Genomic DNA, 144,179 nt, shown 5'->3' on the forward strand with positions numbered 1-144,179 from the left:
GATACAATTACATAACAGGTATAGACAGTGGCTGTGAAATGTTGTCATACAATTTAAGTATTCAATCATTAAAATTTTTTAAGTAAATTTTTTCCTTTTCATGTAGTTTTAATATCATTTTTTCTTGTATATATATTTTTTATTTGTATTTATTTTTAATTGTATAATTTTTTATGTTTTATTGATTCAATTTTTATTTTTAAGTTTCTTTTTCTTTTTATTTATTTATAATTATATTTTGTGGCTTATTTATTTGTATTTCTCTTATCCATTTATATTTTTACTTATTTATTTATATTTTTATAGATGTATTTATTTATGTATTTATTTTATAATTACATTATTTGCATTTATTTATGTATTTGTTTTCGATGCAATCAACAGAAATATCGCAAAGACACACGTAAGTTGTCACTTTAGTACAATGTGTTGTGAAATTTTCGAAAATCATTTCATGTTAGACGGATTTTCTGAGAGAACTAAATTAATTAGGGATATTCAGGACAATCAGTTGAAATTCGGCACTATCGCTCCTGATTCGTTATGTCTGGTTTCTTTAGTTTTTCGTGTAATGGAAAAGTTGTTGTTAAAAGTTTTTTCTAAAAAGGATTAAATTAAATAGATGCCTTCATAGACAGTTCAATCATTCGGAATTCGGAACTATCATGTCTGATAAGAAGATTCTGGTCACTCTAGTATAATATGCAATGAAAATTATTTGATGTTAGAAGGTTTTCTAAAATAGATTGAACTAGTAATAATAATAATAATATACTTTCTTATATTCTTGGAAAACATGGGGTTCCAAACTCGATTGACCAAAAGTCAACAACGAAAATCATTATTTAACGGATTGATTAAAATAAAAGTGAGAATTATCTGACTGTCTATATAGTTAAATTGTCTCCTATAATTTTTTAAACAAATCTCAATTACATATAATTTGATCACGGAAGCGTTTTTGCATCATATTGAAGTATTAGTTTCCATAAATTTATAAAGAATTTAAAATACAATATATGAAAAAATTGTTAAATGAGACATGAATTTTCACTATGTTCAAGTTCTTAAAATATTTATAAGATAAAAAATATGTAAATTTCAAACGGAATGAGGAAATTTCATTTTTAAGTACATTCGAATATTTTAAAAAAATAAAATAATAAATTTCTTTGAATGCAATCCTATTTATTTGAGTTTAATTCGAGTTATATCTCATTTGAGGAAACATGTAGTTATTTTAATCAATTTAAAAGTTAATTTCCGATTTGCTAGACTTGTGAAATTTTATACATTTATGCATTATTGTTGGCAGTGTATCATTTTAATACTTTCAAACCTTAAGTGCTGGTAAATAAGTAAATTAATAAAATTAATAAGTAAATTAATAAATTTGAACCTTAACTTACTACACAATAGCGTCACTTAATAAAAAATTTCAGAAAAAATTCATTTCTAGATTCTATACTATTTGTAATAATCTATTATAAATCAGATGTTAAATATAGAGAATAATTAAAACAATAATTCTGCTTTTTAATCCAATCAATAAAAATTTGTCTTTAAAATTGATTTTATAAAGAGGATTTGTAAAGATGATTTTAAAAATATTCTTTACATAACTAAAAATTTAAAAGTTTACCATCAAAAAACAATCTATGAATCATGAAATTTTAAGAATTCATAATCATAAAAATTATACATTAAATCATAATTATTATTTTTTATTGATGTTCGTAAAGATGCAATTCTGTAATCAATTTTTCATTCGCTTTAAAAATTAATTAATTAATAACCTATTAATTAAATGAAATTTTAATTTGATATTTATATGCCAGTAACATTTCGTTGCAATGAGCTTAAGAAAAATAGATATTAAAATTGAAAAGTAAAAAGTTATTAACATAAAAAAATAACACTGTTTTGAAGATTAATAAAAGAGTGCCTTTAAAGATTTATTTGAAATAAACTTTTACAAAAATATTGCTTTTATTATATTAATGATTTTAAAGTTTCACTTCTTATTAGATATTTTATTCTAGTGAACTCCAAAAAATACATCCATAAGTTCATTAGATTCAGTCACAAAAATTCACCATCCCTTCAAGATCTTTACCGTGACTCTATTAGAACAACCTTAAATAATCATCCTGCATTTCTGGATGACAGAAATGGCAGATAAGAGCTTCCACCACGTTTCTAAATATTGCAAGGTTGTCACAGTGATGACAAGTAACATTCTTTAGCAGGCATGATTATCTCCATGTTATCTCTTAATCCGCCGTCTTTCCTTTTGCCCAACCCGACGATGTCAGTCCAGCCTCCATTTCCTCCAGTTTCCATCAAAACTAATAATAATAAATGCCCTTCACAGCAGGTAATAATATTCTTTCTCCTTGTAAACCCACAAATTCCCCTAATTGGCACTGATTCAAAAATTACGGTTGATTAGAACAAAATATGAGCTCCAGGATGGCGCCCATTATTTTAACATTAAATGAGGGATTAAAAAGCTTTTGGGTACACGACAGCACACAGCCAGTTATGGTAGATCTTATGAAAGCATATTAGTTCTACTTTCTACTGTCTGTCTTTCTGTCTATGTTCTACTTTCTTTCCATATCAAAAATAAATATGTTCATAATATTGCTTAGGTAGAATAAAAAATTACTATTTCAACGTTTGAATAAGTGAGATACCTTTATCCAAATCAGCTTTATTACTGATTTTTTTAAAAAGATTTTTAAGCTTTTAGATGCACGACAACATATAGCCTGTTTTTGGTAGATTTTGTGAAATCATATATGTTGTCTACGTTCTATTTTTGTTTTCCATATAAGAAATTAGGATACTCATAATAATATTGCTTGTGTAGAATAGGAAATTACTATTTTCAACGTTTTAATAGGTGAGATACCGTTATCCAAATCAGCTGTATTAATGAGTTTTTCCTTCTCTCTAATAATATGAGCTTTAGGATGGCGGTCATTATTTTAACATTAAATGAGGGATTAGAAACCTTTTATATACACAACAATATGAAAACATATCAGTTGTCTACGTTCTACTTTTGTTTTCCATATAAGGAAAAAATATATTTATAATATTGCTTGTATAGAATATAAAATTATTGTCTTCAAGATTTTAATAGGTGAAACACCGTTATCCAAATCAGCTTTAATAGTGATTTTTTTAAAAATGTTTTTGTTATATTTTCCTGCTTACTTATAATGGAAGTATTATAATCTAAAGTGATTAGAAGTCTCGAGATTTTAGAGCAATCCTGTTTCTCGTTATCCTTAATCTGGATATAAAACAATTCTGGATTAATATTCATATTTTAAATAAAATGCTCTGAATTATGATGTATTTTTTTGCGTCTCTTGCGGTTGAGGGGAAACAATATTTTTAGCATTATTAATATTATTATCTTGCAAAATTTCAATTTTGACCTTTAACTTTTAAATTAACTCCATTTTATTTGAGAGAATATAATTGCTACAAAATTATCAAGCTGTCATTTAACTGCATTTTGTTCTGTCTTTTTAATATTGTATTTGGTTTGAATAATAATGGACGTAACCATATCGAAGCCTGTTAATGCTATTGTTAACATCATTGCATATGAACGTCATTGAAATTGAAGCATGTTAACATCATTGTTATTCTCCTTTTCCATCATTTTGGTGGAGTTGATATCTCTATCCATCACTTCTACATCTAATATATCCTTTAATGAGACATACTTGATTTTAAATTCTTAACGTAGTATTTTAAACAGTGATGTATTTTAAGATAATTAAAAAAAACCCTAGAAAATAGAAAAACAATTGCCAATGAGTGAAGAAATTCATAGAAATATTTTATGACGATTTGAAAATAAATTATAAGACTTAAAGAGATTCCCTTTTGCAAGGCTAATAACAGAAAATGTAATTATTTTAATTTAGATACGGCGAAAATATGTATAGAAAATAGTAAGCATAGTCAATGACTCCTTTGCTATAGAAGATATTGTTTGGAAGTTTGAATGTTGAATATTATAAAAATCGCTAGATGTCGCCAATTTTAATCTAATAATTTAATTATAGTGTATCATTTCTCATAGTAGTAAAAGTGATTCAGATTAAATTGTTAGATAAAGATAAGCTTAATTTATACTTCCTACATTTGTTATGAGTATAAAGCGAACAGACAATTGAAATTAGATGGGACAATCCTGATTATTAAATCTTTATCTCCAGTGAAAAAGCATAATGAATTAAATGGTTAGATAAAGAAAACGCTAATTTATATTCCTACATTTTGCCATAAGAGCAAAGTGAACCAACTTCTGAGATTATATGGTACAATCCTGACTTTTGACTATTTGTCGTGGAAGGAAAAAAAAATTCCAATTAAATGGTTAAATAAAAAAAAAAAAAAAGTTTATATTTCAAAATTTTGCCATAAGAGCAAAGTGAACAAATATCCTAATTTAATTGGCACAATCTTGACTTTTGAATGATTGTCCTGATACAAAAATATGTTCCAGATTAAATGACTAGATTAAAAAAAATAATTGATATTCTCAATATTTCCTATAAATATAAAACATACAAGCCTCCAAGGTTAGCCGGAACCATCTTGCTTTTCAATTTTTTTATTAACATGGTAAAAGTCTTTCAACATTAAATTTAATATCCAGTATTAACCTGTTTTTACCAAACGATAAACAAAATATATCCAGAAGAATTAAATGGATTTTTTATGAATATTATCTTCTTTAAAATACTTCTTGCCAGTTTTGTTGCGCAAAGAAAATCGTTATCGTAACATGATAAACTAGACGAGAATAAACCAAATCCATAAATAATAAAATTAAGGCGAAATATTTTTTTCGTAGATTCCTGTCTAAGGGAATTAAACAATAAATAATAGTATTACGTTGCATTTGAGTTTTTTAAAGAAGGAGAATGAAGAATACGGAAGAATGCTAATTTTAAAGAAGAATATTGGTATGAAGATAGCGCCAAATTGTCAAAGAAGCAGAAAAAACTCTTCATACGTAAAAATGTCCAGGGAAAAGAAATCAACATTTTACAAATGCACGTTGTTAAATATTTCACTCATATTTCTAGGACATGCTTCAAATAATGATTCAATGTAAGTTAATTGTTAATATTTTTCAGTCTTTATCCATTGGCAAGAAGATGGGTAGTTTAAATACTGAATTGTATAGTTTTTTACATTTGATTAACTTTTATAACGCAGGTCAGGAAATATGGAATTAGCTAGGATACAACAATTATTCTTTCCGTGCATGAAATATTTAAATTTTAATAATTAGTATTGTATTTATAATATTAAAAATAAATTTACAAACGAAAGACAATCATTACTTCAAATATGAAATATATAATTCAAAACATTTGTTTGTTTCTCTTACTTTTTATCTCCTCTGTTTTTCTTAAAAGGTCATAAAAGTTATTGAAATTATTTTCACTTTTTTCTACAGATGGCGCCTTGGTTATTTGAATGATGGCATTTAATTTCGATTTTTTTTTTTTCATGCTGGAGTTGCTTGACTTGAATTAAAATGTGTAGGAAAACACCAATTAATGTAAATTTGAGGATAAGTTGCTGATTAAGGCATTTTTCTGACACAAGACAAGACACATTATGTGGTTCCTCTTTTAATAAACCGATGAGTTTATTTTCATTTTAAGAATAAACATTATGAAGCCTTCATTATAAGCTATTTAGTTTAATTTGATATTTCAACACATTTTAAATTTAATTGACATGTTAATTATTTATCTTATATTATTTAATTTTTGTAATTTTGTGGACATGTATGTGATATTGTTTATATATTTATAAGGATTTATAATTGCGGGGATACGTCATTTGCATTCAATATCCATTTATTTATTTTTTTTATAAATAAGATAATAAATTTAAGGATACAAATTGGAACTTAACCTATTGTATCTGAAAAAATGTTCATTTGTTTTAATAACATCTTGTTAGTACTTGACAAAGAATAAATATTATTTTACTATTTTATTATTCATAAAACTTGAATATGTTATAAATTTATTACGAAGCTAGGTCAATATAAGTTTTTCAATTTAGCGAAAGTTGTCTAGTTTACCTAGACGTAAATCGCTACTATTGAGAATTTTAACATATTATGAACAGAGAAAATTTGACAGGACCAACAAAGAAGATCCAACCGGAAAGCATTAAAAGCGGGAACACAAAGATGAGTCATGCTGTATTTCATTATTTTTTTTCTTTTGCATATTCTACAGACATTTATTTGCATATTTATATCTTGGTACTCGATAAATTCTCTAATGTCCTGATATCTTCTCTTTCCAACACGTTTTCAAAATCATCCTAAATTGAAACTCAGTAAATTTTGTCAATCTTGCAAAACTATGCCGAATAAAACAGAAGCCGAGCATTCTTTTTCACTGTGAATTATTTCTTGGATACAAGTTATCTTTTTCACATGATAAACGAACAGTGCGCGCATAAACCCGCTCGAAAAAAAGTGGCGAACGAACATCCTAAATTGTTTTCTTTAACTACCACTTAATTCATATTATCTATGTTACGCACCACTCTACATTATGACAGGATCCCCAACCGCAAAATAAATTTTACGAGAACGGAAAAACGTGACTACCCCCCCCCACACACACACTCCCCTTGAAAAATCTTCTTAATGATGCCGATAATATTTCAGAAGGTGTAGTCGCACTTCACGACCCCTCAGGCTGTTTGAATAACATATTCTAAATGCGATCTAACCTTCTTAAACTACCGTTATTTTAACTTTACTACGCATACTGCATTGCATTTTTAGCGAAGAAAAATATACATAACGATGTAAAAAATGGTATAATCCTTAGCAAATTGGAGTAGGGGAGCTGCGTTAATGATTTTTGTATCCCAGTAGAAAATAACTTACCCATCTTAAAATGTCATCTGCATTGGGTATCACTGAAGCCTACTTATACGCAGTTTTCCGTTTTATACTGAAAAAAAAAATACTTTCGTATAATGATGTAATAATCCGAAGTTTATATTTTTACGGAATGGTGTTTCTTCGAAGACTTAAGTTTTATTTATACATTTTTTAGACAATTAATATTAATTTTGATGACATTTAGCGATGAAGAAGAACACCTGGAGTTGTTAAATTATTTATCACGCATTTTCCTTTTTTTCCAAATGAGCCGTAATTTTAGTTATTTCCTATATTTATTGACTCTTTATGTTAAAAATCACATCGACGAATTGCTCGTATTGATGGTAAAATTATTATCAAAAAGCTAGCAAAAAGTAGCAAGTTTGACGATAATAAATTCACACCTATATTGTAATGAAACCTTTGTACTGAAATGAATAATTCGCTAGAATATTGATTAGCAAATTGGATACCAAAAAAATTTACTGGAATTAGACGTGTGAAGAGACTTAGTGCCGAGGCACTTCTAGTCGGTTTCAGGTAGTTAGTAACAGAGGGAAAGACAGAAGTAATGTACCATTGATGCGTCAGTTGAGTAGAAAAAAATATTATTTAAAAAGCGCTTAAGGTGAAACTTGAAACAGTTGTTTAGATGTAATTTAAATTTCGGAAGAAGCTATGAAGGTTTAAGTGGCAAAGTCCATTTAGTAGTAGAGTAATGGAAGGCGTATTTTCCATTGCAATGGACATACATAGTTAATTTGTTCCGTGATTGTGGGATTTTCAGGAATTTTGAGTTGATTTAAAAAAATTCTTGAAAATTCTCTGATGAAATCATCGAGCTTTGCAGTTTTAAGATCGTTGTGTAAAATATCATTCCGGATAAACAAGGAACATTGGTAATGATACGAAGTATTTTATTTTGTAAAACTTGAATTTTGTTTAGGTTCGTTTCAGCAGCGAGTCCCCAAAATATCAAAAGAAAAAAAAAATCTGTTGATACAGACGAAAAAAGAATGAGACAAAGAAAGAATGGAAAAGCAAATTAAATCTTGTATAAGTGAAAATAAATAGAAAATTTGTCATGTGCTATGTAAAAGAGTTAATACCTCAAAAACAGATGCCTTATGTAAATTTTGATTTTTTTAAAGAGCTTCTTTCTATCACTTAATTTTATTTATAGCATTTTATTTAATATTGTATTTATTCATTTTTCAATGCAACGATGATCTGAAATAAAAATAAGAATGAAGTTTTGTATTACTAAACTTAAGGCATGTGTTTTTACGATAAGCGAAAGGAAAAAATTAAGCAGATGTTTTCACTTTAAACTCAAACTTTTTGAAAGAAAAAAGATACGCTTTTTTTAACGACTTTAACGGGATTTAAAAATTTTTTGCGTTAGAGAACATTTATACCAAGCGAATATTATTTTTGAAATCCTCTTAGATACGGTTAGGTGAAGGAGTTGTAAACACTCACATAAAAGACCTCCATAAGCAATAAAATTTCTTTCACGTACTGTAACTCCATCCTACCACAATTTCAAACACAATTCACCGAAAAGATTTACTTGAGCCATCATTTTTATTTGTAACTGTTCAGACACAGAAAATCCTTTAAAATATCATGTTACTATTTCCAGAAAATCGCAGCATTCGCCAACAGAAGAATTCTTAAGCCTGAGGTAGACGTAAACAGAATTAGAGATCTGCAAAGGAGATTTGGATCAGGTGTTATGTGGATTATTTGGGTGACTAACCTTTTTTCCCCGATACCACCAGTTGCTCAACCGTTAGGGGGAGGGGGGACGGCTTCCAGTAAGGTGAATAGCAAGAAAGAGACTTTGGTCTCTTAACAAAAATATCTCTCAAATGGCTTCCATAAATTAAGGTGTTGTGAGGGATTATTTCGTGCAGTTATACAGCAGAATTAGAGGCTTTAAAAGGCTAAAAGTGAAAACGCTAAGCTAACTTTTCATTGAAAAGTGGTTTCTTTAGAATATTTTGGTCAGCTAAGAGAGGTTATCGAACTGTTGCAATAGTTAGGGTGCATCAGATATTTTAATGTTAAGCAAAGCTTCTTGAACTTGTATTTTGTCTACAAACTGACTTTCAATTGTGAGATCGCAATAACATTGATTGTAAGTGCTTCTATCAAATACATTATTACGAATCAGTAAGAATAAACTAGAAAAGATTTAAATTTGAAAAAATTTACTGTCATTTGTTTTTCAAATTTTATTCTACTAAATTTTTTATTTAATGCTTCATACTTAGGTCACAAAGTATGTTGTTGGTAATTAGATAGTGTCATAAAATAGCCATGAAACCCCCCAAAAGAAAGCGGTTTATAGGTAAAAGAAGTCATGAAAATAGTGACAATCAATACAAGTATCAAAATCGTTCAGACAGCTATTTTCATTTGGAAAATGATGATAAAATTTTCATAATTTATTAAATTACGTTTCAGTTTATTTCTTGTTATTTATTGCTTCACATTTGGGACGTCACGATGAAGCCTCTTAGTAAAAAGACAGCGTCTAAAAATGTTCATGAAAGTCACAAATGAGTAGTTGGAATAATAAATAATAAAAAATAAAATCACAAATGAGTAGTTGGAATAATCTATACTTATAATAAAGCTCAATGTGTGTGTGTGTGTGAATGTGTGTGTGTGTGTTGGCGCTCTACAGGCCAGACCGTTCTACCAACAGCTACGAAATTTGGCACGTGTATACCTTGGAGGCCGGGAATATGCACCTCGGGGTTATTTTTTCGAATTTTTAATTAAAATTTTATTTATTTAAAAAATAAGCGAAGTTTTAGCGTGTTTCTGCTATAACTTCCGAAAATATTACCGCCCATAAAAGATTTTTACATCAAGTTAAAGATCAAAAATTTATCTTTTAAATGATACCAATGTTTTAACCTTAAAATTAAATTTCTATTTTTAATTAATTTTTAAATAAATAATCTAACTATATTTTTCAACAATTTTTTTCGTACAAAATAAAAATAAAATTTAAGCTGCACGAGCACGTTTCGCATTCATGGGGAAAAAATTAGCTTTTTTCAAAGTGTTGCCATCACATCGATTAAAGCCCCATTTAAAAATAAATTAAATCTTTTTGGAAATGAAATCTGCAAAAATATGATTTTCGTCACACAAATATGAAATATTATTTTTTTCTAAAAAATAAATCCAAGAAATATTATTTTATGATCTTTTACACTATCTGTATTATTAATCCAATAAATCAGTTTTATTTTAAGGCAAGTTTTGTTTAATATGAACAGGATATCCATTCAAATCAGGGCCACACTGCTAATTTGTAAACCTTTAGTAATAGACACAGATCTGCTAAAATGGTCTAAATGGAAAATGATTATATTTTATGTAACTTGATCCAATAAATACTCTAATATATAACGAATTTTTGATTTTACATAAAGCTTCTGCCGTGGAAATCACGTTTAACAAAATGTTCTTGAAACACTAATATTTTAAATAAAGAATTAATTTCCAATCAACAAAATCAATCACTTAAACTGACCGATTTAAAAAAATTTGAATATCACTATTCAAAAAAACAAAAAAAAAAAAAAAAAGGATAATTTTAGATTTTCCATCGATTGTTTTTAAAGAAAATACGCCAATGAGCGCGCAGGTTTCTCAAGATTAATTGGCCTAAGACTATGAAAATGCTGAGTTTTTCTAAATTTTTAACATTCAAAACTTTATAAATCAGTCTTAGTTAATCGTGGAAAATAGAAACATTCATTCATTTATTTAAAATTTGGTGTGTCCAGAATATTTCTCAGAATATGATACCTTACTGCATAAAATTTAGACTTCATAATTTTTGAAATATATTTATAGGCCGGAAAAAATATTATTATTGATTTCATTTCAATCCTTTTGAAAGCAAAACTAAAAACTGAATTTTATGCTGAATCTGAGACATTTTTGTTGAATTATCTTTGAGATATTACGCAAATTATGAAAAATATTTTGTAGTTCACATAAGACTTAAATACCGAACGATTCTGTTTGCAGTACTCATATTCAATAATAATAATAATAATAAATAAATAACAACAAGAGTGATAAATAAAACGCTTGGTTTCATTAAAAAATATCTTTACATTAATTGCAATTTCAGCATTTCCACTTTAAATTAAAGTTGAAGTTTTACCGGAAATGACAACAAATTAGCAAAATATATATAGTAAATTGAACGAAACGATCTAAATAGCAGTATAAGTTTGGTATGACTATCAAAATTTAAAGATTAAAAATGTTTTGTTTGAGAAGCTATTAAGGGACAAGTTACTTAAAATATTTAATTGAAAATTGTAGCGAGCGGTAATACTGGTGAGCGGCTGGTCGCCAAAGGCGGCTAGTAAATAATAAAAAATAAAGTCACAAATGAGTAGTTGGAATAATAAATAATAAAAAATAAAGTCACAAATGAGTAGTTGGAATAATAAATAATAAAAAAACGGGATCATGAAAATAGCGGATATCGATGCATCTGTCTGATACGTTCATTCAAGTTAAAGAAGAAAAAAGAAAAATCAGAAAATCGTTTTGACTTGAAACATGCCCTTATAATTTTCATAAATTATTAAGATGAATACCTTCTTATTTTCATACGAGCGCCTAATTGTAAACTGGGGATCATGATAAAGCTTTAAGTACATAGAATGCGTTAAAAAAATGTCATGCAACCCCCAAAAGGGTCGCTCCTAGAAAAAAATGTAAGGTGCTCTAATGTAAAGAAGGAAAATTGAAAGTACACAATATTTCATTTTATTCATTTTTAATGCTCTATTACACACTTCAAAATCAAGAAAAAACTTGTTATTTATTTGATTCTTGTTCTTTACAGGTCGTAAGATTTTTATGCAGCATATTTCAATCGAAGTTTCATTTTTAACTTTCAGAGTATAAAGACTCTTTAATCATAAACTTCTAACCATTCACGAAAAGAAATTTTTGAAAAATTACAAAATTCCTTGTAATTCAAATTAATCATTGGAAATTGATATTTTTTCTGTTAGGTGATTAACTCGCAAAAACTGTGCTGTGATGATCTCCTTATAACTGTGTAAATGATGTTTAAAACTATTTACAAAAATGAAATGTATTTTCTGTTTTATCAAATGCGAAAGAATTGTTCATCTTTAAATTCATTCAAAATTTTATATAATAATATTATTTTTATTTTACCTACTACGAATACGCAGTTATCTATTTACAAAAAAATAGTTTATCACAATACTTAAAATAAAAGATCCCATTAAAAACTAATAATTTCTTTAAATATTAATTTAGAAATGTAAACAACATGCAATGCTTTTTTTCTGCTTTGAAATTACAAATTACTGGTTTTTGTTAATGGCAAAGTGTGGAAATTATAGACATTCATTATTTTTCATTAAAAATAACTACAAACAGTAGTATCTCGATTTCATTTTGTAATTCCTTTTTTATGTTATTGTAAAATTCAATTTCGCATGAATGTGTTTTTCAAAAATACTATTCAAATTCCGAAAAGCCGAATGTATTTTTTATTTAAATCCAAAAAGACAAAGACAGATCCACATGCTATTGGCAATGAAACTTCTCTATGAGATAAGGCTTCAATTGGTTGAAAGAAGGCAGGGTTCATTGCACTTCACGTCTTTCAGATAATCTTAAGATATAAATACAAATTAATTCTTTGCCTGCAAGTATTAAGATTGAAATCCTTCCAAATCTTTAATAAATATTCTTTATCTTCTATCTGTTACTAAGTTGTAGTGAAAATCGATTAAAAAAGGACAGAAATGCATATTTTTAGAATAGATTTAATTACTAATAAGTTCATAAGCTCACAGGTGTAATTGATTGAGATTTATTTTTGTCAAATTGAAACAAGAGATTATAGAACACATGAAATTGAAACATGGATAAAAAAAAATATTTAGCAGCTGTATTTCAGGCAACTGTCGTATACTGGATTCCGGATTCAATGTTATAAGCTACATCTGTACGATTGGCTAAGGAACTTTTAACACATTCCTTCACATATTAATTATAATTTAATAATTAAATTGGAAAAATGCATTTTTCAAAATTTTTCAGCTATACCTAAAACTATATGTTTAATTATTCCGAATTAAATCAATTAATTAAAATTAGCTTAAAATCAGGGTTTATTTTTATTTTTTAATTATAAATTTCTTTTCACGCTCATCATTTCTTTATCTTTCTCCCATTTTTTTTAATACCAATGACTTTTATTTAGAAGAAATTGAAAATTAAGTTCAATTTTTCTCCAATAAAATATTCAACATTTTAAAAGAAGCTCCAAAATTAAAGTAATAAATTAATCTGAAATACTTCCATGAGTAATTGCATGGAAATGTAAGTATAGGCTCTTGCTCTTCTATGACTAAAAAAAAATCATAAGTCGATTTTAAAAATATGTCAAATAAAAGATTATACTTATTATTATTATTTTCGAAATACCATAATTAAATATATGTTACAAAAGAAAATAATAGTATGCGGATTGAATTAAACATTTCAAGTCATCTAACACAGTTTTTAATTCAGTGTCGTCTTTATTCAAAGGTATTATGCAGCATAACCAAAGCATCATTCATACGATTAAAACTTAATAATGATTTAATCTTTTTTGCAATAAGATTTTGTATGAAACCATGGTTGAAGGAGACTGTAATTTTCAATTTTGAATATTAGTTAAATCACGTGGAAAATAAAGAGAATACCAATTTCTTCCATCTGCAAATATGATTACTAAAATAATATAATTTAATTTAGTCTATATATATCTGGTATTTGTTGATCCAAGTTCGTAGTTCTCTGCTCTGGAGTCAAATGTTCAACAAAGATAACAGAAATGTGCTGAGCATTTGGGATTTCAAACTTTATCAGTAGATGGTCACTTTTAAAATTAGAATTTGGGGTACTAAATTATTTTCTTTAATGGGTTCTAATTAAATGCAAAAACATTTCAAAATAGTGCAAGGTAGCAATACCTTATCTTCAGATATTGTTTGTATACAGTAAAAAATTAATGTTTTTAAAATCTCTCTCTGAAAATATCAGAAAAAAAAATTATCTATCTAACGAATATTAAACATGGTAAAAACAATCAATATATTTCTAATCGATAATATCAATAAAGAACGACAAAACCGTATCAACCTAATACCCCATCTGTTCCTGCTTTTAGGTGTTCCTTACATTCGCAACAAAGAAGACTCGTGGAATTCCAAAACACTCACGTGACTGGAATTCTTCGAGTATAACTAATCGAATTTAACAAGAATCGACATCTTCATTACTCCAGCCTGTCTACTACGGCAATAAAATCAATATTCCGAATGCAATCTACTATCCATACCACGTCTAATGATGAATAACTATCTCCAAAAAAATTATTCACCGGTCTCACTCGCGAAATGTTTACTGCCCTGTAGGCAAGCAGGTGGTCAACACGTAGAGGTACTTTCTCCACCTTCCAGTAAACATCGTCTGCACTGGTGACCCCTGCCGCTACACGACCTTTCTCTCTTATTTTTATTTTTTACTACAAGCACTTTTAGCAGTTATTTATTTATTTTTTATGATCTTTATACTTTTTAGGGGTGCTTTCACTCCTGAAGAGAGCTAGCAGCCCGTAGATCAAACGATTTCGGTAGCGAGGGATTTCAAAGCCCCTCCCCCTCCCACTTGCTGGGAGGAGTATCGTCTACGGACGCGTGACGCATGGAAGGTGAAAACGGTTCATATCACCCCCTGTTTTTTTTCCCTCTTACCTCTCTTTTTTTTTCCTTCCCTCCAAGGGTCCTACTACCTGTTGTACTTTCTTTCAAAAAAGCTTTTTTTAGGGGGGTGAGGGTGAGGGGAGAAAAGACCCACGTACTTGTCTTCGGATGAAGGAATTCTTTACTAGAGGGAAGGAAAAAAATCGAGTAGAATAACAAAGTAGAGCTGCAGAAGTGGAAGGTCAGAAACCTCGGATGAATTAGCATATGAAGAAAGAGAAAAGCAAAATAACTTTCTGTGGATTTTGAACAAGAAAATGAGCACATGCTCTCTCTCAACAATGGAAAGAAATGCCGTAATTGAAAGTCTTGGCAAAAGATCTTACACTAAGAAGCAAAAGAGAAATTTTGTTTGTCCAAATGGTGATTTTTTTTCCTGTTTTTTCTCTCTATCATTCTACACTTAGCCTGAAATTGCATCGAGATTTGTTCTCGTGAACTTTCATAAAAATTGGCAACTTACTTTTCAAATTTGTTTTTCACGTCGAAAATGAACAACCTTTCATTTAACTAATTTATTAGAAATTTTCTATAAAATTTGTAAGCATATTCTTTGAAAAAAATACTATTGCACACATAATATACTTTTAAAATAACTTTTATTTTGTTTTACCTGTTATTAATTATATGATATCCTTTTATTTTCTTGGATTATCAGTCCTAGAATATGTAACCCTTTATTAGTTCATTCAGCTATGTGATGAAAGCATGTAATTAATAAACTGGTAATGATTATAGTGAAAAAGTGCTCTATTTTACGAATTTCAAAATTATCGTTTACTTCTATGCTTGCACGTCATTCTAAAATTTTAGTGTGATTGGTGACCGTATGATCTTTCTGTGATCTTTTTTAAAATCTTTTTGGCAAAAGCATTAGAATTTGACATCTGATTAAATTTTTAACCTTTTTGTAAGCCATTTATTTTTCTTTTGAATTTCTCCCATTTTTTTTGTGTCTTATTATCAATTAAACAATAGCACTTAATGAAATATATGTCCAACTCTTATGTTTACATTTAAATTCTAGTGATGAATTATGAAAAGAATTCAATTTATTTGTGCTTATTTGTCATAGAAAAATGAGAAGCATGTTGCAATGCACAATGGTACCTTATGCAGACATGCAGTGGCTCCTCTTTTCTTGGGCATTTGTGCTATATTTCCTATATAGTCAGTAATTCTAAATCAATTATGGCATACGATATCCCACACTGGGTAAGTATATATCATCCGAAACTGCACACCACTTTTTTGTTTAGTACCTAGCAGGACGGCCTTTCCTTTTACTTGAGAAATATCCATCTATTAGCTGATGATTTAATGTGCATACCGAAGTATTATTTAACCATTTAACCGAAGGAAAATTCATTTCGACATTGTCAGAGAATGTGAAGGAACAAATAAAATCTTTAGAAAGACGCACAATTGAATATTTGTAGAAAAACTAAAAATAATTCGAATTACATTGCAACAATAAAAAAAAATTGTAGCAATTATTGCATAAAAGTAGTTTTGAAAAATTATCAACAATCAGAGGAAAAATTGCACATCACTACAATTGATGTCATTAAAAAATAGTTTATTTTTCATTTTAAGGTATTATAATAAGTATTCATGTACAATAATATTCCCAGAATTTATCGGCGGAAACTACCAAAATTCATCTCAGTTTTGATTAATCCACATTCTAATTAAAACTTCATGAGAAAATCGGTCCGAAACCCATATTTCCATCTTCCAAACTATATTTACGCCAAAATTTAATAGATCTTTATCCTCCTGTGCTGCAAATTGCCAAATTCGTTTTTGTTATTGATAAAGGTGACACAATCATTTACATTCAAATGAAAAAAAAATTATTAATTAAAATTTCATTGACACATTAATTTTTCAAAAATTTAATTTAAATTTATTATTTTTGTTAATTTAATTAGATAACACTTATAAGGAAATATAAGTTTTATTTAAAAGTAAAATTTTATAGTTAGGTTATAATTTAATTTTTCTTTCGTTTAGTTAATTTTTCGATTATTTTCCTTATTTCTTGTATTCCTCCCCCTTCCCTCCACACAAAAAAAGAATAGGGGGCTTGAGCGCTTAAAAGCATAATTAATCATTTAGTTCTGGGATTCGTTGTGTAGTTTGCAATCTCAAAAGGAATGGCGAATATTGTGTCTCAATAGAGCATAAAATGTTAACTACAATTTACAATTTCTTTTATCTGGCGACTGCGACGCAATGCCTTCATTGTGGGATTTTTATAAGGTGCTAAAACCTGAAAAACTGCTAAAATAATCATTTTTTTTTATTTCATTGGTTTTAATGATAACTCTCAATGTCAATTATTACCAAGCAGGAGGTTGGCAATATTTGGCATTGGAATTCGGCGCATACTCAAAATAAAATCTGTTGAATATGTTTGTAGTTTATTTAGATTTGAGATATAATCACACATCAAATGTCTCCATTTTGATAGCATTCTAAAGAACTCTCTATCGTACAACTAAAGGGAATTTGAAATATATTTTAAATACTTTTTTAATTATCAGAAAAATAAGGTTATTTAAAATATTTTAAAGTGATAATTAATTAATAACTTTTTCTTATTGACTTGAATTTGTTGGCAAAATTTAAATTTTTATTATTTTGCTTTTCAAACTTCATATTTTTTTTAAAAAAAACTTTATTCCTAACTATTGGAGCATATAAGTAAAATGTATCATGTATTTTCAAAAAATACATATAGTGAAATTTGCAAATTCAAATATAACAAATTGTAGGGTAGGCGAATTTCTTAACTGTTTTTCAAAAATTCCTTGTAAAAAAAGTTAAATATTATTAATTCCCATCGCAGGAAATAAAAATTAAAATCCTAATTCCAATCTCTTAAAAAAATTTATATTTTTAAATTGCCATAATTAATATAATTTATTTCATTGTTATATTTTAAAAGTCCGTCGAAATTATTTAATCTGTATGTTTCAAACATTTTTAGAATCACATTGCTATCTATTTTATCTATTCGTTCTATAGCCCTGGAAATTTTAACAATGTTCGAATATTTTTCGTATTTTTTTTCAAATTTTTTAATTTACATTTTTTAAATTTTCATATCTATTGACTCAGAGATAAAGTGGCTATACTAACCGAGGCAATATCGAATTTTGATATTTTATCAAGAATTGGGAAAATCTTCAATATTTAAAATAAATACATCGGATTTTATTTAAAAGTAATATTCAGTGTAATCATATTCAAAAAGATATTTAAAATAATTAACTTTAAATAAAATTGAAGTGAGATCTCTGCCAGTTCTTTTTTACAAACAAAGCAGCCACATCAGCATCACGCAGATTAAAGAGAAAATCCTTATAATCCTTATTATTCAAGGGCAAACATTAAAATTTATTTTTTATGTATTAAAAATAGCAATCCATACTTTGAATTGAACTTTCCAAAATATCACCTTTTTATGCTTATTAGAAAAAAATATTTGAAATATAATTAATCGCCTTCCACTTTTTAAAAATATTTTATGAAGAATTTTTTTCTTCAATACTTAAAATTCATAATCAATGTCGATTAACAGAAAAAAACAGTAAAATTAACTTCGAAAATTTTTATTTATTCTTCTTTAGCTCTTTCTGTTTTTGTTTTTTTATATTTTTGTTATTAACTATTTTATCTCTCTTTTAAACTCCTTTTATTTTTATTTATGACTCCTATCTCTTCTCTACGCCAACACCAGGTTTATGGCCTCCCTTTAAAAAAAGTTAGGAATTGAATTTCAGAATATCAAGTCAATTTAATCACAAGCTAGGATGTGTGATCCGAGATAAATCCATCTCGTTTTTGAAAAGAAATTTTGAAAGGTACAAATAAAAAAAAAAAACTCTTCTTAAACAACGCTGTTGTTAAAATCTTCAGTTATTCATTGTTTCAATTCCCATGTACAAGAAAAAAAATGACATGATATCTTCATAAATAAATGAGTTTTATTATAAAACCAGTATATAAGTTATAAAAAGACAATGTTCCAACAGTGTAATATAATGCAAAATATTTTTGATTTTACAATTTTGATTATCAAAATATCACCATATACAAGGACAAGACAACTGTCAAAATGATGTATGTACATAACAATACAAAAAAAAATAAAGAAATAAGATTGGTAAACTATTTAGAAACTAAATAATTTCTGAGACAATTTTCTTGTTTTAATCTTGTTTTAATCTATATAGATTAAATAATACAATTTTTCTCTTTCATAAAGTAATGGCATGGTTAGAATATAATTCTTAATGAATACGTCGATAATTCAATCATTAAATTATTTTAATTATTTCTTTGATATGAGTTCAAAGAAAACGTGCGGAGCCAATAGCACGTGGACGTGTAGTATATCACTTTATTTGTTTCCAACACTCATTAACATCATAAAAAAGATAAATGGCGCCAAAAGTCATCATTTTTTCCCTTCCTTCATATTTTACTTTAAAATGCAACATATTTTTTTCTTCTGACATACATAAGCTAATGGTTTGTTTTCAAAGTTTCGTTTAAGTCTGGAAACCGAAACAGCATCACTCATTTGGGATATATGCATGTAGCAAAAACAAATAACTTAGAAAATAGGAGCAAATGTTTCAAAAACTACAAACACTTTTTTTGTTCATTTATAAAATATATATTTACTTAATTGTAACAAGTTGTGGTAGTTTAATATCACAATTTCTTTTAATCTTGTAAATTAACATTATTGTATAAACTTATTGGTTTGATAATTTTAATTAATAAAACGAACAGTCGTCAAGAAAAACTCCAGATAATCCCAGTTTAAGACTATTGCATTTCTTATGTCTATAGTACGCCAAATTGAAGTTCAAGAATTTTAATCACTTTGTTAAATAAATTAAAATTTAATCATACTTACGAAAGAAGTATGATTAAATACTTTACATACATACTATAAGAATCTTACGGATTGTCCATAAGATGATTCACGTTTCAAACATTAAAATATTTCAAAAGAGTTTTAATTATTTCAATAAAATTTTGGTAGCCCTCTAATACTTCTAAATAGCCAATAAAATCAATAAAATTAGGACAATAATAGGCGCGTTTTCAAATATTCAGCACCAAAAGATTAATTTGAAATCATAATAGTTTTAACACGATTAATTACAAATATTAGCGCACTGAATAACTGTTTAGAAAGTAATGTCAGCACTCATCTTTTGCTGAATAATAAATAAATACTATATACAGATGCACATTTTTATATGTTTCATGCTTATTATACAAAGAAGACATATTCTTCGAGGAAGAAAATTGTGCATTTCTTAAGTAAAATTATCTACATTTTTATTGTTCATCAGATAACTTTAAAAGAATTGCAAATTTGATTTCCCAGTTCTCACAGAATTAAAAAAAAATTAATTTAACAAAAACAAAGAGATTGCTTTCTAGAATTCATATTAATGCTTATAATATTGCTTAAAAATGTAAGAAGCAATACTTTAATTTCATTATTATTATTATTATTACACCATAAAATGCCATCAGGTAATAATCGGACCACTATGTATTTTCGATCTTAAAACTACATTAAAAATGATATTTCATATCAATCTGAAAATTTCTTAAGCTTAGGCTGTGTATATTATGAGGCGCCTTGTTTAGTTAACTAGTTATTATTCTTGCATTTTTTTTAAATAATATACTTTTACCGTTTATTTAAATGATATTATAAATATTTATTTGAGGAATTTTTTTTATTTTATAAAAATTTTTTTCTATAAAAATATATATTTTTTATTTGTTTGTTATAATTTATACCTACGTGGCATCTATGTACACAATATTACGTAAGTAAAGGCCCTTTGTGTATATATAATGATACAAGTGAATATAACAATATAGATAGGAATCTGGAAACATATATTTGAAGAATTAATAATATATGAATATTATATAAGTCATAGACTTTTTATTTTTTGTAAATTTATGTTTAATAATGTTATAGAATCAACTTCTTGACTCCCCTCTTCAGTTCAGTACCCCTAGGCAACTGCCTATTCTACCTAGTCAAAAATCTGTCATTGAGCTCTCATTTATTTGGACACTAATTAATTTCACTGATCCGTTTCCTTGGAAACCTGATAAATACCATTTTATAATTCCTGAAATAATCATATCAATGGAAACAAAAAATATTCTATATTTTTTCTCCCCAGAAAATTATTCCAGTTGTTTAATCCAAATTTTTACCATGGTCTCCATACATAACCAAAATCAGTCTGTCCATCGTGGTCAATTTTCACTGGTGGTTCAACATCCATTCTGTAACCATAATCTTCCGAACTTAAGTCAGAAACTGAGCTGGATAGAGGCGAACCAGAACCACCTCGCTGTCCCATTCCTTGCTGTTCGTTATCAACTTCTGTAGAGTTGGTTGGCCATACAAGTTTAAAGGCACTTAGAGGACTATGCTCTTTTTCAGTCAAAGTGAAATTCCCAGGTAACACCAGTGCCCACTCGCCGTTAGATAATCGACGAGGCACAAGAGATATTTGATGATAATTGTCTTCAGTTTTCACTGTTGAAGTACTTTGATGAAGTTCTCTTTGCACGTTTGTGTTTTGCTGAAAACTTGTAGAACAAAATTGGGATGTTTTGGGACTGTTTATGTCATTTGGGCATTTCACTTTTAAATTCAACCATTCTTGTGCGTATGAAGTTGAATTTGAATCTGAAGAAGAAGGTGATGGTTGATATCTGTCCAGACCATTTGGCGATGGATTAAATCTTGCTTTTGAAAATGTTTCTTGTTCTGGAAAAGGCGACTGATGTGGTTTCAAAATTTCTGGCTGCAAAGTGTTTTGATGACACATTGTCTTGGAACCTCCAGAAAAGTGAGAATTTTCAAAGTGAGAATTACGAACTTCGTTAATGTTCATTTGATCTGTTTCGTATTGATCATAATTGGTATTGATTGAATAAGGATTTTCAACAACTACGTTGCTTTGAGCAATATCTTCAGAAAATACAACATCTTCACATCTTTTCTGAAGAATATTACTATGATTGTCTTTTATAACTGTTGGCACAAGAGGCGAAACTGAATTCGTCAAATTAGGAGATAAAGTACCTTTGTATTTATCAACATGTATATTTTCATCTGTGCATGGGAAATCCTGAAGACTTCTACAGAGGTGATCCTTAAGTCTCCTTTTCAAGTTCTCTTCCACTTCTATTAAATTTGGGTCCATTAAATTGGCAAGAAAAAGTTCAACTTGTCTAGCACATTCCATATATCCGATTTCAAATTTCTTCTTGCCTTGCCTTATATCCAGTGCTGTCACTGAAATTAAAAACGCAAAGTTAAAATTAAACAATTTAAATTTATAAAAAATACAAGAAATATTTCCAATTTCCATACACATTTAAGATAAAAGATTGAAATTGTGATAACATTTGAGAGGGCAATACCTAATTCGATATACAAATTATTAGCGGGGGCATGAAATATTAAAATAAATCAGAATTACTTATGAAAATAATGCGAGAAGCGCCAACCGAATGAAGTAGAGGGTTCCGCTGGTCTGCGTTGTTTTTGAATTTCATTGGAAGTCATATAAAATTTCATTTGAAGAATGGGTATAAGCAACAGTTACAGATGTTGAGAAAATAAATATATAAACTATAATACAATAATCTCCTTAACATCTGCAATTGGGTGGATATTTTCAAAAGGATCCGAATTGTGATCCTCTTTTACGCTTACATAAATGCGAATAGTGGGAATTTTAATGAATGCTTATACCGCCAAAATATAAAAAAATCGCCAAATGAAGAACTGATTTCTGATTCGTTACAGACTCTTATTTCTGGATCTTCGCATATATATATTTACCACTGAACAACATTTCCCACCGTATTATCCTATCCTTCTGTTGTTGTTGTTATAGTTGTTTTTATCATTTTCTCCAGTACAATTTGTATGCTGAATTTTGAATAAATTCCTTAAATAGACATATTAATCTTTAATAATTTTTTTCTCTCGGGATATTCTATTTCTTTTATTTGACATTTTTAAGTTAAAGAGTCCTTATTAAATAACATTTTTTGTGATATTTTCCTAATTTGGGTATGTACATATAAAATATGTTGTGAAACTAAAGAAAAATTTATTATTAGAGGTTGAATTATCAACAAACAGTTGGTTATCAGTCTTAAAATATTTTGATAGAGTTTTTAATTTGAAATTAAATTTTTATAATTAAAAAAATTACTGCTTTTTAAAATCGGTATTCATTTTAATCAAAATTAGATTTTAAAAAATTGTTATAAAATTTGTCTATTGATTTATAAAAAAAAACTAGAATGAGTAAAATATATTGTAAAACAAACCCCCCGATTTTTTTTTCAATAATTTTATCCTTGGAAACATTAGCTCTCATACATTAAAGCATAAACATTAATGATTCAAACCGCCAACTAACGTAAGAAAAATATCTACAGTTATAAATCTTAAAAACAAAACAAACTACCAAGTACATAAAAAAAAATGTAACAATGATTTATGCAAAGAACTTTGCATACAAATGACGTCATATTTCATTCCCTACAACAGATTAATCAACAACAGAAAGAATCGCGAATCAAGATGAATTGATGAAATGTATAACAAATGCAGGGCGAAAAATTTACGAGCAACATTTGCATACTTACGACAAAAAGCAAAGTAAGAATTGAATTCTAACATGTATCCTGATTTAAGAGGCCGAAGAACCCTGTTGAAACTTAGCATGTAATCAAAGAATAGATTAAATTAGACGCAAAATGAAACATGTCACCATATGCGTGTAAATCAAAATTTTAATCACCGAAAGCTTAGATACAAAGTTTATGTAATAGATATAATTTGAATCTATAATGGCGTGCATGACGTGAAGCAATGCAAAAGATTCGACACAAAGTCTACCAGTAAATCCGAGGATGACACCATGCCTGTCACGCCTCCGGAGGTATTCATCGGTGGAAAAAAATTGTTACGAGGGTTATTTCTGAAAGGCTGTCACTTCCTTCTAACAGGGTGTGAAAAATGGTCACCTGTATTTTTTTTTTTATCGTTTGTCATCTGCTTCGATTCTTTATATATCATAAGGTGAGGATGGTTCATAGAATGTGTGAAATAATGCTAGTAAAGCAGTAATTACAGAAAGAGAATTTATTGCATCTTATTCCTGTTAGGTACAGATGGAGAAAGAAATGGGTATCAAAGTCAGTGGTTTTGTCTTTATTTTCCAACCAATTTTGATTCATTTTTAAAGAAGTCTGTTTAATAAGCAGCACATTTACTGTGCTATGTCAGTTTAATAACAGGATTGTTTATTTTGTCATATATCATGGAGATATTAAGATAGCAAAACTCATGCATTTAGTTGATTCTCGGAATATGCTAGCGGATGTACTTGGAGAATGAAAAATGCAGTACCTGCATTTTGTTGCTTCTTGGTATCTTTCAAATGCTGCACAGTCATTTCTAAGATGTCTGCTTTTTCTAATTTCGTTTGTCTTGTGTTCTGAAATAAAAAAAAAAAGGTTATTTTTTTTTAAAACGTAGCTAAATTATTAATGCAATGAAAAGAAATAGTTCTTCGCTAAGATGCAATTAGATGTCACTATAAAAAAAGACCAACTACGAAATACATATTTCAAAATACAGCTGTCAAAAAAAGTTGCAGAGAAAAATTCAAATGAAGCGTTTACTCAAACGTAATAAATCCATTGTTTAATGAACTGGTAATGCTTTAATTTTGTAAAACAAATTCTGTGTGTTAGGCGCAATAGCATGTTCGAAATATATCAAATATTAATTATTTATCGATTGCAAAGTAGCATGAAATTAAGGATGCAGGTTCTGAAAATCAGATTTTGTAATTCTTTTTTAATTTTTCTATGACAATGACTTCTATTCATTAAAAAAAGGCTCCTGATTTATAGACAGATAGCATTTTGCTGAACTCCGGGTGTACGTCTGATTGACAAACTCAAAGCTATCGGTCTTTTTAACAATTGTTCAGCAACTTTTAATAAATCGCAAAGCCTTTTGCCCATAAGCCATATTCTCTCTCATAATTTTTCAAAGAGTGTCTTTATAATTTGAAAATAATGATATATCGATTTGGAAAGGTGTGAGAAAAACAATTCTCGAAGAATTTACCTCTGTCTTTGAATCGATAACCAGGGTTTTCAATTGAGCTAAGGAATGGTTGATTCTGGCTCGGCGACGTTTTTCGATGAGGGGTTTCGATGCCTGAAAGAAAAAGAATAAATTTAGGCTGAAGGAAAGAAAAAGACACATATCTAAGTACCATAAAAAATATTTATCAGGTTTATTCAAAATGTCCGCGACTATTCATAGAGAACATCAGGATAGCAAGAAAGGGTAGCTGTTGACTATGATAGTATTTATAACATACATTTTTATAAAAGCATTATTCCAATGAATATTCCTGCGTTAGGAACAATTGTTCTATTCATCAAGGGTATAGATGATCGCCAAAATTATCGCCAAGGACGATAGATAAAATCTCACTACAAACGTTTTGGCTTAAAAATACTATTCAAAACATTGACTCTGAAGATCACTACGAATACTGAATCCTTTACTCACATTTATTGGCGATTTGTATAACTAAATTTTGAATTTTTTGAAGCATTTACATTTTTTTTAAACAAACGATTAGGTATTTTTATGAGGAAATTTTCCCTTTACGTGTTTTTATTTCAGCCTTATTCCAATTTCATATTTTTCAGAAAGAATAAGTTTGTTGAAAAAAAAAGTTTATTTTAAATTAAATGCTTCCTTTTAAGAATGAGGTATATTCTTGAAATACAAAACAATAGTTTGGCTCTTTTATTTAAGAACGTATTTGATTTCCATTATTTCAATCCCTGTGACATGTAGCCAACCAGGATACTTAAATTCACCAAATAGGTTTTATCTTTCAAATCCATACCTGAATTAACTTGATTACCTCGAAACATATAAATTTGACACATAATCAGACATTTAATTTTAGGCTAAGAGCTTAACACACTGCAGAGATAAATAACATTTTGCCATGAGTTTGAGTTAATTTATTGTCTTAATATGTGCGTGATGCATTTACAATTGCATTTAAAAAATTATATTCCTTACTTTTTTGTACTTGATGTATTTTCCTATAAATTTTTTTAACTCATCAGAAATAAAAGTATGGATTAAATATAAACACAAAGAGCTACTCCGGTCGGCCTCTAAGGCACACGAAAAAAGTTAAATAACAGGACCGCCACGAAAGCATTGGCGAGAACTTAGTCCTAAGAGCTATCACCGGTCACGATAAAACCTCTCCCTAAGGATGTTTATCCCATCATCGATAGGAGTTAGCTACCCTACACCATTTTTGTGCCCATCTGGGAGGTGAGAACCATTCACTATACCGAAAACTTCTCATCTCCATGTCTGAAGTGCCTCATGGTGGGAGCGAATGAAACATAAAAATGTCTAAAATGTTTTGGGCTTTTATAGAGGAAAGGAAGTTTTTGTACATTTTTAGAACTATTTCGGTATATAATTTTAAAGTCAAAGTTTTGGAATAAAAACTTCAGGCAACGGATTATTGTCTGAAATGAGAAATACAGTTCGTTACTTTTAAATTCGTTCTTCTTTCAAAATAGCGCAAGCAAACAGGCTAAGGATTAAAGAATATATTTTAGCGCTTTCCGAAGAAAAGTATTCCTATTACACAATTCAAAAACTTTGTGAAATACATGATATTAAAATTATTAAATGCAAAATAAGCAACATTATAAATCGGAAAAGGGAAAAATCGTCAATCATTACTTCTACATAAAAAAAAAGACTAAAACGAATACTCGAGAAAGGTACATACGGTTTCAAATATTTCTAAAGTGAAAATGTTGGAACAATAGAAACATTTGTCGACTCACAAATCAATTGCAAAGTCTTTTAATATATCTATAGCAAAATAATAAACCAGTATTAACTACTTGCAAAACTAAAAATATGATATTCATCAGCTTATGTCGAGGCATGTGGCTGAACACAGAAGTCTGTATGAAAACCATTAAAACATTTAATTAAACAACTTCAAAATCGTTCTAAAAGTGTCTAAACATCTTCTGTAAATGCAAATTGCTTTCAAGAAGCAGGACAGGATCATAATTCAAATAAGAAATGGAATTTAAGTTTTTTTTAAAAGATATCTTTAAAAAATTCGATTATTAAAATATGAGATAAATTCCCAAGATAACGAATTTCACAGCACTTTTAAATTTATTTCGTGTCTCAAAAATAAGATGTGTGTGTGTGTGTGTGTGTGTATGTGTGTGTGTGTGTGTGTGTGTGTGTGTGTGTGTGTGTGTGTGTGTGTGTGTGTGTGTGTGTGTGTGTGTGTGTGTGTGTGTGTGTGTGTGTGTGTGTGTGTGTGTTCCTTCATCACTGTATCATCAAGTGTTTCCACCATCCATAGAACCAATGTGAACCACTTAATCAAGACTAAGTTCAAGGTAAAAAGCCAACTAGAGTAACATTCCGATTCATCGAGTCAAATTATTAACTTTAGAATCATAACTAATGTCGCCAACTAGAGTAACATTCCGCCAACTAGAGCAACATAACTAAAAAGCCAACTAGAGTAACATTCCGATTCATCGAGTCAAATTATTAACTTTAGAATCATAACTAATGTCGCCAACTAGAGTAACATTCCGCCAACTAGAGCAACATAACTAAAAAGCCAACTAGAGTAACATTCCGCCAACTAGAGCAACATAACTAAAAAGCCAACTAGAGTAACATTCCGATTCATCGAGTCAAATTATTAACTTTAGAATCATAACTAATGTCGCCAACTAGAGTAACATTCCGCCAACTAGAGCAACATAACTAAAAAGCCAACTAGAGTAACATTCCGATTCATCGAGTCAAATTATTAACCTTAGAATCATAGCTAATGTCGCGAATCATAGCTAATCACAAACGAAAAAAATATATAGTATGCCTGCCTCTGAATAATAAAGGTTAAAACAAAACCATGAAAGGGCCATAATTTTATACTTATTTAAATATTTTATGTAAAAAAAATGCACCACAAAAAATAAATATAATATGCCATAATAATATAGTGTAAATAATACAATATGAAAAATTTATCAAACTATCCTCAATATCCACAGCATTTAATTTTCATTACCTAAAGTTGGCTGCATTTGGAGTTAACGTATATTAATATTTAATCTAGAATAATGGAAGAAGTTAGAGCGTATTTTATCCAAACTATTTTATTAATATTAATATTATTTTGCTACTTTTCTTTAAGATTATGCAGACTGCCATCACGACAGAATTAGAACTACTAGCATTACTATTTTATAACCTTCCCTGGTATTCTTAAGCACATAACTTTTTTTAAATAAAATCATCTTACTAATTCCCAATTATGTTATTTAAATCTTTATTTTCTATTATTTATAAGATAGAAAAGTTCATAAAGTGTTGTCAATAATATCTGATACGTTTAATTTAAAATTCTAGAATACCAATGTACAAGGAAAGTATGTAACTAAAAAACAAATGCTTTAATAATCTTATTAAACTATGACCTTCCTTAACTACCTTTAAAATTAATTGGATAGTAAGAGACATAATTGTATAATTATCAATTTCTCATCCAACTAACAGACAAAATTGGTTGCTAAGTATCACCAAAAAAAAAAGACATAATTTGAGAAAAAAAATATAAAAAGACACTAAAATTGGCAACACAAAATCTTTTTTCGGTGTTATTGATTGATCTCAACCGCGATATCTTTCGATTCTTAAGTGTCGTAAAAACTTATCAATAGACCGCAAGCAAAACGAAGTTTCATTACTTAATCACTCTCTCGTGTAAATCGTCGCCATCTCAATGAAAAAATCGACTTCTTTTTAGTTACATCGCACCTGCTTCTGATGATACCAAAAGATAAATAATCTCAAAATCGTTTTCAATTTCAAAACGGCTCTATTTAATAACCGCCAGAAAAAAAAACGCCACTTCGTGATACATTTTCATCGTCTGAGTGAAAAATAAAACAATGTTAACGAAAAAAAATCGTCTGACAGCTGCGAACAAGTTTTGAATGGAACATTCTTCGTGTTTACGTTTGGAACTGTCAATAAGACGCTTTAAAAAGGTATCAAAGCGTGTGAATGATGGAAATGACTGAGATCAGAAGAGAATATTTATGATGTTCGAGAACTGCTTCTGATATAGACGTTACATTGACAGTAATTACGGCATTTTTTTCAATCTAAGCATAATTATACATCTCAACTCAGCGTTTCTTCGTGCCGATGCGTGTTTCAGAAAACACGATTTTTGACAATGCTAAATTGCATGTTGTCACTTCAAAAGTAAAAACACGCAGTGAATTGAATATATTGCTAAATAGAGAGAGTATTCAAATTTGATATAGTTAAGAGATTGTATCATTGTCTTCTCCTTTGTAGTAGAATAAATAACAGAGAAAAGTAATAAGGGTTATTTCAACTTGCAAATAATCCTTTGTAGCAGATCAATTTCAACATAATTTTTTTTTCAAAATTACTGTCTGTCTTTTCTAAGTGTAATAAAGAGTTAATCATTTTCTTTATCGATGGAGAATCATGCTTTGATATGTGAACAAATAAATAAAACATCTGTCCTTCAGCAAACTTGAGCCAAAAAAGAAGAGCTCAAAGATGAATGTAATAGAAAATAAAATAATTTTACGATCAGTATTCCTTTCAGAGGGCAATTTTTTGTTCGATTTGAGAAATTGAATTTGAAGGTAATTATTGCATTTTTTGTAGCAGGATTTCGGAATCAAATTTCAAGCAAAAAATTGTTTTTGCTACTCTTGTTTTAGCATTTTAACAGAAATAACGACGTCACTTAAGATAAGTAGAGGAAAACCTCTTTAATTAAGCAAGATATTTTGATGAATCAACATAGTTTACAGTTAGTTTTGATTACCAAAATCTCAGGATAGAATTTCTGAAGCTCCTCCATTCGATACCACTTTTTTCTCGGGGAAATAACATATCGCAATAATATTTTTATCCTAAAAACTTTGAATGTTAATAAAATAAAATAAGAAATTGAAAAAAAAAATATTTCGTTAGTACCTCTAACATTGTTAGACAATTTTGACTCAACATCAATTGTTGCTGTAATAAATTGCGCTGTTGTTGCATAATTGTTGCTGTAATTCATTGTAATAAATTGCGAAACATCAATAATAGAAATAAGATGAATAAAGAAAAATCAGAAGAGGTGATCTCCTGGAAAGTATATGGCATGTTCTCTAATAAAGATGTTATCTTTCTCCCCCTCCCCCCCCAAAAAAAATGTGGAGCTTGGATAACGCCGCTAATGCATTGTATGGCATTAATAAATGATAGTTATGAAATATAGATCTTTGTCGTAAATCTAACATTTTTAATGAGTCTATAGTGCTAATATGTATTATAACTTCTTTTTTTTTCAGTCAAGTGTAACCACAATTTGACACAAAATTGCAATTGAATAGGCATAAGAATACTTACCGAATTTCATTTATTTAAATAATTGAATTTATGAGTTATTGCGTTTACTTATATGTGAAAATACAGATCAATAAACGGTCATCCCTTTGACAGATTTGATAAAAATCTACATTTTAAGTGCTATACCTATGTACCAAATTTTATCTATATAGTTCTTTCTGTTTTGAAGATATCGAGTTCACTTGCACTCGAACAGCAAGAACATAATTCGGAATGTATTTCGCTCAAAATTTGATAGAAATCTATGAATGCGGTATAAAGACCATATACCAAATTTCACCCGTCTAGATCAAAGCGTTTTTGGAAAGAGTTATCCTGTTATGAATGCGGTATAAAAACCATATACCAAATTTTATCCATCTAGATCAAAGCGTTTTTGAAAAGAGTTATCCTGTCCACAAGCAGGCATACATAATACTTCGAACTCGAGGGATCTGAAACGTGGAGATTCGTCAAAATCTTAAGTTGGGATTGTATGTATGTATGTATGTATACTTCAGATATGAGATTGTAAAAACAAGCAGGAACATCCTTACGACCTTGTAAAAAAATATTATTATAGTAAGAAACATTATGGATTTTAACAGGATTTCAACAGAAATGGCAGAAATTCCGTTACATATTTAGAGAAGATATTATTATAATGGCCTTAGAGGATTATTTTGGCATACATGTAAAGTGAAACATCAATTGACTATAAATAAATGAAAAAGCAAATAAAAACTGTTCTATGATAATATCGAATCTTTCGAGTTGAATTAAGTTTAAAAGATTTTTGTTAAACTCAAGAAATATCTGTAGCTACTTTTTCTTATCAAATATTGAAAAATCTAAAAGAAGATCGTTACATGAAAATTTTTATATTAGTACCTAGTTCTACTGCTAATCGAAGTCCTTGAAGTTAGGCAGGCCTTGAATAGAAGTGAAAATTATTCAAATAAAGTGTTCACTCTGAAAAATTTTAAAGTAGAGGGAAACGAAAATTAGCAATTGTGTTATTTCCAAGTCAATTATTTTAAAAAGAATTCATTCATCAGTTTTTCAGTGGACACCCACTTTAAGAGTTTTTCCGGATTTTCAGATAAATGATAAATAATATGTTTACTGTTAAATTATTAGTAATTCTAATTATCATAGCTAGTAGATAATTTCATTTAATTAACTTTGTGAAGATAAGTTGTATAATTCGTCGAAACAATGATTCATTTAATATATTTCACTAGCAAAACTTGTTTAACTAATTAATAAATTATTAAATTAATTTTAAATTTTACTGCTGAATCCTAAGACATGAATTACTATTTTGATGCCTTGAGCAACTATTTTTTTCAGAATTTTTATACACAATAAGTTCTGATTTTAACTTCTTTAATCGAAATTAAAAAAAATTTCCATAGCTGGAATGTTGAATGCATTTGAAATATTGGATGAATTTGTCCTTAGTTTCTTAAATGTATTCCTCAAACTCAGATTCCAGTTATTTATTCTTAGTTTGTTGAGACTTTTCAATTTAATTTTCTCAAATAAAGTGCATTTATACCTGTTTATAAACAGCGATTAAGAAACGAAAGGTTTCAAGCTGCATAATTTGTAACATAATTAGTGACTTAATGTTATTTTGAGTAAAGTGTGCTTCATTACAAACCTGCTTCCTTTTTAATTATAGTGAATCAATGGCTTCAATATTTTCATATGTTTTCTATCAATTCCTTAAGCATTCTTCCTAAAATTCTCAACGTTCATCTGGCCGTCTATCAAAGTTAAGCAAAATTCTAAACTTTGACAGACAGTTTGAAGCATTAAAATTAGATAGACTTCTGTATCTAATTTAAATGCTTGAATGAATTTCTAGTCATAAAATTTAAATATTCTCTGACTTTAGTTTAGCTAATTTAATTATAATTCTAGTTTAATACTTCCTCTTAACTGCATACATGTCCCAGGTCAGATCTGTATCTTTAGATAAATAACGATTTAATTCTATAAAACTGCTACGATAAAATTAAATTTAATAATTAAATTACGATCCATTTATAAATTACGTTTTATTAATTTCTCCAAATAATAAAACAAAACGATTTCTATGTGAATATTTATTAATGTCTCATAGCCCAGAGTTTTGACAGAGGGAAACTATACAAATATTACTCTGGAGGTTGGAATGTGCACTTCAGAAAGTATTTTCGGCTTTTTAACATGAATGAATTAAGAAGTGATTCGGCTTTTTAACATTCAATTAATTAAGAAGTGTGAAAGATTTTCAAATTTTTTTACAGCGATAACTAAATATGCCCATCTCAAACAGACAATTTAGAAATGAACTATTGGTACGTTTAGTTCTTGTATGAACGGTTTTTTTGCTTGGTATTTAATGCATACTTCTTCGATGGGATTTATTATTCTATAAAAATATATAATACAATCTAGCGAAAATATTTTTAGTTAAATATGAGATCAACATTTTTTTTTCTGATCTAAACAGTAAGGCGAGAGAAAAAGAAGAAGAAGAAGAAGAAAAAGGTTAGTAAACCCTAATAAGAAATCTTAAACATTAGAATTAATCATTGAGAATTTTCATTTATTCTCATATCCTATAACACACCTTTTCGAAACTATCAAAGAATTCAACTTTGACTTAAAATAACGTTTCTTGAATTTATTTCGCTCATGGCCTTATCTTACTGTAAAAACTTTGCTCAACTTGGTATTAGCATATATAGAGATATGCATATATAAAGAAATTCGCATCTCTAGTAATGTCTTTGGCTTGATTCGTCTGCCTTATCTCATCTTATCGTCTGCCATTTCTGGACCTCTTTTTTTGTATGGATCTTACCATCTGCGATTATCATGAGTGCAATTGCAATCGCATTTCGAGCGTAGTGATTTTTACATCATGCAATTTACAGAAAAAAATTCACAAACTTACAAAATTCACAAAATAAAATAAAATGTGAGATATTTTCTTTAAAACAACTAAACTAGACCATTCCAGACAATTTTTGAATGATAAAAAAAAATCAAATATTTTTTTCAATTCGTACTTAAACGTTAGGAGACATGAGTGGCATTTTTTTCATTCCGATGAATTTTGGAGAAGTTATGGAAAGTTAAAATAAAGTATCAGCACACTTTTTGACAAATAAAAAAAAAATTAGATGGCTATTATTTTCAAACTATTTTTCTTAAAATAACAGTTAAATTTGAAATAGATATAGATTTTTTTAAATATATTTTTTATAATAGTATATACGCCTTTTTGTGCCTTACAATCAAATAAAGAGGATAAATTTCAAGTTTTCCTACCTCATTTAAAACTGAGTATTCATTATGTTATGCACCAGATATATGAATTTCATGCTATAAATGCATTTAACATGTTTAAATATATAAAAAAAAAGCACTTCATTGACTAAATTCAGGCTTAAAAGCATTTATTTATTAAAAAAAATGGCTGTTGTCTCAAATTAAGAAAAATTGAGATTTTTTAAACTTCAGATTACTCCACAACTTCAATTTGTTTTTCAAACACTCTGAAATTTTATATAAATAATTGAAAAAAAAGCGGAGAAAATGTTTTAGCACGCATATAGAAGTTATTTTAATACTAAGATGTATACATTTCTTTTCATATCAAATATTGGGATATTTATTTTCTCAAAATCAATAGTTTCGAGTTATTCTAGGAATTCATTTTGAATTTCCTATCTCAAGTACAAAATTTAATGTCAACTATTGTTAAAAAATAGTTGGAGTAACTAACAGAAAAAATTAGAATTCATTCGAATAATTTTAGAACCACAGAATATTTATCATAAAAAAATTTTTAATTATTAAATATCAAAATTACACCTATAAGTCATAAATAAATAAATATATTGCAATGAAATTCTATATGGTGTTTTTCATAATTTTCTTTTTAAAGCCTACGAAATTTCAAATTAATAACGCGTAAACTAACAAATTGAAAGAAATTATTTTGAAAGTCAATAATTATTTTAAAGTTGAAACAAACATTTGTAAGAGAGGCTTGGAAAATTAAATATTTTTGAAATGTTAATTAACTTATATTTTTGATTTAAAATTTCTGTAATGAAAGATGACTATATCATTTAATCGACTTTAATCATAAGAACAACGAATAATAAACATTTATTGCATTAGCCGTTCCATAATAATTTTTTTTAATATTTATAACTTAAAGAAAAGTTTCCATTAAAATATCAATAAAAAGCTTATTTTTTTAATTTTAAAAGGATGTAAAAATATTTTTAGGAAATAATATGCTCCATATTTCTGGTGTAAAAAATTTAACATTGCGATTAACTTTCCTTTTATTAAAATAATTTTTATAAAGGAAAATAAATAATCTTTTTCGTAAGCTAATCATGAAATAATTACGAATCTCTATTAATGAATCTAGTAGCACTGAATGCAATTATCTGCCTATAGAGCATTTGAAATCATTTTTTTAATGCATCACTTCATTAAAAAAAATATTCTAGCCTAAAAATATCATCATGTTAAAAAGAAAGAGGAATCATCTATTTTAAAATTAATGGTTTAAGTATAAAAGAAATTCAATAAAAAACAGTTAATTAATGAATCTTAGTAAAATCTTAATTCAGTGTTAATTCCCTAGTTTTGCCAACAAATTATGTAGAATTTGACAGCAATACATGAAACTTTTTGCTACTACAAAAGTTGTCTTTCAGTATAATGATAATACAATCCTACAATGCAATAATTATATATACGACACTATTTCAGGTGTCTACCTAATAAAAAAACGTTATTTAAAATACTTACTTAATTTTTGGAGCCAGTATGTCTTAATATTTTTTGATAAAGTTCAACTACAAATTTTTTCTAAATTTCAACTGAATAATTTACATTATGATGTTAAAAAAAATCTACTACATCTGATTTCGATTAATAATCCATATTTTTCTACTAAGTAGACACACTGCAATAAAAATCTTTTCCTCATCCACTCATTTGAGCAGATGATCATTGGATTCCGTCTTTCATCTGCTCATAATAAATTCATCAACACATAACTTACGTAATATTACGTCGTAACTGTAACTGATAGTGATCATCAAATTGCATGCAAGGATGGTTAAGTTTGCTCCCCCTTTTCAAGGTTTAGAAAGAGCATTTGACACCAATATTAATTAAAGCATTTAACACCAATAATATTTATTTTTCACAAATTAAAAGAAAAATTCCAAAGTTTAACAAATAAATTAGAAAAGGCTATCAAATGTTCCGAAACCTAGTTTTGATCGAAAAAGTTTTCGAAACTTTATATGAATACATTATTATGAAAACATTTTATATATTGCTGAAAGATAAAATTACATCAAATATAACGGGATTCTACTATCAAATTTTAACGAAATGATAATTTTAATTTCTCTCAAATAAAGAATAAAATAGTAACAAAAAAAACTGCAATTTTTGAAAAATCTGATGCTGAGATTTAAAATCTCGGAGTCAAGTTTAATTAATTAATTATGTTATGAGGAATTCAGTTATGAGGAAATATGTTATACATTTCGGCATCAAAAACAAAATAAGGGGAAATGTATCATCACTCTTTTCAAAGTTTTGAAACCGTTAACGCATTTGGTATTAATAATTTTCTTTTTCATAGATGTAAACTTTAATCGACCAAATTGAAACAAAACCACAGAAACATTTGTTTCAAACTCTCATTTCAATCCAATACAAAACATTTCCTCGCGAATTAAACTGCTGATAACTGAAATTGAATAAATTATTTAAACTCGAAATATTACTTAAACGTATCAATATCAAAGAAGTCAAGAAGTTAAAAAAAGAAGTGTTTTAACACGTAAAAAAATGAAAACAAATGACTGATTATTATTTTGTAAAAAATATATAAATAAACTATCAACACGCAAATGCAAAAATCTATAGTTTGTTATGACATAATTGTCATTCTTTTGCTATAGCAAAACTAATTATATTTACGAGATAAATTTTGTTCATTGAGGATTATCTAAAGCTGCAACGCCAATCCGATTCTTGGAAAATCGGATTTTAAGTGTATTTGTATTGTGCTAAACGAGACCGTTCAGTTGTACAATGCAAAAGAAAAATGCAAATTTTTTTTTTTCATAAAATATAAATATTTGAGCATTGATATAAAATGTTGAAGTCGACTAAATTTGTTATGCATTTAAAATACTTATCTTTTTTTAAAAAATTGGCCCATGTTACAGACCGCTTTCGACATTCCATTACTTTAATGTAGATATATAATTATACTAAGAATTAAACAAAAAAAAATTTGCTGTAATTCTATTCGTGAAATAAATCTTGATGTTGTCTGTATTATATTGTAAGACTCGTCTTTTCTCAAACTTCTCTTGTTTTATTTCATCTTAAACAATTTCATAGCTTTAAAAATTTGATCTCTATAGCATTGGTTTATCTCATAAAATGTAAATAATAAAACAAAAGCAAATTTAGTAACAACTAAAAAACAGAACCATATAATAATTTTAAATATTGGGCACAATTTTTCAAAAATTATATTTTAAAATTAAAATTTCTTTAATGAAAAAATAAAAATATATTTTACTCTAAAAGTCTAGTATATTTAATTTAATGTTTGAAAATTAAATTTTTGGACACAATTATACAATCAGAAATCAAATATCATTTGTTGGATTTCAGATTCGTAATTTTAAACTCTGTTATAGGTGGCGTTTTTTGCTACGTTAAAATAAAACAAATTTCGCATGATGTACAATTGATCATTAATTTTGCAACAAGCAATAATAATAAAGCAATCATTAATTTTGGAAAAAATGCAGTATTTAATTTAATTCTATGACTAGTAGCCTTTAGAGACCAGCTAGTTAGTTGTGTATATTATTTGCAATATTTTCAATTAAATCTCTTATGCAAAACTTGATGTTTATAACTTTTCCAACAGAATATTTTTCAGTATCAAATTGTGTTAGATATTGAAGCTGTCTTATTTTAATAATCTTACATTTTTTCTGTACACTGTGTATGAATTTTCCGAATGGAGTAAAATGTCATGCCATTATAATTCATTTAAAAATATAATTGTCTGTGTGGTTTGTCTTATAATTGCATACTGCTTTTTGTGAACAATTCATTTTCACTACTTATTCCTGAATTTCATTCTTTTTAATCTTCAAATAATAAATGTTTAATTTTATATATATATATTTTGGGGGGACAGGGATGCAATATTTATTAATGGCTATATGAGAACGATTTGGGAACATCTCTGTGGCAGGTTAAATTTGAAGGTTCGCATGGGAGAGGCGCATGGAATCACAATCAAATTAATGTAACTGAATGTAAAAATCCTAATTTCAAAAAATTAATTAAAATAATTTTTTAATAATCTATATAAAAATATCAATGAGACAATATTTAATTTAATCATAATTAATAACACAAAATCATTTTCTAGCTTCCAACAATAGAAGAATGTCACGCGATTCGATATTTGTTGAAATAATGAAAACGATTTATATTTCATTGAGAGAATAAAAAACTCTTATTGAAAATCACGTGAATAATAATTTTAAAAATTGCCAAAAATAAATAAATAAATGATTATACATCAAATACATTGATACCATTAGAAATATAATTCCTTTGAAGTTTAAAATAGTGTAAAGAATTTATGTAACAACAAAATTTTAAATTTTATCTTGGATCGGAAAAATTGTTTCGGATATGCCACGAGTTCCAATTAAACATCATGATTATTTTGGTTCCTCCAAAGCCAAAAGACTCTTCAATGACTTGTCCACTATATTGAATTTCCGTCGCCAAATATTCACATATTATTGAGCATATTTATAAATCGTACTTTAGACTTAACTTAAACTTTATGAAAGAAAAACTTTAATAGGCAGATTTTGTTCAATTCCTTTCATAGCGATTCTATTTATTAAATTCTTTTTTACAAAAAGATACCCGCGTACTTTACCTGATAATGCGTAACGGGTACAAAAAGATACCTGATACTGCGTAACGGGATACTCCACTATCTGTTAGATAGAGGAGTATCCCCTTATGTTTCGCCTGACATTTCTCATTTTTCAATTAATAGATTTCCATGATAGTTTTTAAGAAATTGTATTCATGATCTAATAAATGGAATAAATCCCACAACTAAATGGAGTGAAAATATTACAAAACCAAATTAATTGAAAATTATAGATATTTTTATATTGTTTTTTAATATTAATCTTCTTCTGTTCATTTTATGCAAAATAACAGATTTTAAACAATGAAGTAAAATTACTAAAATCTAAAAAACTGCTTGTATCAAATTTATTATTTAAAATTTATCAACCCTAAAAATTTTAAAATTCATTTTAAATACGAATAGTGAAGCAAAATGTTAAGGCAATATTCGATGCTTGAAATATATGCATTAGTGCTATTATCACATTAAAGAAGATAAATTTTTCAGACTTCTAAATAGCGTCATGGCAATTAATCAACATAACTCTTGGACAACCCGAACATTTAATATATCTCAGATAGTCATACTAAGAAATAGTACGAATGGAAAAAATAATCATAAAATAAATATATTACGTGCAAACTTGATCAATATTTATACAGCAAATATTGAATAAGAAAATTTAATATATAAAGTAAGAATACATAATTTTTACAAAGATGTCTTCAGCTATTAAAAAAATATCTCCGTAAGCTTTATGGATATTTATATTTGATATTATATGTGTGAACGAAATTGTATTAATATCTATAAAACTACAAGCGCATTATTTTTCACTAAATTAACGATATATTGGAATTTAAAAATTTTTAATAGCTGATAAAATTTTAATTTTATATTAAATATATTCTCGCAACTACACAACCTTATTCATAAGATGCTAAACAAATTTAGAGGAAAACAAATTTAGATGAAAAAATTATTCATTTTTCTTTATACTAACAAATAAAGAAAAGGGTCCTAGGGTTTTTAATTTATCTATTTATTATTATTAATATTTTGAATCGTAATGTTGTGAAATCAATCATATCATAACTCATTGCCTTAATGTCTTTTAAATATTACATGCTTTTTTGGTCCCATGGAATAATGAAAATCTGAATAATAAATATTCTTATAAAAAGACTATCAAAAACAAAATAAAGAAGAATTTTTTTTTCTAAACACTATGTTGTCACTGTGCTTTTCTTTCTTTTTTTTTTTAACCTATGAAGATTGAAGTAATTATAAAATCTTTTTTGAAGATTGCGATTAAAACCTGTTGAACTGAGAACTAAACAAATAAAAAAGGGGGCGGAGAATTTCCTATTCAAAGCAATTCTTTTCCTCCATAAGAGTTTATTTCTTAATCATTTTCTCTTTAAATAAAAAACATTTGTACTTTATTTTCTTTTTAAATAAAATAAGATTTTTTTATAGAGCATTATAAAAACTATTTAAACCTACACGGAAATAAAATTATGAAAACTTTAAAAAAAAAAAAAAAAAAAAAAACACCTTTAAATTCGATTTTAAGATTTCATCTGCTTTATTTATATTTTTATTTGCCAGAAATTAGGTTTCGACTAAAAATAATCATCCGAAGAAAAAGACATCATCTAAGCCCTTCAAAATCTTCACTATAATTGGAACCACTATATCCACTGTCCAAGAGAATTAAAAAAAAATTTAAAAAGATAAAAAAGAAATGAAAAAAAGAAAACTTACTTTTTTATCGTTTCCATTCTTTAAATCCATGAATTCCTGAGATCTTTTTGTCGGCATTTTCAAACAACAAAATCAAATCAATCAATAAAAATGACACGATATGGAATTCTTATATCAAAACAATCCATTCTTTGGTTATCAAAAAGCAGACGATAACTTGGGAGGAAAAAAAAAAGTCACAAAAATTTAATCGTAACCGTGCCGCGTGACAGTAGGAGATATCCGCACGAGAGCGAGAAGTTCGATTTACTCTCCCGCAAAGAAGTCGCACGTGCACGCGGAATCGGGGCGGGAGTCCCACGTGCAGTGACGTCAGAAGTACACGCGACTCTCCACCAATACGGTAAAAAAGGGAAGAGCTCGTGTACGCCCCCCCCCAAAGTGTGCTGGAGGTAAGTTAAAGTTAGAGGTGAGATTTTTTTAACAAGAATAAACAAAAATAGATCTTTTTGTATTTGAGGGATAAGCTTGGAAAATACAAACGAATAGACAGAGCTCCAGAAGCATTGCAGAGCAGTTATACTCATAGTTACTCAAACTTGCAACTTAGAAAATAGTATCCGCCAAATGAAGAAAAATAGTATTATTGAACACGATTGGAAGTGTATTTAACGTTGTTTAATATTAATATTTACAGAATTAAAATATTTATGCTTCAAAAAAGAAATATAAACTGATTAATAAAATTTTACTTCTTTTAAAAATTATTAATTAAGGGAGAAATACCCCGCTTCTTACTTACTTTAAGTTTATCAACCCTATTTAATTTTTTTTAAGTTAACAATTGAAGAACTCTAATCAGAAGAATAAAAAGGAGATCTAGTAAATAATTTAACCATTTGTATTAATTTATTATTTCATATATCTGCCGCTGCTTGTGTTGGTAATATTTTGTTATCTTTTATTAATAATCAATTTAATTGCTCTTCATGCAACTTCCTTTATATTTTAACATTTTTGAGTAATATTTTAAAGGATAATGTAAATACTTACGGCATAACACATTCATGAAGAAAATACTCCCACCTTGCCTAAGCATCTGGTATAATCTGAATGACTATAATCATGACAATACGGTAATAGGAACTAAGTGTTAAACCAAAGGACCAAAATCGATCAATCGCTGTAACTCTTCCCCTAGGAGGTATGTCCTGTTACTGGGATAGTGATCACTAGACCCAACAACATTTCACTATTCACCAAGGAAGCTACAGCATGCTTTCTTGTATTTTGTATTGTAGCCTTTGATCCAATTTGTGCCTTGGTGAGGAAATTAACATGGCATTAGACTAAATGACATAAAACCATAAAACGACATCAGCTGTATGGTATAAATGTCATATGTCAGAAATATATATATATATATATATATATATATATATATATATATATATATATATATATATATATATATATATATATATATATATATATATATATATATATATATATATATATATATATATATATATATATATATAACTAATAAGAGTATTCGCAATCAAGCTAATTTTTGGTACCCTATAATTTATATTTATATAAACATTTTATAAAACCCTTATAAGACCATAAGATGTGTTTTTACTGAATTATTGAAATCATCTTAAAGACTTTAAAATATAACAAATCATTTATTTATAATATATTGGAAAATGAATGATTCATTTCATTGTTTATCTTATATTCCACTTAACAGGTAAAGTAATAATTTTTAATTCTATATTTGTTTGAAGTGTATTGTTTCCTTAGAATCGATCATAATGTTTTCTTTACGTAAATTCGGGAATAATTAACCATTACTTACAATTCAAGAATTTTATTACTTTTGTCCCATTTATTTGTCCTGATACGCTTACTAAAAATAAATTGATTAAAATGTATATTTTCTTGAAGTTTCCAAAATCAAATATTCTCTTGTGACTTATGGCACTTTACAAGCCCGCTGACAGTTCTCTGTCAACGATTTAAGCCGAGTGAGAGTCTCTTGTTTTTTCAGTAGCGCCAACTAGGGCCAAGAGTACGACTTAGCTACTTTATGCGTCACATTCGCCTGCACAACCCCTTTTTACAGGGTGGAACGTTCACACACCTCACAGATAGAACACAGAAGAACAACCATGACCGAACCGGGACGCCCAGATCACGGGGAAGGCCCGCTACCACGATGGCAGGACGCCGGCCCAAAATCAAATATTAAACTAAAATTGACACTACCTAATGCACCAAAATGCTTAATTCAAGATAAAAAGAGAAATAATATATATAACAACAAGTTCCCTTATATTCTATATTCATACTACGTTAATCCTTTAATCATCATGACCTACATTATACGAGTATAGAATTATCGCTTCTTAAGCTTATAAACAATTAAACATTCAATGACACCATGATTCGCTATTTTCTCATACATGCTTAAATAATGTATAGCATGTCTGTAAATCAGTAAGACAGACTCCTCCCAAAAGAGTCATCGAATCAGATAATTGAAACGAGCAAAACAATCAAAAGAACAAGGTTTTTTCTTCTAAAGTTATTTCATTATGTACTTTTTTTTTTTTTTTTGAAAAAAAGAGGTTTTCTCATTCGAAATTCTACTTATAATCAAAAATTTTAAAGCACAAGGAAAAATATGCAATGACCATAAAAAAAATAATTGATTTCTGTCACGTTTAACAAAACCGTTTTCAGTTTTAACAAAATAACTGCCCTGCTATGCACTTTCATTCATTATTTCATTTAAAAAAGGTTAGATGAAGATAAAAAGAGTATAAATTTCAATACTCTTCAATTCATTTCAATACTTCATTTTATCTAATAATGCGGTAAACAATTATCAAAGAAATCAAGTGGCAAGTTTGCAGTATCAGCAAAATTTGGCAAGCCATATTATTAATAAATTTTCAAATTTCGAATTTAAATATATTAACATGATTTGAAGGAGTTAGCAAATAATAATAATAACAATAAAAATGCGTCTTATTGGATAAAGATCCAAGGTTACGCAGGAAACTTCCAAAAAGAGCTTCATTTTTTGTGGGGTAAAATGGTGCAAATATTTTCAGATCTTGCAACAAATATTACAAAAATGTGGAGCATTAAAAAAAAAAAGAAAAAAAAAAGGAATACTTTGCCAACGAATTGAGTTTTTTATCTCTCAAGTTCGTGAACGCAGTTTTTTTTATGGAAACTTTCTGAGGGTAACATGAGTTTACTGTCATTATAAGATGATCAAAATTAATGAATAAATTTTACCATTTATTATCTTTTGGGGAAATTAATATCTTTTCGATCATTGACAATCACTTGATGTAGGAAATGATGATTATGAAATTATATAGTTGTCAGCATTGCACAACAGGATGGAACAAAAATGGCTTTTTTTTAGATTTTAATTTGGTAATAGTGCGGAAAAGCTGTCTTTTACGTTCAAAAACAATATTTAAAAATTTGGTTGTAATATTGCATTATTTTGAGGTGCCGCAAAAAGCTTGAAATTTGTAAAAAAAATGAAAAAAAAAAAATGGAAATTTTTAAAAAGGCCCTTTAAAAATTTTTGTTAAATTTTAGTTTGGTAATAGTGTTAAAAAGTTGCCTTCTAGGTTCAAAAAGAATTTTAAAAAATTCTGGTTGCAATACAACAATATTTCAATATTCAACAATACAAGCAATTTTGAGGCTATGTCTAATATAACAGTAGCACTAGATTCGTTGGTAGTGAGTTCAACTTCAAGCGAATCACTAAATTTCCCAAAAATAGAACACTCTGAAATTTGTCTTGTCTTCAATAATTTAGACTGAGCTATTTTTACTCACAGCAAAGCCCACAAGCACAAACTAACAAATCAGTTACGTTAATCAATTATACAATAGACAGAGGGGAGAAGAAAAATGAACTGAACTCGGCAAAGCTACTGATTTAAAAACAGCTCTGTACTTGTCACCGGAAGCAGACAAATCTCTGCCTTACCTGAATAACAACCACTCCGGCGACGACTCACTGTCATGCCAGTGCAATAGTAAAACTGTTTTTATTCTTTTATTCATATGACAATGCCTAATGAAATCTTCTTATTTCATAATCGTGGCACGCAAAAATCCTTAAAGATGCAAAACGTGTGTTTTTACGAAACTTGAACGTCCTTGCGGCACCTCAAGATATACTCTAATATTTTTTATTTATCTTATCTATACCAAAAGGCAACTTTTCAGCGCTATTACAAATTAAAAATAAAAAGTTGATAATTTCGTAAAAAAACTTTAAAATGTAGCAAAAATTTCAATGTTATGAAACTTCAACGTCTTTGCGACACCTCAAGACCTACTCCAATATTTTTCATATTTATAATTTATTTTATCTACACCAAAAGGCAATTTTTCCACGCTATTGCAAATTAGAAATCAAAAATTTATTTTTTGATTCCACCCTATTGTACAATATTCCAATTGAACAATTATAGCGTTTTGTACTGTATTCTAATAAATAGTTATAACTCATTTGCATCTATAAACCAAATAATCCGCGCAAAGCATTATCAAGTGAGAGAAGGAAACTTTTCATGCCCATATTTTTCCGCGATTGCTGGCAATAATTAGTAATGTATGCTAATTATTTAGCGTACAGAAGCAAATGTTTTTAAATTCAAAGTAGATCATCTGAAAAATGTTTAATAAATAATAAACTTTACAGAATATATCAGAATAATGACAGAAAATATCGAATTGTAAGTCATATAAAATAAAAAGATAAAATACTTTCCATAGAAGTTTCAAATAAACTGCCTTTTTTATGTTGCTTAGTAATGAATTCCGGCTTTACAGTTAAATAACTTTTATGTTAAAGCTTATTTTGTGAAAAGAAAGCAGGCAGTTGCTGATAAAATTCTCAAAACCGGCCTTTTAATCACACTGTAACTGACATTAAATACAGAAAAAATAAATCAGAATTGTAACTTATAAAATCAAATATGAAATAAAATGAAGAAAAGAAACGATTTATATAAGATGATTTGGTACAAAAAAATGGCATATTTAATTCTAATTTTTCTCCTTTTTAAAACTTTTTTTCTCCCTCTTCCCCTATAGTGATTTGAACAAGAACATAGTATTTTTTTAAAACTTTTTATCGATTTTTTTAAAACTCCATGAAGAAAATATGATTTAATGCGATGCAGTTTCTTCAAGATAATAATTAATAACCATAGAAACCTTATCCATTGAGCAATTTATTGAAAGATAGGTTTTGCAATAAAAAAAGAACCCAAAACAAAACTTTCTTGGCACGATAAATGGAAAATATTCCTTCTTTAAGTTAAAGTTACTACGTTTGCCTATATCAAAATAAATAAAATAAAAATAAATAAGAAGCATTCAAGTTTGAAAATAATAAAAGTAAAAAATGAATCAAACCCTTTTCATTTTCAGTTTATTTATTGTAATTCTTAGCATAAAACAAGAAATAAGTTCTTAAAAAGAAAAAAATAATAATAACAATAAAATAATTATTACTAGATGAAAAGCATTCGCATTAATACCTTAAATGCTGTTATTTCAAAAACGAATTGCTATATTAAATTCTTTTTTAAAAAAAATATCTTTAGCCTTTAGTTTTTTATACATTTGGCACATAATTTTCAATCTTAATTTTTCCGAAATTAAATAGTACTCATTAGCAGAAACATTCATAAAAATTCCAAGTTACTGGAACTTTTCCTTATTTTCTTATCGCTATTTTTTTCAATGTAATTTTATTCAAAAAATTGATGCAAAATGTTTCTAAAACTTCTTGATACTTGAGAAAGTATAAAACGATCATTAGAAGCCTCAGATAAGTCGGGATAAATCCAACCTTAAATTTTTTAAAACAACTAAAGTTCCGGATTAACTACAAATTAAAAAAAAGTATGACATTTAATATAAATAATACTTAAAATAAATAGTAAAATAAATAAAATTAACATGCAAAACATAAAATGCATTATATAAAATAATACATATCAAAGAAAATAATGGAAGTAGGTTTAACTTTAAAAATTGTTTTCTGGGTTAATAATTAGTAACTTTTATTACACACAAAATAGTCTTCTTATTTCAATAAAAAATGACAGCCTAAAGTTGCAATTCTTTTATGTTTGTTAACAAACATTATAAACAAGTTAGTATAATCGTTATAACTAATTTGAAATTAACTACATTATTTTTTTGTCTGTCTTCGCTTCGAGTTAAAATTATGAAAATCTAAGAAGCATAGTTAAAGCAACGCATGGAAATAAATAAACGAATAAACTTTCTCATACTATTAATTACCTTAAAAAAATATGGTGAATTTTTTTAATACTATAATTTTATATAGACAGCAAAACTGCCGTTCCACCGAGAAAAAAACTATTATGGGAGAACATTAACCAATGCTTTCAGCGCCATCTATTGAACTTCAACGTCAATAAATTGCATGCAAACACCATTCCTTATCTATCATAATCATTAGAAATGATGCAATTGTTTGTTTTCTTCAGTTTTTGCATTTTTTATTTCAAAATGTTTTCAATTTTTTCCTTGATATTGCACATAAATAAATACTTTAATATTTTCATTGCGTTGAGAATGAGCATTTATCTGAAAAGAATTGTGACTGAGCTATAAATATCCATCTTTAACTTTATGGATGGAAAAAAAAAGAAAGAAAAAAAAAAAGAAAAGAAAAGAAAAGAAAGAAAGAAAGGAAAAAAAAGAAAAATTTATAAACAAAAGTCTTCAGAAGAAATATGTTATCTTTAAATCGAAAGGTTGTCAATTTCTTCTTTACTCAGTTTTATGCGCAATTCGCTTCATGGTAAAACAGAACAAAACAAATATTGAATAATAACGTTATGGTTAAATAATGTAATTTTATGTAACGGTGAAAATTTTAAATTTCATTTTTATTTATTAATCAGTGCAAAAAGGATGTCAAAATGGATAGAAATAACTGCACAAATTTATGTGTAACAATTTCCTTGAAAAAATACCTTCATAGCACAAAACTTTTTTCTAAATCACTTCGACAGTGTCGCCATCTAAAGAAGAATTATGGAATCAAGACGGAGAAAAATATGGTTGCCTTTACATCACCTTTAAATTAGAAAATTATATCAGGCTGCCATCTAGTGTAAAATAAATTAAATGTTTAAAATTATTAACTTAATAAATAACTTAAATGTTTAAAATTATTTATTATAATGGAACATCAATAATAACTTCTTGTCATTAATTATCTTTATAATTTGCCCACGAATTCAACCATGTATAACCCATAAAATAAAGTGGTAAAAAAAAAAAAAAATCAAATACCCTCGGTAGCCTCATCAGAAAACAAAACAACAAATTCTAATAAGATTTATTTGAATTTTAAAATCATTTATTTGAAATAATTTTATTTGTGAATTTAATTATTTGAAAAAAATATTTAAGTATAAAAACTGAAAAAATATCTACAGTAATGGAAAATGTGAATAAATGCAGTATTAGAAATAGTGCTGATGTACAAATTACGTTTAAATATTATCCACAGATGTTAAGCAGTATAAAGAAATAAATGGAAAAACGTGCATAAAATTAATCCATCTACTTTTGAATAATTTAAAATTTGAATTATATATATATACTATTTCGTTGGAGTGAAAACTATAGCAGTTTTTATACTTTTTAAATAATTTCTTTTAGTCATACTATTTATTTTACTTAATAATAGTTATGAGTCATTTTAATCTTACTTTTTATCCAAGTTGCATATAATGTTATTCAAAACTGTTCGGATTTTAACAAGGGGGAAGAAAAAGAGAATTTTCATTATCTTTTATGTTTTTAATGTCACAGAAGGTAGAATGCTGATGAAGATCTTTAAGAAATAAGTAGGATCCATGGTGTTGATGATTATAGTCAAAATTCTTTCACCAAATATCTTTCTGTTCCTTTTTCAAGAATAATTTTTCAATGTTTCAATCAACCAACTCAACTTGATGATCATCAAACAATTGTGGAATGGGATAATCATATTTTAGCATATAATATTAAAGAAAGGTTCTATTTTATAATCTGTCTACAAATTCATTATGTTTGCTTTTATAGAATTTTTTTATTATGTAGAAAGATCGCAATTACAAACTCTTCGACTCGCTTCTCTTTCGATTTTTAATGAAACGCAAGTACTGTCTAGTTTTTAGTTATAAAATTTTTTACATTTTATGAATTTTAGTTATTAATTTTGTTTTTATTAAAATGTTTTTCTAGCATGGCGATTCTTTAAATTTATCTGTGTAGTTTTAAATAATAATTAAGACGACATTTTATCTTTAAGTTGTATAATTTGTAAATTTAAAAATTCTTATAATCCCATATATGAGTTAATTCAATTGGATTAAAAAAATAATTTAGATAGCGTCCATACTGATTGTTTTATTTATCAAATACGTTTAGCTTCTTAAATGATAAAATGCTTTAAGTAAGGAAATGGAGTTTTTAGAAACTTCTGCAGTAAATTGAAGATATTCTTTTAAAAATTAAATATTTTATTGGAGATTTTTGACTGATAGTTAATGAATAAAATTTACACTTTTTTAATTTCATCTGTTACACAATAAAACAAATTTCCACTACTATATTACTTTGTAATGAAGATTCGAAAAATATATGAATACATTATCATGAATAATGCAATTTGGGTCAGTAGCAAAGTAATATAAACAAAGCATACAATAATGTCTGTAACAAACTACTAAAATATTAAGAATAATAATACTTAAATTTAAAAAATATGTTTATGCACATCTATGAAAAAGTTAAATTAAAAAAAAAATACTGGGACAAATAATACTCTCAAAAATACCACAAAAAATTATTCTCGCAAGTAAATATTTTATTAACAATTAAGTTTTTCTGAAGCAATTTATTTCTTTCTCTCTCTCTAACTCCCCCCCCCTTTTTTTTTAATTTGAAAAAATGAGATAACAGTTCAAACCCTATTTTACATTTTGTCATAATTTGTTCATTTGAAGCTTCACAGATGGCGACACAAGCGTAAGTTGAATGATGGCAAGTTGATTTATTGATTTTCGATACGATCAACAGAAAACGAAATTGTGTAACAGAAAAAGAGAAAAATGGTAACATTCTTGGCTTCACTTAATCCATAAAATAACTGGGTAAAAAAAAAACTTTAATATATTGGAGAAAGTGATTTATTTATTAATGAAATAAAGGATATAGGTACCGTTCTTGCATTTTTGAATCTTTGCAGGATACTAAATCTTCTTTTATTTTTATTTTTATTTAATGATTTTATTTATTTATTTTTCTTTACTTGAAAGAATTTTTTAGTCGATGCTCGATACCATTTAAAGTGTTAAATATTTAGTATTATATTTCTCATAGAATTTAAATTTTGCAGAATTTTTAAAATTTGATTATTAATTAATCTAATAATTTTTTTTAAATTAGAAATTCCTATTTTGAAAAATTATCTTAAATTGTTCTGACGTTTTTCAAAGATTACACATTATATTTCCATTAGTATTTAAATATTATAAAAAGTTTAACCATTATATCGATTGTGATTATTAAATATTTTATTTTTAATATTAATTAATTTTAAGTAAAAACTAATTTTGAATGACCCCCCCCCTTTTTTTAGTATTGAGCATAAACAGATTGTATGAACAAAATCAGAAAAATGTGCACCCTATTTTAGGAAATTACTCTCTCTTTCATAAAGTAATTCTTTAGAATATTATGAGATTTATGGTATAAAGTCAAAGAATCATATGCAATTCGTCCCTTTTTCACATAATAAATTTTTAACAATTTTCTTGTTTCTGCAATATTTTTTTAAATTCAATATTGTCTATCAAGCCAATATTTTTTCGAATTTGTAATATTCTTTTCCTATGCAGTAAGTCTCCCGTTAAGGAAAATATTATTTCAAATATAACAGTAACGGTTTCTGAATGGATATCCGGCTTTGGAGTCAAATTTAGTTATTATTTATTTAGCAATTTAGCTACAAATTTGGCAGCTAATATGTAGGATCTATTAGGACTCGAGATTTACGTTTATTCTAGAACATTCGATGTCCCTTCAAGGATGCTATAAAACCCCGAGAGATGGTATAGTGAATAAAAGAGTCGAGAAACTTGAGTAGTTTAATTGAGTTCAAGTGAGTAACTGAACGAAGACTCTCCGGCGAATTCTTCGTGAGCATTTTGTGCTGTTGTATTTATTCAATAGCGATTTATTGCTTGTATTGCTGTTTAGTGAAAGCATTATTCTTGTTTATGCTTCGACTATATTGTATTACTTGTTTTAAAATTCAACATAAAGTTGATTGTCTGTCGGTCTGTACTTTCAGAAACAGGAAAACACGATAATTCAAAAATGGAATTATTTAAACACATCAAATTTGGTATGGGATTTTGTGATTTCAAGTGTAATTTTTTGTCAAATTTTTGTTTCAATCGCTAGGGAACACATTTAAGACACAAATTCGATTATTTGGATACTATTAACGCATACCAGGAATTAACCTTCAAATAACTCGCCAAAGATAACACGATAGATGTAGTAAAAATGCTAAATTCACGCCAAAAGTTAATGTTTCGTAACTTTTGTACGCCAATGCCATGTAAGGAGTTCTCTGGCATGACAAGTTTATTAGAGAATAAAGTAATTATTATACAAAACATAATATTTATACAAAGTAATTATTTATACAAAACAAGTAGAAAATATCTGTTTAAACGAAAAAAGTACTAGGTATCCGAAACTGGGATATCTATGGTCCACTAATCACGATCGAATAAAAAAAGTGTCTTGTTACCAATTTAAAACTGAAATCCGCATTGAAAACTATGGAAAGAAAATGTATTACTCTGTTGGAGACAAAAAATTTTAAAAATATTTTCTCATGACTATATAAATTTATTTGCTTTGTGATTGTAGAAGTTTTTCAATAAATGTTTCGTCTTATTAAATTTTTTTTTCACATTTTGAACTTTTCCTAATTATATCTCTGGTTAAAATAATGGGGCTTCAATTATATATAATACCTTTGACTTCAATTAAAATATGCAAACGATATTTTTACTGTTATTAAGCGACTAAAATTAATTTCTAATCATTTATACATATACATTTTTTGATGATTTTTAATTAAAATACTCATTAAAATAATAAATATTGCTAGTCAATTCATAATATTAAATTGAATGAATTATTATTAAGACCTTCATATACAATTGAAATATTATTTTTGTTTGATAACAATTTAATCGAATAAATATGGAATTTATCCTGAAACATATAATTATTTCAGATTCAATTCTAATTATTGACTCTTTTTCGAATATACTCTCAACTTCTCATCATAATTCCCAAATTTAATGCCAGTTTCAAATATAATGAATTTTAAGATCTTATATTATTAATTCATGCATTCTATGTATCTTAATAATCTCCGTTTCATGAGTTAAAGTAAATAATATTCTAGAAATGTTTGAATTATTAATTATTATTTAAAATGAGACAATTATGTATCTTAATTATAGAAACGATTTTCCACTAATATAAATGAATGTATATGAATGTATATAAATATAGCCAAATAGCGACTTTAAAATTTGAATAGTAAAGCTTAAACCTAAAATATCTCTAATTAGTTTCTTAAAAAAAAATAAAAATGCTGCAAATTTCAATTTTTTAAAAAAAAAAATTATTTATATCATAAATTTTCAAAGAATTTGGATTTTGATGAATATTAAAATCTCATTAACTGTTCTATTTTCTAGCTCGAAAGTAAATAGTGAAATTATATGTGGAAATAAATAGGTATACATTGAGGCTAAATTAGGTTATTTACATTGAAATATTGCAAAGATATGCATATATAATTATGAATTATGTATATAATGATTAATAAATTTTTGAAGAATACTTTTATAAGTATGATCTTAAGAATTTTACGGGCCGCGGTGGCCTGATGATAAGGTCTCGGCTCTTGAGCTGTAGAGTTTCAGGTTCGAGACCCGATTCCCCCGAAGAACCGTCGTGTAAGGAGGTCTGTTGCACGTTAAATCCGTCATGCCAAATGTCCTCCCGCTGGTGTGGTGTTACGTGGAGAGGGGGGTGCTTGCTCAGGTGTCGTCTTCGTCATCTGACCGCTGTTCAAAATGACGAGGTCCGTCCCAAAATAGCCCTAGTGTTGCTTTACAACGGGACGTTAATATAACTAAACTAAACTAAAACTTAAGAATTTTACAATATTAGGAACTGTTTACTTTTCAAAACAATGTTAATTTCTCACTCTAAACACTAACACTAAAATCTTACGTTGTTATTTGTTCAAATCAAAATGGTTTAATTATTAGTGATGGACTTTCTCAAAACTGAAAGTTAAGATTTAGTTTTCACTTTCTCGTATAGAGAAAGTATCGGAATCGTCGAAAAATTCGAACTCGAGATTTTGACGTACCTCTACGTTTTAGACTTACGTGTGCTTGGAAAATGCCCATCTGTTTGTCTGTGACAAAGATAACTCAAAAACGCCTTGAGCTAGACGGTTGAAATTTGGTATATGAGTTTGGTTACCAAATTTGCAGATATCTATCAAATTTTGAGCAAAATCTGTTCAGAGGATATCTGTCTGTCCAGCTCTTCGAATATAAGTTAACGTGATAATTACAAAACGAAGAAAGCTAGATAGATAAAATTTTGTGCACAGAATTAACATTTGTTGTATAGATGCCTTTCAAATTCTAAGCCAAACACAACAAGGAGTTGACCGCTTTTCGGTCTTTACTTTCAGAGATATATTGTTTGTTTGTTTCTTATGGCACTTGCCGCCGACAAGCCCGCTGTTACGAAGACAGCGATTTAAGCCTGAGGGGAACGTCTCTTATTTTTTATAGCAGCGCCAACTAGGGCCAAGAGTACGACTTTGCTACTCACGCATCACTCATTCGCTTGCACAACCCCTTTTTACAGGAGGGCACATTCACACATCTCACAGATAGAACAACAGAAGAACAACCATGCCCAAACCGGGACTCGAACCCTGGACGCCCAAATCACGGGGAAGACGCGCTACCCCTATGCCAGGACGCCGGCTCAGAGATATATAAACATGATAACTAAAAAACGCAATGACTTAAATATATCAAATTTGATATGAAATTTTGTGACTAGAAGTGCTGTTTCATGCCAAATTTTTATTTTGGAAAAACATGTCTAAAACATAAATTTGATGCCAGAGATTAATCGCTAAAGCGAACTCGTCAAGAATCACAAGATAGATTCAGTAAAAATATCGCCAAATACACGCCAAAGGTTAATATTCCGTAACTATTGTACGCCAGCGTCGCCATGCAAGGCGTTCTCTGACACATCACCTTTATTAGAGAGTATGCGAGAAAGTTTTGAGTAAACTACTCCCGCTGGTTTTATATCGTAATATAAAGAATTTATTTCCCTTGTAATAAAATGTATAATTATAAAATATGAGCCCCTAATTTAGTTATTCATATTCCTAAAATGTATTCATTTTTAATACGTCATCTGAAATTCCTTTATTTATTATTTTCTCGTACATAAAACCCCCGGGGGGGCACCTCGTAATGAGGATGTGATGCTTCCGCCATGGTAGTTGGATCTCGCCACCCTGGAGGCGCCAATATAAAATATGAAATGTATTATTAAACAATAAGTATATGCTTTTCCTCACTTTTGTAATAAATTAAAAGATTTAAATATTAATTTTTTCACTGCTATGTAGTTCTATATTAACACTATTTTAAAACATTTAAAACTGTAAATGCAAGCCTACACCAATTCGGCGATTGGCAACTCGACGTTGGCGATCTTGGTATAATTCGAAAATCGCCAAGTAAATTCAATAACCAAAATTATTTATTAAAATTTTGGTAATATTTTTTTTTATTTATAAGTAGTTTTACGTCAGTCTCTTGAAAGATTTATAAATGGTAATTTACTATTTATGAAAGTCATTATCAATTTAAAATGTTATAAAAATCATGTTGAATCTTTTTTTTTCTGTTTTATAGGTTTAGGCTTTAAACGAATTAACGAATTAAAATTGTTGCTAGTACGAATTCAAATTTGAAAATTCTTATTCATTATACAATTGCTGCTGGCAATGTTATGAATTATTGCTTTGCTGTCTGAAACAATTGTTTATTTTTATATTTGTTTCATATTGTCTTCGTAATATAATTCCTGCTTATATATAATAAATTCAATTAAGTTTTTTTTTCGTGTGTGTTATTTTAATCTTAAATTTCATCTAACTTATTTCATATAGTTTTTGATTTCCATTTGAATCATTCTCGACTATTAACATAATTTTAAAAGCAATCTAAATGATCTTGTTTTTAATTGTAATTATTTCAAATTATATCAAATTTAAATCCTATTTTTAAAATTTATAAGGCTACATTAGATTATTTTAGTTAAATTATTGATTATATTACATTTCATTTATATAAATTGATGTTAGAAATTAAGATGTTAGCAGCTAATACCATTTACTTAATACCATATGGGTACTATTTGGCGATTTCCGCCTAATTTTTCTCGCCAAGCCCCGCGGAAGTTGTAACCTTCAGAATTTTATTTCTCAATATTATGACTATTTTCAAGAGACGCTGGCTACTTTATCTTTAAAGTTTGGCGCCAAATTTGGCGGTACCCGTCCCTAGGATTTAGCCAATTTATCATGCAAATTCGTCCCACTGTGTTCGCATTATTTCGGATCATCATTTTGTGAAAAATTGCAATTACATGGGCTATGTTTAATTAATTATTAATGTCAAATGTGTAACAAGCCGGGTAACAATAACTATGTATCAGTGATTTTTTTATTTGAGAAAAGATTCTACAATTATTTACATTTTTTTTTATTTATCCATGGAGAAAAAATATGTGGATACGCCTGATCAGTAATTTGTTAATCCCTGTTTTGAATCTTCTTTATATATTTTCTCTTTATAGGTTTCTTTATTTGTTAATAACATCATATCTTATTGGAAGGTTGAGATTATCCTGTCAACTTGCCAACGACCAAAAAGTGCGAAGAAAAAATTTCACCAAATTACAAAAATATACTCAACTGCATTATTATTTATGATGAAAAATTTTCAACTAGCAAATCACATGCTAAATGGTTTAACAATTAAAATAGCCGTATTTGCAAAATTTTTTCTTAGATTTTTTTGGTCGTTTTTACATCCGACAAGTACTAAAAAGGCAACGAATCCTCGAATAGTCTAAAATAATGCTGTAAGAGTTAATGAAGGTGATCAAAAGCTTCTTTAGTTATTGATAACAACATACCTTCTTTCAAGCATAAGCAATACAATGCTCACAATTCTTATTAGAACATTTATTTTGAAAATTAAGTTAGCGCTAAATCGAAAAGATTGAATAATAGATTTGATAATTAAGGGTTTCATTAAAGAATTCTTGTCATTTTACTACCAAGGTCATCTTACGATCCTCTATGAACCAAGGTTGGTTCACAGAGGATCTTTGAGATGTTTTATATGGAGGCAAATAACTACACATTTTGTGGTCTTGACATCGCACTGATTGACAATCACCTTTTTCTGAATTTCAAAATTTATGGGTCTCAATGCAATGATGGTTTTTGAAATCAATCACTATAATGAGGATTATCAATCAATCAATGACTATCATCAATGCAATGATGATTATCAATCAATCAATGGCTATCATAAATGCAATTATGATTATCGGTCTTAATGCATTGGAGATTATGATGTACAATAATAGTTGTCTTCATTTCGAATCGAAACTATGTAGAAAAAAGATTTTATATATTTTCTCTAATGTTATACAAATCTAATCAGTTGAAATCAATACATATTTCTTAATACTGAAATTATGCTTTCCAGTAGGATCTCGTAATTTCATATTTCATGCTAATAAGAACTTAGAAAAAGTTTTAACTTTAGTTTTTTTTTTTTAATCTAACCTTTTCACTATTATATTATGCAGTAACATAGCGGTGATACTATTTTGATTTTAGCAATAATGCATAAATTGTATCTAGAGAAGAGAAAGTGTGACGATTTATTTTAAATTTAAAAAATGGCAATTTTTAAATGTTCATGTTTCGTTTAACACTCATTTTATAAAAATTGGTCATTTTTTCAAAATTTCTAAATTTTGGTGAAGAGCAGCCGACTTTTTTTTTGTTTCTGAAAACTCATATGTATTTTTTTTAATTAAAAATGAAACATATAACGGAAGATGTTAATCTAATTTAAGTAAATATGATTATCATGTTTGTAGACCTTAATTTTTGTCGATTAATATTACAAAATTTATATACTTTAATTATTTTGTCAATTAATATGAATATAATTTATAATATAATGCTTTATCAGATATTTTATGAACATAGTTCCTAGCCACACATTACACTGTTGGTGAATTGGATAATGTTTTTGGAATTCAGTATGAATATATTTTAAGATTATAAATTTGGATATACTTGCACACAGTGTTACTTATGAGAAATTTATTTGGTGTGCTGAAATCATAAGATTTAATTATTATTGATATAATAACTATTTAACTAATAACTAACAACTAATGAGGGGAAACAATCGTCAAATTAGATTTCAGGAAAAAAATACTTTGTTCCCTTAAGTTTTCCAAATTCTAAAGATATTTTTGTCTGAGAGGTACTATAAGACTTAATGAGGTTTATTCTGAGAGATGCCACAGAATGTAATAAGTTTCTTCTGAGTGGTATTATAGAACAAATTTGATTAATTCTGAGAGATGCCCCAAATTATAAAGCCTTGTTAAGAGTTAAATTATAAATTTTAAGTCTGAGAAGTATTAAAGTCTATAAAATTATGTTTTGAAAGAATTTTGCAAATTAAATGATCAAAGAAGTGTCATAAATAACGAAATCTTGTAAAAAGAGCATTTGCAAGTTGTGACATTTTTTTCTGAAATGTTCTGCAAGTTTTTAATTTTTTGATATGAGAGGCTCTTTAAGCTCTAAAACTTTGTTCTGAAAGCTTTTGCAATATGTAAGAATATATATTGAGAAGCTTCAAATGTTGGAAAACTTTGTTTTACAATTTATTTGTAGAAATATGCTTCAGATTGAAAAGCTTTATTCTGAGAGGTTCTATAACTTTAATGCTTTGTTCTGAAAAGTTTTGCATGATGCAATGCATTAATGTAAAAAGTTCCAAATGTTGAGACGCTTCACTTTATTATTTATATAGTTTTTATCTGAGAGATGCTACAGATTGTAAAGCTTCATTCTGAGAAACTCTAAATGTTTAACACTTTTTTAAAGGTTTTGCAAGCTATGAGGCTTTGTTTTGAGACATTCTAAATTTTAGGAAGCTTTTGTTTTGCAATATATATAATTTTTATCCGAGAGATGTTACAGATTGCAAAGTTTCAAACAAGCCAAAATACTTTTTTTAACGATGTTGTGTGTTCTAATGTTTTATTTTGGGAAACTCGAAAATTTATGATGATTTGCTTTGATAGCTTATACAAATTGCAAAAGTTTTCTAACAAGATGGATTAAAAGTTCTAAGAAAATATTGAAAGTTGTAATAAGAGATGTTGCACATTATAAAGCTTTGTTGAGATATATTATAAATTTTTAGTCTGGAAAATACTACAGTCCATAAAATTGTGTTTTGAAAGATTTTGCAATGTGTAAAACATCAAAGATGTGCCATAAATTACTAAATCTTGTAAAAAGTGTATTTGCAAGTTGTGACGCTTTCTTCCGAAAAGTTTTGAAAATTTAACTCTTTTATATATATATACATACACATATATATATATATATATATATATATATATATATATATATATATATATATATATATATATATATATAAGAAGTTTTGTAAGCTTTAGCACCAAATTCTGCAAAATTTATGGCTGCATTTTGAGAAGTTCTAAATTTATACAGTTTTGTTTGTAGATAGATGCTTAAGATTGAAAAGCGTTATTCTGAGAGGTTCTACAAGTTTTAACACTTTATTCGGAAAAGTTTTACATGAAGTACTACTTTATTTTAACAAGTACTAAATGTTGAAAAGTTTTGCTATACAATAGTTTTTATATGAGAGATTCTACAGATTGTAAAATTATATTGTAAAGTTGTAAGGATTAAAGATTTCTATTGTAAAGTTCTACAGCATTAACTGAATTTTTATCGTTTTGCAAGCTGTAATACTTTGTTTTGAGGCATTCTAAATTTAGGTAATATTTGCTTTGCAATTTATATAGTTTTTCTCTCTGAGATGCTTAGAATGCTAAAATTTATTCTGAGTGGTTCTATAAATTTTAAAATTTTATTTTGAAAAGTTTTGCATGATGCGATGCTTTATTTTAACAAGTACTAAATGTTTAGACATTTTCTTTTACAATTTATATAATTTTCATCTGAGAGGTGCTAGAGATTGTAAGATTTTATTCTGAGAAGTTCCACAAATTTAATACTTTTTTCTGAAGGGTTTTGCAAGCTATAATGTTTTGTTATGAGGCATCCTAAATTTTGGAAGCTTTTACTTTACAATTTATATAACTTTTATTTGAGACATGATATAGATTGTAAAATTTTTTCTGAGAGGTTTTACAAGCCTAAACACTTTGTTCTGAAAGGTTCTGAGTGATATAAGGCTTTACTTTAAGAATTTCTAACTGTTGAGACACTTTGAGACATTTATACAGATTTTGTTCCATCTGAGAGATGCTACAGATTGTACAGTGTTATCTGAAAAGCTCTAAAAATTTAGTATTTTTTTTTTCTGAAAGGTTTTACAAACTGTAATGCTTTGTTTTGAATCATTCTAATTTTGGGAAGCTTTGCTTTACAATTTATAAAATTTTTATTTGAGAGATGCTACAGATTACAAAGCTTTATTCTGAGATGTTTTGCGAACTCAAACTCATAGTTCTGAAAAATTTTGTTTGTTCTAATGTTTGATTTTGGGATGGTCTAAAAATTACGATGCTTTGGTTTGATAAGTTATACAAACTGCAAAGTTTTCTAATAAAGTATATTCAAAGTTGAAGTATATTTTTAGGAAATACTGAAAGTTGCAATGCTTTCTGAGAGATTTTATATGTTGAAAAGTTTAGTTTAAATACTGAAAGTTGCAATACTTTCTAAGAGAATTTGTATGTTGAAAAGTTTAGTTCAAATACTGAAAGTTGCAATGCTTTCTGAGAGATTTTATATGTTGAAAAGTTTAGTTCAAATACTGAAAGTTGCAATGCTTTCTGAGAGAATTTGTATGTTGAAAAGTTTAGTTCAAATACTGAAAGTTGCAATGCTTTTTGAGAGAAATTATATGTTGAAAAGTTTAGTTAAAATACTGAAAGTTGCAATGCTTTCTGAGAGAATTTGTCTGTTGAAAAGTTTAGTTCAAATACTGAAAGTTGCAATGCTTTTTGAGAGAAATTATATGTTGAAAAGTTTAGTTAAAATACTGAAAGTTGCAATGCTTTCTGAGAGAATTTGTCTGTTGAAAAGTTTAGTTCAAATACTGAAAGTTGCAATGCTTTCTGAGAGATTTTATATTGTGAAAAGTTTAGTTCAAATACTGAAAGTTGCATATCTTTCTGAGAGATTTTGCATATTGAAAGTTTGGAGCTTAGAGAAAATTAATTATTTTAACTATGTAGTATTTCAATTGTTTTATACATAAAAGAAGATATGTATTAGCATGAATTGCTTGAAAATATCTACACAGTGTTTAAACGAATAATTTTATTTTGGCCAATTTATAAGAAAAGAGCTGTATTTACATTCTAAAAGCTGTGACAATGACATGTGAGGAAAGAATTTCAGAAAAGAAAAACGTATGCCGTAATAGTCATTTGTATTTTATGATCAGCTGATTATACAGCAGCGTGTCAGCCAGTATCAGAATTGAAGGAAATCAGCAGAGGTTTTACATAAACAACTAGCAGCTAGTGAGCAGTGGACGTAAATGAGTTTTCAGCAGCAGTTTCTAAGAAGCGTACTGAAAACAAGAAGTAAACAAATAGTTAGAAATAAAATAAACATATACTTTTTAAAATTTTGTTTTTCATTAAAATAGTGTTACGAAATAAAATAGAAATCCTTGAATAATATGCAACAATCATAATTTCCTTTCTTTTTTGAAACGAATATTAAATACATGGTTTTATTTAAATTCATCTCTTTTGAATGGACATGATTGAAATAACTATTTTATTATTATTTTTTAGTTAATGGCAAATTAACGTTATCAGATTGTGGTATATTACAATGGGAATCATAGTAATGCCATTAATTCCGAAAGCTTTAAAAACATTTGAATAAAACTTTGATAAATTTTGCATCTGAAAATACATTAGTTCAGGGAATTCCTTGAAATAGTCCTCAAGTGTGAGATTATATTAAAAATTCAATAAAAATCCCATTTTAAATTGTGATAGACCAAGCTTGCTTCTTAAAAGTTAGGAAAAATAGGAAAGATCAATTACCATTTAAGGATTGTTCGAATCATAAAATTAGTTCATGGTTCACCCGATTTGAGAAACCGATCTCAAATATATCAAGCTGAAAAAGATTTCTGAAAATATTTAAATTATGGGAATTCTTTGAATTTATTGACAAATATAAGTTTATATTAAGCAATTTAATAAATTTAAATTTAAATTATTATAGATTCATTTTCTTTGTAATATCTTTTAGAAAAGCAATTCTTTCAATTGAAAATTTTCCAAAATCGAAAAGTGAATGCTGATGTTATAAAATCAGATTTGAGAATCTAAAGGAAAATAAATTAAATTATTCATAAGATAAGATTCGAATTTAATCAAAAGGATAAGAATCGATATATCAATGATAAAGTTAGATTATTTTCAATCGATATATTCTTTCCTAAAATCATAAATTTAAAATCAAGTATATGAAGCATTTTAATCTTAAAGTAACTATGATGCTACCACCGGAAGAAAGAAGAGACCATAAAAAAAGACCAACACCAAAAGAAAAATCAATAGAAGGAGATAGTTTTAAATTTCTATAGAAAACCACCACCAGAAAGGCATCTACACCCATCACCAGATCATTCGAATTGTCACCGTACGGGGTAAGTTTCCATTCCAGTGTGCGTTGTAGTCATCTGTCGTAGCCGTTAATAAGCCTCACTTCCTTCCGGGACCATCGGGATCACCCCAGTGAGAGTTATCTTTCTTATCCCCATCAACAAGTTTCCCCAAGCACCCTTCAGGGTTTCCAACCTTGAAATCACAACTGTACTGGTAGCTTCGCTTTTTGCCAGGAGAATCGTCACCGACCCAGAAACTGTGGTCTTTGGCATTACCTGTGACGCCGCCATAGTCGCAATCCATACCGGGCAAGCGCAAGATGCAAGAACGTTTGCTAAGAGAACATGACAATAAGTTAGATTTCTGAAAATTTTATCAGAATTTTTAATTTTCCCAGATCCACCTATATCAAATACCTCTGGATGGGTAACAAATGTATTTGAAATATAAATGTGCAATTGCAGCAGACTTGCTTATTGCAGAAGTGCGGTACCTGATATTCCAGAGTATCAAGATGAAGGTTCAAATTTAGTTAAAAGAAGTTTTCATATTTTTTTGAGGAGTTAACAGGCGATATTCGAAGTTCACATTCTATTAATTAATTTTTGGCTTCAACTGATGGAAAAACACATAAAAAAAAGACAAGTTTCTTCTTTTGAACTACAACTCTTTCTCAGTTTTACTCGTAATCATTTTCATATCAGAATTAAAATTGCTAATCTTCTATTATATCATGACAGATTAAACAATAATTTAAGTAACTAGTTTTTGTATTGATTAGTTAGATATTTAAATGAAGTAGTTAGACTTAACGAAGAGGAGACATGATGGGAAACCAAAATTAATCTGTTAATTGTGTTTGGTATCTAAATGTGTGATGCAATAACTTGACGAATACCATACATTGATTTTCCATCGATATGCTTTATATATCATAGACAATAGTATTCACAATTTCGAATTTTAGAACCAATACTTTTGAAGTATTGACAAGACTGTTTAGTAGGAATCGACAGTTTGGGGAAACACTGCATCAATTTCGTTATAACCGCATTGATTTTGTATTACGTGATTATAGAATTCTCCTGAAAATAATTGAATCTTTAATGCCATATTGTTGAATTCTTAATTAAATCTATTTGGTGTCCTACTATTCACAAGAAGCGTTTTCCAGTGCAGGAAATTTGTGTTTCTGTATACAAGTGTTTTTTTAAAATCTTTCTAAGGGTTATTTATCAAAGCCCAGTGGTATATAGCTTAAATCTTTCCACATTTCCAACTATAGTAACCATAACCGGCTACTACAATCCACCGGAAGGCACACGGAAAAATCTATCAATTACCAGACCGCCGCGACGACAACATTGACGAGAACTATGGTTGAGACTTAAGAGTTATCACCGGTCACGGTGCAATCTTTCCAGTAGGAAGCACGTTCCTTCATCGATAGAAGATAGCCGACCATCACCTTTTCTGTGCCCAGAACGATTCACCATACCGGAATCTTCTAATCCTCATTTTTGAAATGCCCCTCCCGATGGGAGTTCAAACAGTAGTAAGCAACACAGCACTCAAAGTCTTCCATCTCCGTATCAACATACTCAATTAACTAGATATACATATTGGAGATATCACATGAAGGTTGTAACTATATTGTGTATCTCTTTTAATTTTTCCAATTAAAAGCTGCTGTAAAACACGAAATCAGATAAAACGAACACTGACATGACACTTACCACAAACAAAAACGAAACATAACATTGTTTTCTGCTAAGACAAATATAAATATGGATTCTCTTTATCGACGCTTGTGGTTAGCGGCTAGAACTCGCATGGATCTCAAGAATCGACCGATTTCCGAGTGGGTCTCTTTCATGGCTTCTCCGCCATTCCTCTTTCGCTTTCCGGGGGTCTCGCCAGCACTCCAGGTCAACTCGTTGTTGAGGTCCTTCACCAGGGTCTTGTAGTCACAGGAATCGGACATGCCAGCGTTTACGTAGCAGGTCCTCTTTCTACAACAATTAACACACGGGACTGCAGGACAGGACAAACACAAGACAAGACAGCACAAACAATATTCAGGTACAATACAAAATACAAATTCAAATGCCTTTAGAGTTTAAGAACAAATATAGAGATTATTAAAATTAAGATTTCCAGTTTTTAATTAACTGTAGGGACGAAAATAATGGTCACACTGCCAAATCTTGTATTTAGGCATCGATATACAAAAATTAGCACACGATGTCCACCAAGAAAGTTATGATTTTCCTTCAATAAAGAATGTAAGATCTATACAATTTATTAACAGTGAGACTAAAGAATTAGAAAGAACTGTACCAGTTTTATGATTTTTTAAAAAATTTTAAATCTAAAGAGGGGCAGTTTTGGGACATGTCTTTTCAATAATAATATAAAGATAATGTCTAACTGATATGATAGCTCTTACGTCATACTAAAGGGGGGAAATTTAACTTTGGAGGATTTCATAATTTTCCTATTATTGTACACAGTTGATATTAGCGTAATTGCCCTCAAATAAATATTTCTAGAACAAACCAAATGCCGTCGTAACCGGTAGAAATCGAACGATAAAACTTTAAGAATATAAACGTTACGTAATTCTTTATACTTTTATATTCCCCTATTACAATTTATCAAAATGAAAGCAATATGGCCCTTACTTCTAAAATTAAAAATACCTTTTAATTATAATAAGCTATCATTAAAGGAAGACATTGTTTGCCATAATTTTTTTCTACTGTCATCGAATGGTAAAAAAAAGGCACAAAAAATCTAAGAAAATTATAGAAGATATAAAAAAGTTTAAATTAAGAAAAATATCCCTGCAAGAACTTTATATTTTTTTCTTACATGTGGAAAGTACAAATGTTTCAAGTGCTGGATAAACACACTTAAACCCACCGAGTGTTTGTGGAACAATTAACTTGGTTAATTATAATTTTCCTTTTTCGCATCGTTGCCACTGTTATGAAATGGATAAAGATATACTAAGATTTTTTACAAAGAATACATTTAATTACATTACTAATTTAAATAATCTTTTTCTCTTTTTTTGCAAATTTTTTATACTCTATAATTTAGAAAGTGTTTAAAAAATTAGCTGATTTATATCCTGCAAGAACTCTTGAGTAATAAATTAAGCAGAATGTTTTTAAAATATTATTATTCCAAAAATAATTTTACTCTACCTCTACCATTTGGTACCATAAAGCAAATAGTGCATTCCTAATATAGGTGAGTCACTTAATAAGATAATTATCCTATAAAACATTTGTATTTGATCTTTGAATTATTATCTCCCATTTAAACTAGCCAGTTCACAAATTACATTCTCTTGAATTTAAATGACACCAAAAGCCCCAGACTACACGTACTTTTATTTAGCCTGAAATCATTATGAAAATGAGCATTATAAATATGAAATGTATTCCAAGATATACAATGAAGCAGTTCTTTTGATTATGTAACTTCAAATGGGCTAAATGTATAATGTACAATGTACTTACTGCAGTCTGTTGAGCTGATTATCCATATCTTCTACTAATTGTCTGACATAATCCAGGTTTTTTCGTCGTGCTAGAATGTCTTTGACGTTTCTGAAAAAAAAAAGAATAAAATAGGATTTTTTTAGTACAAAGATTACCGATCTATTGAAAGAAAATTATATCTGTTTCTATGACTGTAAACTGACTATAGATGTTAATTCTGTGCATCAAATTTTATCTATTTAGCTCTCATCATTTTGTAGTTATCGTATTGAATTGTATTCGAACAGCTGAACAGACAGACTTCCTCAGAGCGGATTTTGCTCAAAATTTGTCAGAAATCTACAAAGTTGATATAAAGACCGTATATCAAATTGCATTCGTCTAGCTCAAAGCGCTTTTGAGTTATCTTTGTCACAGAAGACAGATGCACATTTTCCAAAAATGTGTTTTTCAGGAAAGTCTAAAAGGTGGAACATTCATCAAAATCTCGAATTCGAATCTTTTGACGATTACTATATTACATATTCGAGAAAGTAAAAATGACACAAACACACTAATATTTTGACATCATGGTGCCCTTTAAAATTAATTTTCGGAATAACAACACCATTTCTTGCCCACGGATAACTATGTCACTAGTTATACAAACACATATATACTTTGATCAATATAATTTTTCAATATTATTATTTAATTTTGCAATATATTATTTTTCAAAAGTATAGTTTGAACAATTACATATTGTTGCTTCTTATGGCACTTGCATTGGACAAGCCCGCTGCTACGAAGGTGATTTAAGCCGGTGGGGGAGCGTCTCTTGTTTTTTTTCAGTAGCGCCAACTAAGGCCAAGAGTACATCTTTGCTACTCACGTATCACTCATTCGTTTGCACAACTCCTTCTTACAGGAAGGCACATTCACACATCTCACAGATAGAACAATGGAAGAACCGGGCCCAAACCGGGACTCGAACCCAGGACGCTCAGATCAGGGGAAGACGCGCTACCCCTCTGCCAGGACGTCGGAGGAAAGTTACATTAATATTATCATTGATGCGTTTTGTATAATATTTGCTTTTTGTTCTCTAGCTTAAACAATAATGCTGCAGATAATTATTACATTACATAATTAAAATCCTTTTGTTCCAGGCATTTTTTTACGATAATGCCTTGTTGTATTTAATGTCCAAAGGAATGACATTACAACTACTTACTCTTCCAGTCCTAGATCCTGGCTTCTTACAATGGTAGCCATTAGAAGAATCCCGAAGATAGTTAGATATGTATGGAAACTGTCGGTCGACATGTCTGTGCCTGAAAAATAAAAGTGAATAATTATTTTTATGGTTCATTTATATTATATGCATTTAAATTATGATTAAGAATGATTTCAGTTTAAGATCATGTGATGATGCTTAAATTTGTGAATGCGAAATGCATTTTGCAAAGTAAAAAAAAGTTAACAGCATCACATCACAGCGTACGACAATATATAATTTACCCTATAATGAAGGTTCAGATGACAAAAAGTTCGTCGCTTAATGACGAGGTAAATGGTTTCGCTTCAAAAGAAATATATATTTATGTGATTTTTGTGGTTAGATGATTTCCCATGTGACTGTAACATCTCCTGAATTAAATTTGTAGTAATTCCGTTTCCCAGAGGATTTAAAAATTCTGTTAGAAAAACAGGTTTTCATTTTTAAGGTGAAAAAGAATGTGATAAAAATAAAGGATTGAATAGAAATAGTCAGATTCTACTCCAATTTAAAAAAACTAATGGACGCACATTTTTGAAGTATTATTCAAAATGACAGCACATAAAAGAAAGCGATCAGAGATCTTGTTGTAGAAAAGAGAGAAAGTATGAATTTGTTTGATTCAGTTTGAATATATCCTTGTTTTTGAAAAAGTACTCCGGATTATTTCAGGTTTTTCTTTTCCTTATTTGTAAATTATAAATTACACTTATTTGTAAATTATAAGTTAACTTAAATAATTGAAAATAAAAGTTAATTAGAATTAATTAAAAATATTTCTCAAGTATTATACAATCAATATCTTTTCTTTTAAAAGGAATACAATAAACCTATTTCCGTTTATAATAGAAATTCAGAAGAGTAATTCTCTAAAAATGTCAGTTATACATGGGATCGATTTATAATAATCACTTTAGATAAACTACCCAGTAAAAACCTGAACTATCACACCGGACTACTTTCTACAGTCCCTGTTTATGAGACTTCTTGTTTCCACTTAAAATAGCTTTCAGTTTTAGATGAAATATTCCACATTTTTTATGCATCTTTTTCCACTAATTTTCAAATAAAGCGTGCTAAAAATTATAATTAAAGATTTAATACTTTTTGAATTTTAGCAGTTTCTTTATGAAGAACTCTCCGTCTCGTTTGCAAATAATATAATCATACTTTTTTAAATTTATGTTAGAAGATTAGCAACGCAATTTTTTTTAACTCAACCGAAACTGATATTTAATTTATATGATATATGATGATTTTTTATATATGAAGAACATTATATATTTTATTTCTTATATCAAGTTCTTCATATTACTTTATTTTCAAATAAATTTTTCATATTAAAAAAAACATTATACACAGTTTCTAAATAATTTGCTTCCTTCAAAAACTTCTACTGTTATTAAAAATGTTTACTTGTGAAAACATCTTCTATATTTCACATAATAAAATAATCATATCGAAGTTATACCCTCCCTGCCTGAGTATCCAGGGTAATAATGACCGTTTTAGCAATAGCGTTGAGGTGGGGTGAGGAAAGTCCAAAAACCGACCATTGTAAATCTTCTTCAGTAGCAACTGCTCCCCATCATTAAAATAGAGGTAACTTGACCTTAAAACTTGCTATGCTCACCAGAAAAACTACAAATAATTGCTTAACTGAAGTTTTCACGTCTCATTATTCCAGATGGAAGACAGAACAAGGTGATACTATTCAGTTATTAAGCGACTATAAGCGGTTAAAACCGACCACTGTACATCCTCTTCAGTAGCAAGTATGTCCCATCATTAAAGTGGAGGTAACTTGGTTTCACAACTTTCTATACTCATCAGAGAAGCTACAAATAACTGCTGGATTGAAAGCTTTTCATCGCTCATCATTCCAGATGGGAGACAGTATAAGGTAACGCTACTCAGTTGTTTAATGATGATAAGTGGCTGTACATCCTCTTCAATAGTAAATACTTTCCATCATTAAAATGGGGGTAATTTGGCTTCGCAATTTTCTATACTCATCAGAGAAGCTATATATAATTGTTGAACTGAAAGTCACTCATTATTTCAGATAAAAGACAGAATAAGGTAACACTGTTCAGTTATTACGCGACTATAAGCGGTTAAAACCGACCACTATACATCCTCTTCAATAGCAAATGTGTCCCGTCATTGTAGTGGAGGTAACTTGGCTTCACAATTTTCTATACTCATCAGAGAAGCCACCCGTTATTCCAGATAGGAGACAGAATAAGGTAACACTGTTCAGTTATTAAGCGACTATAAGCAGTTAAAACCGACCACTGTACATCCTCTTCAATAGCAAATGTGTCCCGTCATTATAGCGGAGGTAACTTGGCTTCACAATTTTCTATACTCATCAGAGAAGCCACTCATTATTCCAGATAGGAGACAGAATAAGGTAACACTGTTCAGTTATTAAGCGACTATAAGCAGTTAAAACCGACCACTGTACATCCTCTTCAATAGCAAATGTGTCCCGTCATTATAGCGGAGGTAACTTGGCTTCACAATTTTCTATACTCATCAGAGAAGCCACTCATTATTCCAGATAGGAGACAGAATAAGGTAACACTGTTCAGTTATTAAGAGACTATAAGCAGTTAAAACCGACCACTGTACATCCTCTTCAATAGCAAATGTGTCCCGTCATTATAGCGGAGGTAACTTGGCTTCACAATTTTCTATACTCATCAGAGAAGCCACTCATTATTCCAGATAGGAGACAGAATAAGGTAACACTGTTCAGTTATTAAGCGACTATAAGCAGTTAAAACCGACCACTGTACATCCTCTTCAATAGCAAATGTGTCCCGTCATTATAGCGGAGGTAACTTGGCTTCACAATTTTCTATACTCATCAGAGAAGGCACTCATTATTCCAGATAGGAGACAGAATAAGGTAACACTGTTCAGTTATTAAGCGACTATAAGCAGTTAAAACCGACCACTGTACATCCTCTTCAATAGCAAATGTGTCCCGTCATTATAGCGGAGGTAACTTGGCTTCACAATTTTCTATACTCATCAGAGAAGGCACTCATTATTCCAGATAGGAGACAGAATAAGGTAACACTGTTCAGTTATTAAGCGACTATAAGCAGTTAAAACCGACCACTGTACATCCTCTTCAATAGCAAATGTGTCCTGTCATTATAGCGGAGGTAACTTGGCTTCACAATTTTCTATACTCATCAGAGAAGCCACCCGTTATTCCAGATAGGAGACAGAATAAGGTAACACTGTTCAGTTATTAAGCGACTATAAGCGGTTAAAACCGACCACTGTACATCCTCTTCAATAGCAAATGTGTCCCGTCATTATAGTGGAGGTAACTTGGCTTCGCAATTTTCTATACTCATCAGAGAAGCTATATATAATTGTTGAACTAAAACCCTTTCACCACTCATCAGTCCAGATGGGAGACAGTTGTTTAGCGACGATAATTGATGCCTGAGGAATAATTTGTTTAGCAAATGTAAATGGCATCTGATATATGGTATTACTTTCCATCCCTTTATTATATCTGGTTTTCGAAAGTGATACAATTGTTGTACCGTTTTGTCCATGGCTTCGCCCCCTTTGGCTCAGGGCATCTGTATTTCTCTTGCCCTTCGGTCACAAAGCTATTGTCCTTATTACTGTCAGTAATGACAGTTCAATATTATGATTCTGTAATTAATTTCCGTTAAGTGTAAACTCCCGCTACTATTAGTATCAAGAGGGAAATAATTCAGTGGCGTATCAACATATTGCCAGTTGTTACTTTAGAAACTGGCAAGAATGTTTTTCCTGAAACTTTCTCGCTTAGTTTTTAATAAAAGTCTTATCCTCTCTATCTGCATAAAGCTACTGAGCAAAAACATGAATGTTAAAAGAACTCAGATTTTTATTTTCGGAGTTCCTTACATGAGGATGTGATCTTTATTGCGTTGTAAAATATATATATATATATATATATATATATTTATGGCTCTTTTTTTTTTTTTTTTTTTTTGGAAATTGAAATTTGACACAGAACTGTAACTAGTTACAAAATAGCAATGCAGATTTCATTTATTTGAGTCATTTCATTTTGGGGCATGCGAAAATACAAACTATCTGTTGATTAACGCTTTGACAGATTTGGTTTCGAATTTGATAGAGACCTATAGTTTAGATTACCAACATATGAATCAAATTTTATTTATCTAGCTTTTTTTATTTTCTGATTATAGTGTTCACATGTACACTATCTGGAAGATATAACATAAAAAATTTTATTTTTAAAATTTAACTATAAAAGCATTTTAATTTCAGTTTTATATAATATTATCTCAATATTAAACTCCTGTCAAGACTTAAGCCTCTAAATCAGAGTGAACATTTCGTATTTGATAAATATTCCTTATCTTAAAAGATGAAATTTCTAAGATGAAATCATCCACAACAATGGAAACTTATAAATTATATTTCCTCTGCATTGCTTCAACAAAGAATTAGCTTGTCCTCCCCCCCCCCCACCAAGATAACATTGTCAACAATTTGGGCAGTTTCATGACAAAATTGAAGAATGTCAGAAGTGCATATTTTCATCATAAATGCAGATAAATTGATTCCAAGCAATTATATTCTGCTTGCATTGTAGAAGTGTTTTCATTGTTACCTATTATTCTGAAACATTTGAAAATAATAGTTTTAGAGGATTCGAATTTTCAAGGTGAAATTTTCATTCAAGTGAGAGAAGTATTTTGAGGAATATGAATAAATAATAAAGCAGAAAATGTTTTTCATTTCGAAAACAACATTTGAAAAACAAAATTTTTTTTTTAAATCTTGGAAGCAAATTTATACAGATTTGTGGTACGTAATATGGATTAACATTCTTTGTAAAAAAGGACATATAATAAGTAATAGACCAGCAGCATTTTCTTTTATTATTTTGAGTGCTAAATAATATAATTGTGCAGTATTACCCCGTTTTATATTTACACATTTCTTTTTTCCTTTTACTTGCAACATCTTAACATCTTTTGTTGGTGCCCTCATTTTGTCTATATACTCGGTTTTCAGGGTAGAATTTGTTTTCTCGATCTACTATTACCGTCTAATCAGACCACTACGACTGATCTTTCAATCACAAAGACCTCTGTCAAAAATTCAAGTAATACTCTATGTGAATTAAAATTTATATTCAGAAATTTGAGCATAAAAATGTAATAATTTTATATGTGCTTGTGAAAACCAAGACAGTTTGAAAGGACTTTTATAAAAGATTCAATTAGAAATCAATATTAATAGATTTATAATTCCGTATTTAAATTCCATTTCAGAAATCGATAGCTTTATTGTTTAAATGATGGTTGAATCAGGTATCTTTATTAAGGGGAGCATATTGAGAAGTGAATTATTAATGCAGTTTCATCGTAGAGTTTAATTTAATTTCAGAGATTCTATAAATCAATGTATATATTCATTAAATTAGATAGTTAGAACACCTAATTTTCTATTGATTTCATGCTTTATAAACACGAAAATTCCAAAATCCATTCTTATCGTATTCTAGCTAATGATAGGTACGTAATAAATAAATCAAGGGATTCAATAAACGCTTTCAATACTTGTTTGCGAAGATATGAAATCCAAATGCGTTTGATATCCTGTTTTGTAAATAAGAAAGTCTAGTATAAAATTATTGAGCTATAAATGATCAAAATCTTAGAATTTGGGACTAAATTTTGTACCTTTATATGTTTAACTATCCCTCCTGACCTAAAATATAATTTTCAAATTTTTCTTTTTTACTGGTTTTCTGTTGGTAATGCAACTGAATCTGAACATTTTAATAATAAAACAATAGCATTCAAATGTTTTTAATTTAAAATATTCTACTATAGAATGTCAATAAAATAGCTTCATTCTTAATAAAAATAAGCTAAGAGAGAGAATTTTTTATTTTTATTTTGATGTACTGACTTAGTGAAAAGACGAACCAAAAGCTTCTTAAATTTTAAGAAAAACAAAATTTGATGTATAATGTTCCATAAAAATGGCTAGTTGATAAAAATAAAAAAGTTTACGCCTTCATATTTAATCTGAAATTTTGTCATTTTAGCGCCAGTTATGTAGTTCATTCCATAGTTACTAAATTCATTTTTCATTAATTTCTTAACGATGCCATTTAAAATATTTAATTGATTCAATTTTTATTCTATATTAATGAGCTTAGTCTTTTTCCGATAATGTAAGTTTATTAATTGTATAAATTAGCAATATTAATTTTATTAGCAAATTACGCCATCGTAATGAAAGAACTCCTTTATTATCTACAAGATTTCTGTTAAAAATATTTGAAAATACAAGATAGCCGATGATGCAACCATTGCTGTAATATAGGCAGTATATGATACATTGCCCACAGAAAGAACATTTCTTTTTCTACTATATTAAGGAATTATAAGTTGGTATACTGTGTATAAAAATAAATAAAAAATAATTAATGAGATTCAATTATGTAATAAATAAACTGCCTTTTAAATCTGAACTTGAATCACTTATACGATCAAAGTTTTCAAAGTAAATTAAAAATGACTTTAGCGAATAAAAAAAGGCATTTTCCTCCTAATTGCTTTGAGTTTGTAAGCCAAGAAATAACAGAGACAAGAACTAAGCTTTACATTTTTTAAATTCATAAAACTAATAAATATCTTTTATTCATTTTTTACAAGCAGATTTAATAGAAAATTAAGGGATGGAAATAATTAGATTTTAAACGGATTGATTTAGTAATTTTGTCAACGCTGTGATAGCACCTCTTTTAAAGCATTTTCACGGTATTTTACAAACATATACTTTAGTTTGGGAACTTCAATCATTCGGGGATTCTTCACAAATTAAAGACGTTATAAAACGGCATTATTTGCTTAAATTATTTTTATTATTGCCTCAGCTTGTTTTAAATAATGGCCGTGAAAATTATTGCTTTCATAAACATGGATTAGACTAAATTAAAAAACTGAAAAGTGGTTCAAAAGTTAAGGGATGAATACCACCACAAAATTAATATCACCCTTTATCGTTATTAATACCTTGAGGTTCATATACGCTCCGAGTTAAAAATTAAAAGTGGGGAACAAAATCCTTGTTAAGAAACAAAATTTTATCTACATTAAAAATAAATATGAGATCCATATTTGTTTCGAAATTAATGAGACTATTATTCCAAGCACGTCTAATAAATTCAAATTCTCTTTATTATAAGCCATAAAAGTCAAGTATATATACAGCAAACTGTAATAAGAAAGTTAATGCACTTTCACATAACTGCTTTCTAAAAGTTGCCTTTTAAAGGTGTTTCAAGCATGATTAGGGACGTTTTCATGATCATACATTCAAAGTATTATGGTGATGATAGATTTTAGAGAAAGAACTACCATTATATATATATATATATATATATATATATATATATATATATATATATATCAAATTTCGAATCCTGTCGACTTTTTAATATCAACCAAATTTCAAAAAAATGTTTTAATATGTAAGCATTATTTTATGTGAAGCAGAATGCAGTTTGAAGACAGTAAAGAGACTTTTTACATTTTTATATTCCTTTTAATCCATCGGGGAAGCATAATTATTTACAAGAAAAGACGCGGACATTGTGCGTCCGCCACAGCGCGTTGCAAAAGCAGAAGTAGGGAAGAAGGGGAAATAAATTATCCCTCGCCTTATATAACCTTAGATTTTGATAGGGAAAATATTTCTTCATTGTGCTAATATATTAATAAGATTCTGATAGGGATTTCTGACGCATGTCAATCACATGCAAGGGAAACACAGGGATCTTTTAAAAAGAATGTGCTTACTTTACATTTTTTACCCCTTCATGCCGAGCGTGTGAAAATTTCGGCGTTTACCCAATTCAGCAAGCTTATCTTGAATTAATTAAGTAGAGAAAGTGGAATTGGATCACGAAATAAGAGAGTATTTTTAGAATGAAGTTACTATGGGCTAAATTAAGATAAAATCTTGGAAATTAATTAAATTGAAATTAAAAGTTTAAAATATCATTACATATATATATATATATATATATATATACGTTAAATGCATCATTTAGAATTTTAGATTTTTAGTCAAATATAAAAATTTTTTATATTTATAAGATTAGTTGTTTTATTTGTGGGTTTAGCTACACACTGAACTTTGTAGACTGATGCATTATTAACTATTTTTTTTTTTTCAAATTTCCAAGTTTCCATGATAAAATTACCATCCAAAACACTTCCTTTTATCCAACAAAAAAATTTCGCTTTGAAACTTTTTTCATTTGTCTAGTTTTCAAGTTCAAACAACAACATAAACAAAAAAAACTGTTGTACGGGAAAGTTGGGAATATACAATCTAATAATAAAACTAAGCACCTATGTCCCCAAAGGAGTTTTCAATGGATCCCAAAGTATTTACGACTGTTTTTCTTTCTCTTCGGTGCAAGAGGTGGGGTTTACGATCTTGTTATGCCAAAAGTGTAATACTGAGACCTTTCAGACTTGTTAAAGTGATGATGGCACTTTTTACACCACTATTATAACGTTTCTCGCGTCCTTCTCAGAAAGATTCAGACATAGCATTTGCAATCATAATTTGGGATATTAGCGCGATTAAAAAAGTAAGTTTCTATTTTTAGCACTTTACTTTTGATTCTTGGCGTTCTTTTTAGAGATTTGTATGATAAATTTGCTTATTTCTATTTTTAAATGCTTATTTGATTTTCTTTTAGTTTTGTAGAAAGTACATTATTAGTTCAGTTTCACAAGGAATAAGAATGATTAATTAAGCATTCAAAATAAATTTAATATTACCACAGGTAAAAGGCAAAAGTTCTAAATATTTAATTCGACTGCTAATAATATGTAAACAGTATAAATATAAGATATCGTTTGTAGTTGGAAAAAAATCTCACTTTCAACATCGCACAATACTTCTTGATAGCAAAAATAAAGTGTAAATTTTGTTTGATGTTTTTGATTAAAAAAAAAATTGAAGCTTGGGAAAAAGTAGACCTAAAAATGTATATTTAATTAATTCATGTGTTCCATAATTACTGTGTTAAACTATCAGATAAAAAAATGAATTATATGAAAAATGCACATTTATTTAAGTGATGGGTTTCATAATTACTGTATTAAACATTCAGATTATAGAAAATGCATGATATAAACGCTTATACATAACTTCAAAATCGGATTAAAAATCTTTCATTTTCTACTCCTTATTATTTTTACATATTCAGAATCAAATTATTTTAGATAATGGAATTAAGTTTCAAACGATACAGACAAGTTTTTTTTAAACTATTGGGATTTTCTAGAACAATCATTTTAAAAAAATGATTTTTTAATCTTTATACCAATGTTATCGGACGAATTATTGAACATCTTCACAGAATAATAGCATTTTATTCCCAAATTTTATAAAAGCAAAATTCGGAAAAAAAATGCTTATGAGATTAAGAATCAAGGTGTAAAACAACTACCTTACGATTCTCGCCTTGAATCTCAAACGTAAACAATGTAGCGGCGCTGACGTAAGAAACAAACTACACAAAACCTTTACGGAATGAAACCCCTGAAACAAAATGGTAATGGATCGACAAATAAAAACATTCGGAAGTTCACGCTGGCCCGCAATACAATACATAATATGTTATTTTTAGCCTGAGAAACCCCACGAACGCCACCCCAGGAAATAAAGGTGGTCCCTCTCTACGTCACTTGTGTTGTTTTGCCGAAGATGACCCTCGACTATTACGTCATTGCTTTAGGAAATCATTGAAAAGACCAAGGAACTATACAACCCGGAAGACTTAGCTTTCACTACAGTCAAAACTTTACAAAAAAAAAAAAAAAACAGTCTGTTTGTTGTTTTCAGAGTTTTAAGACTTGAGAACTTGTGGTCTTGTCTAACATGCTCAGTGTATATGTCTAATCATGTGGAACATTTGTATTCTGATTTGTCACAAATGTTATTTTCAGAGGCTTAAAAATTCAAAAAGTAAGTCTAATTTTATGGAAAATTTATATCTTGACTTTGCAAGTACTACAGTCAAAACTTTACAGAAGGAAAAATAAATATTTCATTTTGATGTATTAAGAGATTTAAAAATTAGAAAAGTCTAATTTTGTGGAAAATGTATATTCAGACTTTGCATGTAATAACCAAGACATTTGAGTAGATAGTGGGGATCAATATGTTATTTTCAGAAACGTAAAATTAGGAAAGTAAAATTAATCTTGTCGAATATTTCTATATTGAATTTCATTATACAATACAAATAATCAATAAAATCAATCATTATACAACACAAACAATCAAATAAAAATTGACTTTAGAATCACAAACTATCTTGGATTTCCTGTATCACAATGAAAGCAGGATTTTTCAAATGGAATAATAATTTATTCTCGTTTGTCTCCTATCTAGACTAATCTTTCTTATTTTGGACTCTGCCCTAGGGGTGGAGAGTTAATACCTTTTAAACAGATACAAACTTTAAATGAGACTCTACAATTGCCTGAGTCCTTCAAAGTATACATTGAGAAAGTCAAGCTCTGTTAAAAGTGGACAATATCTTGTGAGTACAAGAAAAACAATGCAAAATGAATTCTTATTCTAGCCTTTTGTTCCTGATCATGGACCTTATACCTTAGACTGAGCCAATGTATTTATTTATTTTTTCCTATTTATTTATTTATATATTTTTTCAATTTATTTATTTATATTTTTCACTTTTATTTAAATTTCTTTTTTTTTTCCTTTTTCTGTTTTCAAAGTTTAAACTGTCTATTTTTGGCAAGTTTTATTATTGAAGTTATTATTAATTATGTTTCAATGATACTGTTATTATGGAATATTATGTAGGCTCTTCTGCTTGAGCCATTTAGACCTTCTCCACTTTTTCCTTTTATGTGTGTTCCTTTTTTTTTTTTTTTTTTGTTCCGGCTTTTTTATTTTTTTTGGCTGTTTTTATCTTCTTTTGCATCTAATACACATGCGTCTAAAAGATTTTGTGAATTGCTAGTCCTTTGACAGCTATTTAAATTCGATTTTTTAATTTTAATTATGAGCTTTCTACCGGTGTACTGCCACTTTTAGCACACACCTTATCATAATCAGAATACAACAAAAAAATTAACGACATTGAGAAGAATAGAAAAGCCTATAGAAGTTAGCACTGAAACAAATATTGAAATAAACAGCAACTGTTTTTGTAAATAAGACGTTAGTTTTTAATACATTTATCTAATAAAACTTCCCATGTTTTCATAATAATTTTTTTAAAAAATATCTCTTTTTATGTAAGATAAAATTTTATTATTAAATTTTAATATTATTAAAAGTAAATTAAGATTTAAAATATTTTCTTCTTTTCATTCTTTTTTTTTATTTCTTTGCATATTTATCACTAAAAAAAGGCAATTTATGCTTGTTGTGAAATACACCAAAAACTGAATATCAATCATTCTTGGCATTGGAAGAGAATTGGCGAACAAATTTGTCATAATCATATGGTTTTATGCCAAAGTCTATAAGCTGAGATAATCTTCTTCTTCTGTTGAGAAGCGAAAATTGATTAGTATGATGAATCTTTCTTAGCCTGTTCTGTTTTTTTTTGTCCAGGAAAATAAATATTTACCCTAAAAAATACTGCTGTTAAAGAATAATTCTTGTTTCTGAAGCAAGCTATGGTGATCAATTGACACGGTGACATTCAAATTACTCTCTCTATTTCTTTTCTTTTCTGTCTTTTTTATTTTTGGTCTGCCAAACTTTATCTGAAATATATTGATTTTGTGACGTATTCTTAACGAATGAGTTATAGTTATTTGAGATGTAAAAAATTCAAAAATTAAATAAATTTTACTATAAGAATGACCCTAACGATTTTGAGCTGTGAGAATTAAAAAAAAGAATATTGCATGAAATAAGACAACACTTACTTTCCTTTTTTCAAAAATTTCATCCACTTCCAATTCTAAGTTTTATATCATAAATAAATTATTTTTTCAGGCGTTCACAAAAAGATTAGAATTCTCAAAGAACAACAAAAGAAACTTTAATTACATATTTATATTGTTTGAATCGTTGTATTATGATTTATATTTGTAATGAAGATTAGAGTTTGAAATTAAGAATTTAGGAAAAAAGTTCTATAAAATTTGTTATTTAAATATAATTCATTAATAAAATTTTAAATTCTATTTTTCTTACTTACAATTAAACAATAAAGTTATTTAATTAGAAATATTTTCAATTATATCAACTCTTTGGGATCTATTTCCAGCCTGAATGAGATTTTAAGCCTATTTCTGTAGCAATCATTCATTTATAAAATACTATTAATCTAACTATATAAATTTTAGTGAATTCGTAAGCTATGTTTTTAATTCTTGCTTATGACAGATGTCATAATAATTAATCATATAGCAAATATGAAAAGTATCGTAATCGTATTCTGTATTTTACGATGCCAGTCAAAAGAATGATTTAACAATAACTATGTCTGAATCTTTATCATTAATTTCTATTCATTAAAATAATAAATGTTTGCTTTACATATTACTTTTTCTTATTTTATTAGTCAATTATTTTAACCTTTAAATATCTAAAATGTTTTATGGTGAAAATATATGATATGATAAAATGGCAATTTAAAAATTTCTTTTTTATTCTTCAAATTCACAAGTAATTAAAACTTGGTATTAGAGCAACATATGTAACAAACTCAAACAATTGAATTTCACCAATTATCTGGAAATTGCCTAAATTACAGAGAATAGCCAAGAGTTTTATAAGCTACAGGAAGTAAAAAAAAACAAGAAAAAGCTAAATTTATATATCTAAGAAAGTTTTTCTACGCTAATGTAATGCAGCGAATGGTGAAATTCATTTTTCTTCATTATTTGAATTAATTTGAAGAGGAATTCCTAACAAAAGACTTTCTTTCTTCTGTTCAATTTTTATTTTATTTCTAAAAATGGCCTTTAAAATAAAAGCTCCTTTACAAAAGAAATTCACTAGAAACGAAAAATGTCGTTCAAGTGGCAATAAGCTTAGAATGCATTATTCAAAACTTATAAATTGGAATTTGTAAACAGTGCTGTAAGGCATCAGGTCAAATATTCATTCAAATGAAATGAATACAAATTCATTACTTCGCTAAATTTATTTTTATTATTATACTAAAGCAAATAAAATTCAGAAATCGTTTGAAAGATAATTGAGCTTTCGTATAATACATGCTCATTTAAGATTGTCGTTCGCCAAACGATATTTATAGAAAAAAATAATTTGCTAGAATTGTGAAATGTAAAAAAGAAACAATCACTTTTTTGAATATATCGTTTGACAATTCGCTTAGAGAACGTATTCTTATTTTCGAAAAACAAACTTCCAAGTATTTTTTTTTATAGATATAAATTTTCTTTTTGTTACTGAAATCGCAAGCATTTTGTAAGTAATATTTTTTTTTATCTTTATTACCTTAGAATAAAAAGCACTTTTTCCAAAAAAAAAAAATCTACTCAGCTTTTCGATTTCGAATATCCTTTTATACGTTAGTGTTACGATAAAATGAGAATGAATTATTTTAGAAGAAAACTTTAAATCAAACAATTAAATTTTTATTCATATGTTTTGCAATGGAAAATATTTTTCTTGTATTTGTTTATTTAAAAATTAATGATCCGAATACTTTATTAACTGAATTTTTATAACTTTAGATCAAAATTCACCTGCTCAATACGAATTCCTTTTTCAGAAATTATTTTTTATAATGGATATTTCATTTTTCAAATATTTTAAATGTTAATTTATAAGCAATCGAAGTTTTACATTATCCTTGATTTTTTTTCTTCGTTGTTTCTAATAACTTCTTTTCTTTATGTTAGCAACATTAATCATTAATGATATAATTCTTAATTTTTATAACCTTACTTTTAGCTGTTATTAATCAGCTTATTTAATTGCATCGTGTTTTATTGATGGAAATTTTATGCTTTAATTTTGATCTCAAAACACTGTGAAAATTTATTTTGTTTTTCACCTTTTCTTAATAGTTTCAACTCAACCTTCTACTAATTCGCTTTTAAAATACAACGGCACATAACTTAATATTTCATTGCTTCCTTTTAATTATTACTCATTAAAATTTATTAAAGCGCAGAATATTAATAATAGTTAATTAACTTTTGCATATTCATTAATTAATATTAAACTTTTAACTCATTTAATCAAACTAGTTTTTTTCTCATTCTCATTCTATATATTGATTGAAAATCTCAGATTTTTATTTAAAATTACTTAATTCTAATAATAATGTAATAATCAATTCTTAATTCTAATTTAATTCTATTTACTTAATTCTAATTTGAAAAACATAAGTTTAAAAATGCAGTTTGATAACATTTATGAAAGTATAGGAAGTTTTATTAAAGGGTTTACAATTTTAAATTTTTTATATTTTTTAAACAGAGTTGAAGAATATATTGAACATGCTTAACATTCTGATACAAAATCTATTATCATCTGTTACATTAAAACTTGCCGAAACAGTTTGCCCATTGGTCAACTGCCAATTAGGGCAAAGGGTGCTAAAGGATTATGTTAAATCTACAAATTGTGACTTATTGCCTCAGAATGGAATTGTAAGCTTATAACAAGGCGGAATGAAACATTTAACAATCACATTCTGATATACGTATTTAAAATTATAACATAAATAATTAAAGATAGTAGCAAGTGTATATTTAGAACTGTTATTACGACGTCCGATCAACAACTAAAAATAGAAATTAAGTCATTATATTAGAATATAATAATTTGTCGATTAAGAATTTAAACTAATTAAATTATGAAACCCATGTAAATTTGTAAAACAATAAATTTTAGGGAAAACAAAAAATCAGTCTAGAAATGCTGATATTGTTAACGAATATTCTGTTTCAGACAAATAACAAACGTGCAAAAATAAATTGGAATGATTTTTGCGTTTTCCGCATTGATATACGGACAGTTTAGTTTTGTTATATTAATGTACCGCTTTTAAAGTAATGCTAGAGTTATTTTGAGGTGGACCACGTAATTTAAACTGTGGTCAGATAACGGGAACGACCTCTCCAAGCTTCCAAACCAAGTCAGCATGAAGGCGTTTGGCCCTGACGTATTTAACGGGCACCAGACTCGCTTACACAACGTTTCTTCGGAGGAATCGGGTCTCGAACCTGAAATTCTCCGCTCAGAAGCCACGGCCTTTCCACCAGACAACCTTGGCCCCTAGTGACGCAGATCCCAGAAGCTATACTAAAAGAATTCTTCCTCTTCACGTGGTAGATGTATCACTAAACCACTGAAGTTCATTGAATTATCTACTGTCACTTTTCCAAAATATTATATACTTAGAAGAAATTACCCAATCATGAGGGTTAAAACCGTTTAAATATTTTGCCTTTATTTCGTTGAAATTCAAATAGCCATAGTTCTGGAACTTTTTTACAATAACGAAAAATAACTTTAAACTCATTTCGTCACAGAAGAAACTAGTAAAAAAAATTGAGAAATAAATTAATCCAACTGATTATTATTAGCAGAGTGGAAAACTAAGAACATTTTCATCTCAACATATACAATAGAAATTTTTACAACACCACACATCCGTTTCTAGAGCTCATGTGGCCCCTTTCCGGTTTGGTACAGAAATCTTTACCAGGTTAAGTAAAAATTGCTTACAAAAATATTTATTTATGGATTTCAATCATGATTTTAAATTTATCTGAGAGAGTGACTGCGCCGTCGTGTTTTCTTTGTGAATTCAACACTTATCACCGATTTATAAATTGAATCTCTCCTTTCAAATTTGTTTTTCAGCAAACCCAACCCGATGCTTTTCTCGCCGGAGGCTGCTAAGTCTGCTTTGCAAATGGCTCTTGAATGAAATATTACTTTGAATGATTGAAATGCTATTTTCTCTAAATTGTTTTCTATTATTTTCTTTTCTTTCCTTCCATGGTCCTTGCATATCTCTTGTTTAGATAAGTGTAGAAATACATGCTTGTTGTTTGCCGTCTGAAATATGGTCTACCTTTTGAATCATTTATGAAAATGATCTAGTATTAAGGATTTATAAAGATTTAGGCAAATATAAGAGATTATGATATGTATTATAATAAAAAAATTAAAATGAATGGGGGCATGAAAGTTAAAAGTTCATTTTTGAATGCTAAATACGTGCTCTAGTTTTGAAGCGATGTCTAAAAACAGAAAAAATATTCTTCCCTTTAAATTTATTTAATTTAATTTCAACCTGTAAAATTAAATAGAATTTGATCTTGAAATATGGGGAGGAGAGTGCAAATTTTGTTAAATTAAGCTTTCATATTGATTTTTTTTTCTAGAAATAAAACATTAAAATGTAGTTAATATTGTGTGTGATTTATTAAATTTATTAAAGAAAATTAATTTGAATTTTAATTAATTTGGTTAATTAAAATTAACAATTCAAGGCACTTTATTATATTGTGAGATAAGAAATTGTGGAATCTGATTTTTTTATATAAAAATTGATGTGAGCTTACTTGAATCCACATAACTACATACAAAAATTTATGAATCTGGAGATAAATACACTTCCCATAAATCTACAAAGGTTTAAAACATTATAATTTCATTCCTCTTTAAGAACTTATTTATTTACTCACTAATTACCAAGAAGACAGTGTTATTCCTCTTCTCTATTGCATTACTCAATATGTAAAAGCCAAATTTATTGGTGAAAAAGGACAACTAAATCGAATAATCTCTTGAACCTTGACCATCGGATAATTTCATGAAAGGAGACCAAAGATCTGATCTTCCAATGACTTATAAACGGAGCTTTTCTATTCTTTTTAAAAATATTCTTTAAAAAAATTGAGATTTCACAACAACTGTAATTTAAACATTTATTTCCATAGTAAAGTTATATCTTGTTTTTGCATTTTCTACAAATATCATTTTAAGTTTTTATTTTATTCATTGAATTGTTGTTTATATTTATAGAATATATAAACAGCAATATTTAATAGAAATTGTTTGAAACTCAATCATGTAGTTTGAGAAGCTGTAAAGCTGAGATTTAAAAACAGAAAAAAAGAAAGAAAATATGTTCATGCTTGAAAAAGGAATTCGAACCAACCATTCAAAAGTTCGACTCACATCAAGAATTCTATGTATTAAATCTAAAACACCATTTCTCTCTCATTGAAATCAAACGTGATTTGGTGTGAAATTTTAACAAACGTGTATCTAAAGAATGTTTTCCAAAATTTTCAATGAATGCAATAAAAAAATAAACATGCAGGAATTTGTGTATATTGAGCTTTAAGAATTTAAAAACCACAATATTTAAGAAAAATTATCTTCATGTGTTTATATTCAACCCTTTCTAGACTACTGCTTATTTCTGGAATTGCCTTTGACGTAGAAATGGCGAAACGAGAGATAATCCTCCACACACAGAAAGACTGCTGATACACCAAAAATTGAAAAGACGGTAGCGACATCAATAACTTAGTTTGAATCGTTCAGAACACAGACCATCTTTTAGCTTGGTTTGCGCACGGATTAACAAAGACTTTCGTCACCGTATGAGACCAAATGCTAAGATTCTAATCAGAGAGTGTCCATAATTAAGTTTGGAACGCGTACTGAGCGAAATGTGCTTGTTGCTAGAATCAAGAATTGAAGAATCTTTCTTGCAATTAAACATTTATGAATGGAGAGTAGAAATTAATTTTTGAAATGTGACAGAAGTTTGAATTAATGTGGTCGTGCGTGGAAGATATGATTATATGAAATGTCCAATGTTATTTCTTAGCTTAGACATGGAATTTATGTATGGCTTCATGTAATAATGTCTTATTTCTGAGAAATTCTTTAAGTATTATTTTGTAAAGCAAAATTTTAAGAAAATGTGCTTATTATAGAATAGAGACAATTAGTAAATATTTTAGAATTGGAACATCACTTACTATTAAAATGAAAATTTTTAATTTGGATAATGGCGCAAGTTACTGTTATTGCAATGATAAAATCGTTTGCAGTTATTTTAAAGGTTATTTCCAAATGCAAAAAAAAAAAATCATAAGAATTTTTTCTATCAAATTGAAAGGCAATTGCAAATACGAAAAATAATGATGCTATGTTTTTATAAAGTCAAACCGAATTTCAAATGTTTCGGATTAACATATGAAATGCCTTTTTCAAAATCATATGCTTCAATGCACAGTAAATAAATGATTAAATTAATTATTTGAATACAAAATTTTAAAAAGATGATCGTCTAAATATGTATTTTAAATAATTGGATATCTCCACATTCTGCTTCTAAATTTATATGTGGTATTCTTTTTAAAAATATTTCTCTACGTTTATGCTGAAGGTTTTTATCAAGTAAGAAAGCTATTTTATTAGTAGAGATTTTATTTAATATAGAAAAATATAGATTTCTTTCTTAAAAATTAAAAGTTTCCATTTTTATAATTTCGGCAAAAATTAAGTTCAAAATATTTTTAAGTATTAACTTTGTTATTTCGATATGTATCTAGGTATTAGAAATATGATATCCCTTCCTTTAGTTATATAATAATTCTAATTGTTAATAACTTAATAAATGGAATTGAACATTATGGTCAAATTTGTCATATGGATTAAAGAACAGATTATTTTTAACCATTAGTTTATATTGTCATCCTTAAAAAATTATCGTATGGAAATAATCTGATTTGAAAATATTCTGACACAAAAAGTCTTTCAGATCAATTTGATGTATTATTTTTTTTAATTATAATTTAAATGTTGTTCAAATATATATATAGAGAATTATAAAAATCAAAGAAAAAAGTCATGTCCATTCCACTTCTTATTTTTGAGAGATATTTCAAAATAAAATCTTCACAGAGCTTCCAACTTTCTCAAAGGCCGCGGTGGCCTGGTGGTAAGGTCTGGGCTTGTGAGCCATAGGGTTTCAGGTTCGTGACCCGATTCCACTGAAGAACCGTCGTGTAAGGGGGTCAGTTGCACGTTAAATCCGTCAGACCAAACGTCCTCCCGCTGGTGTGGTGCGGTGTGAAGAGGAGGTGTGTCGTCCTCGTCATCTGACTACGGTTCAAATTTACGAGGTCCGTCCCAAAATAGCCCTAGTGTTGCTTTACAACGAGAAATTAATATAACTAAACTAAATTAACAAACTCCAACTCTCTCAACTACTGAACCAATTTCGCCAATTAATTCTTCCATTTTACAAGAATAGTTAACAATAAAATTGTTTCATAATTATTATGCAAGTAAAATTTTTAATACTATTCTCTTTTACAGCGATATGTTCAAAGTTCAAGTCCAAGTAATTCAAAGTTGCTTGGCATGGTAAATCAATATTATTAATATAGTGAATTAACAACTGATAAGCGACTGCGGTGGCTAATATCTTTTAAAATGTTCATTGTGATGAAAAAAGGCTAATATTTGTATCAAATATCGCCTCAAAATATGAATCATTAAAGTTTATTCGCGAATGATGTATTTTCAAAACTGAATGGGAAAATATTTTATATACTAGTCATATATGTCTCGTAACATATTTAAAATGCTGTATAAAGTTTTAAAATATATATAATTTAAACATTGTATAAAACGTGAAAACTTTGATGCAAAGACTGGAACATGCATATCATCAATTTCATTTTTTTTTTATATTCCTTGCTAACGGCTCTCAATACTGATATCTATTTTCCATGACAAATTTTAAACATTCCCATATTTCCCAAACTGTCAGAAATTGACAAAATGCTCTCTGCGTCTTTCGTAGCTTTCTTCCCCTTTTTTATGCAAACATTAAACATAAAACAACTATACAACCCTTTTTATTCAGTTTTCGCTCTTAAATGTTCTGAATACGGACTTGAAAATTGTGGCAAAGCTTTGGATTCTAAAGAGCTATTTCTATTTTACACGTGAAAAGGTTTCTTCGGGTATTGTGAAAGGTGTCAGGATTTATAATCCGTGAAATCTTGTAACACTAAGAAGTAAAAAATGTGGGACGATATTTTGAAATTCTATGAAAGCGCGAAGTAAGAAGCTTACGCCCAAAAATCATGCTCCATATATCAAAATGAAAAATTGCCTTCGAATAGTGTTAGAAAGTGAGAGATCTCTACTTTTCACTGAGAAATTCTATTTATAGAAATCGGATATTTTAATATCTCTTTGAGCGCTTGACCAAAAACTCACCACTCAACTCATTTTTACTGTAATAATGATGAATTCGTGACGACTTATGCATTATCTGTTGAAAGATATTTTTTTATGTTTTTCGTGTACAAAGATAAAGTACTGTAATATTTAAAAAAATCGGACAATATTTTGACGAATCTTCATTTTTCAAACCTCTGAAAAGCACATTTATGTAATTATATCTTTCTGTCCACCATTCTGTCTTGTTTCTTATGGCACTTGCCACGGAGAAGCCCACTGTTCAAAGACTGCCGATTTAAGCCTAAGAGGGAGCACTTCTTGTTTTTACCGTAGAGCCAACTTCGGCCAAGAGTACGACTTGACTACTCACGCATCACTCACGCGGGCACATTCACACATCTCACAGATAAAACAGGAAGAACAACCACACCCAAACCGGGACTTGAACCCAGGACGCCCAGATCACGGTGAAGATGCACTACCCCTATGCCAGAACGCAGGCACCTTCTGTCTTTGTGTAAAGATAGCTAAAAAATACATTAAGCTAGAGGTATGAAAGTGAATATGTAGTTCTAACACCAAATTTGTAGTTTCTACCAAAATTTGGACCAAATCCACTCAAAGAATAAATGTCTGTTAGCCTGCCCGGGTGCAAGTTTTGTTTTTTGAGTAATTAGCAATTACTCAAAAACACTGTGTATATGCAATATGGTACACAGAACTATCATTAGAATTGCGTATAAAATAATGGATCCAATCCGTCAAAGAAGGGAACTTTTTGTTGGTCTATACATTCATGAGTATATGAAAACGATAACTCAGGAACAAATGAAATAAGATAGATAAAATTTGGAATGAGATCTTAAATTATAGATCTTTCTGAAATGTTTCAATCAATAGCAAGTAAAGCACCCAAAATAAATATTCTGTTTTCTTCCTCATAGTGCGAAGCATAAAGCTCGCCATATTAGGTCACTACATGCAAAAGTCAGTTGAAATGGACTCATGCTTGCGGACTGCTGTGACTTTCGAGGATTTGCTTCTAACTCTCCTAGAGCTTGTAACTTTTGTATGTGTTCAGAGGATACAGAGAAGGATACGAGAACAGAAAGGAAGGTGATGATTGTTTAGTTATGCAAGAAAGTCAAAAGGATAGTACTACTACTGGTTTTTAAATATAAAACATTGGTTTTTATAATGACTGATCCATTTATTGCTAAAATTAGAATCTGTGGATTTTTTTTAAGAAAAGTTTTTTGTGTTGCTGGAATTTAAACATACATACATTTTAAGACTACTAAAAATTATTATTATTTCTCATTATTATTTATCATCAAAATGAAATTATCATTATCATCATCATTATTATCAAATAAATCGGGGATAAACAGAAATCATTTATTATATATTATTTCATATTATTATTTATTAATATTATTATTAAATAATAATATTAATAAATATGATTTCATAAGTATTATTTATTTATTTAGTATTATTAAAACTTGTAAAAGAGTAAAATTTCTTCCTAGCCATTTTTTAAAATGATTTCTTTATAACTTATCCGAATAAAACAACAATTACAATAAAATTAAATACACTTCTCTTCGCTCAGTGTTTTTAGTAATTACAATGCTAGGATCGTTCTCTTGATTGAATGTATTCTTTATATTCTCTTATTTCATTTTGCCGATTTGGCTTCATTTATAGCAATAAATTTCTTTCTTATAAATCATTGTTAAGTTAGAAATGGATGCTAAAACTTCTGAATATAAAAGTTTTTTTTTTTTTAAATATAACTGCATATAATATAATGCTTCTTTTTTTTCTTTGCTTGAATCATAATCATCTCGACTAATAATATATAATTGTGTTAACCGTAACCAGATAATATGTAAAAATTTAACTGGTATGATTATCGTTAATGACAATTGGTTTCGACAAGACATTTATTGATTTATGAAGAATTATGCTAATTTATCAATAGGCATTTTCTTTAAAATTTCTTTGTTTCAAATTCAATTTGTACTATTATTCTGAGTTTCGTTTATTAAATCGATTCGTAATTGTAATGATTATTTACTAACTCTTTCAAAATGCATATTCTAAAACTGAAACGCATAAATAAGTTAGAAAGAAGATTTATGCGAGAAAATTTATCATCAATGGTTGGATATATTCGGATACAAATAAATACTTTAAGAGCAATTTAAGCATCATTTAGTTAATTTTTAAAAATAATGCTACAGCTCATTAGTTTTTTTTCCGAAAGTAAATTGACAATTGACAAATTTTCATTCGGAAAATATTCTAAAAGATTCTATTGTTTTATTTATGATTTGGATCACAATTAATATGTTTTCACAAATAATGTTGATGCATTTATTATTATTTCTACATCTGGAACAAAATGGGGAACTAAAGAATTATGATTTCATGCTCTATTTTAATTGTCTGCTACATATCAAACGAAAATCATAATTTAAATTTGTCGATTACCTTTCTTTTTGCCTGAATTGGTATACTTCTTGATTCATTGCAGCATCCATTATTAGTTGGACAGCCATATATTTCTTATTAATAATGCATACATGCTATTTCGAAAGATATTTTCTAAAGCCCTCTATAGGTCAGACATATGGAAATAATTCATTTTTGTAATGAGAAATGAGGTTGGAAAAACAAGAAAGTAAAGGAGGAGAGCCAACGTGGCTCTTTGACAATGAATCAAATAAAAAAAAACAATATATCAAACAAGATTCAGATTTAAATAAATGAAAAATTATAATTGTATGAAATCCTGTTTATATAGGTAGCAATATTAAAAACGTGTATTGCATTAAATTGCATGTCCTTTGAACTCTTTTTTTAAAAATTCTCTAAAGATTTGTGTCGCGACTAATTTGCCCATTTTCATGCTGTTGCGTCATTGTAAATTAGCATTTTCTGAAATCTGTACTGCACAAGTACTGCACAAAGTACTATCTGTTGTAATCTTTTGTTTTAAATCATTGATAAAGACCTCACTCCTACTCCATAAAGAGTCTTTTTTAGAACTCGGACTCCATTTTATATTAGAAAAATTGCTTAATCCTGTATGCTAGATCTAGCGTTAAAGTTTTTGCAGACAGAGTTTAAGGTTGCTCTTTTTTTTCTCTCTCTCTCTCTTCAATTAGTAATCTCTATGTAGTTTACCCACAGCTAAAGGCCTCAAAAATGTAAAGAGGCTGCTTCTGTAAATATCAACATTTCTCTGTAAATTCAACACATTATCACCATTTGCACTTATGTATTCTTATTCCCTTCATTTAGTTATAACTTCGCCAAAACATTAAATAGAACCGTGCAGGATTTGACACCGATGGGATTCTCTGTGGAGATCCCTGGATGATTTGTCGTTTTTTTTTTTCTTTTTTTTCCCTCCCCCCCCCTTCTATCTTGTGCTCATCCAATTGGTTAAATAACTCAGCGTTATAGGCTTGTTAAGGTCAGTTAAGTTACATAAACGTCCCGTTTTAAAGCAATACTAGGCTATTCTGAGACGTCGTAATTTTGAACCGTGGTCAGATGACAAGGACGATACATGACCCGGTACTACTCTCTCATAGCTTCCACGCTATACCAGTGGGAGAACATTTGGCCCCTACTGGTTTAACGTGCACCAGACTTGCTTACACGACAGTTTTTCGGTGAAATCGGGTCTCGAATTTGGAACTCTCCGGTTCAGAAGCCAAGAACCACATGGCCATCTCGGCCAATCGTTTTTATAGGCACTGGAGCGCTGGATGGCATTACTTTATGTGCACTGTTTATATTATTAATATTAGAATAACAATTACATAAATCTAATATTAATAATTTTAATTAATAGCCATATAATAATGAATAATTAATAATAATTATATTATCGCTTCATTAGTTCAAGACACCGTCCTCAAAAGTCGTACAGAAGAACTTTAACGTTAAATCAAATTTACAGAATTAAAGGATTTTTACGATATTAAATTATTTTGGGATCAGAATCACAAAAGAGGGAACCTTGACAGAATATTTCTCTATTGCTAGATTTAGAAAAGGAAAATAACTGTAACCATAACATGTATATATCTTCTGGTTATAGAGAGAAAAAAATGAATTTCAAATCCCCCTTATGATTATAACGCTCTCTCTTTTTATACTTCTGATATGGGAAAGTAAAAAAAATTAATAATAAGCTATATGCTTTCAAACGATAAATGCATATATATCTTATTCATGATTATGTCAACTAATGCGTTTTAGAAATGATGCGTACACAATATTTTTATCATGTCTTAAACAAAACATAAGATCTAACAGAATTAAAATCTTAGTCACCTTTTATTCGTATTTCCCATACACGTTTCTGAAATCTAATTATACTTTTCGAGCAATTTAAATTCGTACGAAGGTCGTTTTTAATTTTCTTGACAGATATTGAATTTGGTCTTTTTAGCTGGCGTGAACCAAAAATTAAGAAAGGAACTCCTCTTCTAATTAAATCAATATTCAATCCTCTTCTAAAATTCAGATCATAAAAAAATATTTAATTATACTGATGATGTCAAAAGCGATGTAAGAATTTTTTTTCGTTCCAACCTCAACTTGAACCAATGAAGTGAGAACTAGTGTTGATTTTTTAAATGTTGGTTAATTTTAAAGATACTATAAAGAGTCGTTGGAAAATTTTAAATGCATAAATTGAATATATATGTAAATAATGCAAGGAGAAAAATGAGTTTTAGAAAACGAAGATATGTATAAATAAGTTCAATTCCTTTTAACAAGGGAACGAAACGTCATGAATATTGTTAATTGGATGTTTATCTTAAGATAATTAATTTTTGTACATAATTTAAGTATATTGTACAGAAATTTAATTATAATGGAAAAAAAGTCATTATTGTTTTAATTGACATGAGAATTAAAGCATTGTTTAAAGAATCATTATATATATTTTTCATGTTTTTGAATTAAATTTTTACAAAGAAAACAATCTAACAAGTATTAAAATTTTAAAAATAAATGAAAATCATCGTTTTATTATAGCAAGTATTTTTTATATGAAAATTTCAATAAAAACTTGTTGACTATAAGTAAACTATTATTAGAGAGTCTCTATTAATTCTTTTTATTTTGAAGCCCATAACTTGATGCCATATCTTTTCGCTTTACACACGAATAATACTGGAAATAAACATTAAAGAATATAAAAAATAAAGTATCTTTTCCTTTTTTATAGAGAAATTGGTCCACATTCTCATTATTAATTAGTTTCAACTAATCCTTGTGCTGTAAGTTTTATGAATAAGACCCAAATTGAATTTTTCAATTTACTTTATAACTATTATATTATCAAAACATTAAAAAAAAAACACCTCATGTAACCTTTTCTTTTTTTTATGAGTTTTTTTATATGTTTTTTTTTATAACAGTCATGGCGTTTTCTTATTTAAGTATTTGTTATTTCTGCATACAAAATAATACGTTTGTTTACTGTATGCTAAAAACATATAAATGATAGAGTAGAATATAAAATATTGCAAGCCTCTGCGGTGCCCACGTCCTGGCCTAGGGGTAGGGCGTCTTCCCCGTGATCTAGGCGTTCTGGGTTCGAGTCATGGTTCGGGCATGATTCTTCTCTTCCTTGTGTTCTCTCTGTGAGGTGCGTGAAATAGCCCCCCTGTAAAAAGGGGTGGTGCAAACGAGTGTGTGTGTGCTATCTTCATTTAAGCTAGAAGTCAGACTTCTGCCCTCGGGTGCTCAGGGATCTTTAACTTGAAAAGCTACTGCGCAAAATTTGGCTTAAAACAGTCACACGACAAAAAAAGAGCCTCTGCGGCTCTTTTTCCCAATTCTATATAGTTTCCGCCATCTACTATAGAAGTACATCGTGATACATGATTAGTGACATTTTCACGCACATAATGATGATACCTTTCTCATGATATATTTATTAGAAAGCAAAAATCAAAATGTGTTCAGAAACATTAACGATTAAAGTTTAGTAGAAAGACTTATGGGAGGTGTCTATTGATTCTTCCACCTCCCATTATAGCCTCAAAAACATCATATGTTTACTTATGATAAGTTAATTAAAAGTGATGAGGAATGTCAAGAACGTAATAGAACGAAGAAAAGAAAGTGTGCTGATATTTTTACGGTGCTTCCCAATGTCCCGTTGTGTATTGAAGGATTATTAACTGCTACATAATGATGCATTGCTTAGTATTTACCTATCAATGTGAATTATTTTAGAGTAATGAAGATGTGTTCTCTTCTGACAAAAATTATGTGTAACGCATTCGAAAAAACTTCATGTAGCTTCAAATCGGAAAATAGATCTATTAAATAGCACTTCTCTTATCTGAAAAAAAGATATATTTGTTTAATTAATTTTCAAAGACTTGGTAATAAAAACATTGTTACTTAAACAATACTCTTGGGAGTTCAATTCAACAATCTCGCTTGGTTTATATTTGTATATAAATTTTAAGCACTTTTAATGCTCGATATATATTAATTAAAGCGAAGCACGATGGAGATTAAATACTCTTTTCAGAAGTATATTTTTTTCGTCTTAGTGATTTAAATAGCCTTCAAGATCATTTATTTTGCATGGAAAAAAAAGAATTAAAAAAATTAAAAGAAGTAGATTTTTTTGTGATCGAAATAGCAGTTTTCCGACATAATAAATGATGGACAGTAAATGGTTTTGTTGCACGGGAACCTAACTATTAATTATACAAGTGAAAACTTTTAAGTAAATTGATTTGAGAGACTTTGCCATTGTGATTGGACAATTAACGTGAAGAAAATAGCAAGATGAATATAGTCGCAGTTTTGTAAAAGTTAAATAAATTTTGTGCGTGTCTTAAGCCTTTAAATCTAATGAGATTGTGACCGTTTAACGAAAAAAAAAACCTATTCATTATTCTGTTATTTGTCGATTTAATTATTTTGGGGAGATTTCTTCTAATCAGACAATCTTTTTCTTAATCAATTAAGCCTTATATTAATTAGAGAACTCTCAATAAACAGACATAAGTGTTCGAAACTTTTTAGTAGTCAAAATACTTATAGGTATTAAATAAAAAATCATTTATTAACGAAATCTTGATGAATTTGAATCGCATTGTACATTATAATTGTAATGCTAAATCTTATATTTTTCTATTCTTGCGCGATATTTATTAACATATTGATTAATAATTACATGTAAGTATTACATCTCATTTGTAATTACAGTAATATCATTATAATTAAGATAGATTCATTGATCTTTTAAAATAAATTTAAAATTCAAACATTACCTATCAGTTTTGATAGGTAACATTGAAAAGACTAAACAATGAATTGCTTTAATCAATTAAAATATTTTTATATTAAAACATTAAAATTTTTCTAAAATCATTCGTAAATTATTATTTTTTACTTAGAATCGGAATTGAATGAATTTGATCTATTTAATACGTTCTGTATCTAATTTATCGTTATCCAATATCCACATTCATACTCTCAGAACGAAACCGATATCATTCCAAAAAAATTCAGGAAATCAGTTTCCACATTTAGGAAACTCGGAAAGTAATCTAAAACGGGGAAAATTATCAAAATATCTGTTTATGAGATTGTAATCCAGTGGATATAGTTTCCCCGAACTCTCACGTGCTCCCTATTAAAAGTGTTTTAATGTTTTTCTACTTAAAAATTATTTACCTCAGACAATACTTTAAACGCCATGAATGGTCAAGCTTTTATTTTCTTTGCTGCATTTGAATGTATTGCGATTTGTATTATAATGCAGTAAACCGTAAACTCTTTTTTTTTTTTTTGCTACTAAGTGGCGCAGATTTACTTTCTTGGCACCAAATTTCATTGATATAAATTTTTGTATTCATCATTCCAGCATTTACAAGCATACGAATGCACAAGTTAACAGGCAGTTAACTTGAATTGACAGATTTGGTTCAAAATATGGCTGTATTCTATATTTTAGTTGTTAAAATTGAGAACCAAACTTCATTGCCCTAGTTTCTTGCGTTTTAAAATTATCGTATTTGCTCACTTGCATTTGGACAGATAGACTGATAAACTTTCTTTAATGTATTTGTTCAAAATTTAACTGAAACTGTTGTTGAGACTACAAAATTTCATTCATCTAACTTGAGGCATTTTTACGTTATCGTGTTTACAGATAGACATAAAGATCAATGACTTTGTATTTTTAAGTATACAAATAAAAAAATGTATTTTTCGGATTCTGTAATAATGTACTATGGAACTTTGGGGTAATAATGTAATATGGAACTTTGTTAAAATCTCGAGTTCAAAACTTTTAACGATAATAATACTTTTTTGTGTGTGCTTCAGATTCTAGAAAGTAAAAAGATCAGACGATAATAATGCTTTTTTGTGTGTGCTTCAGATTCTAGAAAGTAAAAAGAACAAACGGTAATAATACTTTTTTGTGTGTGCTTCAGATTCTAGAAAGTAAAAAGAACAAACGGTAATAATACTTTTTTGTGTGTGCTTCAGATTCTAGAAAGTAAAAAGAACAAAGCCCTGCTCTGAAATCTCCTATTTAGCCACGTCATCTTTTTTATTATACACATTAAAATTATAAATATTCTAAATCTACTTCTACGGCATATTTTAAACACACCAAAATCACACGATAGCACATTTTCACGTCTGATTCGCTTTTTATTTCATTTCCTGTGGGAGAAAATGCATCCACAAACTGAATAAATTCCGACGTCACTTCATCTGCACAAACCACTTGTAAAATGCCAAACATTTTCATACATTGGAGAAAACCTTTTCAATTACGACGCCGTTGACAATGACACGTGGTTGTTTGCACTGGAAATGGAATCGAGAATCATTCGCTCGAGCAGCTTAGCACATTCTGTAGCAAACGGCTCGGAAAATTTGACGCTGCGTCAAGGATACCGGCGAGAATTGAGTTTTCCGACGCTTCATTTTTAAAGGGGTTTTCCATGGATAGAAAAAAAAAAGACACTTCAAGGCAAATTTTTAAATTTAAAGTGGCATGATAGTGGGATAAAGTGGAGATAAAACCGCAAGAGTTGAAATAATATTTATTTTGAAAACAAAAATTCCATAGTTTTGTGGAATAAGGGGATGAAGTTGCATACTTTTTTTTTTCTTAGGGTCTTCTGAGGAAACTGAATGAATTCTTGATAGTGAATTTCATGAATTTTAATACGCATTTCTGGAGATATAACTGCGACCTTTGAGTAAATAATGACTTAAGCACAATGTAAAAATGCTGATTGACTTAAAATGTTTATGATTATAAATTTACAGAAAATATTTTAAACAACATATTAAGTTCTGGGCACCGAGAAAATGAGTTTCTTTTTCTTCTTTTCTTGGTACAAAAGAAATATGAATATATTTACTGTATGCCTTTAACTGCAACTTTTTACAAGTTAGTTGAAGTTTGTTTCGGATGCATTTCTTTTAAAAGCCTTTTAAATTTATTTTTATAAGATATAAATACTTTTCCACTGGTTAAAACAGTTTTTCGAAGATAATGAGAACTACAGCGTTATTATTTTAAGCATAATTATTTCAACAATTATTGTTAATTTCAAAACTCTAATTACACTGATATAACTGTCCATTGGTGTGTATTTGAAAGGATTATAGTCTATATTTAAAAATAGTATTCCAATATTTAATCTCTGTAAAATTGAAATAAATTATTGAATTTATCCTAACTTCGAACTTGAATACGGAGGGTTTCCTTTTAAGTTAAATAATCACAGTTTTCAGAAAATAATGTACTGCGGTATTATTAAGTTGGGTATTTATTTTTTAAAATTATTTTTCTTTTATTCTTTTGTTTATTTTTTTTTTGTACATTAAAAAATTTACTGCGTATACTGCTATTTTTTATAACAAATAGCTGATAAAATTTAAGCCAAATGAAAAGCAATCTGTTTGATTATATCTAAAAACTTTAGGTTAATATTTGCATGCTAGCGTGCTACGATTTTATAAAAAAGATTCTTTTTTTAACACATACACAATGGAACACACAGAAAGTATACACAATACTAAACTCAGAGGCAGAATTAAAATTAAAGGGTACACAAAAGGAATATAAAAAAACTTAAATATGAACCTCTTAAAAACACGGAATCATTAAATGCATATGATTTGATTATCCTAGCATAACTTTTTTTTATATTTTCTTCATTCGTATCAGAAACAGTTTTCTTCAATCAACTATGATAATTAAACAGATTTTTGCTAATTTAATAATTTGTTTGGCAGAAGGAATTTATGAACCATAATATAAGAAGGTTTACAACTTAAAAAAAAAGGAAATTTCCGTTAAGAAAAAAAAAGGCATAAAAACGAAGATTAAATTAATTTAATAAATTTGGCAGAAGAAAGCACATCTTGATTTTTCACGATAATTAATAATTTAATTATGTTTGTAAAAAAAGTATTTTGTGATATGTTTGCTCTTAAAAATATAAAAAAGTTTCATTGGAGCATATTTCATTTTCTGTAAATAGTGATTTTTTTACATCTAATGTTTTATAATAGTTAGCATATTTCAGTAGGAAAAGTTTCGTTTTATTTTCCCGAGGGTAAAACATATTTGTTTTGTTTAATTTCAATATTTATTCCATCTGTCAATTTTATTGTGTGCTTAAACATAAGTGCGAATAACTATAACATTTCTTGATACTGTATTCTCAATATATTTAAAATATTGATTTAAGATTAATAATTAAATTCCTCTGATTAAAAACTTTTAAAATTTACTGATTTTTGATGAGAATTTTAAATAAGAGTTAAAAATATTGAAAACAAAAAACAAACGACAATATTGAATGTATTTTATACCTTTTATTCTATTTAGATAAATAACAAAGATCAATGCAAACGATATTTTATTTACTTAACGCAATAATTAAATTCTTTTCAGAAGCGTTATGGATTGAGAGAAAATTAATTATCAAAAAGAGAAAATAAAAAAAGCATTTAATTTCTTACTTTTTTATGTTAAATGACATTTTTTGATAATTTAGATTTAAAGTTTGAAAAAAATATATTTTTTTAAACTTGGGTTTAACTTTTTCTACGCAAAATAGTATTCAATATTTTCAAAAGAATGAATAGTAATAAAATAATTTCAACTTATAATAAAATTGCAAAATTCAAAATAACATAATAATAAAATAATAATGATAGTAAGTTATATAAAGAAAAATATTGTACTTTCTAGAAAATGAAAATAAAAGTAAACAGAAAAAAATTTGAAAAAAAAACTTTTCATTTTAGAACTTTGAGATTTGTGACAAGAATCAGACAGTTACAATGCCATTAACATTTTATTGTTTCAATTGAAGAAACAATATGAAGAAAATAATAAAAAATATTCTTTCCTCGAATATTTCGGAACATTAGTTCCCTTAAATGGCTTTTTTCTCTTAAAACAATGTTCGTTAGGTTTTTTTTCTACACATTACGCAGGATATTTTTAAAACATTTTTCAAATATTTAGTTTGTAAATGAAATTATTTAACCTCGACCAGACTTAACTGAAAACCTTTCCAAATACAATGGAATTTCTTTTCTTTTCTTTCTTAAAAAATTTTACAAAATTTTCAATGAAAAATCTAAAAGACAATATACTATAACAAAATATTTTGAATTGAATTATTTTTATTTACTTTATAAAATATTTTTGATCTATCCAGGGAAAATTTAAATCAAACCATCAATTTTCTAAAGTAGTTTTTTTAAATTCTTAATAAATATAATATTTAATGATCTTCGTATAGTAGTTTTGAATATCATATGGCAATTTTCATTGTTTTCTTATAAAATGTCGACATTTTTATTCCACGTATCTTTGGAGTTCTACTGAACTCAAACAACTTAATAATGTTTAACTTAATAAAGTTGCATGTCTTTATATAGAATACCCCTTTCCTATGATTTCAATGAATTTTATAAAATATTTTAAAGCGGATATATTTACGCATCCATTAAAAATATTGTAAATGATGCATATTCCATGTCTAAACATTTTTTACTTTACAAATTATAGTTTTTACATTATTAAGCCAAAAGTGAATTCTGAAAAAAATTATGTGTTCTCAGTTTTGTGAGTAATTCTAGCTTGTTAACAGAATTCATGGTTTCGAATAGAATTGTAGTTCTATTTAGTTTTAACTATTTAGGTTTAAATTCTATTTAGTTTTATTCATTAATTACTTTTTTAACTTTCAAATTTCAAAGTTTTAGTTTTCTAAGAATTATGTCATCGATTACTTTTATAACTCTTCTCATTTTGTATCTTAAAAAATATTGCAAAATGATGTCAATGCTGTTTTACTACAGTGTTATGAGTCAATTAAAGATAAAGCAGGCTGGCAAATATTTCTCAACAAAAATGTTCTTAAGTATTATTGAGATAAAAAAAAACGAATTCCTTGACACAAATGATAATGTTATTATCCTCCGATCATTATTCGCAAAGTGAGATGAAATTTCTTTTTAGTTAAACAAGCAATTGGAAGGAATTTCCTTTTTTCCATTCTATTTTCTTAAATAATATTCTTCTGTTACTACATTTTTCGAACTTGGTTTATTTCACTTGATTTTATTGTATTTTTTTAAGATCTGTATTATTACAGTAGCTCTTGGTAGTTTTGAAATTAAAACAGTTTCATTTCTTGGGCAAAGTAAATAGTCCGATTGTTTTGATTAATTGTTGGACATAATGATAAAAAGCTCCTCTTTTTTCTTACTGTGTAAGTTTTACACTAATTAAGCACGTCAAGATAATAATGTTATTTAATTAAGTAGTGAGACAAAAAATGGGGTCTTCATCAGGGATAGCAGAAAAATAAAACATTGTATAACCCGTAGCATTTTATAGTAAAAGAAAGCAAATTTTATCTAATTTTCAGCATGGAATGTATATTTTTGTTTCAAATTCAGAATTACCATTAATATGCCTAAAGCAATTGATAGAAAAAATAATAAAAATATTATCATACTTATATTATTAGAATGGTAAAAAAAAAAATTCTAGCAAATTTTATCTCAAATTGCAGTGGCCGAAGAATTTTTGTTACTCTCAATAGATTGCTTTATTTCTAATTTACAATGGGGGTCAACTATTTATGAATTTATAACTTATTAATTCAAATAGATCCCACCAGAGGCACCTCAGATATGGGAATGAGAAACTTCTGGTATAGTGGTTGGCTCCATCCATCCTAGTAGGTACACAAATGGTGTTGGGTCGGCTGCCCCCTTTCTATGATGGGACATGGCTCTTACGGGAGGAATTATACCGTGGCTGGCGTTGATCTTAGGACTTCACCTTATTCCCGCCAATAATGCTGCGGCGATCCGATCATTCAGATTTTTGTGCTTTCAAGGCGGATCGGAGGAGTCGATTATGATTAATTCGAATTGTAATAACTTGCAATCCTTACACAAAATGTGTGGAATCGGATATCCCCCCATCGATAATGGGATGTGCTTCTTATGGGAGAGGTTGTACCGTGACCGGTGATGATCCTTAGGACTTGAACTTATTCCCATCAATCCTGTTGCGGCGGTCCTAACATTCAGTTTTTTCTGTGTGCCTTCAAGGCGGATCGAAGCAGTCGTTTAGGATTAATTGAAATTGAAATAACTTGAAATCCCTAATCCATATTCAAGATCCCTAATCCTTGTTTTTTTCATATTGTTCTTTTTATTTTTTATATTATCTTTTTCCCATTTTATCCCCTTTTTTCCATATACGAAGCCTGTTTCCAAAAAATGATGTTGCCTCTAAAAAATAAAACTTCAAGATTTCGATGAATCTCATCATTTTAGATTTCTCTTAGTCCCTCAAAAAATCTTTTTTTCACCAAAAAAGAACAGAAAGACCCTTGAAGTGAGAATAGTATCGATTCTGGAGAACTGAAATTGATGTTTTTCTTTTTGTTGCATGATCGCTTAACACTTTTCCTCAACCTGTCATTTCAACAGATTTTACAAAAGATTAGATGAATGATAAAACGACACAATAAGGTATACCGAAGAATAAACAGAATAACGGACAATCTAAACAGTCGATTTCAGGTAGTGCCAATTGTACTTGGGTCAAAGGAATGAAATAAATCATTTTTTCTATTCATAGTTTCCTTCATATCACACACACAAAAAAAAACTCATTCGAATACGAAAAACATTAGAATATAGCAAATTATTTATTTTTCTCAAATAGACGTTTATAATTATTTTAAGACAATGTATAAGAAGTACTAGCTATTAGAATTAAAATGCTTTTTAGAAAAAAACTATATTTACAAAAATTTTCAACATTTGTGAAGACTTAAGATTCAACATAGAACATCGGTTTTTAGCCATCTCCTTTAATTCAAATACATTTTCATTTTCTTCTCTTCTGAAATTCTATTTCTATAAAAATATCACTTATTATTGAAATATACTGAAGTACTTTTTGTGGTGATATATTTTACTTTACTGGAATATTTTTTATCACGTATCAAAAGCGAAAAGCTTCTAAATACGCCAAATCCATTCTATTGATAATATCCCTATATTAATATTTTATAAATAATATCTCAGTTTGATAGAAGGTTTCCAATTTTAATTTTTTCAGTCTTTTTATTGATGAAAATTGCTAGGTTCTGTCTTTTGAATGTGAGTTCTTATTATTCTACGTTTTTGAAGCCGATGAATACTTTTTTTCTTCTTTCAGTTGTCCTTAAAAGAACACCTATCCTCCGAAAATTTTTCTTCTCAATTCAAATTTCTGAATCGAATATACATGGGATAAGAGAAATAAAAATTGAGTTTTAGAGCCTACTTGAAGAGCAGAAGACAAATATATGTTAATTTGCGAAAAGTAGTCACAAATATAACTTCAATTGTTTGCCATGTGGAAGAAAACGAGAGAATATCTTCGGTATATATTTCTTTATTCTTTTTAAATGTGTAACTTTTTGTACTCAAACAAGATAGGAATTTTAAGAAATTTGAAACAATATACAAAATTCCAGTTTTTCATCAAAATTGAAATCATAAACTATGATTCAGTGAAGAGATATACAGAAACAGTTTAAAATCTGTAGCAGTTTCACAATTTACAATACATAAAAATAATAAAAGTTCAATTAGGAAATAAATTTCGCAATTTTCAAGCGACATTTACAATATTCCTATTTACACATCGTTTATTTGATAAATTTTCGTCGCATTTCCTATAATTCTATAAAAGTGAAAATAAATTGAGCTTACATGTTCCTAGAATATTTATTTCCAAGTGAAATAAATGAAAATATCAATATTAGCCGAAGTAAAGCGACGCGATTTAATATTGTTTCAAAATCTTATATCTATCGATTACTTTATCGTCTGGTTTAGAATAATATAAGAAAGAGAGTGAAAGCTCTTCTCTAAAAAAATCTTATTATTTTAACTGCATTTTTTCAGTGAAAAATTGAATACAAATTTTATTTTCAAATAAATCTAATAACATTTGTTTATGTATATTGGGCAAACGATATTGACTGCACTTGCCTTGTGGCAATAAGCTTTTAAATTCTTAACATCATGTTGATTCAACTGAAAGTGTAGTTATAGTTTATTGATATATTTTTTTTAATTTTGCTAATGCAATTTAACAACAAAAATTGCTTTTTGCTATGTCCTTAAATCATTCGTATTGTTCACTATTTTGATACATTCGCAATGGTGGATGCATTTGATACAATTGTTTTGCAAATTAACGGATACTTTTCTTCTATTTCGCTCACTCCATAAAAGAAGGCCTCTATTCCATCAAGTGCAAAAAAAAATAACATATATTATTTCATATATATTTGGAAATTTATCACGTAAGGACCAGTTTATTATTTTAAGGGCAGCTTTTTTCTTAAGACACATCATACAACAGAAATCAAAAGTGTTGATAACGTAAACCAACTCAAAAAATAGCCAAATAATCTGTTAAAATAAAAAATAAAATACCAAATAAATTCATAAAAAATGAAGAACAAAATAAAAAAATAATCTCGCTAAATGAAGAACAAATTTCTAAATAATCTCACAAAAAGGATGCCAAATACTATCACAAAATTTTTGTTGTCAAATGATTAAGAAACAAAATAAAATTGAATCATCCGAAAACTTAACTTTTATTATATTTTTATAATATTTAAAACTTTATTTCCTAATAATCTGGTTAAATTACATCTTTATTTCATAAATTAATAACAACGTAGTACCTAAAAAATGCATTGATCTTCCATTACACTATGAAAAAAAAAATACGTAAAAAATAATGAATAGAATAAATAGATCCTATCATTCTCAATACGAATTTAATTTAGGAAATGAGATGAGAGAATTGAAAGAGTTATTCATCAGAAAAATTTGTTGTCCAATATTTGTTTCCAAGACGATATATTTTCAAGAAATGAGGTGCTTTACGATGTATTCAAAGTCATGTATTTATTGAACAGCAGTGCAGTATTCTTTAAGAAATAACTAGAAAGGTATTCATAAAGAGAAATCTTAGGAACACATTTATTTTTGGCAATTTACTGTTACTAACAGAACAAATGCATTTAATACGATACGTTATTTCTATAAAGAACCAAATCAACTACTTCAGATTGATAATAATATATTTTCTGCCATAATTGGCGATATCCTACCAAATGATGATAGATTATCAATATTCTCCCAGTCTTGGCCTTGTCGATATGTTTCAATGTAATGATTCATTCAAGTAAAACCGCCAAATCTTGTCCATTTCTCACATTGAAAGCGTAGTCCTATTCCACTCTATTTACATGACGCCGTTAAGCTTCTACTGCGTCATGTAAATAGAGTGGTAAAAAGTAGAGTGGTTTAAATTGTATTTTAAAATACAGAATATGGCAGAAAAATCAGTGGATTTAGAATCGCTATTAGAAGTGTAATTTTATTTGCTAAATTAAAACAGTAGCATAGTTATAAAATGAGAGCGATGTGCGAGTGCAATCAAATTGCACATCACCTAGAGCCCTTATAAAAGGATAGTAAAATGATGAATTTGTATAATTGCACTTCATTTTTTAAATTTTCTATTAGCCAAATATTTATGAAATTTAAATATAAAAGGAACTTTTATTCACTTTAAAATCGCAATCACCGTTTTCAGTTAGGGAATTTTTTTAAAGCTGCAATAGTTCTAAAGGACATTAATTGATATCATAAAATATGGTGAGAAATGTCAAATAATAAACATATCAATAAAAGTTGTTAATATATTTTAAGCTTAAAAAATGAACCATAAAAATATAACAGATATGAAATAAATTCTAAATATTTTATCATTAAATGCATAATTTCTATTTTATGAAATATTTAATTATTTCGCGCAATAAAGAAAAAAGACAATTAAAATGCTTAATATAATGATAATTTTGCGTGTTAATTTACAGATTATTAAATATACTCACAACCATTTCACAAATAAGAAAGAGAATTATTTTCTTTCGCATAAGAAACACGTACAGATCTTTTTCCATAACACATCTTTTAAAATTAATTTTAACATTAATGTAAGAATCCATTACATTTCTTTAAAACAATATAAGTAAAACAAATAAAACGCAACTAACATTTTATTAGATTCGTTGACAGGTTATTATTCCACAAAATAACTAGTTAACGCAAGAATAAGAGTATATTTTATGCTTTAATTAATTTCATCCATTTTTTTATTGATAATAGCTATGTGTTTTGGGAAAATAAATTTAGTATAGTGATGTAAACGATAAAACATGCATATAAAAATAAATTTATTTCACACGCATTATTAACGTTTTTTTTTTTTATCGTTTCTCTAATGTAACCATTTCTCGTTCTTTTTTTTTATTTTAAGGAAAAAAATCTTTCTATCTAACTGAACTAGAAAATGTGAAATCAATTCTAAATTTAATTTGGAATATTTGTTTTTTTTTTATCTCTTTTTGCTTTTATTTTTCTTAGATATATTAGTCGTATTTAATGGGATTAACAAAGTATACAAAAACACACTCGACGACATTTTCCACATTTTACTAGAAAATATAGGAGCGAGTTTACTTAAAAGAACATTTTGTGGCTTCTAGCTGGAAAACACAGACAGACTGCAAACAACTCTGTGGGAAAGGCAGCAAAATCAGTTGCTCTTAAAATAACGAAAATAAGAAATCCAAGCATATTGAACTTAACAAAAGGAAGAAAATAAGAATAACAAACTTTAAAGTATTTCAGGATAAATATATTAGGTACTCGTGATGCTATTGCAGAAAATTCGATGTTTACTTTTACGATCGCTTACCGTTGAGAGATCAGTCTATATTATAAACGATCAAATACGTCTGATAAATGTCTACAAAAAGATCATTTGGGACTCTACTATTTAATACTACAAACATCTTAACTTACGATGTTTTAGCCACGCAGACTAAAATCAAAGCGTCAGCTACTTGAGTATTCGGTTGTTTGAATGTTCAAATTACGGAGGCAATAAAAGTTTCAAATAATAAATTAAATTTCAATTTTTTTTTAATTCAAATTCTTTTATTCACTTCTGGTTTCTAATAAGAAATAAATAAGTTAAAGATTTCTTGATATTGTTTAGTGACATCTAGACCTGGACACTTTTTAGTAACTAATAAATTAATAATTTTTTTAAGTATATGACGAAATTGACCTCACGACACCTAGTATTGTGGCATTCCTAGATTCTATATGGCCGCGGTGGCCTGGTGGTAAGTTCTCGGCTTCGGAACCGGAGAGTTTCAGGTTCGCGCCCCGATTCCACCGAAGAACCGTCGTGTAAGGGGGTCTGTTGCACGTTAAATCCGTCCTGACCAAACGTCCTCCCGCTGGTGTGGTGCGGTGTGGAGAGGGGAGTGCCAGCTCAGGTGTCGTCCTCGTCATCTGACCGCGGTTCAAAATTACGAGGTCCGTCCCAAAATAGCCCTAGTGTTGCTTCAAACGGGACGTTAATATAACTAAACTAAACTAAAAAAAATCCTAGATTCTATAGGCAATAGAACAACTTTTGTGAATGCAATAAAAGGAGGAATAATCTTTTACTACAGGCGGGATAGCATAGGGGTAGCGCATCATTCCTGTGATCTGGGCATCCCAGGTTCGAATCATAACAAAAAAATGATTTATTAAGTTCATTCAATGTTTATTTATTTATTTCAAAATTTTGTTTTGAAGTGTAAGACGAGTTTCTTGAATTATTAAAGATAATTGAAATTTTATGTGTCTTCTTAAAATATTTTTTTATTTGAAATAAAATTCTTTTTTTTTTCAATTTGGTATCATTATTTAACAAATCTTCTTTGAGGCGCAAAAAAAAAAAAAAAAAAAAAAAAAATCCCTTATTATTTTCTCGTACACGAAATATACAAAAATTGTGATCGACAAAAAAAAAAAAAAAAAAAATCGAATTCAATATTTTGAAGAATCTCCATATTTCAGACTTCCCCCAAGTCTAAAAAACCCATAATTAGAATCATGTCATCTAATTTAAAACGATAATCAAAAACCTTTTAAATTAGATACATATAATTAGGAATGTGGTCTTTACACCGACTTTATAGTCATCTATCAAATTTTAAACGAAATACATTCAGAAGAAATGTATCTCCCTGGCTATCCGATCATAAATTAAAACGATAACTACAAAACTAAGAGAGCTAGGCTTAAAAAAATTAGATACATAGAATTAACACCTGGATATTTATAAAATTTGGAACCAAATTGTCTAGGGGTTGACCGTCTATCTGCCTATATTTAAGCATATAAGCGTGATAACTCAAAAATGTAATGATGCAAAGTTATGGAACTTGGCTGGTGATTTTATGACTACAATTGCAGTTGTGTCAATTTTAGTGCCAATCATTTCGAAAACAGAAGTCTACATGCATTCGGTGTTCTAGTGTTGGTGTAATAATCACATTCCAGTTATTGATTGCCGAAAAAAATTGTCAAAGATAGCAAGCTAATGAGTTCTGTCATAATTCTTGTTCTCTAATAGCATGAGGCTAATAATACATGAGTATATTTATTAAAGAATATACCAGAATGTTTTGGGAAGATCACTTCAATTGGTTTGACTGAAATTTCGTTTTTGCGATCCTACCAATTCTACATTTTTTTTATTAATATTATTTCTCAGACTCACAATTTATATTTTATTAAACTCATTTTTGATAATAATTCTTATTTTTAATGAACAAAGAAATAAGTTACAAGTATTTTATTATTTTCCTTTTTTTATGTAGAATACTCTGGAGAATAACTCTAATTTTAATCTTTGATTATGATTTAAGTCAAAACTGGATATATCGAAATAGATAGCAAAATTAAAGTCCCATTTTAAAGGTATACCAGGGCTATTAGGAAATGAACTTCAGGACATTGTAATGTCATGTTTGGAAATAAGAGGATATGGAATGCGGATTGATTCGGCATCGCACTCTACAAATTTCATCGCCCCATTAATGTCTGGTCGCTTGATCTATGATGACCTGTTTATTGCTTTCTTTCTCCACAATGCTGAAAGTCTTCTGCTGAATCTTCTCATTAATCTACAACTCCGAGATTCTAAATCACAATGGCATTGCAGAAAATAGATAAAAGCCATAAGGAATTAGAAATAAAACATTAAGAGCCATTTTATAAGTAAATTTTAATATAAACGACTTTAACGAAATAATTGAATATACTGCAATGCTTTTTAACTCTTATTACTAAGATAATTTTAAATTATATTTATTATAATGTCTTTAGTTAAAATTTTATTAAAAAGAAATTAAATAAATAATTTTTGTTAGATAATACCAGTACAAAGTGATAATTCATTGTAAGAGGTTTTATATTATATGAATTTTAACTGTTTATTCACGTACAGATGATTCAAGGCATAAATATCTATTTTTAATAATGGTCTAATTTGATGTTGGTTTAATTCATCTATACTGAATATACTCAATAATTTGCATAATATTTATTTTCAAAAATGCAATATCTTTTAAATTCTATGCAAAATAAATGAAATAAAAGTAATGATGAATTACCCACTGACATGATTCTACTTTTTTAAAATCCAGTGAAATTATATGGTAAATAAGTATACATTGTTTTTCCTCAATAATTACCCACTGACATGATTCTACTTTTTTAAAATCCAGTGAAATTATATGGTAAATAAGTATACATTGTTTTTCCTCAATAATTACCCACTGACATGATTCTACTTTTTTAAAATCCAGTGAAATTATATGGTAAATAAGTATACATTGTTTTTCCTCAATAATTTGTCTGAATTTAGTTGCGCAAGAACCAAATTTGTTTCAACTATTTCTTATACATAGCGAAAACAGCAAAAGCAAATGCATGAAAATAAATAATGTACATTACAACATAGTTAAAACTTGTTTACTTGAACTAAAATACTTCTGAATTGGGAATAATTAATAATTTATAATTAATAATTAATAATTTCTCATATGTTGAATAAAAAAGCTTTATTAGATTTAAATTTTTTTAAACATAAATTTTTTAAATATTTATTTTTATGGATTTTTTTTGTCCCCTTTGCTACAAAATTTTCGATGTATTTTGTAATTTTTAAAAAAATAATTGTAAATTTCAATGATGACTGTCTTTTGGGCTGCTGTACTATTCCTTAAAAGAAACATAGTTTCAATTTTTATAATAAGATCTTTTAAAAAAAGAAACTTAATTTCCGTTATATAATTACAAATTTAAAGAGCCTTTTTAATATTTTCTACAACAGACTTTAAAAAAATATTGCAATCTTTGTTACAACAAAACAATTTTCGCATAAAAATATATAGAGATAGATAGAGATTTAATAAAAAATATAATTTATTCTGCTTATTTTATTAAATTTAAAAGCTGTTTTATATAGTCCATACATATTAAGAATGTTTTGTTATATTAACATACCAACACTTTGTAGCATATTTTTATTCTTGCGTATTATAAATTCAAACGGTACTCAAATTTACCTTTGAAAACTTTCTAAAGTAATATCGAACGTATAACGAATATTCTGAATTTTATTTTAACTCTCTTTGTTTTCAAATCTGTTTTATTCCCTTAGTAAAATCTTTCACCTATATTAAGTACATTTTTAGATATAATCTATTTTCTCCTAAAAAATTAAATCTACAAATGCTAATAAAAAATATTAGTTACGAGATTTCAGTTAAGTTATAAATTGAACGACAGTCTTACATTTCGTAAATTAAAAAAAAAAATCTGGAATTTTACATGTGTTTTATTTTATATTTAATTTTTCTTTGTATAATAAATTCAAGATAATAAAAAGTGAGATAATACATGAAAACTATTATAATAACATAAAATAAATTGCATAATTATGTTTTGGATAAAATGCACAATTTTCATTTATGTTTTAATTTAAAATTAGGTATAGTATATTCTTTTATTGATTTTTCTTACAGATTTGGATAAATTGAAATATAGTATTTTTATTAAGTTAGTTGATGCCTTTTTTCCCGTTTCCTTAAGCGCATTTCATTATTTCTATAGAAAATTTGGCATCACTTTTTAAAAATATTTTTTCATTTAAATTTTTTTTAAACTAGCGATAAAAATTTCCGGACAGAACGATATAAATTCATTTATTTTACAATTAAATATACTTCCATTCTTCATCTTTAAATGCATTTTATATTTTTTAAAAATTTATATTTCAATTCACAATTAAATTAATTTAATGAGGTTTTTGAAGGAATTAAATTTTTATTTATTTTAAATTTAAAAAAAGATTTCTATCTTGATGAATATTGTTTTTTCATTAATGTTCTTAGTGCTTCATTTTTTAATTAAATTTTATAATTCATTTGTTTGATATTTTAAAAATTTTACAGTGACCTTGAAATACTAAAAGAATTTATGAAGGTTATAAATTTTTTTCCCAAGACAATGCTAGCATTTTAAAAGGATAGATTTTATGACAACACTTTTTTTTTCTGTTGCGATATTTTATTTCAACTACAACTAAAAATTCTAAGTTTTCCTTTAATAAACATAAAACTTTCTTTAAAATTTTAAATTCAAATCTTATATTCGACATCCAGACTGCCATCTAAAAATATAAAGTTTAGCAAATGAATCATGAAGTTTTAAATATATATTTTATAAATTTTATAAGGTGAAAAAGATTTTCTATATCTTGCAGAAAAATTCTTAGAAGATAACCGTTATTTTACGTTTAAAAAAAAGACAATTTTTTTTGTCTTATAAAACAAGTACTACTCACCACTGGTAGTCCTACCGGAGACCTTGCTGATTTCTGCAGACGATTTTGCGAACTGAGATGTTCAGGGTCTGCACTTCGAGTGAACTTCCGCCACCTTCCACGTGACTTATATACCCGCCAATGGGAGCATTTCGAAGTCGTCAGAAGAGGGGTTGAGGTGAAGGGACAGGAAAGGGAGGTGCGTTGGTGAACTAAAATTACTAGAACACTTGAGACCATCAGGTGGGTGGACTAGATTAAAAGAACAGTTGTCCACTTCAAAGGTGATAAAAAAAATTCTAATATCGAGGAATGAAAAAAAAGAATGCTGTGAAAATAAATCTTGGTCTTATTAACTGTGTCAGCTTATTTGATAGTTTAAATGTTTTGAATGTTCAATTTCCTGTAATAGCAAAGCAAATGAATAACTCAATTTACATGATTTTAATCTTTTGCTATTAAATTTCTGTTCTTAGAAATTTTAAAGAAATATAAATTTCCTTTCTTTTTGGATTGCTTATGAATAAATTTCTTGGCAATAGACATTTTCAAAAATGGTCGCAAATTTTCAATATTTTGCAATTAAATTTCTATAAAAATTTTAAAGAATTTTAAATTTTCTATTTTTTTAATTATTTATTTAGCTACTGACTTATAAAAAAATTAAATGGAAAATGATTATGAAGAGAAATTTTCTAATCAAACGATAAACAAGAAATTAAAGGTTTAACTGTTGCCAATAGTTAATTATGCATGAATGTTTTTAAAGAAATCTATCAAATTTGGTTTTAAAAAATTATGAAATTCGAACTGAAAATGAAATTAGTGATTAAATTCTGCCACGAGTACCTAAATAAATATAAATTTTTATATATAATCAAAATGCATAAATAATTATAGATAACCAAATATTTTTTGAATGAATTTCCTATTTTCTAACTTTTAATTACTTAAATTAAATTATCCTACGAAATGTTGGTTTAATTAATTTTTTAAGCATCTTACTTGAAATTACACTATTCTTTGAAAGTTTCAATTAACATCGTGAATTTTCAAAAAAAAAGTAGGCGTCATTTTTACACTTTTTTTCTATCTGAAAAAAATAAATAAGTTCCTTGAAAATCCATAAACCAAACTAATTTTAATTAGAATACAAAAAGATGTTTCTTCCTTTTAATATATTTATATTCATCTTGGCTCTTTTGAGATTTAATTAGACCTTCTAATGATTTATTAAATCATTTTGAATTTTTTTCACCAAAGCTTTCTCGAAGTTAAATCATTCGTTTGATAAAATTGAATTTAAAATGATAAGTTCATCGACAGTTGGTGAAAAATTAGCAGCAAAATTGATTAGCGTTTTGTGATATATTCTCCTTGAAACAATTTTGCAGTTATTTATGCGCATTTGATAACTAAATACATGTTCGGCAAATGATAATTTAAATTTTCAGAAATTATTATTTCGTTCCAGTGGGATATGACCTAGGCTTTTTTTAATATGTCTATAAGTTCAACAGTGAATAAACTGAAATATATAGGATTCTTCGCATTGCCTTTATGACCAAGAGAAATTATATAGATCAATTATTAAAAATACAAACAGAGGTTCACTTCGGTATTATGCTCATTTATTTTCCTACCCTACAGTTATTAACAGAAAATTAATAGAATCGTGGAATTATTTTTAATAATCGTTTATAATAATGAATCAATCGCATAGACTCTAAAAGAATATAATAATATCGTTAATTCGATTTTGCAACCATTTAATGTCACTGTAAAATCGTTTTGCAATGATGTGAAGCTAATGGACTTATATTTAGCAAATCATATTTTAACATTCGTAGTTGAATATAGTATATTCTGATCAAATTGCATTGCATTTGATGTTATGTTGAAATGATATTTTGCAAACCAAATTAAAAAGGTAAAATTAAATATATCTTTTTAAAAATCAAATTCAATTCATGTTATTTATTATTTTGTGCCTTCAGCTTCTAAATAATTAATTTCGTTATCTTGAATGAAGTCAAATGCTGATATCTTTCGTGGCAGAATAAATTTCTCATATGTTCATCAAAAGTCAAAAGTATAAAACAGTTATTTCATAAAAAATGCATAAATATATAAATTAATTTAATTAATTTGTGGTGTAAATTATATGAAAGTGCGCAATTTTTAATAAAGTTGAGATTGCAAACATGCAATGGAAAAAAAATTAAACAAAGAATATTTTTATTAATAAAGGGTGTTATACTTTCAATTTCAAGCATTTTTATTTAGTTTGTCAATTTTTGCCTAAATCCTAAACATTTTTATAGTTCATGAATTTTTTAAAGCATTGAAATATTTTAATTTTGCTTATATGTATTTCTATCTTGAATGTTTAATACCGAAGATTTATTGATGTTTAGTTAAGAAATCTCATGTATTCATTTCTGTAAACTAATTAATTAATTTTTAATAACGAGAAACATGATGTATTAAAAAATTCTACTCATAAAAGGGCAAACTAGAAACACGTTTTGTTTCACAGAATTTGGAAAAAAAATTGAGATTTGAGCCCCACTGTAGTATTGGATCATTGCCGTACTTGAGCTGATTGTAGAATAATTTGCTTATTACTGTTATATTTAAATGAAGGGAATTTTTAACAAATTTAATTAATTTTGATGTTTCAAACCAAATGGTATTGACATACCAGCATTTCTAGGATTTATTAAAAATGCATGCATAATCTTTTTTTATTTAAAAATGTAGAAAATGAAAAATAATTATTTGCTTAGTTAAGATTAGAATATCAATTGAACAAGGTGATTTTTAAAAACAACCGAAAGCTACTTTTTTTTCTATAAATTATAAATATTTGTTATATAAGCACTTTAAGTTTTGCTCGCTATTATTGAAGTATTAAGGAAAAGTTTTGATGAACGTTTTGAGACAATTAATTAATTAATTTAAAACTTCCATTCACCCCGTCGCGATGTTTTGACACGGTCCCTTATATCCTGAAGCTACTACTATCGTCGAATGCCCGTTTCATTTGCTTGTAAAAGCTTTTATTTCTTTATCTTCGCTTTAATTTGAATGATGAACTTGTGTTTTCTTTTAGATATCGTTAAATTCCTATTCAAAATTTCTCACTACTTAAAAGTTCTATGTTTCTCTAAATTACAATATTCGTTATTTATTATTATGTGGATGACGTAAATAAAGTTGGCCTGGAGATTTTTAAGAGCAATTAGTTTTTAATCTAACTATATAAACTCTCGAATTCTTTTAAAAACAATAAACAATACTGCCAAAAACATTTAAAAATTAAAATAAAAATATAAAATAAATAAACATGGAGTATGTCTAAATCTAAATTGGTAAAAATGGAAATAAAAATTGCACGAAAAGCAGAGTTTTGAATTTTAAAATGGCATTCAAATATTTCTTCTGCGATAATATGTTCCAAAGTATATCTAAACAGAACAAATAAATAAAAATAAGAACGAAAAAATTCGGTTAATTTATAATTAATCTATTATTATATTCACTTCTGTGTTTCTAAAAATTGACAATAATCTCTTTCTCATCTTGAAAAATGAAGTTCGGTTCAATCTAACCCAGTATTTAGAGAGACATAAGGATTATATTGCATATTGTTACGAATCTATAATATTGCTTCCCTGCGTAGTTCATCATATTGCAAAGAAGAAAGATTTACAGATATTTTTTAATGTTTATCATTTTTGTCGCCAACACCCAGGATCAGAGACCTTGGAAGCAATATTATGATTCGTAGCACTTGTTGAATTCTAATTATATCAAAATTATATATATATATATATATATATATATAAATTCTGATTTCAATTTAACTAATTTCCAAGATTTTATCTTAATTTAGCCCATAGTCACTTCATTCTAAAAATATTCTCTTATTTCGTGATCCAATTCCACTTTCGGTTTAATTAATTCCTCTGTAAAACTAATGCGCCATCAGTACTACGTATCAAATGAAAGTGATACTTTCTTTGCCCTTGTCAAAGGTCATCATATGTATTCCATCGGAGCTTGGCCAGAAATTCTATGTTATATAAGACTAGTGCTCATTCGTTTCGGGCTTTCTTCCCTCTTCTTGACTTCTGTTTTTGTGCCGCGCTGCGTCTGCTTGTAAATAAATTGCTTTCCCAAAATGGATATTAAAGAGAGAATAAAACGCAATTAAAAATACAACGTCTCGTCTATGTCTTCAAACTTGCACCATTAAATAATTGCCACAACTCAAAGCGCTCAGAGAGAACTCCCTGGTGTTCAAAACTCCAACGAGAAATTCACTCGATTGTTGATTGAGCTCTCTCTCTCGAACTTCTATAGTCTCAGTAGCAAGACAAATAAATTTTTAGATGAATTGCGTATCTTTGCTCCTAATCGATATATCACAAAAATCTTGTACTTTCAGGAACTTTTACTTTTGTCGCCTAAGTCGCCAAATTCATCACCAAGTTTGCTGCCAAAGTCACAAGGTAATTGTCCTAGCATCCATTCAGCAGCCATAAAAAATACCTGTAAAACTCACCTTCTCAAGATGAAACTAACCGCGGAGGGAAGCGTCCACTTTTAAGCATTACTTTTCTTTCCAGTGATGAAATTGCTTATATAAAGATATTAGCAGAAAATTAGGGTAAAGCATAGCACAGTGAAAAAAACAATACAATATTTTTAAAAACCGGTGTGTGATCTCTTTGAGTTCTATGTATGTCAAAGTTCGAAGCTCAAGAGCATTTTGCTGATGAAGCCATTAAGGCAAAATTACATAAAATATTTAATTAAAATTTTTGTCAACTGTTATTCTAGACAAATCAGCTACTCGCCAAAGTTGGTTATTTCCTAATAGCATTAAAGTTCGTTCATAAGTTTAAAAAATATATGATCTTTTAAAACCCAAACAGATATTTGGTTCATTAGAAAAACTTTTTAAATCTTAAGTATAACGGTAACTGTATGAAATAACATAATCTGTTTTCTAAGAAAAGAAAAAATTTTATAAAAAAATCTCAGAATTCTATAAGTCTTCATCCCTGATTTCAACCTTACTATGTTCGTTATACATCCAAGAACCACAAAATATTCAGTGCGAGAGAAAATATTCCTAATGCTGTATATTTTTTCTAAAAAGGATTAAAAAGTGAACTAAATTAATACTTTGTTGCATTATTATTAACCAGTTTCATTCCAAAAGTTGTTCCAAAGTTAATTCCGAAATTTTTTCTTTTGTATATTTTTGATGTCTTCTCCAGGTTATTAAGAGTTTAGAAATAAAGAAATGAATTTGTTCGTTAACTAATTTTGAAATCCAAAAAATGAAATTGTAACTTATTCTTGTATTTTTTTTAATGTTTTTTCTTATTAGTTTTCAGAAACATGCCATCTGTTAATTATTTTAGTCCGTTTCTAAATGCCAAATAGCATCTTTTTAAATCTTCAACATTCTAATTTGAAGGAGACTCTGATGAAAGTTACTTATTTTTTGGGAATAATGCTTTAACTTCATTAATTCCTCTTCTTTCTTTTGATGTTTTAAAAATGCTTCGAATTCGAACAAAAATTTGCAGACTGGTATTAAGTTTTGTGTGTATCGTAAACTTTTTCAGTTTGCAAATTTTAATTTCCTTAATTTTTTATGAACTTCTGGGAACTTTAATTTTTCAAGGAAATGTAATTTTTCTGTTTTCAATTCTTTATAATCGATTTACGCATTTATTATACAATAATAATATGGAAATATTATCTTTTACATCTTTTTAACATCACTACATAATCTTTTAAAATAAATTTTAACATCCATCAGTCTTTATGCTATAAATTGAAATATATATTGTGTAAATATTTTTAAATGGTTTATATCTAGAAATGTTTTTAAGTTCAAACTATATATTTATAATATATAACTATAAGTATTTTTAAATAGTTAAAACAATAAGATTAATGGCGCCGTTTGAAAAAATTATGCATAATTTAATTTTGATTTAAAATAAAAAAGTCTTATAAATAAAGGTTTTAAAATGAGATTTTGCTATTTTTATGCAGTGTAAATTTTTAAAGAAAGGACGATTGATTAAATTTCTGACTTTTTAATCCTTTATTTTTTCCCACTTTTGTTCCAAAATCAACTTTAAAACTTAACAATTAAGTTTTAAAGTTGATTTTGAAAACATTGTCAAGGAAATGTATTTTCAATAAATATACCCCAAAAATTGTATCCAAAACAAAATAGAATTTTTAAAAAGGAAGATTTGAAAATTTTCTATTTAAAAAAACAAATAGAATTCTTATTATATATTTCTTGAAATCTATTTGAAAAATAAAAATGCACTATAAACTAAAATTAACAATTCATGTATCTAATTACTTTCAAACATAATGTGTATTACTTAAGAATTATAATAATACATACTACATAAGCCCATCGGCAAAGTATTGAATTATTTCTCATAACATACAATTAATTGTTATAAGAATTAATAAATAGTTTTCTATTCATTAATTTGTTATTTGCTGATGCATGGTGTTAAGGTGTATGTACACACTTGAAACTTCGAAAATCGTTCAAAATATCGAATATTTTTTTATTGCTTAATAATATTCTCTGATCCTTTAGCTTTCAAATGATACCAAGATGTTGTCAATTTTCGAAATATTTCTCAAGTTATAATTATTTTTCTTGAGATACTTTCATTGAAAACTCTAGTTACGGTGTTTTTAAAACTCATTTTATGAAGAATGATATTTTTCTACTATGTTGCTTCATTCAAACAATCATAACTCAACAAGAAATGAACCAAATACAGTTATTTATATATCAAAATAATCTGTATGAAATAGGGGATGTTTTATACCTCAATCAAAGTAATATTTATAGAAATAAATTTTTAATAGCTATTTAAAAGTTAAAATTGCTGAAAAAATCTCGCTTTTTCTATTGATCGTTGATGAAAAAATTGTTTAAAAAAAACTATATATTTTTATAACTTGATTGAGGCAGACAACATGAAGACTAATATTAGGCCTCATTTCCAACTAGAATTGTGTGTCTGTACAAATTAGAATTTAAGATATTTTGTTTCAAAAAATAGGCTAATTAGCTCATTAAATATTATTTAATTAATTAATAATGAGTGTAATATGATTTTTTCTCACTGAAATGAGTTTAAACATATATTAATAACCTACTGTGAAAACACTGGATTTTTAAAGTTAAAAGTAAAGAAAAAAATTTCTAGTGTGTACGTACACCTTAATAATGCTCAACGAGCATTTAAGATTAATTCTCTATAATTATAACAATTAATTATTATAAAAATTAATAAATCTTTTTTTATTCATTAATTTGTTATTTGCTGATACATCGTGTTAATAATGCTCTACGAGCATTTAAAATTGATTTACTATAACAATAAAACTGATTATGATGTTATTTGTAACTAAATGTATGCAAAATTACGATAAGGGAATAAAAAGCTGTAAATGAGAAGTTAAAAGTCCAACACAGTTTGCAAAAATGTAATTTTCGAATTGGCAACGGAAAAATTATTTAATATTTGCTTTTATTAATAACATTCTTATTAATAAAAGCAAATTACCTGAGATAAAAAAAAATTATATTAAACATTAAACCAAAGCAATCAGAAGATAACTAATGATATCTAGGTGTAATATTTCGGTTCTAATTATAGCAAGTTTCAATCTATAAGCATTGCCTATATAAGCCTAGTGTATATTAATGGCTTCACTGTGGATCAACTGTTAGTTGTAAGAATTTCGAAGACTTAATTCCTGTGCATGAGATCCTCGTCATCTGAGTATGTTTGAAAATCATGAAACCAATTCATAACCCCCCCCCTTCAGGTAGTTTCTAAACTTTTCAAAGAATACTTAAGTTTCATTCTACAGTTATTTCTTATTTTCAACATATGATTAGTGGGATATAAAAGAAATGCTCCGTGTTGCGTACTTCGGAGTCTGAAACTTCAAAACTTTGAAATAGTGAAAAATTTTTACAGTCAAATTTAGCTTAAGAAATCTTGAATATTGAATCATCCTTGTCTTAATTCATTTAAAATGGATATCCAAAAATCTATATGTCTATCTGTCAATATATATATATATATATATATATATATATACAATATCAATATTCATAATAGAACAAACATGTTAATGCATATAGGAATATTAGGATTCAGTATGATTTTATTCATGTAATTCGTGTTAAAATGAGTACTAACAAAAATTCACATATTATACATACATTACCGTGGATTCCAAGATTCTATAGAAATTTTTGATGGATGTATGCTCGAATATAAGATTCGAATTACGAATATTATTTAGTATGAATTTATTCTTGTAATACATATTAAAATGAGCATTAGCAAAAATTCACATATTATACATACATTACCGTTTATTCCAAGATTCTGTAGAAATTTTTGATGGGTGTATGCTCGAATATACGACTTATACGAATATAAGATTCGAATTACGAATATTATTTAGCATGAATTTATTCTTGTAATACATATTAAAATAAGCATTAGCAAAAATTCACGTATTATACATACATTACCATGGATTCCAAGATTCTATGGAAATTTTTGATGGATGTATGCTCGAATATACGACTTACACGAATATAAGATTCGAATTACGAACATTATTTAGTATGAATTTCTTCTTGTAATACATATTAAAATGAGCATTAGCAAAAATTCACGTATTATACATACATTACCATGAATTCCAAGATTCTATAGAAATTTTTGATGGATGAATGCTCGAATATACGACTTTTACGAATATAAGATTCGAATTACGAACATTATTTAGAATGAATTTCTTCTTGTAATACATATTAAAATGAGCATTAGCAAAAATTCACGTATTATACATACATTACCATGGATTCTAAGATTCTATGGAAATTTTTGATGGATGTATGCTCGAATATACGACTTATACGAATATAAGATTCGAATTACGAACATTATTTAGTGTGAATTTATTCTTGTAATACATATTAAAATAAGCATTAGCAAAAATTCACGTATTATACATACATTACCATGGATTCTAAAATTACTATGGAATGGATGTATGCTGCGTTTTCAATTCATATTCTATCACTCATAAAGCACGAAATTTATTTAATTCCAAGATAAATATAGCGTTGTCCATGCTTTTGTGTTCCAATTCCAGCATTCTTCTTCTAATTTGACAGTTTATCTTAAACTGTTTACCTTAGTTCGGAGGAATATTTCATATTAATGGTCCATTTTATCAATAAGCTTCCATCAATTGTCAAGAGAACTGAAACTCTAGAAAGACAATTCAGGAAATTTCATCCAAATTATTACAATAAATCGTCAATAAACTTTCAGAAATCAGATTTTTGATTCTACATGAATAAAATAGAAATTATTAGGTCTGTGTACAATTTCAAAATTAAAATGTTTTCTAAATTTAGAGTGAAATGAAATTTAGGAGAAGTGTTTTTAATACATATATTTTGTTCACTTTAATTTCTTGTAAATTTATAAGCATAGATGCTTAGTCAAAAAGATCAGTGTTTAATCAATGGGAGACAAAATTTACATAAAACAGAAAAATTAAAAATGGAGTATAATTGAAACGAATATATTTAAATATCAATCAATGTTGATTATGATTTGCATCAAACCAGAATTTCAAATTATTTATTTTGTAAATCCGGAATTTCAAGGCACATAATTTTTAAAATACGAAATTTCAGGATTCAAAGTTAATTGCTCTAAAATTCAGAAATTTAAATTTCATAACTTTAAACTTTATTCATAACTTTAACTTTTCTTGTATTCATTGCTCTAGAATCCCGAATTTTAGGATTCGTTATTAAAATCCTGAACTTGTCGATTTGAGGGATGTGGAGTTCTTGAACTCAAAGTTCTTAACTTCCGGATTGAACAAATGATAAAGGTATTAGCATGACATTCATATTACTTAACAAGTGATTATTCTGAAGTTTCTAAATTTTTAAAATTAATATTCATTATTTTGCTCTAAATTTCGTTTCATTTTTATAAGAAGTTAAATTATGTTTGAGCGATATAAATTAAGAAAGCTATACACGTTTAATTTTGGAGATAATTTTAAAATATTTCAGGAGAAAAAAATATGAAAACAACACAAGGTTGCCATGAAGGAAATGTCCCTGCTTTGAATTAATGCGTGGTATATGGAAATTAAAACAGGCAATATAATGAAAGTATTATAGCTCCGATTATGGCACACCTCATATGTTCACCTCGCACAATCTCCAACTTCCATGGGCCTCTCCACGACGATGTACATACCCTCGAACAGGTTAAAATAATGGAAGGAGGGATCAGACTAAATTATGTTTCCTATATAATTATGTTATCCTTAATTTGAAACTATGATCATTAAAAAATGTAAACTTATTTATTCAGAGAAATTAAATATTAAAACCAAATAATAAAACTAAAAAAAATATTAAATAAAACGTAACAATTAGCTCAGAATGCTAAAAATTTATTTTATAAAGAAAGGCATTAAAAAAATCAGCAAATAAAATAACCAATTTAAATTTCACATATATTTTAACGACGTACAAGTAGTTTATTACAATTAATTTTTTAAAAAGCAATTAAATAGAATAAAAGAAACTACTCGATTTATTTTAACGTCTAAATATAGCAAATATAATCTGGTTTCTTATAGGTTCTAAACATACTCTATGGCCATCAAGATTAGACTCTTAATTAATTTATTTCGATCCTTAAATGAAATATGGCTAAATACAAATGACAGATGACAATAAATTTATCTCTTCATTTCATGACCTGGGATAAGACTTTGGAGATCAAAGCAAATGATTTCTCTCCTCTTTGTGGGCGTAAATTAAAATCCGATTCCCATTTTCCCCCTTTTTATCTGAAGAGTGTCAACAAGGTGATAAGATCAGGTGGAGTAGTTCCTAAAATTTTGAGCATATAGAACTAACTGTATTTAATTTCGCACTTGACAATCAAGTGTTGACTTCCTTTAGTGTGAGAAATATCAATTTCTTCCTAGGATTTAAAAGAAATCATTTTTTTTAATCAAATATTAAGCACTTTTATCAGTAACGTTCTTTTTTTAGAAATACATTTTCATTTATGTATCTTCTTATACATAAAATCAAAAAAACATTTAAGCCTGGTTGGTAGAGCGTTGGATTCGCGTCCCTTTGGTTGAGAGTTCGAATCCCGCCAGCCGAAAATTCCCCGTGTTCTTGGTGGCTGACGCGCGTATAAATTTGTCGTGGTCACAAAGTCCTCCATGTTGAGAGTAATACAGCTGGGGGTACAGGATTAGGGTAATCGTTCTCTGATTCAGGTCTAAATTACGATCAGTGAATGAAGTCCGCCCCGTAAAAAGGGTTGTGACCTGTGTGTAGCTAAAGTCGTTCTCTTGGCCCTAGATGGCGCTACGATAGAAACAAGAGGCGCTCCCCCTCAGACTTAAATCGGCTGTCTTCGAACAACGGGCTTGTCCATGGCAAGTGCCATAAGAAACAACAACAAAATATTTTATAATACTGTAAAAAATTCAGCTTCCTTATATAGATAAATTTCACTTATTAAAATTTTTTAAGGCTCTCTTCATTTTTTTTTTTTTTGAATTTGCTTTTGTCTATTAATGAATATGAAGAAATGATAAACAAAAGAGGCTGGATTAATGAAATTTGATACCCTCGAATACAAAAGATCAAATACCAAAAATTCAGTTTTTCTGTAAATCAGTAATAGATAACGGATGTCACTAATAACAAAATTCAACTGAGATAAAAAAAAAATATCATTGAAACAGCAATAATTTTTTCATTTCTATAATTTAAAAAAAAATCATGATTATTTAATCATGATTTTTTTATGAAAAGCTTTTTTATTATGAGAAGCTTATTTATTTATTGCTAAGCATTTATTATATAATAACTTTATTATTTACTTATTTTTCATATTTACTAGATAATTCTTTTTTTCGTGTTTATTTTCTTTACAATTCATCATTTTTTTGGCATTGGAGATTTCGCATTTGTTGACTATACGAAGTGATGCTAGTTATTGATGTTAGTTTGTTAAATATAATTTTTACTTACGATTTTTTTTTTCTTTTTTGGCACTGTGAACACGATATTCAATATGATACAACAAAATTGCATATCTGTATAATATCAAATATTTGAATAAAATTCATCGGCTAGAAGGCTCTCATGTAAAGGATATTTTTCGGAAAATCATAAATGAATGAAATTTTACAAAAGCTATTTAAAGCAAAATTGTAGATCTGAAATATTGCAATCTATTTTTTTGTTCTACTATAAACAATGTGTAATGGGCTATTATCTTTATTATGTAAAAAAATCTAAACAAAACATTTGCCAAATTTTAGAAATGCTCTAGAAAACCAAAAAAACCATTTATCGTTATTTTGAATTTCAATAATACTGTTTAAAATTTTCCCAGATTTCTTTAGAAGATAAAACTGCTCTACCCAATCACATAAATCAAATTTAAATTTTTAGCAAAAATTCTCTTTTCAGGAGATTATTTTTCATAGAATTCAAGATAATAGGAATTTATAGTAATTAAATTAAATTTATGATCATTAAACATACAAAATTAGGGAAATTGTTGACAATGATTTTTTTTAATTTCAGGATATAATAATTTGTATCGAAAATAAATTAACTCTTGATCAAAGAAATTCATCAAAAACCAATAAAATAAGTAAAATGGGAAAAAAATTAATAAGAGTTTTTAATTATAACGGAAAAATGATAGCAAAATAAATCTATCACTAAAAAGGTTATTACATCAAGAAAAAAATAAAAAAATAAATAAATTAGTGAGAGCTATTTTTTCTTTTAATCTTACTCTAAAATTATAATTTACTAACTTGACTGTGTAAAATAAAGCTAGATACTTGTATAAACCTAACTTATTTTTTTAATGATAATCAAAACATTAACCTTTTCTAGAAAAAGGTACAAGTTAAAGTTTAACCTTTTCAAGAAAAAGGTTTAAACTTAAAATTCTCAACTTAGATCAAGATTTAAACTTTGAAATTAAAGCGTTGCAAAATATTGCAGAAAAAATCTAACACTGAAATTTTCCAAAATTAATCTCGCATTGGAAGTAATTCTTCAAGAAAAAGAAAGTGAAGTTTATTTAATATTCCAAAGAATACAGCGGTTTTCAGCTTTGAACCAGAAATAAATAATGTTTAGGCTTCAAAATTTTATTTCTATCGTATCATGAAATATTTTCAATACCTCATAATACCAAATTTCTTAACCGAATTTTACCGAAATTAAATCGTGAACACTGGATGATAAATTACGATTCTAAAGAGTTTAAAAAAATCAGACTTTCAAAATTTGTTTCCGTAATATTTAATTAATTGTTAAAATAACTTAATAAATAATTTAATAATAATGATTCAACTAAAGGTTGCCCACCTTGACACACAACATAATCAATCTATTAGTTATTGAGAGAGAGAACAGGTTAATAAATTTTGAAATATTGCTGGGGAAAAGAGTAATTATGCTGTTGTTTATAACCTCTATCAATATTTTGTTTACTTAGGAAAGAGTTTCTTACTTACGTTTGTTTTGACACTTTATCCATTCATTAATACATAAATGCGTAAGTTTCTTTTGTTTTCAATTCAAGTGCTAAATACGTCTTGAAAAGCCCATCTGAATAATTAATAATCGGGCTTGTGAAGCATTTTTACAAATTTGTCTCAAAATACTTATTTTGTATTTCTTCTTTGATTATTTTTTTAATTAAAAATATTTTGTAAAAACAATTGCATGATTCATGTTTATTTAATTCAATTACATATTAAATGAAGTTAAATAAATCTGTTTTAAATGATTAATATTTGCAAAAAATTCAGAAATCATAATAAACATTTTTTTATGTTTGTATGTTATCTATCAGTTTCTTAAAAAATATTTATTTTGACAAAAACCTTTTTCATAAAAGCATACCTTTGGATTTAAAAATTGAATTATTTATTTCGTAATTTACCTACAATTAATCACAAATAATTTAAAAATAAGATGAAAAATTTTCAAATTGAAATTATTTTATTTAATAATCAACATAATGATAGACAATTCTTTTCAGTTTATTTGAAAGCATGCAATGAATCAATAATTTTAGCTACAACCACAATAAGCATTAAATAAAAGTGTAACGCCGAAATAAACATAATTTTACTTTAATCAATACATTTTAAGACATATTTAAAATAGATAATTTTCCCTGTACCCGTATTCCTTATATAATAATGATCTTGAATATAAATGCCTACTGTAACTAAATAAATAATTATTTTAAATATAAATTGCATTTATATTCAATGTAATCCTTCACAGCAACAATCCTTAATATAAATCTTATTAATACGAAACAAAAACTAATATAATATAAATAATATATATAATGTTTAAACTTCTCAATGATATTAAAAATTTTGCATGCCTTTCAAATCTATACAGCTAAAAATTATTTCCTTTTGATTTCAAATTTTTTTTTTCCAGTCAATATAAAATTCGCTTATGGAAACATTTTGATTATCAAAATATGATAGAAATGTTGTAATCATGATTTTAAAAAAAATAAGAATATACTAAATATGAATGACATATTTTTATAATTTAAATTAAATCATTTTTGCTTAAATGAATTTTTTTTTAAGCATTAGTCTCCAAAATTAATTTAAAAGGCGTTTTTATTTCTCATATCTTCTTTATTCAATTCGAACAATATTTGCTCCTTTCTCGTTTTAGAATTTACGCTATAGTTGAAGTTGCAATGGTTGAATAAAATATTATGATACTACATTTAACATATAGTTTAGACATAGGATAACATCATTTAATAAGAATCTAAAGTCAGATTTTTATTATGACCCAGGGTAATTTTAGGATTAATTTTAAAATATAGAACTAAAGACAATGCTCCAGTAGTCAACCCCTCCACTAATCTTAACAGAGGTAGGGCATTCAGTCTTGAATATATAGATTATATAGATTTTTGAGGAAATAAATTTTGAACCTGGATCACATGATCTTGAATCCGAAACTTTAACCCCTTAACTGGACTACCATGCTTGACATAAGATTTGTAACTGTTCATTTAGGATTTCATAACATGTTATTCTATACCTATACTCAACCCATTTATCATCAAAATCAGAGTAAAAACTCTGAATAGCCATAATTATTTATGCACTTTCATTTAACTTGACTCATTTCATTAATGTAAAGAGAGAATTTTGTATACTGATCTTTCATTTGCTTCCTATTGTGTTAGAGATTAGAAATGTCAGCATAATCTCAATGAAAATACATTGTTTGACTATTTTTAAATCTTAGTTAATAAAACAATTTTAGTAAGATTTTATCCAGTACAAGATTTTTAGAATGGAAGTGAATTTGAGTAAAATATATGGCAGAATTGAAGGGGAATATATTTTAACATTTGGCAATACTTGGAAAATAATTTATATAAAGAAAATGTTTACTTTTAATAAGCTAATAAAAGTATATATTTTAACTTTTTAAAATTGCTTTTACAAGTTTTTATTTGTAATTATAACACTGAAATCTTAAATTAAATATAAACTTACAATTAATGAATTAGATTTGATTTGATAAGATGTGACTATTATGTTAAAGTTTTAATATTATCTTACTTTTCGCGTCTATATATTATGTAAATTCTTTCCAAAGGTTTATTCAACATAAAATTTTAAAATTTTTGTTCAGAAAACAAACCATACTATTCGAAATAAAAGGAAAAAAAATGTGTCAGTCATACATATTATTTCCTTATAACAAAGAAATGCTCTCACTTCTTAGTAAAAGAATACTGTTTTTCCCAGAATGCACGCCCTGAATTTATCCGGGGCCTTCTTTCTGAAACTTGGATATTTTTCTTCAATTCTCCGAAGATCGTCTTTCGACGAATTTATTCGCATTCTGGGAATCATTTTTTGAGATAGAACGCAAAACCTTATCAAAAGAAAAGGTTCACTTTGGGGCAAGTTCTTTCCTCCAAAGTATCTTTCACAAGCGCACAGATGCTATTTGCTCAATTTTTCAACAAGCCCAACACCAATGAAGGGACATTGGACATCTAAAATGTGTCAGCAGCTTGAAACACTTATTTATTTATTGAAACATTGTGCTTTACATTATGTTATCAAAGATACTGATTTGGCTTTTCTATCCCCTAAAATGGCATGAATGAGAATGGAGTAACATCATTTGGCATGTATAATTAGACATATAAACTAGCATCTAAATGGTGGCATCTAAGCTTTGAGGTAATTTCGAGACTTGCCATTAAAAAATCGATAGTATAAGTCCATATTCCATGGGGAAACTTCAGTGCATATGTCTATCGAGAGCCAAATCTATTTAGGCCAACAGCCTTTTGCTGATGTGGGGTGGAAGTTTGTTGAGGGGATGCTGCATATGAGCTGCAAAATGGGAATTATACATTTAAACTTAACCAAGCATATTTTAATGACGGTATGGTGACAGAACAAATATTACTTTGAGCGTTATCTAATCGCAAAGCATTTTTTAAAGGTTTTGATGTGTTGTCATGTCTCTTTCCCCTAAAAAGATGAATAACGAAGTCATACAATTAACAACGGTACGGAATTGTGCATATCATATTATTGAACATTGTTTCATGAACTCAAATCAGTCTTTTAGAGACACTAGACTTTTCTCAAATGCGAACTAAATTTAAGTGGAAGACTTTTTTTGCAGAAAGTGAATCTACTTTATTTTATCATTTTTGAATGATAAATCAGGTTAATGACCCTTCAAAGCGATCCTGTGTTTAAGTGCTCGTATATTCTTAGTTAGTTAATTGATAATAAATTATAATGCTTTACTCCAAGTCAAATGTTTCTAGTATTTCTATAACTAACACACTATGTGTGTGTTGGTACTCTGAAAAACCGTTAGACCTGTAATTTAAGTATTGTTGTTTTGTTCCTATTGGTACTTGTCCTGAACAAGCACAAAGTCATTCGTATATTAAGCCAAGAGCACATCTCGGTTTTTTTCAGTAGTGCCACGTAGAGCCAAGAGGATGACTTAGCTACTCACACGTCATAACCCTTTTTACAAGGCGAACTTCATTCATGCATTTCATTCACTCAACCACAGATTGTAATTTAGACCTGAATCGGAGAACGATCACCCCTGATCCAGTACCCCCAGCGGTATTACTCCCGACATGAAAGATTTTGTGACCACGACAGATTTATATGCGCGTCAGCCACCACACTCGCAGGGAGTCTTCGGCAAGCGGGGTTCAAACTCGCAACCCTAGGGACGCGAATCCAACGCCCTACCAGCCAGGTTGTCCCTGTCTTGTAAATTAGGTATGTATATACACATTAAAGAATGGAAATGAGCACATCAGAGCAATTATGTATATATGTGACGTCATTCTCATGTCTTTCATTTTGCTTTGAAGCCATTATAAGATAAGATGAATGATACCATCAAACTGCGCGAGTTCATCCATTTTTGTATTCGGAATTACCGATAAATTGGTCCACCATGAATCCAGTGATGAATTGAAATTGTAAAACTATCAACAGGGTCATTAGAACTTTCGTAGATTATTCCATCGAGCAGGACATTTTGACAGTTATAAACTTGTAAGGGAAATAAATCATTTGACACAGAATCTGTATCGAATAAAAGGAAGACCTTGAAAACTAAAACGTCTATGTTTAAGCGTAATTAAATTGGCAAATAAATCATGAAGAGTGTAAGGGAGGCATTTTTTTTTTTTTTTTTTTTTGAAAATAAATAAGGTAATATGTTTCGAGTTTATTTACTCAAAGTATCAAACGCAGGAAAACATAAAACATTAGGGCAGTAAATAATTTTGGATACTTTTCAGAGGACTTTATTCGATGCTTATTGGCATTATCAGTTATGACCATATAATAAAAGTGATAATATTACGTTAAAAATATCAAAAAGAAGAATACATCCACGTCTTTTCTTAGAAAGGAAATTAATGAAAAAAATCTTTAATTTCTTGCTTCCATAATAACATACCAAACATTAATCCTCTTATAAAATGCGCTTTCCTTATATTCAAAATATTAACTACTAAAGCATTTAATAAATGAATTGTTTTCAACATTTGAAGTTAAAAGAGAGAATTTCCAAAAAGCAGTCCTTGGGTAAGGCTAATATAATGTATGCTTATTTACATTTCTATGCAAATCACTCAATAAATATAAATCATAATGATGGGAAATTAATTCAAATGTATAGTATTCAAATCTTAAGAATACTCAATTAGGAAGAATTTTTTTCATAGCCATGATATTTAAAGAAGCTAGGGTTTTGCCAAAACTTAATTGAGATTTTAAAATCAATCGTCCGTTATCTTTTCTTCTTTAAATTATATTATCATTAAAAAAAAGAAAGATATTTAAATTCCCCCTTTTCCGTTTTTCTTTCTCTTTTCCTGATGGTAAGTATTAAGAGTATCTTGTTTAAGGAAATATTATATTAAATGTTTATTCAAAAGTAGATCACATTTATTACTTATACTAAAAACGATGACTACTTTCATATAAGTTATTAATAAATTAATTTTTTTTAATATTTATCGCATATTTATCAGCATGCTAAATAAAGAATTAGTTTCCGCCAGAAATCTAGAGATGGAACTAAAATTAAAAATTGGATTTCGGATTTCCGCCAGAAGTCACATTCATGATGTATTATATTTTTAATTAATATTATGAACTTTCTTACTTGTGATATTGGTTTTGATTTAATTTCTTCTTGAATTAAGACGTGTACGATTCAGTTCTGCTAGTACAATTTTAATTTCCACTTCCAAATTAGTTGGTTTGTTGCATTCATTTCAATATTGACAACTTTTGGCTAAAATGTGCTTTTTCCGAGATTCTGACAAAAAAAATTGTTTCATTTTTTAAGGCCCTAATAATCCAGTTTTTAAAATACTAATAACATAATTGCATTTGCATTTCTTTAAAATTAACATCTTAACAAATTAACATTAATTAATTATGTTTTTATTGATTTATTTTAGATTTTACCCATTGAAATATGGATAATAGATATTAAGATTATTTCCATATTATTCCAAAACATTTTCATCTATATTAATGATTACGTCGAATTACGACGATATATTTTAAATTTTATATAATTAAAAGAGAAACTTATATGATGAATTAACTCCAAAAAAGAACATTTTTTGATATTTTAGATTATTTGTAAGAATTTACCGATTTGGAAAATGTTAAAAGTAGGCAAGAATTGAATATTTTATACAAATATAGACGATTTCCTGAGCCTACAGAAATTGTTGGCTATGTTCAGTTGGAAAATTGAAATTAAGATCCTTAATCTCAAACCACGTTTGTGCTGTGATTGTTGTCAAATTTTAAGGGAAGCTGATTTTAATATGACGATCGTAACCAACACAACACAGATGGTTTTAAATTAAATCGTTATCATCTAGAAAGCGATGACGGGTTCAGATTTGTTCCGAATGCTAAAAGTTAACACATGGAAAGTTTTCGAAGATTTGATCCTGAATTACTCAGCACTTTTCTTGTGAGAGGGTTCAATCGTAGCAAGGGACTTATAATAGGATTTTTTGCGAATCTGAAAAATTTGGTTAAATGATTTGATCAATAACTTTACCATATCTTGTAAGAAAGAATTTAATTGTTAAATTTTTATGTGATTCATATATGGATCAAAATATAGGAATCATTTACATTTTTTTATTTGCTTTTGCTCATGAAACTCGGTTTATGTCTGTTAACATGTGTTAATGTCATGCCTGTGTGTAGAAAATAGTTATTATTATTTATATTAAACAAATTCCAATTTAAACATTATTTATAAATAGATACATGGGAAAAATTTCAAAAATTCTTAAATGACATTTCCTATGGTTTTTAACATACTTTGTATAAACTGTATATGTATACGTTAACTGTGTGCTGTATGTAACGTATATTGTATGTATAGGTTATGTATACGTTAACTGTGTGCTGTATGTAACGTATATTGTATGTATAGGTTATGTATACGTTAACTGTGTGCTGTATGTAACGTATATTGTATGTATAGGTTATGTATACGTTAACTGTGTGCTGTATGTAACGTATATTGTATGTATAGGTTATGTTTACGTTAACGTATCTGTATGTTCGAGTTATGTATACATTAACGTATACTGTATGTATAGGTTATGTATACTATAACGTTATATATACTGTGCTTTTTATTTACTTCCTTTGAAATAAAAATGATACCATTATGTTTCTAACAAAAGTAGATTTTATACACATTTTGCAAATAAATCTATAATTAGAACAATTACTTTTAAACACGTAGGAACTTTGGATTAATCATCATTTTTTTTAGTAATTTTTCAAGTTTTGATCATAAAGATTTGTCTTTTAGACAAAATTGATAGTATTCATTCCGGGATAAAACATCGTTACCGTTATGTATTATATATTAATAAAGCACATTCTTGTTTCTAGAAATTAATTTTAATAGACAAAAATCGAAATCTGAGCATCAAATATTGTCAAATACTGGTAATGTCGAACGGAAAACTTCCATTTTAGAAATTATTTCTCATCAAAGATTAATAATGCTAAGGATCTCAGTGCAAGTTAAATCTGATATCGAGTATCAAACATCTTTCCGCTTTATAGCAGGAAAACTTGGAATTGAATACCAGCTCAGATATTGTCCTCATCATCTGCCAATGGTTCCAAAATGCAACACCTATTTGAAACTAGGTATCACATTACAGCACGTAAGTAAAATGACTTAATTAAAATCACTTATCGGCTTGTTTTAACTGTTTTTAATTTTCATATATGTATATTTTTAATTTTGATCATTTACTTTCTTTATTAATGAACTTAACACGAAGAAAATAAAATCTGAGCAGATTTAAATTAAAATATTTAGTCTTATTTTGCAACTTTAATAGTGATGCGAAAATTAAAGAAATATCACTTATCGATAAATGTCAAACAATAACAAACTTCATTGAAAATTATTTGATTTTCTTGGCTTTCACATGCGGTAATAAAAATGTTGGAAAAAACAACTTAATATCTGTCATAAGAAACTTTGAAACCAGATTAATTGAATCCTTGATTCTTTCCTTATTTCCAGTTATTGCGCAGCAACAAGATACTTTGCTTTAAATCATTGTCCCAATATTTCCTCTTTTCTTTTCTGAGACGTAAAGAAAAAGAAAACTCGAGTGGATTGTTGAAATCTTCACCTTTGAAAAAAACTGTCATTCGCTAATTAAAAATCAAATAACAGTTAAACTTCCCCCATATTAATTAGATTTTTTTTATCCCTAAGTATCTGAGTCGCTCTTCAACACATTTTAGGAAAAAAAAATGAAAAACGATTTTTTTTTTCAAGTGCAAAAGATAAATTTTTACAAAATATAAAGATATTCGAAACGTTTTATTTGTCAAAAATGTCGAATTGTTAAATGATTTGCAATTTTTAAATGATCTTGAATTAGAGAAACTGTTTTAGGGCATATTAAAGCTTTTGAAATGAAGCATAGAATAAATCCACAGTGGTCAAGTGCGGCAAATGAATAAATTTCTTTTTGTAATGGTTATATTTAACCATGCTAAAACGAAAAATCAAAGTACTCATGCTATTATAAAATATATTAAATAATGTTTGAGACTTATTCATAGAGAGTAAAGCGCAATGTTGGTAACTTGACTGCATAGCAGAATTTCAATCTTTGTTTCTACAAGAGTGATTGCTGTTGTTGTCTCTAATGGCACTTGTCTTAGACAAGCCCACTGACTTTAGAAGTCAGTGATTTTAAGCCAAGGGTGCGTCTCTTGTTTTTTCAGTAGCGCCATCTATGAACAAGAGTACGACTTAGCTACACACATGACACAATCCGTTTTACGTGGCAGACTTCATTTAAGCACTTCATTCAGTCATCCACAGATCGTAATTTAGACCTGAATCAGAGAACGATCATACCTGATCCAGTACCCTCAGTGGTATTATTCTCGACATGGAGGACTTTGTGATCACAACAGATTTATACGTGCGCCAACCACCACACACACGGAGGGTCTTCGGTAGGTAGGGTTCAAACTCGCAACCCAAGGGACGGGAATCCAAGGACCTATCAACCAGGCTATCCCGGCCCAGAGGGATTGTACTACCCTCGAATTTCTCATACACTTAAGCACTTTCTTTTCTATTCTCTATTTGTCGTCCTCTGCATCATCTATACGTATAGCAGGTTTTAGGCAATGTTAAATATAGATCGTAAACCTTTGGAAATCAATCGCGTGAGTCTTCAAGCATGCGTGTTCTTACTATCCGACCTGTGCGAGTGACTTCACTTTTTTTTATTTTTCATGAAAATTTTCAGATAATTAATATAAACTTTCTTCTTTAGCTTTAAACTACGGAAAAAAATCATGAGATTTGACGATTGATGGAACAATGAAAACGATATCTAAATTTTATTGCAACAATAAAATCTTTTGTAAAAAATCTTTCATAAAATATTTTTTTTAAATTGTTAAAATTCTAGACTGTATTTAAATTGGCATCAATAAAAACAGGAATTTTTAGATTTTAAAATTGTATAAAGATTAGTTGTAATAAATTTTATTGAGGTAATTTTAAAAAACGCCAACGCACCCTTTAATTTTTAATTATTAAAAATTTCCATAAATTAATCAGAAATGCCCATTCTAACCTTCCAAATAATATATGTACCAAATTTGTTAGGTAAGCGATTTCATCTGTAAAACACCAACACAACAATTTCACAATCATACATTTTTCTTTATTATTAGAAGAGATACAGGTAGAGATAGAATTGGGGTGAAAGATGAACTGAGAATGTACTAAACAAATGCTTTTTTACTGCAGGTACACTCTACTGGCTAACATTTAATGCCAATACTTTCAAGCCTACATTTTGGCTTTAAACTTATTAACAATAAATAAGTATTATGGTTTTTTATTTTTTGATAATTACTTTTAGATTTAGATACTTTAAATCACTATATATTTGGTGACATGATAAATTCATTGGTTTAATTTTTGCTTCGGTTAATCTAATTTATACTTAACTGAAATTTATATCTGACATTTTTTACTATAGATATATTTTTGAAACATTAATAGCTTCAAATTCTTTTCAAATGCAATTCGATCCATACCTAGGGTTAAATTTAACTTAGAGTGCCCAATGCTTTACAATGTAAAATGCCACATCAATCTGAACTCAATATAAATTCACGGAAATGAAAGGAAGAAGCCGAGGTTGCATTTTAGATAAAATAGAACGAAATATATTCCTTTACTTTTAATTTGCATTCCTTAAACAGTTCCTGTTTAAAAGGAAATAACTTTCGCACAACATTTCAATTTGGTATGTTGCTACTTTACTAGTCATTGCCTTATTTGAATAGAAACAGCGTTGAATTTCGTCCGATAGAATATTTGAAAAAACACTTTGTTAACGGGATGTCAACCGTTTTCAGATGATTTATTTATTGAAATTCGACGATTTATTTAATGTATTTTTTTCTCTATTTTTTTAACCAAGATAAAAGTATATGAAAAAATTCCATGAGTGGAAAGTTTCGATTTAAGCATTTAGAAAAAATAAATGAATTAATTTAATTTTAGTATTATTTTTTGATAAAATATTTATTTAAAAGCTAAAAGGAATTCATATATGTTTATTTTTTACTGTTACAGATAAATTTTTCAGACGATTTATTCATTAGAGTTCCAAAATTAATTTTCAATTTTTTTTCTCTTTTTATCGAGAATATTTTACTCGAATTCTTTAACAAAGTAAAAAAAATATGATTTTGTCAATTGTATCAAACTCGTTCGTTATCTATGTTATAAACTGGATTTTCTGATAGAATTTGTAAATAAAAAATAATATTTTTTATTTACAAAAAAATAAGTCATAATAATTTTTTGCAATAAATAATAATTGTAAAAAATAATGAATAATTTTTAAAAAATAATTTTTCTTGTAAAAATGTAATTAAATAAAAAAATAATTAATTACTTGAAAAAAAATAATTTTTTTAATTAATTACTTAAAAATAAATAATTTTTTATTGTTTTATTAAAAATGTCATGATTTATAGAAGAAAATTAGGTGATTTACATATTGGACTTAAGAATTATAATTAAATCTCTTTTTAGATTCAAAAAATTAAATATTCAAGAAGTAAATTTTGTATTTTAACTTTTTGTTGAGAAAAATGCTTAATTTTCTATCTACATATAAATTACGAAAAAATTAACAAAATCGAGTTATAAACAACAAAATCGAGTATATAAACTGAGTTTATCTTCTCTTTTAAGAATTAAACATTGTTTCAAGCAACAAAACAAATACTGATTTCAGTGTTTAGAATAAGAATCAGTTACAGTTTAATTTAAATGTAAGAACTCATCTTAAATAATTTTGTAAAATATTTGACTTTAAATTACAACATTAATGTATAAAATTGTACTATTTGATAAAATAACTCTAAGTAAGTACAATATTCAATTAATAACCCAAAGTGAGCATTTAAGTATATCTTCATAAGTATAAGTAAGTACTTTCAAATAATAGTTTGAAACGAAGTATCTATCAAACTAAATTATTAAAATTAGAATTAGAATAGAAGTAAATAAAATTTTAAAGCTTATATTTAATAAGATTGTTAAGAACATAGAAATTTATCTTATAACAAGTAATGCAAACTCTTTAATATTTTTGTAAAATATTTGTCTCTTTTTCATTTCTTACATTACATTAATTCGAGAATCAGATACTAAAACAAAGCTCTTAAACCTGAATTCCTTGCTTTTTTTACGATTGTATTAACTTAATTTTTTATGTGTATTTCATTCCCTGCGGGTCTTTTATTGATCGGAACAACCCATTGCTTGTTAAATGGCGTAATACGTATAACTAATGCACTTCTCCAATATAATTAAATTTAATGTACACTTAATATTATAAATTCGAAGACGCATATCAAGTAAAATATATTTTTCGAATTGAGAAATTAATAACTCAAGATTCTCATAATATGTCTAAAAATTTAAACAATTTCGCTGTAATACAGTAATTTTATACCCGCGTTTTTATATAACACAGTTAAAAATTTACATCACGGTTTTTAATAATTTCACATAGCATAATTTAACAAAGATAATTTCTTTGGTTAAAATGAGATATATTAAATTTCAAATAAATTTATCATGTAAAATTAGATTGACTTTGGCTAAATTTGCTACCACAAAATTTGTCATAGAATAAATTTTCTTTCAAATATGAATAATACGTTGGTTAAATTCGTCCTATCAAAATTACTAAATTTGTCACTATCACAAAATTAGAGAAAACTGTAGTTAGCTTTGTCATCACAAAATGTGGCACACTTTGTTTAAAAGTACTGTCACAAAAGGCAATAAACTTCGTTTAAATTTGCCATCATACTATTTAAGAAATTTTGATTACATCTTTTCGTTCCTTTAGCTACAAAAATTATAAATTTTTTACGTTTAAGAAATGTCTTAACATACAATATAATTTTATATATATATATATATATATATATATATATATATATATACAATTTTCCATATAAAATAATACGGTTCGTTAGTTTAAATTACTTAAATTTTGATGAAAGAAATACTGTTTTGTAAATATTAAAATATTATCCGTAAGTAAAATAAAATTATGGAAATTCATTCTTACTCTAGAAAATACACGGTGATTTAGCAGAATTTTTCAAACGATATCTTTATAATTATTCGAACGAATTCTTTATAACAATTTCAAAATAATTTGAATCGTATTTTATTATCTGATTTGATTATTAAAAAAGAACGGTTTTGATATTTACAAATAATTAATATCTAATAAGGGAATGGAAGCGAATATTAAAAAATTTTGAAACCTAGAATTTTTTATATATTATTACTTAACTAGACAATAAACTTCTTCCTGCAGAGTTAAACTTTTATTTATTTTCTAAATAACATTTAACTTTTAATAATTATATCCTAAATAACATTAATTCTAAATAATTATTTTTCATTTGGTTGAAAGTGTTTTTATTGCTTTCAAATAAATTTTTACATATCTTTAACTAACTCAGTTCAACCATGTAAAAAATTTTGTAGTCAATTTTCAGTCATTTCCTCTTGAGCTAAAGTTTTAGAATTTCATGAACTCGTGTGTTTTTATGACAAAATACTGCTTTCAGGAATTTAAAATTTAGCTGTCAGTTCATAGATTAATTGAAATACATTTTGATTCCATATAAGCGAAGCTATTCCATATAAGCACTTATAGCGAATTTTAGCGAATTGATTTTAAGGTTCCATTATCATGAATGATTAAACGAATGAAAATTAATGATTAAAAGAATGAAAATTAATGATTATTATGAATGATTATTAATGATTAAAAGAATGAAAATATTCAAGATGTAAAATATTCTACTTTTTCGTACACCAATAAAATTGAGATTTTAAATACTGTTTTTTTTTCTTGGACACTTTTCATTTGAAAATAATATTACAACATTAGAAAATATTAATACAGTGTTTTTTCTATATTTTCTAATTATTTTCTAAACATTCTTAAATAAAAATTGTGTCTTCCCTTCCGACACCTCATGTGTTTATCTCTTTTTATACACTGTAGGAAAAGAATAAAAAATATCTATATGTGGATTAAATTCATCTATTGAATAGTTATACAAGAAATGCCCAAATTTACAGTACTACAATCCGGTACAATTTTAAGAAATCATATATACAGGTTAGGAAAAAAAACTATATTCAAAAATTCATATATATATTTTTTAAATTATCTAAATATATTTAAGCAAAGTTTTTTTCTTTCATAAATTCTACTTGAATAGAAGATGTACCATGTATTTAATCGAAAAATGAAATAAAAATTTTCAAAAATGTAGCACAAGTATTCAATGATCACCTTGCGAAACGGAGCTTCAAAATTTGTTTTTAAATAAGATTTGAATATGCGACTTATTTCGTTTAATTTAGATAGATATTTTCAATCTCATCCGAGCTTCCCGGAAAATAAATTCAAATTAAGCCATTGATATCTTTACAAAATAGGATCCATCAAAATGAAAAGATTGCCTTGATATCTCATTAAAATCCTATCAAAGTAGAAGATTACTCTGTAAATTGAAACCAGATACCAGTCTTCTAAAAAAATGCGAAAACGATAATGTCCACTTCCGAAATTCATCACAATAGTAAGAAAATAAAAAAAGTAGTGCCATCACATTACTCCAACTCTGCTATCTGCTACCTTTGTCACCTCGTCACAATTAGTTTCCAATTCAAATTCCTATTAGAGAAAGTGGCATCAGAAGCACCTTGGAGATTCTAAAAATAAAAAAAAGAAAGACTAAAAAGATTTATCGAAGACCGTGCATTTTTAATTACTTTTAAGTTCTGTCAATAAAAAAGGATGAAATTGAAAGAAAAAGTCAATTGATTTTAAGTAGTTGAAGTAAAAAAAAAAGTTGATAATATCTTAACCTTTTAAAATGGGTTTAAGATGAACAGTAATGTAAATGGTCAAAATTCCGAGAAGGAGGTTAATTATTCATTTAGTTAGTTTAAGATCTGCTGACTGGAAAGTAATTTATTTTTAATAGGAAAGATTAACTCTCAGCCTTTTTTTTTCCGGATATTCTCAAAGTTGACACAATGTAAAATGTGAATTCGATTAGTATCAATTTTTAAATAAAATCCTATTAAAATGCATATATGATGAAATGGAGAAATATTTATATTAAAAAACAGTGAAATGATATAAGAAATGTTCTTTAAGATGCAAATTTATTTCCTTTCAGTTTGATCTTAAAATTTTAATAGGTTTTTGTTTAATTTTAAACTGTTATTTTTAATCAAATTTCCAGAATTAATTTTTTATTTCACATATAACTCGTCATAACTCTTAGCCTTTGAAAAATTTTCCAGGTATTCGCAAAGTGAACACATTATAAAATGTGAATTCGATTAACATCAATTTTTAAATAAAATCCTATCAAAATGGAGAAATATTTATATTAAAAAATATGGAGCGAAATAAGAAATTCTCTTCAAGAAGCAAATTTCTTTCAACCATGCAATTCGATCAGCAGATTTCTGCTAGATTTTGCTTAATTTTAAACTGCTATTTATAATCAAATTGCTGCAATTAATTTTTTATTACTCATATTGTTAATCAAAAGCATCTTGCTATTATGTTTTAGCATTAATATTTTAGCTTCATATTTATCATGAAAATGTTTAACTCTTCTATTTTTATTATGTTTTAAAAATTTATTTTAAATTATATAAATAACAATAACGTAATGTATTTAATGTCGTCGCACTACGTGGAAGTATTAATGCAGTAATTAAAACAAATAAAAATATTTGTTATAAAAATACATAAATGTACTTTTTAAAATTTATGGAAACTTTAATAAAAAAATGCATGCAAATAAAACTGATATCCTTAAAAAGTTTTATTTTAAAATTCTATTTAAAAATGGCTTTTGTGTACAAATATATTTCAAAGCTGAAATATTGATTAATTTTTAATTAAAATTTTGTGAAATCCTTAGAAAGCATCTAGTATCCAAGAAGTAATTACACGTTAACTTTGGCCACTCCTGATCTAACCATCTTCATTATAAACTTTGTAAAGTGAGTGCTACCATCTGTTTTGTAAAGTAAACAGATAAAACAAAACAAACAAATAAGATTATTTAAGCAATGGATTCAAATTTTTATTTTCTGACAAACAGATATTTGCTTTTAATTTATTTTAAATTTAAGATTTTATTTTTGCATCGTCTCTCTATATTTACAATTTACTTCATGGTATTTATTAATTATTAGTTTATTTATTACAATTATCTTATTCAGTACTTTATTAACTATTAGCCACATTTGGCGGTTATACATTTCGCCTGACATATTGGTTATGATCAGCTTCCATTTAACATCTGTTACATAACTTTTTTATGATTTCCTAAAAAAGTATTTTCCAATATCAAATTTTTATAGACATAATGGCCTGTTAATTTAATGTTATCAATACAACCGATCGTCCGTTCAATAAAGCTATGACGCCTTGAATACAAAGGTTCCTGACGTCCATGTGTAGTAGCTCAATAAACTGCATTTAGTCTTTCATATTATAGTAAAGAAACCAAGTACGAATTTCGACGCATTCCTTTCAACTGATTGGAAACAAATTTTCAGCACAAATCTACAATTTTGGTTACAATACGAAATACCAAATTTCATTTATCTCTTTACGTTGTTGTATCCATATACACCCGGATATACAGATCAAATGATGATCATTCATAGACCCAATAGATATCTATATATAGATAGATAGATATACCCTATAGAATAGATATTCTGATGATAAAACTTTGTACCAAATTTCATTTATCTATCTCTTTACGCCTGGTGCTCACATATACTCGGACATTCTAACCATTTCGTCTAAAATTTGATAGAAATTTAGAAAACTACTACATATGCAAAATTTCATCTCTCTAGCTCAATGCGTCTTGGAATTATTGCGTTCATAGCCAGGCAAACATAATTACAAAAATGTGTGTTTTTGGACTCAAGGAATGCATAAATAGAGTAGATTCATCTAAAACTCGATCCTGAAGAATTAAATGTGTTCTTTTTTTGTATATTTCACATAAAAAAATGGAATGAAATATTTTAAAATAATTGCAAATTATTAGATGCATATTCGTTTGAATTTAGATACACATATCCAGATGTTTGTAAACTCTATTTCTTATAGCAAAAGAATAAAAATTATAATTACATAAGTAAAACTTTTGCTGACAGTGTTAGAGAAACTATAACTTAAATTTCAAAGCCGGCAATCTAACTAAGAATATTCAAAATGTTTCAAATAATAAGTTAGTTATTTGAAACTTTGAATTAAATGTGTCGAGTTAATTCGTTCAAGAACAGAATATTGCAGTTATAATGAAGCTTTATTTCTCTTTTATCTTCCATGATATGAAATTGAAACCGGTATTTTGATTCCAATTCATTTTCATTTGGAAATCTGTGGCACATTTTCTTAGATAGAAAAATTCATAATGCACTTTTGTGTTATAATACAGTAATCCATGATCGTTGTGTTGCATGTCAAATTCGCTGAAAAAATTTTAATTCTAGAAGCTACTATGTATTATTTCCAAGTTAATTCCTCTTCCCATGAAAAACGTTAATCGACCTTCGCCATTTCATATTTGGTTCGAGTTCATTTCTCATAGCACAATTGCTTTTCGTAAAGCTGAAATATATTCCATTGCTGTTTGTAGTAATTTTTTGTTTGCTTTATATTTTCTTTGCTGATAAGACTCCAGTTCTTATAATAAAGCTTTTTGTTTTGTATTTTCTTTGAAAAAATTTTAGTTTTTAAAATAAAGCTTGTTTATTATTGCTATTTTCTTTGACAATTACATTCCATTCTTATTTTATTTTATTTTTGTATTTATATATATTTTCTTTAATGATAAAATCCCAGCTCTTACTCTAAAGCTTTTATTGTTTTTACTTATATTTTCTTTCATAAAAATATTCAAATTATTTATTTATTTTTTTCTTTTTCAAATTTTTATTTATTTTTTCTTTGCAATATGATTTCGGTTTTAAATTTATAACTTTTTTATATTTATTTAATTTTCTTTGATAATAAAAATATTCAAATTATTTATTTATTTTTTTCTTTTTCAAATTTTTATTTATTTTTTCTTTGTAATACGATTTCGGTTTTAAAATTTATTGTTTTTACTTATATTTTCTTTCATAAAAATATTCAAATTATTTATTTATTTTTTTCTTTTTCAAATTTTTATTTATTTTTTCTTTGCAATATGATTTCGGTTTTAAATTTATAACTTTTTTTATATTTATTTAATTTTCTTTGATAATAAAAATATTCAAATTATTTATTTATTTTTTTCTTTTTCAAATTTTTATTTATTTTTTCTTTGTAATACGATTTCGGTTTTAAAATTTATAACTTTTTTATATTTATTTAATTTTCTTTGATAATAAAAATATAGTTCTCTTTTATTATTAAATCATAAATCCTTTCAGTGTGATTAAATATTGCTTTTACTTAACATTTATATTATTCACGTTTTGTAGAACCCCCGGGGGCACCTCGAAATGAGGATGATATGCTTCCGGCATGGTGGTTGGATCTCGCCACCCTGGAGGGTACACAAATAGGTGGGGGGATCTGACTCCTTCCATCGATGACGAGGCGTACTTCCTTCGGGGAGGTTTGTACCGTGGCCGGTGATGACCCTTAGGATTCAACCACAGTTCCCACCAGTGTTGGTGTTGCGGCTGTCAGATCATTCAGTTTTATGGTTCGTGGCGGGTCGGAGAGTCAGATGGCTGACTTCACGTTTTGTAGCCGACGTCCTGGCGTAGGGGTCGCGCGTCTTCCACATGACATGGGCTTACCAGGTTCGAGTCCCTGTTTGTGCATGGTTGTTCTTCTTCTCTGCTCTATCTTTGAGGTGTCTGAATGAGCCCCCGTGTAAAAACGGGTTGTGCAATCGAATGTACCGCACAAAACAGCTGAATCGTACTTTTGGCCCTAGTTGGCGCTGCTGAAAAAGCAAGAGACGTCCACTCGGCTTAAATCAGATAACTGTCAGCTCCCTTGTAAAGTGCCATAAGTCACAATAACATTTCTTAACATAATCTGAAACCTAAATAGTAATAAGTATGAATGTGTGTAGTTAATAAGTGTGACCTAATTTTCATGTTAATTTTTTTTAATAATTTATAGCATGTTAATTTGTTGAATTATTAATCAAATACGTTTTTATTAGTTATAAGTTATTTAATAATTATGAATAACAATGTGATTTGATACACTTTTAATTCTGAAAACACACAAAATGAAGTCACCTTAAGATCCTTCATGCGAATTTTCTACATTTCATATTTTGAATAATTCAGAATTCTTAAGTGAAGCCTCAAAACGCCAGCTGGTTTGGTTTGGTTATATTAACGTCCCGTTTGAAGCAACACTAGGGCTATTTTGGGACAGACCTTGTAATTTTGAACCGCGGTCAGATGACGAGGACGACACCTGAGCTGGCACCCAGCTCTCCCCACCACACCAGCGGGAGGACGTTTGGTCATGACGGATTTTACGTGCAACAGACCCCCTTCCACGACGTTTCTTCGGTGGAATCGGGTCACGAATCTGAAACCCTCCGATTCCGAAACCGAGACCTTACCACCAGACCACCGTGGCCCGTAAAAACGCCAGCTGGAGTGGTTCCCCAAAATTTTCTCACATATTCTCTCATGAAGGTGCAATCCCTGAGAAGGACTTACATGGCATTGGCGCATAACAGTTTAGAAATAATAACCTTTTGCATGAATTTAGCATTTTGACTGAATCTTTCGTGTCATCTTTGTCGAGTGTTACTGTGATTAATCCATGGGATGCGGGGAAAAGAACCCCAAAACAGAAATTGTGTTTTAGACATGCATTTCTTAATTTTTTTGAAACCAAAACTAGATATAAAACTAGTCTTTCAGTCGCAAAATTCCGTACCAAATTTGATATATTAAAATCACTACGTTTCTGAGTTATCGCGGTTACATGTTTCTGAAAATACAGACAGACAGACGGTCGATTCCTTGTTGAATTTAGCTCATAATTTGAAAGGTGTTTACATTATTGATGTTAAATCAGTATACCGAATTTTATCTATCTAGCTCTCTTCGTTTTGTAATTATCGTGTTAACTGAAATTCGAAAAGCCAGATAGACGGACTCCATGTGATCAAATTTTACTCAAAATTTGATAGTAATCTAACAATTTGGTGTAAAGAACATATACCAAATTTCAACCATGTAGCTCAAAACGTTTTTGATTTATCTTTGTCACAGACAGGATAACTCATGGAGGTCTGAAAAGTGCAGATTCGTCAAAACCTCGAGTTCGAATTTTTTGATGAATACTATACTTTCTCTATACTGCGTATACTTAAAAGTACACATTTTTGAAAGAAAATATTTTTTTATCTTTTTCTTTATAATATACTAAAGTTGCATACGAATATATTTTAGCTAAGTTTATCAAAAAAGGGCAACACAATATCATTGTACAATTTACTATGTAAATGATTCTCGCATAAAACGTGTAGCTTTCTTTTCCACTTCAAATATTTGGCAAAGCTATATCTATATATCATTTACATGTCAAAAGACAACTACTGTTAGATTTTTTTACGACTTCTTCAAAAAATTAATACGACCACCTGCCAAAGTAAAATTTTTCTCTTCATTATTAAATGAAGATTCAATTGAAAGAAATAAATGAATAATTCAGCCATTTTGCCGAATCCCATTTATTCGCTTCTAAATATCAGAAATTTGAAGACACATCACAATTCAAAATGAACAAAAGAATAGACAATTTGCTGAGAAAAATTCTGCACAATTCGTTTAGCTGCTCTGTCTCATCAGTTTAAGAATAATAATTCAAAAATTCACCCACTAATTATACTCAACTCCGCTGAAACAACAGAAATAAATAAAAGCACCGGTTTTAATTAAGATTTTAATGACAAACGGAATCGAAAACGATAGGCTTAACGTCATTGAGGAGAATAATTCCTCAAGTGCAGATCATTAAATTTTTATACCTCGGTTCATTGTGGGTTTGTAATTAAACGCGATTGTTTGTCAAGGAAGATGTAATCAGGTGTGACAGAAAACGAAAATTATGAATTCGACATTTCGTTTGCTTTTGAAGAGATTTGTTTATCAGTAAAATGAATCCTATCAATTTTGAATTTTGATCGCTTTTTAGAGGGATCCATAGAATTTTAAATTACCATTATGAAATATCCAAAATTTATTATATTATATGAAATATTCAAAATTATTATATTTACCAAAATTGTGAAATATCCAAAATATCCACACACAAAAAATTATCCAAAATTTATTATTTATTGATAAAATATCCAAAATTTATTATTTATTGATAAAATATCCAAAATTTATTGATAAAATTCCAAAATTTATTATTTATTGATAAAATATCCAAAATTTATTATTT

The 144,179-nt window shown here is 27.8% G+C and overlaps 2 protein-coding genes across 3 annotated transcripts; both read right to left on the minus strand.

The window, feature by feature from the left end:
* Window positions 1–20,670: 20,670 nt before the first annotated feature.
* Window positions 20,671–40,437, minus strand: LOC129989004 (uncharacterized). The gene is made up of 4 exons (XM_056097308.1): window positions 40,209–40,437; window positions 25,037–25,129; window positions 24,308–24,395; window positions 20,671–22,171 (listed from the first exon to the last, which is right to left on the minus strand). Exons 1-4 carry the CDS (start codon window positions 40,263–40,265, stop codon window positions 21,075–21,077), a joined length of 1,335 nt encoding a protein of 444 aa, XP_055953283.1. The 5' UTR covers window positions 40,266–40,437; the 3' UTR covers window positions 20,671–21,074.
* A 19,581-nt stretch (window positions 40,438–60,018) lies between these two features.
* Window positions 60,019–109,914, minus strand: LOC129988774 (uncharacterized). 2 transcript variants are annotated; one of them, XM_056097042.1, is made up of 5 exons: window positions 109,816–109,914; window positions 66,072–66,171; window positions 64,877–64,966; window positions 61,385–61,680; window positions 60,019–60,289 (listed from the first exon to the last, which is right to left on the minus strand). In XM_056097042.1, the coding sequence occupies exons 2-4, from the start codon at window positions 66,161–66,163 to the stop codon at window positions 61,443–61,445; spliced, it is 420 nt and encodes a 139-aa protein (XP_055953017.1). In that variant the 5' UTR covers window positions 66,164–66,171; window positions 109,816–109,914; the 3' UTR covers window positions 60,019–60,289; window positions 61,385–61,442. The 2 variants fall into 2 exon arrangements, with proteins under 2 accessions (XP_055953017.1, XP_055953018.1); XM_056097043.1 differs by lacking the exon at window positions 61,385–61,680 and adding an exon at window positions 63,083–63,358.
* Between the last annotated feature and the right edge of the window lie 34,265 nt (window positions 109,915–144,179).

The sequence above is a fragment of the Argiope bruennichi genome, chromosome 10 (genome assembly GCF_947563725.1).
Source record: "Argiope bruennichi chromosome 10, qqArgBrue1.1, whole genome shotgun sequence".
NCBI classification, from domain to species: domain Eukaryota; kingdom Metazoa; phylum Arthropoda; class Arachnida; order Araneae; family Araneidae; genus Argiope; species Argiope bruennichi.

What these genes read in the sequence shown, in the direction of transcription:
- LOC129989004 (XM_056097308.1), bottom strand. Translation starts at nt 40,265, where the DNA reads ATGCCGACAAAAAGATCTCAGGAATTCATGGATTTAAAGAATGGAAAC. An exon ending in TTATCGATTCAAAGACAGAG is followed by an intron (nt 24,396 to 25,036) that starts GTAAATTCTTCG and finishes TTTTTATTTCAG; the next exon opens with AACACAAGACAAACGAAATT. An exon ending in CAAGAAGCAACAAAATGCAG is followed by an intron (nt 22,172 to 24,307) that starts GTACTGCATTTT and finishes TTTTAATTTCAG; the next exon opens with TGACAGCACTGGATATAAGG.
- LOC129988774 (XM_056097042.1), bottom strand. Translation starts at nt 66,163, where the DNA reads ATGTCGACCGACAGTTTCCATACATATCTAACTATCTTCGGGATTCTT. An exon ending in CAGGATCTAGGACTGGAAGA is followed by an intron (nt 64,967 to 66,071) that starts GTAAGTAGTTGT and finishes TTTTTTTTTCAG; the next exon opens with AAACGTCAAAGACATTCTAG. An exon ending in AATCAGCTCAACAGACTGCA is followed by an intron (nt 61,681 to 64,876) that starts GTAAGTACATTG and finishes ATGTTCTCTTAG; the next exon opens with CAAACGTTCTTGCATCTTGC.